General features: G+C 41.6%; 5 protein-coding genes and 1 non-coding gene across 18 annotated transcripts; 1 reads left to right on the forward strand and 5 right to left on the reverse strand.

Annotated features, from left to right (window-relative positions):
• Window positions 1–4,151: 4,151 nt before the first annotated feature.
• Window positions 4,152–55,546, reverse strand: CPNE1 (copine 1). Its single transcript, XM_085557704.1, is given in 22 exon segments — window positions 4,152–5,212; window positions 5,215–5,293; window positions 10,371–10,613; window positions 12,314–12,452; window positions 17,534–17,575; window positions 17,637–17,697; window positions 18,316–18,390; window positions 18,393–18,453; window positions 18,897–18,926; window positions 18,929–18,961; window positions 19,052–19,143; window positions 20,106–20,205; window positions 24,856–24,903; window positions 24,905–24,946; window positions 25,834–25,917; window positions 26,556–26,615; window positions 26,816–26,890; window positions 27,636–27,767; window positions 27,769–27,828; window positions 28,320–28,448; window positions 52,671–52,752; window positions 55,432–55,546. Coding segments are annotated over 20 exon segments (1,620 nt in total). The 5' UTR covers window positions 52,671–52,752; window positions 55,432–55,546; the 3' UTR covers window positions 4,152–5,177.
• On the reverse strand, window positions 43,506–55,546 carry RBM12 (RNA binding motif protein 12). Of its 2 annotated transcripts, none has more exons than XM_021536658.2 (3): window positions 55,432–55,546; window positions 52,671–52,720; window positions 43,506–48,119 (listed from the first exon to the last, which is right to left on the reverse strand). In XM_021536658.2, the coding sequence occupies exon 3, from the start codon at window positions 48,095–48,097 to the stop codon at window positions 45,458–45,460; it is 2,640 nt and encodes an 879-aa protein (XP_021392333.1). In that variant the 5' UTR covers window positions 48,098–48,119; window positions 52,671–52,720; window positions 55,432–55,546; the 3' UTR covers window positions 43,506–45,457. The 2 variants fall into 2 exon arrangements, with proteins under 2 accessions (XP_021392333.1, XP_021392332.1); XM_021536657.2 differs by having other exon boundaries at window positions 52,671–52,752.
• Window positions 55,547–62,125: 6,579 nt separating this feature from the next.
• NFS1 (NFS1 cysteine desulfurase) lies at window positions 62,126–76,215 on the reverse strand. Of its 2 annotated transcripts, none has more exons than XM_021536662.4 (13): window positions 76,080–76,215; window positions 75,915–75,982; window positions 75,056–75,172; window positions 73,626–73,709; window positions 72,837–72,989; window positions 71,815–71,908; window positions 69,109–69,243; window positions 67,912–68,069; window positions 66,407–66,512; window positions 66,154–66,235; window positions 64,740–64,823; window positions 64,523–64,612; window positions 62,126–63,898 (listed from the first exon to the last, which is right to left on the reverse strand). In XM_021536662.4, exons 1-13 carry the CDS (start codon window positions 76,168–76,170, stop codon window positions 63,835–63,837), a joined length of 1,326 nt encoding a protein of 441 aa, XP_021392337.2. In that variant the 5' UTR covers window positions 76,171–76,215; the 3' UTR covers window positions 62,126–63,834. The 2 variants fall into 2 exon arrangements, with proteins under 2 accessions (XP_021392337.2, XP_085413825.1); XM_085557699.1 differs by having other exon boundaries at window positions 76,086–76,185.
• A 12-nt stretch (window positions 76,216–76,227) lies between these two features.
• On the forward strand, window positions 76,228–78,732 carry ROMO1 (reactive oxygen species modulator 1). Of its 5 annotated transcripts, none has more exons than XM_021536673.4 (3): window positions 76,228–76,261; window positions 76,844–76,974; window positions 78,543–78,732. In XM_021536673.4, exons 2-3 carry the CDS (start codon window positions 76,844–76,846, stop codon window positions 78,649–78,651), a joined length of 240 nt encoding a protein of 79 aa, XP_021392348.1. In that variant the 5' UTR covers window positions 76,228–76,261; the 3' UTR covers window positions 78,652–78,732. The 5 variants fall into 5 exon arrangements, with proteins under 5 accessions (XP_021392348.1, XP_021392350.1, XP_021392349.1 ...); XM_021536675.4 differs by having other exon boundaries at window positions 76,245–76,690; XM_021536674.4 differs by having other exon boundaries at window positions 76,245–76,590.
• A 1,347-nt stretch (window positions 78,733–80,079) lies between these two features.
• On the reverse strand, window positions 80,080–110,848 carry RBM39 (RNA binding motif protein 39). Of its 7 annotated transcripts, none has more exons than XR_014949600.1 (18): window positions 110,579–110,848; window positions 107,387–107,449; window positions 105,492–105,541; window positions 102,402–102,596; window positions 96,934–96,999; window positions 96,778–96,828; window positions 95,289–95,406; window positions 94,539–94,691; window positions 93,842–93,979; window positions 92,297–92,362; window positions 91,065–91,269; window positions 90,772–90,849; window positions 89,057–89,180; window positions 85,241–85,273; window positions 84,139–84,214; window positions 83,882–83,987; window positions 81,162–81,240; window positions 80,080–81,072 (listed from the first exon to the last, which is right to left on the reverse strand). XR_014949600.1 is itself a non-coding variant. In XM_021536661.4 (17 exons), exons 2-17 carry the CDS (start codon window positions 107,435–107,437, stop codon window positions 80,972–80,974), a joined length of 1,566 nt encoding a protein of 521 aa, XP_021392336.1. In that variant the 5' UTR covers window positions 107,438–107,449; window positions 110,579–110,848; the 3' UTR covers window positions 80,080–80,971. The 7 variants fall into 7 exon arrangements, 5 of the variants coding, with proteins under 5 accessions (XP_021392336.1, XP_085413821.1, XP_085413820.1 ...); XR_014949598.1 differs by having other exon boundaries at window positions 89,057–89,237; XM_021536661.4 differs by lacking the exon at window positions 89,057–89,180.
• A 2,118-nt stretch (window positions 110,849–112,966) lies between these two features.
• TRNAE-UUC (transfer RNA glutamic acid (anticodon UUC)) lies at window positions 112,967–113,038 on the reverse strand. Its single transcript has one exon. It is a non-coding gene; the product is annotated as a tRNA-Glu (tRNA).
• Window positions 113,039–113,255: the final 217 nt, after the last annotated feature.

The following is a 113,255-nucleotide window of genomic DNA, read 5'->3' on the forward strand; positions in this document are numbered from 1 at the left end:
GTGCAGAGTGTTTGAGCCACTGAGTGGTTTCACGGGGCATTGCGGAGGAAACCTGCCTGCAGTATGAACAAGTGAACGATCTCCTTTCACTGGTGGCTGAGTTTAGAGAGGAAGTTGAAAGACTAATGAGTATCAGGGAAAGTGAACAGGAAATAGATTGGTGGAGTTCTGCCCTTCCATCCTTGTGGGAGGCCCACCAAGAGTCAGAGGACTCCCATGCCTCCCACTGTCAGGCAATAGGACACCTGGTAGATGAAGGGGAGTGGAAATGGGACCCTGCTTGGGAAGGTAATAATAAAAATTCCTCCCAACTCCCGTCCTCTAGCCAGGTGCCACTTCAGAATAGGGATCTAGAGAGTCAGACAGATGATTTAGAAGAAAAGTATCTGCCCAGTGAGCCTCCCAATTATGATTCATCTGCAAGATGGATCACCACCTCTAACATCAAAAAGAAAAGAAGGGTTAATCATAGTGAGAGACTCCTTTCTGAGGTGAACAGAAGGCCCTGTATGTGAATTGGACCCCCCCACAGAGAGGTCTGCTGCCTCCTTGGGGCCCGGGTATGGGATATCACTGAGATATTCCTGGACTTGATTCAGCCCTCTGATTATTACCCATTGATGATACTCCAGGCTGGCAGTGATGAGATTGAAAAGAGGAGTGTCAGGACAATCAAAAGAGACTTTAGGGCACTGGGACAAGTGGTTGATAGGACAGGGGTTTTCCTCAGTCCCTTTGGTGGCTGAGAAAAATGGTGAAAGGAATAGGGGAGTTCACATTATCAATAAGTGGCTCAAGGGTTGGTGTCATCGGAAGAATTTCAGACTTTTTGATCATGGGGCAACTTTTATGGCACCTGGCCTACTGGAACCAGGTGGGCTCCACCTCTCTGGTAAGGGCAGAAGGTTTTCAGTTCATGAAATGACAGAACTTGTTGAGAGGGCTTTAAACTAGGTTTGAAAAGGGTAGGGGATTCAGCTGGGTTGTCTGGAAGCAGGCCCAAGGGTGGTAAGCCTGAGTGAGAGGTGAAATCAGCAACCCATCTGAGGTGCATGCACACCAGTGCATGCAGCATGGGCAACAAACAAGAAGATCTGGAGGCCATGGTCCAACAGCAGAGCTATGATGTAATTGCCATCACAGAAACGTGGTGGGATGACTCACATGGCTGGGGCACTGCCCTGGATGGTTGCAAGCTCTTCAGGAGAGACATGAAAGGGAGAAGAGGTGGAGGGGTGGCCTTTTACATTAGGGAGGGTTTTGTCACTATAGGTATTGAAACTAATGTCTATGGGTAAGAATTAAGGGGAAGACCAACAAGGCTGACATCCTACTGGGAGTCTGTTACCATCCACCCAACCAGGAAGAAGAGGTGGACAACTTATTCTATAAACAGCTGGAGAAAGTTTCAGGTACATCAGCCCTTTTTCTTGTAGGAGACTTCAGCTTGCCAGACATCTCCTGGGAACATAATACAGATTAAAAAAGGCAGTCCAGGAAATTTTTAGAGTTTGTGGAGGACAACTTTTTGTCACAGCTGGTGGGAGAGCCCACCAGGGGAGGGACTATGTTAAACCTGTTGTTTGCAAATAGAGATGGACTGGCAGGAGATGTGGTGGTTGGAGGTCGCTTGGGGCACAGTGATCATAAAATTACAGAATTCTTGATATTTGGTGAAATGAGAAGGAACATTAAAAAATACTTTTGCACTGGATTTCCAGAGGGCAGATTTTGGCCTACTTTAGGAGACTTATTCAGAGAGTTCCTTGGGAAGCAGCCCTTAGAAACAAAGGAGTTCAAGAAAGGTGGGCATGCTTCAAAACAGAGATCTTAAGGGCACAGGAACAAACTGTCCCTGTGTGCTGAAAGACAAATTGATGAGGCAAATGTCCAGCCTGGAAGGGCAAGGAGGTTTTGGAGGAACTTACGAATAAAAAGAAGATGTATAATCTTTGGAAGGAGGGTCAAGTCTCTCAGGAAGTATTTAAGGGGGCTGCTAGAACATCTAGGAAAAAAAATTAGGGAGGCTAAAGCTCAGTTTGAACTTAAAATGACAACTTCTGTAAAGGATAATAAAAAATGTTTTTATAACTATATCCATGGTAAAAGGAAGGGTAAGACAAACCTTTGTTCTTTATTAGATGCGGAAGGGAACTTAGTAACTGCAGACAAAGAGAAGGCAGAGGTGCTTTGGCCTTCTTTGCCTCAGTTTTTAGTGAGAAGACACCTTCAGAACAACTGTCCTCTTGGGTTTGTCAGTGATATTAGGGGGCAGAATGGTCCCCATTATCCAAGAGGAGGCAGTCAAGAGGACTGCTGAGCCATTTGGATGTTCATAAATCCATGGGAACAGATGGGATCCACCCCAGGGTGATGAGGGTAGATGAGCTTGTGAAGCCGCTCTCCATCATTTACCAGCAGTCCTGGCTCACTGGTGAAGTTCCAGATGGCTGAAAGCTGTCCAGTGTTATGCCCATTCATAAAAAGGGTGGGATTATAGACTGATCAGCCTGACCTCAGTACCCGGTAAGGTCATGGAACAGTTTACACTGAGTGTCATCACACAGCAATTACAGGGTGGCCAGGATATCAGACCCAGCCAGCAGGGGTTTAGGTTTGACCAACCTGATCTACTTTTATGACCAGGTGACCGTCCTGGTGGATGCGGCACAGGCTGTGGATGTGTCTATTTGGACTCCAGCAAGGCCTTTGGCACTGCCTCCCACAGCACACTGCTGGAAAAGCTGCAGCCCACGGCTGGGATGGGAGCACTCTGTGCTGGGCTCAGAACTGGCTGCATGGCCAGCCCAGAGTGGTGGTGAGTGGTGCTGCATCCAGCTGAGGACAGTCACCAGTGGTGACCCTCAGGGCTCTGTGCTAGGGCCAGTTCTGTTCAATGTCTTTATTGATGAGGGCATTCAGTCTCATTAGTAAATTTGCAGATGACTCCAAACTGGGAGTGTGTGTCAATCTGTTGGAAGGTAGGAGGGATCTGCAGGGAGACCTGGAAGGGTTGGAGGGATGGGCAGAGTCCAACAAGATGAAGTTTAATCAATCCAAGTGCCCAGTCCTGCACTTTGGCTACAATAACCCCCTGCAATGCTATGGGCTGGGGATGGTGTGGATGGACAGTGCCCAGGCAGAAAGGGACCTGGGGGTGCTGGTCCACAGCCGGCTGAACATGAGCCAGCAGTGTGACCTGGTGGCCAAGAAGGCCAATGGCTCCTGGCCTGGGTCAGGAATGGTGTGGCCAGCAGGAGAAGGGAGGTTATTCTGCCTCTGCACTCGGCACTGGTGAGGGCACAGCTCAAGTGCTGTCCAGTTCTGGACCCTCAGTTTGGGAAGAACATGGAGATGTTTGAGCATGTCCAGAGGGCAACGAGGCAGGTGAGAGGCTTGGAACACAAGCCTTGTGAGGAATGACTGAAGGAGCTGGAGTTGTTTAGCCTGGAGAAAAGGAGACTGAGGGGTGACCTTATCACTCTCTACAGCTCCATGAAAGGTGGTTGTAGTCAGGTGGGGTTTGGTCTCTTTCTCTAGCCAAGAACTGACAGAACCAGAGGACACAGTCTTAAGCTGTGCCAAGGGAAATACAGGTTGGGTATTAGGAAAAAGTTTTTTACAGAAAGAGTGATAAAGTATTGGGATGGCCTGCCCAGGGAGGTGGTGGAGTCACTATCCCTGGATGTGTTTAATAAAAGACTCGATGTGGCACTTGGAGCAATGGTTTAGTTGAGGTGTTAGGGCATAGGTTGGACTCAACGATGAAGGTCTCTTCCAACTCAGTCATTCTGTGAATTCAACCCCAAGCTTTCATTCAAGCTTGTAACTTAAGTTTCAGGGCCTGGATCACAAATGCAGTCTGCCAATGTATTCTCACCATCTTCTGATTTGTCAGGTAGAACACACAAATTCATTTGCAACTTCACAGTAAAGGAACATCTTATCTTGTTGCAGGAAAGGGCTGTGGGATTCAGCAGTCTTAGTGATTAAATTTAGTGATTAACAATGATGGACAACTGGCTCTGCTTTTTTTTTTTTTTTTTTTTAATTCCACTGAACCTAGGCTCACTCAGATACTGAAACACCACCATCCACATTGCTGCAAAACAAAGGGGAAAGTCCAGGAAGGAAATAAGAGTCCAGACATGTTATCTAAGTCAAAGTAGAATATTTATTTCAGTAACTGTAAGTGTTGATACTTGTAGTGCAATGACAAGCCCAAGTTTCTTTATGTCTACTTGGAAATGAACCATCTTCCTCAAAACATTTATGCTTTGCTATCATGTGCCTGTTCTACAGTCCCCAGACCACGTAATGCACATTTCACACTACTGAGAATAAGGGGGCACCTCCTTGGAGTTCCACAGATAAGTTACTTCTTCATTTTGTAACTTGTGTGATATAAAGAGTTCAAAGTACCTTCATTTCAGTGTTTCCAACTGCAGGATTTTTAAAGTCACATTAATGTGATTCATTAATCTCACCCCAATCCCATTAATTAATGATTCTCATTTAACCCCCACAAATAAGAAAAGTGCAGCATTCTTGAACTATAACAATGGCTTCAAGCTGGAGTTCATCACAGAAAGAAATTTTGCTAATAGAAAAATGTGATTAAAAATAACACAGAAAGGTATGGTCACTGAAACATTAAAAAAAATATACTGGCATTTTATGAAGACAACAGGAACTACCACAGGCATCCAACCAACAGTCTTTGGTCACACCCATTTCAAGGCAGCTTTATAAAAGACACCTGTCAAAGGAGCACATGGTAAGTAACATAACAGCAAACACGGGTGCAACACTTCTCTCACCAGGCTCAGCAGTAGAGCAGCTCAGTAGAGGGGCCCACACTGATAGCGAGCAGCAGATGGGCTGTATCAATCAACTGTGTGGTGTGATGTGTTACAGTGTGTCGCTGTTGCAAGGTAGAAAACCAACAAGGTCAATCTTTCTATGACAAAAACTTCCAGCATTTGGAGGCTTTTCTGTATTTACATTTCTTCCAATAGAAATAGGAAAGATCAAAGACTCAGTGCAAGCGGGTGAAAGAAGTGGTGTGACTGGTGCAATCTCAAGGCTCTGAGCATCCACAGTGTGTAAAGAGACAGTGTGGCTGCAGGCAGCTCTCCTTCACCCCAGTGCTACAGGTAGCCAGGGCTAGCCTGAATCTACATCACCTTGATTTCTGGCAGTTTCAGGGGGACCACTGCTGCCATTTATAGTATGACACTAGGGGCTTAGGCACTTCAGCCAGAACCATCTGGTTGTTGTAGCGCGGCATGCACTCCCCTCGCCGCGCCACCCCGAGTGGAAGCTGTGCTGGGTGGCGAGAGGGAAGAGAACGGGCGGCCGCTCCCCCTGTGAAGCTCTGCTGTCCCAGTCGGTGGAGCGGGAACAGACGGAGGCGACACGGGACTTGGGGGTGAACAGGATGGTTTTATTCAGTGAGCCCCAAGACCCCCTCGGGAGCGGGAGCAGAGCTTTTATACAAGAATTCAGGGAGACGGGTGTAGGAACAGCAACCAATGAGGGAATAGCAGGGGAGGAGTTTAGGGCAGAATTAACCCATCACAAACCTACCAGGGGAAGCAGGGGAGTGGAATAACACAAAATAAGCAATAGGGTTTCGAGTCTCACCAAACAGACAGGGAATGCTTTGGAAGCAGAGGAAGGGGCTAGGATGAATGACAGGGAAGGTTCCAGGGAAAGGGGCAGGGTAAAGGAGGATTGACAACTTGGAGATGAGGAGATTAGGGATTGGGGGGGGAAACAGATATTGAACAAAAATCAAATTAAAGACACACCACCGCATCTCCCTCTTTTCTTTTTACAAAAGGAAGAAGAATTCTGTGGTTTAAGCAAATTAATACAACATGCAAATAATATAAAATTATAGCATATAAATAATATAAGCTTCATTAACAAAATACAACAGGATCATATGATAACATTGCAAATTACTTAAAGGACATGAAAGACACATCATTGCATTTATAGGGCTGGAAGGGTAGTAACATCTTTGTCTTTTCAAATGCCTCAAATACCTCAACCGGACCTGCTGCATACAGGTAGAAGTTAGGAATCCCATTTATTTGAATCTACTTCTGCTGCAACTCAACTCTTACCCAGAGCCAGTAGCTGGCAGGAGACTGGGTGGTGCTTGGGCCTGTGGCAGCAGAGGGCTGAAGGTGAGTGGCCATAGTGCCAGGAAGGACACCAGGCTGTATGAAAGCTGGAGAGAATATCAGAAAGTGCCTGCAACTCTAGCTGGCTATACTGCTCCTAAATCAGACACAAAACTGCACAAAACTTGCTGCTTTGCTGCTCTGAGTAACAATCTAAAATAATGTAAATAATACTAGATGGAATGGTTAAGTGATTGAAAACAAACAAAAATAAATGTTGAAATTTAATTGAAACAATTGAAATAAAACAATTAAAATAAAATATTTGAATTTAAATAAAACAATTATAATTAAATTAGTTGGAATTAAAATTGTGTAATTGCAATAAAGAAACAATTGTAACAAACAATTAATGATAATAAAGATAAGTAATGAATTAAAATAAAACAATTGAAATAAACAAATCTGAGAAATAAATAAATAAAACAAATAGAATTGAAATCAGATTAACTAAGAATAATTAAAAATCAGGTGATTGAACTAGAATGAAATAATTAACAGAAATTAAACTAAATAATTGAATTAGAATGATTAAAATCACAACTATCCAATTTAAATAAAATAATTAAATTGAATTTTTGGAATTAAATAATTAAATTGGACAAATTTTGTCTAATACAATAAAAGATCAACTAAATATAACTAATAAATTTTTAAACCTCGCAGCAATGCAGCAAGCCTGAAGTGATACAGTAGCTACGTGATTCCTGTAGCAATGATGGTCACAAACACAGCCTTTAAGTCAAAAAATATCAGAAAAGAATAAATTAATTATAATTACAACTAAACAGCTTAATATGAAATTCCCTTTCGGGAAGGACCTTTCTAGGCTAATGGGGACACAGGAGGAGTCAAAAGAAAGATTTTTTGATATGTTTTCCTACTCAAATAATAACATTACACATTACAGAAAAGGCATAAATCGAAAGACATTAAAAAAGGATAAATTAATTATGATTACAACACATGAAGCACATAAGAAGTTAATATAACATATACAAAATTGTACTAACTGAACTCCAAATCAAGGGTAAAAAACACAGCAGAATTTGTAACTTGATCCGATTTAGAACTTGATTTGTCGCGGCGCTTGTGATGTTCAGCTTCTTAAATTCTTAAAGCAGAGTCAGCGGATAGCGATGTGGTTTGTCCAATTTGAATATTTGTTTGAGAGGTAGGCATAATATCTTGGGTATTAATTAAATGGGATGATCTTTCTTTCTATAAAATATAACTGAACAAACAGATTATTCAAAAAAATAATCAAAAGCAAAAAGAATTCGTAGTTAAATAAAAAGGAACATTGGCTAAGGTACATTAAGGAATAGGATAGGGGAATCAGACAATCACTTAATTAGTGATTGTCATGAATAATAAGGGGAATCGGTAAGGGGTGGACCAGGATGCCGCCATCTTAGGGGGAAAACAAAATGACAGATCCCCAGTCCCAGGTTTCGACTCCATTTCCTCGGAAGAAGGTCCCTCCCGATCCTTCCTCCCAGAGGAAGAGCCAGAAGAAGGATTGGGGAATATCCAACCCCGCCTCCTCCAACAGGGACTAGCCTCGTGCAGGGATGGTGCAGGGCCATTGGGAGAGAGATGGGACTGGCAAGAAACCAGGGGCGGAAAAGAAGGGTCAAGGCGGGAAAGCGGGTCCCGAGCGGCGTGGCCAGCGCCATCTTGGGAGGGGGTGCCGGGCACACTGCACTTGGCCTGAGCAGTGTCCAGCGAGGCACTTGGGGCGGCCTGGCCACAGCAATCCCCAAGGGAGAACAGGAAAAGGTTTAGGAAAGTCCGAGGGGATGGGGATATAGGGAGCTTCACAGAAGCACAAAGGGGAAATTTATAGGAGGGGGGCCCGACGCAGCTGGATGTTGGTGCAATGCGTGGGTGTAAAGGGCCTGTTTTAACAACCCTCCCATAGTTAACGTGTCACCTTTTAGATGTTCGTCTCACGTGTGTCTTTTCTACCCCCTCCGTCCAGCCCAGAATGGGGAGGGGAGGATAGAGAAGACAACATTTTCGAGGAGAAGAAAAAGCAATCCAATATGAGTCACCACAAAAGACTGGGCGAAGAGTATCACTCAGCGAAGAGTGCTAGCCCCCCCCCCCCAGAAAAAGAAAACCCACCCGCCTGCCAGGGACATGCAGGGATACAGCCCCAGTCTGGGCGCGGGCAGGGGTTAAAATGCAAAAAGAAAAGCAGCAAACCCAGCCGCCCGTCGGGGCAACTCCCACCCTGTCTAGCCCACCTTACCCTCCGGGCCCGGGCGGTGATGACTTGAATCTTCTCCTCAACTCGATGGAAAAGTCACGATAAAACTGGGGATGTTCCTTCACAGTTTGGCCCTTCCGGAGGCTTAGGTGTTCCCGTTAAACCAAAGTTCGTCCCCGAACCTTGGTTTCGGCCACTATCTGCCTCCGGTGGTCTCGCTGCAGATGCCTTGACCGAGGGATTCAAATGTGTTTTTCCATAAAAGACCAAGCGAGGAATTATCATCTCCTCCTTGGAAAAGGAAAGGGAAGCCCGCCTGTTTTAGCACGTGGCCAGCAGGTCCCGATAAAGCAAAAAAAAAGAGGAAAGCCACCTCCTCTCGGTCAGCCTTTCTTCAGGCTCAACTCCCGAGCCACTGCCAAACCGCACTCTTTGTCCTCAGGTACGTCTACCTGCTTAAAGCCTCTGCAGCCCGGCTGCCCGCGCAGTGCGGCTGCTCCCGGGCGGGTAGAGAGCACAGTGGCAAGGACAAAGAGGTCCGGGAGCTTCAATCTTGTTGCTCGGCGCTCAGCTCCTCTTAGCATCCGGCAGAGCTTCCACAGCCGTAGGTGTCCCTCTTCCCTCCTTCTTCTTCTGTGAGGCGGGCGCCCCCACGAATTTGCCCGTTTTTTCTACAAGACGAAGGAGGGAACCATCCTCTGCATACCAAATGTTGTAGCGCGGCATGCACTCCCCTCGCCGCGCCACCCCGAGTGGAAGCCGTGCTGGGCGGCGAGAGGGAAGAGAACGGGCGGCCGCTCCCCCTGCGAAGCTCTGCTGTCCCAGTCGGTGGTGCAGGAACAGACGGAGGCGACACGGGACTTGGGGGTGAGCAGGATGGTTCTATTGAGTGAGCCCCAAGACCCCCTCGGGAGCAGGAGCAGAGCTTTTATACAAGAATTCAGGGAGACGGGTGTAGGAACAGCAACCAATGAGGGAATAGCAGGGGAGGAGTTTAGGGCAGAATTAACCCATCACAAACCTATCAGGGGAAGCAGGGAAGTGAAATAACACAAAATAAGCAATAGGGTTTCAAGTCTCACCAAACAGACAGGGAATGCTCTGGAAGCAGAGGAAGGGGCTAGGATGAATGACAGGGAAGGTTCCAGGGAAAGGGGCAGGGTAAAGGAGGATTGACAACTTGGAGATGAGGAGATAGGGATTGGGGGGGGAAACAGATATTAAAGACACAGCACCGCATCTGGTAAAGTGCTTCCTGGGGAGCCTGAAAAGAGAATGGGGAGAATAAATCAGAAATACCACAAAGAACAGATTTGGTAGGCTAGTGAAACACTCTGTTAGGGAATTTGGAACACCTGCCCTGCTCATTCTGTTTTAAGAATTGCTTGCTACAGCTTTTGGAGCACTTCCAGTCAGTCTCTGAGCACTGCTGATGAAAACCATTTGTTCTCACCTCAACCTCAGATTCACATAGTCTTTATGTGGCCCCAGTCTGAGTGAAAAACTGCCCCAGCCATTAGCAATGTCTCTCATTTTGGGTTTTCATTTGAATCATTCAACCCAATTGACCATGTAAAGTACATGAACACCAATGCAAACAGGGGAAGTTGGGGAGTTGAGTGACTGGACTGCTTTCAACAGCAGGGAAGACTGACCTCAACTTCAATCACTCATGGACCTCAACATCAGAGACTTGACAGTATGATCTCAGTTCTTTGCCTAAATGCTTGTATCCCAGGACAGAGAACATCCCCTTTAATCCTGCAATAGCCAAGAGACAGTAGGCGAAATCAATTATACAATGAAGGCTCTCAAGAACTGCAAGACAGCAAGACACAGCTTTGAACACAGAAGCCAACAGCTGCTTGCTGCCTTGTCAAGATCATGGTCATTTTTAGGATGCATACATCCTGGCAACTGGACTCTTCTGAATTAAAAATAATAATAATAAAAAAACATACATTTTTTAACTTTTGGTAAGGCAAACTGGCAAACTGGACAATGTCCCATGCAGCTGGCTCTCCTGTCACAGGCTTTAGAACACTGCTGTCTCCATTAAGAAACTCCATTACTTTAAAATTGGCTTCACCAACACCAACAATGATAATGGACATGGGCAGCTTAGAGGCATTAAGAATGGCTTGCCTAGTTTGGTCTAGATCAGTGATCCCTCCACCTGTGATGATCACCAAGATAAAGTATTGCTAAAAAACATGAGAAAGCATACAGTTAGGTATTTCAACACCAGAGCTCACTGAAGGCAGATAGAGCACTCCCTTATGCTAAGAAAGAAATCAAATGTTGCTGTGCATGAGACAAAACCAGAACATCAAAGAAACTTACTTTCATTCACATTTTTTCCTATGCCTAATGATTTTCATTGTGCACATCCAATATTCTCTGTACTAGAAAAAAGAGAAAGGATTAAGTTCAATTTATAAAGAATTACATCAATTGGCAAAAAGTACCAGAGACAAAAAGTACTACTAAAGAAACACAGCTGCAAACGAAATTCACTGATTTACTGTGAATCAGTGCTGTTTTACTGACTGGCATTCACAAAGGCTAGAGATATTTAATATCCCCGCAGTATAACTCAAAAAGCCTTTGTTCTTTTTTTATCAACAATTTAAATTAGAAGCATGAGAAGTATTAGAAATCTCAAAACACAACAGTGATAAATAACATGAGACATTTTAGAGATAACATGAAGGGAAGAATGGCTTTCCCAGAAAGAAAGGAGTACCTCAAACCAATGCCTTAGAGTGTGGTTAAATGTTTAAAATGTCTATCATTTTCCAGAAGCTGAAGTTTCATATCTGGTTCTGAAATGACCAACTGCTGTTTTATAACAGCTATTTACAGACTTAAAAGGAGGCAAACACAATGAAAAGAAGAAAAAACTGAATTTCCAATTCCAAAGCAGTTACACAGTCAACACAAATTACTGTACCTGATTGCTGATTCTTTATTTAAATGGGTAGGTTTAAATCTGAAAGAAAAAGTAGAGATATTTAACACATTACGAGAATTAGGAAGATTTCCCCAAAGTGCTGGGAAGGTTAAAAAATACCCTCAGAAATGCAGGAAATCGATCTCCTTAGCCCAAGTGCCTCACAGTGTGGGAAATGTATTTGATATACACACAAACATTAAGTAGCACCAAAAATACTGACACAGCTAGGTGATAAAACAAGTAGCACAGTGTATATCAAAATTCTTTCTGATTGGTCTGTCAAAATGAAATCAGCTAAAATCTATCAGGACACCAAGTCCTTCATTCTTAAGCAAAATTAATGAAGTTTAAAGAAATGAAGTAAAATTTCAACAGCAACCATGGCCACAGCAGCACGCAAGCGAGTCCATGACCATAGGGAAGCACAGATGTTCTGCAATTAGCACACCGATTGAAGAGTTCTCAGACTCCATGCCACTATAGTGGGACGAATAGTCAAGCCCTCTGGTAGCATCTTAGAAGTTTTTTCTTAACATTCTTGAGAGTAAAATTATTTGGCACAAAACTCTGTTCTATGTGCATGCCCTACAGACGACAGAGCTTGGTAAGAGAGATTAGGGTGAGGCAACTGCTGCCTCAGTCCAACTGGTTGAACAGCCAACACAGTACCCCTAAACAATGCAACAGTTAAGTACAGTTCCAGCAAACTGCGAGAGAAATTAGTATCACTTGAGCAATGAAACTAATGTGTCTACCCAGTATAGGTTCATATCAGTATGTACCAAGAGAGCATCAACATGCTCTCTGTAGGCTGAAAACAGAAGAAAAAAGTTGTGATTCAAAGGAGGGAAGATAACGTCAATTTACTATTCCATTCTATTCAACCATCAACATGGAAAACAGAAACATCAGCCCAAAGCAGATCCACAGTAAAGACCTTGCACTCACTGCAGCCATTCCTTGTTGCAGCAAGTGTGCTGCAAACCTTGCCATGTGGTTTATAATAGGAGAGAAGTTGGTTGGCCCGTAGAGTTGGATCTGTGGCAGAATATGGCAGTAGGCATACACTATTCCTTGGATCCCTACAACACAAGGAAGGAAAGCTGCCACAAGAGCCCACAATTCCTCCAGTCATTATTTTATAAGCATTACTAAACAGCATAGCCAGAAACAACTCACACAGCTGTGAACTCCCGAAGGAAAAATAAGCAGCAGCACAACAGGAAATACAGGAAGCACAGAGATGAAAACAGTGGACAGCTGCAGAGATTGGATTTGCACATTTCTTCCCCATTCTACAATTCTTCACATCAGTCTTTGTGCCTTTAACATCACAAAGCTCATGATTTTAGCTTTTGAGCTGGCAGGGCTGACTGAGAAGGCTTCAAACTAGGTTTGAAGGGGGAAGGCAACAAGACCAGACTTGGCAGACATGAGCCTAGGGCTGGCATGCCAGCATTGGGCATGAAATCAAAAACCCAGCTAAAGTGCATCTAGACCCTGCTGACTTTGAAGTGTGTGAGTTATCACCGGAACACACTTACAGAGCCAAGCCAGGGATTCCTATGGTAATAAAAGCCAAAAGGGAAACAGCAGAAAATTATCTCAAAGGAATGATGAGTGCTCCTCCAGGAAGGCAATAAAGCCAACAGCCCAGCTAAGTGCTTTACACCAATGTAAAGAGCACAAGCACCAAACAGGAGGACCTGGAAGCCATTGGTGCTCCTAGAAAGCTACAACTTTGTGCCCTTATTGAAAGTTGGTGGGACACCCAGGGGAATCCTGTCACTAGACCACAGCTATTGATGGCTACAGGCTGTCAGGAAGGAACAGGAGAGTAAGGAGAGGTGGAGAGGTTGCCCTCTATAGCAAAAGGTGGACTGAGTGTGAAGAGCAGCCATGTGGGTAAAAATCTGACAGGAAGCCTGAAGGTAAAAATTAAGTGACCAAGGCAAGAAAGGGAACTTCATGGTTGGGGTCCACTACAGGCTGCCTGGAGCCTGATGATGAAACCTTTTGCTCCAGCTACAGGAGGCTCTTGTCCTGCTGGAGGACTTCAATTGTCCTGATGTCTGCTGGGAAAGTAGCACAGTGAGCTGTAGGCAATCCAGGAGACTCCAGGAATGCATGGAAGACAACTTCTTGACCCTGGTAATCAACAGCCCTGCCAGAGAGGATGCATTACTGGATCTGTTGGTCACCAACACAAGGCAGCTAACTGGGAACATCAAGATCAGAGGCAACCTGCACTGCAGTGATCATGCATTGGTGAAATTGGCAATCTTGAGGAATATGGGACAGGTAAGAGTAAAATTAGGCCCCTGAAGGTTAGGAAAGCAGACTTCCAACTCTTCAGGGAGACAGTCAGTAGGATCCTCTAGGATACTGCCCTCAGGGACAAGGGAGAAGAATAAAGCTTGGCTGATTTGTAAGGAAGTCTTCTATAGAACATAAGAGCTAGCAATCTCAGGAGCAAGAAATCAGGCAAGGAAGGCAAGAGACCAGTATAGCTGAGTAGGGAACTGCTGGTCAAACTAAAGGGAAAGAAACAAATGTATAGACAGCTGAAGTTAAGGCAGATCACCCAGGAAGAATATAAACTTTGGTTGTGTAGGGATGACCAAGGTGAAGCTGGAACTGAACCTGACAAAGAAGGCAAAGAGTAAAAGGAAGGGCTTCTACAGGCCCATTAACCAGAAAAGAAAATTCAAAGCTGTTAGCCTCTGATTGACAATGCTGGAAAACTGGTAACAACAGATGAGAAGGGTGAGGTACCCAATAGCTTTTTTGCCTTAGTCTTCAATGGCAAATTCTTTCCATAACTCTTGAGTGGATGGACAGCAGGATGAGGACTGGAGGAGCAAAGTCCCTCCCACTGTAAGTAAAGATCAGGTGTGTGATCACCTGAGGTATGTGAATGTACTTAAGTCTATGGGACCCATAGATGGCTTTACCAAGGGCAAGTCCTCCCTGACCAACCCAGTGGCCTTGCACAATGGCATAGCTCAATAGACAAGGGAAGGGACAGAGATGTCATTTATATGGACTTCCATAAAGCCTTTGACACAGATCCCCACTACATCCTGCTCTCTAAACTGGAGAGAAATGTACTTGATGAGTGGACTGTTAGATGGATAAGAAAGTGGTTGGACAGTTGCATCCAGAGAGTAGTGCTCAATAGCTCAGAGTCCCAATGGACATTCATGAAAAGTGGGGTCCCTCAGGGGTCCGTACTGGGACCAGTGTTGTACATGAAGGGAACAAGTGTACCCTCAGCAGGTTTGCAGATGACACACCTGAAGGACAGGGCCATCCAGAGGGACCTGGACAAGCTTGAGAAGTGGCCCATGAGAATCTCCTGAGGTTTAACAAGGACAGATGTTGGTGCTGCACCTGGGCTGGGTATCAGTCCCAGTACTGATCCAGACTAGGGCAGGAACAGATCGAGGGCAGCCCTGATGAGAACGATTTGGGGGTGCTGGTGGATGAGAGGCTGCACACGTCCAGCCGTGTGTGCTGGCACCCAGAAACCAACCATGTCCTGGGCTGCATCAAAGGAAGTGTGGGCAGCAGGTCAAGGGAGGGGATTCTGCCCCTCTAGTCCCCTCAGGTGGGGGTCCCACCTGCATCCAGTGCTGCATCCAGCTCTGGAGTCCTCAGTGCCAGACAGACATGAACCTGGTGGAGCCAGTCCAGAGGAGCCCACCAGGTAGTTCAGGGGGATGGAGCAACTCTCTTAGGAGGAAAGGCTGAGAGAATTGGGCTTGTTCAGCCTGGAAAATAGGAGGCTTAGGGGTGGCATAATTGCAGCCTTCCAGTTCCTAAGGGGTGCTTACAAGAAAGATGGACAGGAACTTTTTACAAGAGCATGTAGTGACAGGACAAAGAGGAATGGATTCAAACTGAGAGTAGGTTTAAATTAGGTACTTCTTTGCTGTAAGGGTGGTGAGGCACTGGAACAAGTCGCCCAGAGTAGTTGTGGCTGCCCTTTGCTTGGAAGTGTTCAAGGCCAGGCTGGATAGAACTCTGAGCAACCCTGATGTAGCGAAAGGTCTCCCTGCCCATGGCAGGGGTTTGAAACTAGATGATCTTCAATATCCTTTCCAATTCAAACCATTCTATGATTCTATGAAGTTGCAGGAAAAATAACCTAGCAAAGATATGCTTAAGACTGTGTTTATTTTTCCTTGTCAATTTAACTTGTTTAATTGGTTATGTTCTAATTAGACAAGGTCAGATGCTCTTGGGAACACTAACTTTTCATTTTCTTTTTGCAGAAGTTAGAAAACAATCCCTGATTGAAGACTCAACCATTTCTGTAAAAGAAATGGCAATCTCTAAGGGCTTTTTTAATGCAAAAAGCTTTCTTCAGGTTAACAAAAAAAAAAAAAAAAATAGAAAGTCCTATTTTAGATGGTACATACTCTTCCATGGATCCATCTAAATTGGCCTATTCCTGGCTTGTATCAATGCAGCTTCATTTGCCACTGTCGTTTACATTGTCCATCATCAGGTTTTAGCATGGTACCAACTCAAAACTGCTGCACAAGGACCCTAAAAGACCACAGACCCAGATCTCAGTGAGGCAGACAAGGCTGAACTGAGAAGAAATGCTTGGATTTTGGCACTGAATATCTAATACCACTTTTTGTTGGCCTAAGATCAGAGAAAAAAGCTTGTTCAAAAACAATTCTGTGTGACAGCATGCTGAGATATCTCAGCCTTTAAAGGTCATGATCTAGCATTGGGAGCTGCCCTTAAATATAGCAGGGGTGACCATGGCTGGATATGAGATAACCATCAAAGCCATTTATCACCCCACCCTTCAGCTGGAGAAGGGGGAGAAAATACAATATACTCATGGGTCAAGATAAGGACAGGGAGATTGCTCAGCACCCACTGTCATAGTCAAAACAGATTTAACATGGGGACATCAATTGAATTTGTTGCTAATCAAATCAGAATAGGATGAAGAAAAGTAAAAACTAAACCTTGAAAACATCTTCCCCTGAGGCTCAAATTCACTCCCAAAAATTCTCTCTCTTCTTCCCCCGCAGTGACACAGCAAATGGGGACTGTGGTCAGTTCACATGTCATCTCTGCTGCTCCTTCCTGACTCAGAGGAAAGTCTCTCCTCACTCCTCCCCTGCTCCAGCAGAGGGTCACCTCCACAGGAAACAATGCTCAATAAACTTCTCCCATGAGTCCTTCCCACAAACTGGAGATCTTAATGAACTGTCTGTGTAGGTCCCTCCCACAAGATGCATTCATTCAGAAACAGACTGCTCCAGGGAAGGGCGTCCATGGGCTGGTGGTGGTTATTTTCTCCCCCATGGACTCAAGAGGCACAGCTGCGTCACCATGGTCTTCACCACAGCCTGCAAGGGAATATCTGCTTGAGACATTTCCTCCTCCTTCTTCTTTACCAGCCTTGGTGTCTCTAGTATTGATCCTCTGACATATTCTCACTCCTTCCCTCTGACTGCTGCCACACAGGGCTTTTTTCCCCACTTCTAAAATCTATTACCCCACCATCACTGATGGGCTCGGTCTTTGTCAGTGATGAGTCTGTCTTGGAGCTGGCAAACATCGGCTCCATTAGATACCAGGGAGGCCTCTGGCAGCTTGTTAGAGAAACCACTCCTGTAGCCCCCACTGCCAAAATGTTGCCCTACAAACCAAATATAACCTGAAACCACCTCCTCTGAAGAAGATGGCTATGAAAAAAAAGCAAGCTTTTAAGACAAACTTTAAAAGAGAGCAGTCAAACATATCCACATTGCTGGTGAAGAAACCCTGGTTTCTAACAGTCTCGGCAGATGGTGGCAGATTCCAGAGGAATCTTAAAAAGCACAGGCACAGGGCTGAGCTGAATCCACTGGCACTTGTAACCCAGCAGAAATAACCAAGTTGAAGCAAAGTACTAAAAATTTTAGTACAGATTAACAATCAATTAAATCTAGACCCCTTCACTGAAGGTTATGGAGCTTGCACAGGAATCTGCATCAACACACATCTGCTTTTGTCAGCATCAAGGTGAGAGTAAAGCTATATTTGCCCCATGTCTCGGTGCTGCATTTGATTTCCACCAGTCATGAAATAAACACAGCATTTCAAACATCTTCCCCAATCAGTGACATTATTTATAAAGAGGTGTTCTCATCTTAGCAATAAGGGTTGCTGGGGTTGAAGTTCAAACTCATGAGATACCTTGAGAAATGGGACATTACAAACAGACATGGACAGAGCAAGGGCAGAGCATTGTGAAGACCCTACCTGCCAGCTAGGAGGAACCTGAGCTCCAAACCCAAATGCAGGAAAACAGCTTGCTGCTGGTAAACAAAAATGAGAAACAACAAAAATGAGAAAGAGCAACTCTGTGATAAACTCACTCTTCAGTTTTATTCACCAAAAGTAGCTGAGAACAAGGCAGAATTCCTGCCACAAAAAATTGGTACATCATCTAGCTGCCCATGGCCTAGCAGCAGGTATCCAATGGTTTCAGGCTTAGGCTTAAGAGTTAATTTCTCTCAGTGCAGCACCCCACAGGACTCTCGGGAGATTTCAAAGAAGCAAGAGAAAAGCCAGACCAATCCCAGCCTGGCCACAGGACAAAGCAGATAAACATGTCTACTCCCATTGCTGCCAATGTCCATTCCCATTGAACCAAATAGGACATTCATGTTTGCAATGCATCATCTGCAACAAGGGATCAGCGCCCAGCTGAAGCATCAAGGGACTCAGAAGGGACAAGCCAAGCACATATGCCAAATTATGAAGGGCTGCCATTGCCTTCCCTAGCACTGACAGAAGCAAGAGGAAACAGTAGCAGCTCCTAAAGGGATCTCCCAAGGAAAAGTAGCCCCTCAATCATTAATACAGTGCAGGGCTAGAACAAGCTGTTCTAGTCACATTTTTGACATGGTGACTAGATCAGTCAATATCATTACATATGTGTCATAAATCCTGGACTACACTTCCCACACTCCAAATGGCAATCAGGCACTCATTTATCCCATCTGGATGATGTAGTGAAGAGCATCTGATGACATGGGATCTTCATTGGAGGCAGTAAAGTCTACACCCACCTGAGCAGGCAACATGATGGCAGCAAGTCACTGGTATGTCAGCACAAACAAATTAGAAGAACAAACTATATCCAGAAACAGGGGGTTAGCTCAGGCTCACGCAGTTCCTTTCCTCCCAGGCACACAGCAGCCCTACACAGGGACATGCACACAAGTCTGCACCCCTTTTGCCACTTAGGTACAGGTATTTTTAAGCCATAGCAATCCTTTCTACTGACAAACTGAACCAATTGCTTGAAAGAACTTTAAGAAGCCCTAGCTCCATTAAAGTGCTACTTCATCACAAAAAGCAAAAATACAGTATCCTTTAGTGTTTTGCAGACTTCATCACTGCAAATTCATACTGCATTTGCAGTCACTCATGCTGCCAATAAAAGTACTGAACACAACCTCACTGCTTTTGTCCTGTCATCTACCAATACAAGCACTGAGTAACAACTCACCATAAAGTTAATATGGCAGCCTCCCACCACATCCAGAAGTCCAGAAATTAATAACCTGTCTCAATCTAGAGGAACAGAAAGACATTGTAACATGTACTCATTTCACTAAGATCAGAAAATAAAAAAGCAAAAAATCCCAACGAAAATTGTCTTACCTTGCAGGATTTTATGGCTTAAAACAATAATGCCAGAGTTTTTGTAGTTTTTTTATTTTGTTTTTTCTCAGGATGAATGCATCCTACAGAAAGCAAGCACAGAAGCAAATTCCAAAACGTGCCTTTATAGGAGAGCAAATTATTGAAAAAGACAGTGTCAGACATCCCACAATTTCAGAGTTACCAAAATACCCAGCAGAATTAAGAAATTTATTTTTGAAAGGTCTGCAACTACTTTGGCTGCGATCTGACAAACTAAACAGGGTGCTTTTGCCACCAGCACTGGGCAGAGGAAGCAAAAATCTCAGAGTGGGGAGGCTAAAAAAGCCTAGGCCATAGGTTTCCAGTGCTTCCCTGCTTGGATCCATTTGCATTGGTTCTGAATTCACAAGGGACAGAATAAAGGCAAGAACCTTCCACCCACTTTTGTACTATGCCTAATCAAGCTGGCTGGCAGCCGGAGTAGTCCTGGGCTACGCCCTGTGTGCAAATAGAGCTGCCTCAATTCAGGTGAATCTCAACCTCCAGGAGAATGAGATATCAGGTTTTCACTGCGAACAAACCAAAACCAGCACCACCAGCATGTGACTCAACTTACTCTAGACTGGATGACCAAGACAAGTGCCCCTTGGAAGGACTGCTGTTAGCTGGCAAGGTGACTAGAATGCTCAGGAGGGTGACCAGCTCCAGCACACACATTATATGAGACAAGCTGTGCTTCTGGACTCATCTGTTACAGCACCAACAAGCAATTCTATTTTCACTTGACTCAGTAGAGGCCAAAGCAAGCTGAACAGCTGGGACAAGTAGCTCAGCGGACAACAGGCTCAAGGATATTTTTAGAAATAGGAATGGTAACAGAACCCAAAGAAAACAAAGAAATCTAATTCCCACACCAGTTTTTGTTCTTTTTAAATGTTGGCTTAGTAATACAAAAATACACGTTATTTGGAGGCAACAACTAAACGTGCATGTCTGAGCTCAATATTAGAAAGGGATTGAAAGCCTGAAATCTGGAATAAATTAGCAGGGGCTGAGGAAGCTCACCAGGGAGCCAGTACCTGGTCTGCACAAGTCTGCACAAGTGCCAGGGTAGTTTCCAAAGTGTCTATCAAGTCATGTCAGCCATCACTGTCATGATCTGCACACTGCACCTGAAAGGAGGAGGAAGCAGGCAATGGGCAGGCATCCTGCATTAGGGAGACTGGTCACGGCTCACTGCCCCATCTCTTGTCTGACAGCTCTGCATCAATGCTGAACTCCTCCATGCCATCAGGACTGGGGATGTTGGCCACATCACTATGAAACCCAGGAGCCACACAGCCAGAGTGAATCTCAAGAGAGGAACATGTTCACTTCCTCACTCATTTAAGTATGCAGGTGTAAGCTTAAAAAAAAAAAAATCTTCCCCTGATTTAAATGTAAGAGGTTAAATAAATAAATAAAAATTTAAAAGAAACATTAAAACTCCCCAACATTTCATAATCCAAATGTGTCAATGTGAGGTCATTCAGGACAAGATATGCAACTGGGGTAATGGGAACAAGCAAATTAAAACTTTAAATCTAAGCCATGCTCTTTTTTTCTGTCCAACAATAGTACCAATTTACAAGGAAATTCTAATTTCCATGGAAGAGTAAGACTGTCTCTTTCTGCATCTTATACCAACCAAATTATAAATACTTTATTAATAAACAGTAATTTTTATGTCAGAATGAAGGCTACAGAACTAGATAATGCAAAATAGCAATGCATTTACAAATAAAAATATAGTAATAATTGGTTTACAGCAACATGGTATCATAGTTCTCCACAAAATCACCAATAAGGAGCATTTCTAACATGTTCAACTGCAGAACACAAGTAATTCCAGAAGCAGTCAACTAAGGGACAGTTGTAAGCAGCTGTCTCCTCCTCCTCTGAAGCTCACATGCCACACAGATTCAGGAACTCTCTGAGATCTCTCTTTAGAAATCAAGAAGTTGATGTTACTCCAGTATAAACCACAGTGACAGCTTTCTCCTAAGGACAATGGGACAAGATGAACCCATGGGTAGCACCCGGATAAGGATGTCAAATTCAATGGCTAGATATCTGAATTTGACACAGAGTTCTTTAAAGGACTATTCAGATCTGCTGGGGGTCTTCCACTAGTATCAGTGGAAAACCCATACATACAGTCAGGTGAATTACGGCTTAATCTAGACACCTAAATGGGAAGCACCATGTCATCCTTCAGTGTCTTAATGGCAAAAGATACCTCAGAGACTGTTCCCCCTTCTCCCCAATCCTTCCCACCTCACTTCTGCTCTTCTCATCTAGACACTCCACCATGAAGCAATTCCCACCCCTCCTGCCTGAACTTTACTCGGCTTCTCTCAACAATTCTGATGTTTGCACATCACCCAAAAGTGACTGGATCATGCCAGAAAGGCCTTCTCTTGTGCAGAAGCCTGGGTGCAGACTCCCAGTGAAGGGTCTCCTTTATGCCAGTACACCTGGAGAACTTCAGGGAATCCAGCTGTTGCCATCTCCACACACCTTGTCTCCCCTCCTTCCTGCTCCCAACTCCCCTCATACCCATGCCAAGGACCAGTTCAGTTATTGGTTCACAACATGGTATGGCTTAAAACAAACCTCTCTTTATAAGGGTTTTTTTCTAAGACAGGCCAAGATTCACTGCAGGCAGCCCAAAGAGTGGTGCTGCTGCAAACAAAACCATCCAATACTGCAGGACACTGTATAGATTATTTATTATTTCTTTGCAAATGAACTCTCCAGTACTCATTACAAGCCATGAAATACAGTCAGCAAGGAAAAGGCCCCTTTCATCTACAGGAGAAACTTCCAAAATCCATAGAAAATTATTTTGCTTTTGTGTATATGCCATGAAACCTGTGAATACCAACACCTACAAATTTCTATTTTGCTGCTTCTATTTGCTACATTTGCTGTTTCCATTTAAGTAACTACGGAGCTGAGCGGCTGCTTTCACTTATTTTTCATAAAACTGTCACAAAGATTAGCCTGTGTCACAAATATGAGCTGTTCCTAACACAGAACAAGGAAAACATCACTCTGAATCACAATGAAGAAAGAATTGCCATAATACTAGGTAGCATTTGATCAAAAGATTTATGTTCACACACATATTAAGCATGTAATCCTCATACAGAGCTGGCAAAGTTGTTTAGAAGATACACCAAAATGGCTCCTAGGTAAATTTTTGGAAGCCTCAAATAATAGGTTTCAAGGGACAAATTCCAAATTAAAACTAAAACAGTAGTGCAATATTATATATTTCAGTGTTGTTAGTGAAACTCCTGAGTGTCAGTCTAGACTCCTCTGATGAACTTCCCCAGCATGTTACGGGTATCATCTGCCCATGCATCAAGAATTTTGGCTTAAATGAACTAACAGAAAAAAGCTATCCTTTTGAACTAGTTAATTCTGAAGCAGATTCCAAAGCACAGAAAGCTTCTAAAAACCAAACCAAACAAAATAATAAAACAAATATTTTTGGGCTATAGCAAATATAGCCCCACAAAACATCATGTGTAAACCATGTCATGTCAGTTCTAACAAATGACAATATACACCTCTTAGTCACCTCCTCTATATGCTTGCTGCACACTTTTGAATGAAGATTACTTCCTTCTGACCCAAGACTGTTGATTCCCCACCAGTAAGAGCTCACAAACATCACTTAGAACACTGCCAGCTATCAACAAGCCCAGCACACCTGTTGGAGGTTTGGATTTTTCCTTTTTCTTCTTTCTCTCAAGGAATTTTTCTCCCATTTGTTGCCTAAGAGAGACAAAAGATGTGGCCAAGATGGGGAGGAAGGGGCAGGGGGTGTAGCTGGCTGCAGTCTTTTAGCTGGGGAGTGAGCTTGGTAGCTGGAGGGGATTTTCTCTCGCGAAGTATAGAGATACCAAGACTTAGCTGGGGGCCAGGGCCTGGGCTCAGCCCTCTCTCGTACTCTCACTCTTGGGATCAGAGGTCATGGTTGTGGTTTTGGTGCTGGACTGGCTGTGGTTTGGTGCTTGACTGCTGCTGCCCAAAGGTTTCACCACTGCGGAGTTTTACCCTTCACTGCTTCTCCTTACCCTGGGTGAGCCTCTGCTCGTAAGAGCAGCCATTGAATTGGGACCTTTTCAACAAGCGACCTCACTGGGACAGACTCTCAAGTACTTGGGTGCCTCAGGGGAAACCCAGGACCCCTCTCCCCTTCTGGAGGGAGCACCTCCCAGCTGCTTGTGGGATCCTGGCTGCCACTGCGGTACCCCCATTGCTTCTGCCACAGCTTCAGGCTTTTTGCTACACTTTGTTTGTCACAGGGAGTTACACAGGGGTCTGCTCACCTCTGCTGTTCCAGCCTGCTGTTCTGAGGTTCCTGCTACAGTCCAGCTCGCCACCCAGAGTGGCAGACACCTGCAGGGACTGGCTGCTTCCTGTGAGTTTGCCAAGGAAGCCCCTTCTCCATCCCTTCCGCCAGCCCGCCGCCATTGCCGTGCGCAGAGAGGCGGCCGAGCTGCGCCACAGCGCCCCCTGCAGCCGCGGGGGAATCATCGCCCCGCCCTGCCCGGCCGGCAGCCAGCGGCGCCCCTGCTGGCTGTGCCCGGAACTGCGCCGCAGGGGAAGGGGCTGAGCTGGGAGAAGGCTGGCGCCGGGTCTCTGCCTCTGCTCGCTGTCGCTGCCGGGCTTGGTGTTTGTTTGCCTGGCTATGCACACACACGCTAGGAACGAACTGCTATTCCTTTGCCCGTATCTTTGCCTGAAAGCCCTGTGATTTCAAAGTTATAATAATTTGGAGGGAAGTGGGTCATATTTTCCATCCCAGGATGGTTCCCACCTTCCTTGGCAGACACTTGTCTTGTAAGCCAAGACAACACCTGAACACCTATTTCCAGGTTAATAATCTCAATAATTATTAGGAACTACCATACTGCACAAAGAATAACATTAGCACGCATGCATTTTGCTAAATCTTCCAAATCAAACTTTCAGCATGAGATTTCTTCAGAGGATGAAGAAGTAAAATTCTGCAAATGTGAAGCATTTAGGTGTTAGAAAAGTAGAGAGAAATTAATACTCATGCAGAACAATCTATGGATTAAAATGCCTTTAAATTATCAATGTATTGCTTAGAAGAAAAATTAACATGTTAAGTTGCTATCAGATTTTCTTTTGTAGAAACACATTAAAAGATGTAGTTGTTCTGCTACACCTCCACAAGCCAGGGCCACAGAGAATTAGTTATAATATACAGGGAAATGCAGTTCTGACTCAAAACTAAATTTCTATTTGAAACAAATAGAAAAAAAGTTGGGAAAACCTTCCAGTCTCTTGAGTGGATAAATCTGACAAGATACCTCAAAGTCCTCTCTGTGTTAGTATCCCAAGGCACTTAAGTTTGTCTGACATCTGCAAGTTTCTCAGTTAACTTCGAAACAGTGCTAGAACGCCACAATGAAAAAAACCCAAACCAACCAACCACCCAATCAAAGAAGACATCACCACCAAAGCTCAACTTGAAACCCTGGCCAGAATACTGAAAAAAACAGTTACAATTCTCCTTATGCCTAACCACTGGAAATTGTGTCACTTCTGCATTTCCTGACTTCTCAATCTGACAACTCGTAATATTTTAAGACAGACATATAATCACTTATCTGCCGCACTACAATTCTAGAAGGGTAATCTAATAACTTAAATATGACTAGACAACCTGATAACTCATAGTTAGCATCAACAGAAAATGGATGACTTGGAACAACAAAGAGAATTTCTAAAGGCTGTACCTTGACAGGTTTATTAAAATCTCTACCACAGAAAGTCTGCAAGGAAACAACTGAACTTCCTCCAGCATGGATTTAAATTGTTCTTGATGACCTTAAAAACATGACAGCATAATGTCACATGAGGAATACAGCATGCAACTCACTAGGAATGATGACAAGGGGGCTCTTCATGGCAAGTTAAGAACCTCAAGTTAAGCCTCAACCAGTTCAACCCTGGCACCTATCAATGGCCAAGCAACAGCTCTGCAAGAAATAAAAGCTTGATGCTCTCAGTGAAGTTAAATTTTACAGCCAAGCTCAACACCATTGAGAAGAAAGAGAGACCCTCTTCTCACTTGCTGCCTGTGATCAGACTCCTTACTCAGGTAGCTCCATCCAGTCACCAGGCAGCAAAAAAACAATTTGCTGCAGCCATAGTGAGCAGAATACCTTTTTATAGGATACTTTCTCTGAAAAACTGGTGCAAAGCATGAGTAGGAGTGGGACTCTCACTTTGAGTAAGAATAAGCTGTCTGACCAACTCAAGGAAAACATTGTACGGAAATTCTACCTTGTTGCAGAATTTCTGAGAGAGAGAGGGCATGATTTATGTCTGTTATGAGATTTGAGCTACTCCAGCCTAGGCCTCAGATATGGGCCTTGTGAGGCCCTGAAAGCCTTTTGCGTAGTAAGAAATTAGTTGTAGCGCACTTAGAAATTATGTTAAGGTAACCACAAAGTAATGAGCTATCTGAGTGTGAATTAGGATAGAGCTGCAGTGTGAAAAGCCTGACCACCTTAAGGCAAAGGTAAACAATGTTAGCTTGCCAATGAGAGTGCCTTTGTAAATTGTAAACATATAGTTATATACACAGGAAGTGTATATAAACTGCCATCTTCTCACTAATAAATGGAGAACGTAGCTTAAACCACATTAGCTCGATCTGCGTTTGTCCAGTCCAGCTCCCCTCATATTATAAGAAGTTCCTGCTTCTCTACCTCTGATCTGTACACAAGCTGCCATGCTCCAGCATCGCTCTGCTTGTCAAACTCCAGAACTGGATCAAATTTACCTAAGAAATCCTTCACACAAAACCCAAGAAGTAATCAGCCTCCTTTATATTTCACCAAAATAAGTAAAGAAATAATTAAATAGTAGACAATACTTCAAAAAAGAACAAAGTCAAAAAAACTATGCATTAGTTTTCTTTCCTCACTTTTATTTTCCTTTTTAAAACTGCTGCACTCTGTAAGTGATCAGCATGTATCAGCTCCAATTCCGAGATCTCCTCAAACAACTTTTGTCCCTATAAATCACATCATTTTGCTAACTTAGAGTTAGGTGACTAAATCACTGTATTGGTCTGGTCAGAACACCTAAGTTTCCACCTTTTCTTCTTTAACAAAAATATAGAAGTATCAGTTCACTTGAGACAATTATATAAGTGATTTGTATTCATATACAGACTATTCCAAAGCCAAAATAATACCTTAAAACCTAAACCTGGCAGTTGAGTTTCTAGTTTGACATTGTGGACTTCAACATGAAATTGTATCTCCAACTTATTCCACTGTAAAAAACACAAAACACAGCAAAGCCTTTGCTCACAAACAGATTACCAGCTTAGCTGAATGTCTGCAAACACAGAGATTCCTGGCCAAAGGTACAAAATGTAACTACTAGAAAAGCATGCAAGATATTTTTTTTTTTAAATCATTACCTTTTTGTCCAAGTTTTGGGCTTCAATTTGCAGGTATACAACCCTGGTACCTAATGAAATCTCTGAAATTTAGGGGGGAAAAATGTAAAAAAGAAGTCACAGAGTTTTGCTATATTTTGTCCATGAACTGTAGTTTCTTTTAAATAACTCTCTCCTCTATAAATATAGCGTTTGAAGATATACTGAGAAGAAACCAGAAAAGCCACTTTATCCCAGACAACATATTGAAAGAGTTTTTTTCAAACAAAAACCTTACCTACTGTAATAGTGCCCTTTCCTGTTGGCTTTCCCTGCTTCAATTCCAGCAGTCAGGTGAACGCTGAGCTGGACACAACCTCAGATTAGAAGACAGATAATAAAATTATCATTAAAGAAAGAATTACTCTTCAGGTGCAAAGTCTTCAACCTCTCATAAAAGTTCTAAAACTATTTAAATGTATTTCCAACAGTGACAGCCATCAGTTTGTGTTCCTGAACAGCCTGAAAATCATCTTCTCTCACTATCCAGGAAACAGTGCCCACAAACATGTGTCCAAATTTGACTTTAGCTTCCTGCTTTTGCTACCTCTTAGACACAAGAAGCATTGCCATCACAAGCAGCCAAAAAGCTACTAAATCTTAAAATACTAGTTAATTTATCAAGTCTTTCTTTAATAATATGAATCCCACTTTTCTCCTCCTACAAAGCTATACAAACCCCTTCTCAGGAAATGAACACAGAATCTCAAGTAGCCTTATTTTCCCCCGATTTACTACCTGATGGTCACTTTGTGCAAAGAAAATTCCATGAGAGACCTCCAGGCACCATGCTTCCTTACTCCTAGACTGCCTTTAGTGCTACAAGTGCCTCCTAAGTTAACCAATTAATTACAAAATACATGTATTTCTAACCTTTGCTTTGTGATCAAAATAATTATTTTTCTAACAACATTCAACGGTAACACAAACAAACATGTTTAACAGTGTTTTCAAATTTGAATATTGTTGAAGCCTTTGACAAAGCAGATTTTCACATAATTTTTCATAATAAAGCCAACTCTCGCTGCTATTTTGTACATCACTTAACACGTCTACACGTACCTGTCCCAGTGTGCACTCAATCCCTCCCAGGTAGTAATCATCATTTAAATCAAAGGACTTGCTATCAATATCATACACGCTGAATTTCAGTTTCCACACTTTCTCAAAGTAGTAGTCCACAACCAGCTTCTTTCTTTCACAACCAGCAGAATTCAGGGTCTTGGCAGTTCTTGAACTTTTCTGTGCGATCTAGCTGCACAAACACGGGAGCAAAGCTGTTGACAATGAGTAAGAAGCCCATATTCTCCCACACAACTTTTTACCTGCACCAGATGGACACGGGCACCAGCAAGGCTACATACCCTGGACCATGCCTCGTGCTCAGTGACAAACTGGGCTGACCGATGGTTCACCAAGAAAGGAAATGGCATTGAAAAACACTATTGTATGGGAAAATTCTGAAAACTAGGGGGGAAAGACTGCTGAAACAATGTATTCTGGAGTGCGTGGTTTAGGGCAAGTCATATCGTTACAGGCAAATGAGCTTCCGGATGCAACTATGAGCAAACAAGTCAGCAGTTAAAGAAAACACTGAAGGTTTGAGTGTGGGTAATGGGACTGCTCACCAACCGTAAATCTGAATTAAGTATGTCATACACCTGCCAGGAAGACCTACGGGATGGAAAAGGGGAGACTCGGCATGTTTACAGCCATCGGCAGCGCGCGGCCACAGGCCGCTCTTACCTCAGCCTAGCGGCCATCGCCCGCGTCCCGCAGCAGGACGCAGAGGGGGTCCGACCTGGAGCTCAAGTTCCCGTGGAGGAGGCTCCGGCAGGCCACAGACAGCTCCATCCGGGATACGCAGGCGGCCATCTGCGGGCAGAGCACACCGTCAGACGGCCCGGCCCGGACCCCGCGTGCCCCCGGCGCGGCGGAGCGGAGGCACGCGCGGGCGGGGCGGGGCCACGCCACGGCCCCCGGCGCTCCGCGGCACCGCCCGCCCCGGGCCAGGCGGGCGCGGAGGAGCGCGGTACCTCCGCGCAGCCGGGCACCGACTGCGGCCCGCCTCGCCCCTCGGCTCTTGAATTCACCTAATTCTACCAGGCTATCCCCGCTGCTCCGGCTCCCCTCGCAGGAGCCCTTCCCTCTGCCTCGGTGCGCGCTGCTGCCTCAGGTTTCTACAAAGGGGCCGGGCGTGTTGTCCCCGCCCCGGGACCGTCGCTCACAGCCCTGCACAGGGACCGGGACCTCCGTCCCGCCAGCGCCGCAGCCGCAGCCGCCGCCCCGCGCCAAAGAGTGGCCCCACGCGGTGAAAGCACTGCCAAAGCACCCCCTGCTCACCCACGGGAGCCACGGAGACCTCGTGCTTTTGCCGTGCTGGCTTCCAAAACGCCATAACATCATCCCGCAAACAGGGGATAACTAAATTTTATTAGACATTAAACTGCAAACATTCTGTTTGAGGAACAGCTATAATTCTCAAAACTGAATTAGAAGATAAACCTTCAAGCACCAAAATATTACAGAGACTGGACAGTTGATGACTAGAGTTTGAAATGGGATTATTTAATAGAGAAGCTTCTTCTTCTGAGTCTGGAAAATAAGGAAATACTTGCTTTGGCTTTTTAGTGCCCAAGTACCCCATGGCTTCCTCATACTTGCAGGGTGAATATATTTAACTCAAAGAGATCAGCTTTTATTGTACAATATTTAATCCCTTGGGCATCCCAGTCAGCAATCTATCCTGGACAAATGTTAACAAAGTCACTTAGTACACCAGTGTGTGGCAATCAGGTGCTCCAGTGATGGTGGCAGGAAAAACCAGTACTCAGTGAAAATTAGCAAAGCTTTAGGCAAAGGCAATCATTGTGCAGCTTTCAGTCAAAGTCATCATCATCACTTGGTTTAACACCAGCATATTTTAAAAAACTTGTTTGAAGAACTCTAGTGGTCAGCTGTTAAAACTACTGGCAGAAGCCATCAATTCAACCCCAAGTAAGATTCACAAAGAAACCACTGACTTTAATAAATACATTTCTTGTATTCCAAGTCACAGCTATCAAGTTTTTTCTTTACTGACACATATCATTCCACCAGACCAGCTTTCATCTCACATAGACTGACATAGGCGCAGACAACGGCAAAACTTTGTTTGACACTCACTATTTGACAACAAGACTAGGACATCCAGTCTGAGATCCTTTGCCAATATTTTGCCTCTGTTTTTCTCTACTGCAACAGAGAGTTCTGTACTAACAGGAGGCACCTTTCCTCCCCACTAGAGCTCAAAGCATCAGGAGTAAGTTAACCTCAAAGAAACAGCTCCCCATAAGCTTTTAGCATCCCCAGTCAGCAATGGCTCCTTTCTGGGAGGAAACCACTACTGCAGATCTTAAGCTGCATACAGAATAAGCCCATATATATATTTATTCCATGTCACAAAGACACCAAAAAGGAAGAGTTTGAGATAGCAATTATTATATCACACAATGAAGCCAGGAGGTGAAGGGACACAAGTCCTCAAACCCAATCACCTCTTATCTGCTACCTGAATCTCTTCTCCAGATCAGCAGCAATGAAATTATGAAAATACTCCACTGTTTCAAAGATTTGACTTCCAGTACCCTAATACCCAGAAGGCTGTCTCATTGTTTTAAATTTAGTAACAGCACAGGATTTCCCTTGAAATAAAGCTCAGCTGTTCTGTTGAACCACTGGGGACATTTACAAACTACAAGGGATCCTTTCCCACTATATCCTCTTGCTCCATCAGGAGATCACAGGACACTCACTGATGCACATAATCAAGACACAACAGAGCACCAGCAGGCCAGCTGTTTGGAGTAGCTGAGCAGGAACTGTCCTAACTGGCTGTACACCCTTCTTCACCAACTAAGGACATAACAAGAAAGCAGGTTTAACAACTACAGAATGAATCCTTATGAAAGAAGGGAGAGCTCCTTAACAGATTCAGATTAAAAAAAAATAATAATAACCTGAAAACACAAGTTTGAACCTCAGCCAGCAATTATTTATAGATTACTGCCTATGAATGTCCTCAAAGAGCCCATACAACCTTCTTTTCACCTCATGGCTACCCAAAGACTGTACAAACTGTGCAAACTGTATGGTGTTCTCCAGTATCAGTCGATTCTTTGAACAGCAGCAGAAGAAAATCCTGGCCATAGACACCCCTGCAGCAAGAGGAACGGTCTGCTAAGACACAGCATCTATTTTTCAGCCAAGCCTGAAGACCTGCTTAGTCCACAGGTAAGCAACTTTGCCTAGTTACCCTGTTCATGCAGTTAACTGAGCAGCATAAATCTCTGGAAATCTGCCTGCATTGTAATCGCTTAGAAAGATCAAAAGTTTAACATATTTTCATCCCCAAAGAGACACACATATATATAAAAGAAACCTGAATGGGAAGAAAAAATAGTGAAGTTCTTCACCAATTAGAAAAACTAGATCCAACTTCATTTTTTTAACAGGATTTCATCATGATAATATTGGCTCAAATATTTTCTTATCCTCCATAAAGTAAGATTTCTAGAATTTACTTTCATTTCTCATAGTAAACTATAGTGATTGCATCTCTCTATAAAAAAGTGAAAAGTTTATGTGAAATGTATCAGCTGACTTTCATCTCCACTTCTTTCCACAGTCTCAGTTATTTTCCTACAAGAGAAGTGACAATTCCAAAAGTTTTCAAAATGCCAGCAATTAGTGCTTGGACTTAGAACCACGCCACACCTACCACAACTCCCCACCCTGTTTCTCTTCAAGCCAGAGCCTGTGATGCTTCCTCTGATTTGCTCTTCCACACAATGCTGCAACATCATTTTGGCATTTCACTACTCCAAGCTGCCCAGCTGGCACATGCCAGCTCTCTGCAAGGGACAGGTACTGTGGCATCACTCAGTGCTGACACTGTTGGAGCAGTAACACTTCACCACTTACCGGAGCTGTGCAATAGCCACATGATCAGAGAACGATCTTCTAGTGGTTACTAAGCTCAAACAGTGTACAAAGGCTCTGATCTCAGGCTAAGCATACAGTTTGCTGCAATTACACTGAAAGAACTTGGGGTTTTATTATGTTTATTAACAGTCTTCCTTTTTTTCCTCAGCATGAATTCAAGAGCACCAATTGTATTCTGTTTGCAGACTGGAATCAGCATTTCAAAACCACACAAACTTAGTTTTTAGACTTGCAACAGTATTTATAATGACAGAATATTATTTATATTTGTTGCAACACATTTTTTTCCAACAGTTTCAGAAATTCTAAAATGCACTGTTTTCCTATTTTCCCCCTCACAACCATCCTTGATAATTAGTACTGATGCTTACTACTTGAACCTTCTGGTTTACAGAAGACAGTAACTATTTCCAAAGCAAAACCAGCTGCTAGAGCAAACTACTTTCCACAATGTTATCACAATGCTATTTAATTTATAAAGAATTTATTATACATTGATCCTGATCAGTTTGCAATAATAACAGTTTAACAACCACCACCTGTTATTAGTAAATTAAAGTACAACATGGTCTGGAAGTCTCAAAACTATTCTAGCCACAGAAATCCAGATTACCAAGTGAAAATGAACTCCAAAAGCAGTAATAAATTCAAACTCTCTCCAAAATACAGAAAGCAGACCTATTGGGTACATCCCATCATTGTGGTTTCAAACAAAAAGGCAACAAGCAAGCCACCAGGTAAGTGCTGTTGCTTGAAAGAGCTTATAAAATACAGCTGAGGTTGTGCTACACCCCCATGATCAATTATTATATGGACAATAGCCACAAACATCTGATCCACTGCTCCCACAGCCTGGGGATCTATCTGATGAGAGGCATCACCTGTGAAGTTTCATCTTGAGGCAAATCATTCCTTCAAGGGAAGAATTTCCAACATACAGCTTCAGATCCATCAGGTACCTCTATTTTTTGCTCTTATTTAGAATTGCATGCTATAACACCACATTTTGAAGAAAAAAAATACATCACCCATGTTATCCCTACCAAAATACTATCCATAGAAATCTGCAAGATCTCAAGCACAGAGAAGTCTTTTACTGCTCAACCAGGTATCATTCCCAGTTGTTTAAGTAAAACACAGAATGGCTCCATACTAGGTACACTTTAAGAAATGCTCAGACAACCAAAATGAAGTCCAGTTTAAAAGGTCAAAATGATTTTTACTATGCATACTAGCTTTTACCTGCAAAGATGATCATAAACTCCAATAGCTGTACAATACAGACAAAAAGATAAATCTCAACTTTTCAATAGAGCTTTTCTACACTGAAATGAAGTACAGCATTAATGAAGTTGGTCCTAAACAAACCAAGATGAAAAAAAAAAAAAAAAAGCTGCTTTCTAGGAAAATTACATAGGACATCTACGCTGCACAAAATAATAAGCAACTACCTGCTACTTTATGGAGTTTCATATAGGTATTTCAGAACTTCCAAAATTTTGCACATTTCTGCAGAAAAAACAACCTCATTTCACACAGAAAAAAACATTTATAGCATAAAGAAAATTAACACATTGACAAGTCTATAATATTAAATTTATTATTCCTCTAGTGATTGAGCTTAACCAAAGCTTAAAGCAAGTCAATTTTAAGAGAAGAAAGCACTGTACACTTATGGTTGAAGAAAGCTCCAAGTGTGATTGAAGGCTTTAAGTGTCCCAGTTCAGAGCTTTGCAGGGTCTTGCATTTCCCCAAAATTCCCCCATTTCACCACATACGGGTGCCTGAAGCATAAACTCCTCTTTACTTATCCCTCCTATATGAGTGCCACCATTTAGTCAGCTAAGGATCAACTGCTGAACACTCTGAAAATTACATAGTTTGCTTTATACACTTCCATCCCTCAGTAGGCCTTAAGGCCAGAGGCTCCTTTTCAGGCTGGAAGAAAGAGGTGAAGACAGTGAGCACTAGGCAACAGGGGCATTGCGATCACCTCAGCATGGCAGGTCACAGTACCCACAGTCACCCAGAGGACAAGAAAAAAATCTAATAACTTCATGGCATCAAACACCATCAGCAGTATTTTTAGCAGTGCCAGGAGGAGGTATCTTCTTGAGAGAAAACAGTAGCACTATCACTGAATACAATCCTTGTGGGTCAGCCTGGTTTCGCTGCTGTGCATAAAATGAAATATAAGCAAGGATTCAGCCCAGGAAAATCCGCAGGTTTTTTGTATTTAAACACACTAATAAATTCACATTAAATACTGTACAAAATACCCATCCAACTCTATTGCAGTGTACACCAAATTTTACACATTAATTTAGCATCTTGTTTAACTAAAACTTGAGGCTTTAATGCATATGGTCCAGGACAGCCGATTTCCAAAGAATTTACTTTCTACTGGATTGGCCATAACTCCTGCCTTACATTCTGCTTACAAACCCAGCACAACTGTCAACAATAGTGCCTGCAGGATGTCCCTACTGCAATTTCCACCATCTTGGCCTTTTGCTATCCAACAACTCAAGAAATTAACCCAACACATGTAACAGCATCTCAGTTAATTAATCTTGCAATTAGCAAAAACCCTCTCCCCCTTGTCTCTTGGTTAGTTTAATCACACGTTTTCCAGTTATCACCCAGCTTTTTTCAAAGCTCTTTCTCTCTTTTTCTGCTGTGATCTCAAAATATGCAGACTGGCAGAAGCAATTCTTTCTCTAATTATTAGTTCAATTTGAGGGGGCAGCCTGTTACATTTTGAGTTTTGATATTACAAAGCTGATTCTAGTGCTGAGGTCAGGATCACTTCTGAATGTTACAAAAATAAAAGCTATAATTTGATCCTTCTTTCCTGAACAGCATAAGGCTCTAAAAGAAATAATACAGCTAGGTTTGTAACACCAGATACACCAACATGTGCCTTTATTTTAAACTGAGAGTAAGGGAGTCTAATGAGAATGACCACAGTCCACAAATTATTAGTCAATAAAGGGCTTTTCCAGCCCTCTAGCTCTTCCATGGGCTACAGAACCTCATTCCACAGCCCTAGATGTTCTGCAGAAAATATAAATGGCTGCACTTTTTCTATAATTTCATTATTTGTGGCAGTTTGCAACGAGGAAGCAAATGTGGTAAATTCACTACTGCTACAGGCAGGGAATATATCACTATTGTCCACACTGTGTTCCAAGCTGTCACCATACATACAAGGGGTTAATTAACTGCTATTACAAATTTACATATAACCTCAAACAAAAGGCATCTCCTAACTGTTATAAAAGAATGGTGAATACTATGAAGAACAACTTTCTAAACAAAATGCTGTCAATTTGATTCAGTCCTGATAAAGAGTGCCCATGGTTCATCAGCCAGCCTTAATTCCAGGGATGAGAGCAGCCAGGGAAGACAGACACATATCCTCCAGGGTGAAGCAGTGAAGCAGAGGCTGTGGTGATGCTGAAACTCTGAGCCATGACCAAGGGTAAGACACCCAGCCCAGCCTCTGAGCTCAGAACTGGACTGCAGACCTCATCAAACACTTTATTGACCACTGCACACCTATGGACCTGCTAAACAACAGGAAGGTACAACCTGGTTTTATCCACTGAGCTGTTGCCATATGAATACTGAAGCTCCAATGGTGGGGGGGGGGAGGGGGGAGAGGGGAGGGGGGCAGTGGTGTGTCCAAAGTCAGCTGATGGGTACAAGCTGTGACAATCCAACCTCCAAGAAGCTCCCAAAAACAGACTAAGTACAGCTACCATTTATAACAACAAAAATAACAAGCTTAGAACAGTAAAAAAAAAAAAAAGCTGAAACAAAGCTCAACAATCACAAATAGCATGATAATTTTGGTAATTTCCAGTAAAAAATGCAAACAAGAACTTCAATCAGTTAATCTTCTTTACTGCAGCTTCCCCCCAGCCAAGAGACAAGTCCCAACTCTGGGGAGAAAGCACCTTCTACAAATTCACCTTTCCACCTGTACAACGTTCACTATTAACTTGTACACCACCAATATACCCCTCAATCACAACCAATAAACTCAAAAAAATGATCACGCAAACCTGTTACTAAACCAAATTTCTTCATGCAAAGAAAAAATGTCACAGTTCTTCATAGTATTTAACAGCAGAATAGCAAAACCCATTTCCTTGAAAAAGAACTAAACACAAGCTACAGTCACTGGATTTAAGCTACAATAGTTAACTGCAATCCTGGAAGTGTTCACTGACTCCTCCCAAGAAGTAAGACATTTTTCCCATTCCTTTCATATTTATTCAGCTGCTTTTTGTTTCTCCTCACCATGATTCTCAAGTATTTATTACTGAAACCTGAATAACAACTTAATTGAAAACAGACTTAACATCTCAACCACATGTTTGTAGCAACCCCAAACGTGTGTTTTACATTGCAAATCATCTTTGCCTTTCTCCAGTAAGGTCTTGTTCTTTCCCTTAAACGCCAGCTATTTCTACTTCAGGCCTACACATTCTGTCCCATTCCCCAGATAAATCCAGCTATCACTCAGTTTTCCATTTTTCCATTCAAACTCATTAAGCTGAGATCAAAGACTACGCCATATTCCTCCTCTTTGGTTCTTCAACTACATTTCTGTTTCACCAGCAAGTACCTCCACACACCAATTCTTACTTACATGCACCCATGATTTTTGAAGTGATTCCTCAGCATTCATTCTGCTTTCCCCTTCACAACCTCTACCCTTCCCAAACTCTGGAAATCTAAACTATAGTACTACTATACTACACTACATCAATATAATTTTACCCATTTCTCCAAAACTAGGCATGGTGACTTCAAGGCAGAAACTCAGTAAGTCCATCTGTCTAGACTAGTCTGTACTGTGTGAACAGCATGAATTCAAAGTAAGACTTTAAATACAAATATGCTAGCAATACATTTTACTGATCTTTGCTATTGTTATCATTATCTTTGCTATTGCTATTATTATCAAATTCATAGGAAGGATTTTGGTGGCTACACTGTACCAACAGCCATTTAATCAATGAAAAGCTTGTCATACCTGCTTCTTTTCATTGCACTTGTTGAATAATCACCAGAAAAGACTGAAATACTACCAAGGAATTCTTTATGCTATTCTCAGTCGCCCTGCAGTTATTACGGCACAGTGACAACTCTTGCTTAAAAAATTAATAAGGACATAAAGCGAAGTGACCTTTCAATTTCTCACACTTTAAGAACAACATTACCCCTTCACATTATATGTCAGGCTTTCTTCTTTATGGACTTTACTACTGAATTTGGCTCACGAAATACAATCCAGAAAAAATCCCAAACTGCAGTACTCCTAAGAAATTAATTTCTTTGACTTATTAATTTCAAGTTCAGCCTAACTGCCAATACTCTTTCAGTTCTTTCTGCTTTTGAGTGTATGCTTCCTATTAAGAGAGAGATTCACACTGGTATTACTTTTCTGTCACTAATTACTATCACCTACAGCATGAACATCTTAACTTCTCCATCCTTATCTGCTGTAAAATAATGACACTTCAAAACAAACAAACAAACAAACAAAAAAAATCCTACCACACAAAAGCCTGACATTACGTAGGATAAAGGGAAGGATATGGCAAGGGATTATAAAAGTTGTTTTTTCTCTCGTCATCCAGACTAACAATAGAACAATTTAAAGGCCACAAACACCAAACAGACCTCATGTTCTCTTTCTGTTCTGTTACAGATCCAGCTTCTCTAGCCAGTGCACCTTCACAAAAGCACAAACCTGTTACAACAGTGGGTTCAAGCCACTCCATTTATGTCAGAGACAAGTGGGCCAAATGATGACACAATCTTCTTGCATTAAGGGAGAAGAGACTACACAAATGCATGCAGACACCTATTTCCTCAATGCTCTTCCACGTTTGCTATCCACAGTATATGCACTATAATAGTTTCTAATCTATACCCTGAAGAAATCTGTTGTCATCAGGTTTGAATTTGCTACAAAGGTATTCCACACCCTTGAGAAAACACATCTCTGCAAGCCAAGCACCTGAAAACTCCTACAACTCCCACCAGAGACCCTCTTTATTTTCTCAGAATGAAATGAATAGTTTCCATGAACTTTTAAGAAACATGACTGAATTGAAGCAGACCAAATTCTCCAAGCCACCTCTCTATGAAAAACCTAGAGTAAATTTAACAGCTACAAAAGAATTAAATAAATTATATTCATTCCAAGCAGAGAGACTCAAAGTTACCACCATTAGGTGGAACCTGCAAACTTGCATTACAAACTGCATTACAAACTGCACTACCTGTCTCAAGCAGACAGCAGTCAGGACAAACATCAGACTGAATTTGGCACCACAGTCATTTGTCCATCATAGATTCAGAGCTTTTATGTGAACCTAATGCAGTAGCAGGGGGATTTGGAAAGCACAAGAATATTAAAACAGTATCTGTGAGCTGCCTAAAAAAAATACAAAAAGCAGGTTCTTCCTACCTAAATTATTTCTTCAAACTTAAACAAGACAGAGAAGGTTATACTACATCACCACACCATGGCTGGCACAGAACACAGTTACAGGGATTCCTGTCACCTTTCATAACAAAATTAAGTGATTCTATGGTTATATATTCATTCCAGTCACTGCACTGAAATAGCTGGTATTTCATAGAGATACATTACTTGCAGATTGATTAGGATTCATAGTACATTCACTCATTATTTAGTTTAAAACTAAACATTTTAGGTTTCAGAAAACTTACTGGTTTTTCTGCTTGAAGCTTTTTTTTACAGACCTAACTTAAGGCAAAATTTGATACAAAAAGTAACACAAACTATCACGCAGAAGGAAAAGACTACAAAGTCTTTTGTTCCTGGAGACATTAAAGTAGCCAAATACTGCCTATTCATTCAAAGAAGTAGCATGATATAGTGCCTGCGCTGCAAGGAAAAAGTGCCAATTGGGTTATTTGCTTAACAAAACTAGTGTCAGTTACCCAAAAGTAGGGCTAAGTGTCCAGAAGACAAAAAAAGGCCTTCAAAAAATTCAAGACATTTGTGCAGTAGGTCATGGTGTTGTGCATGTAATTTTCCACATATACTTGAAAAGCTTTTTTAAGAGATGCATCCAGTTAAAATATACACACTGACGTAAGTGATAACAACTACAGTTGTCTTAAAAAAACCCCAAACTTTAAAAAGAGTTACCAACAAAAATATTCTTATTTACAATCTAAGAATAAGACTCTGCAGAGCTCAAGTTTAACTGTTTAACAGCAACTCATTTAGATCATTTACCTATCTCATACATTCTATAACAGCTGATTTTACATTTCAGATCAGTTTAAGAATATAAGTATTTAGTCCCTGATTTATTGTGCTCCTTTTCACACAAACTCAGTGCTGAACTTTCTGAATCCATGTCCATTCTTCATTAGATCACAGCACTTGGCTGTTTTCACTATAGGTAAAGCTTGACAGTTTAGCCTCTGTCTTTCAATTTCCCCCCTAAGGCCTCATCTCTCATGATAAAGTTGAAGTTCCCTTAAAATGAGGATGAAAACATTCTGCCACTTGCATACCAGTTACTGAGAGACAAATTAGCTATAACACCACCACTCTGCACACATACCTCCCAAAAGCACTCAAGTCAGTATCTGAAGAGAGCTCTAAGTGCTATTAAAAACACTCTCATGTATTCATATAAGACTGGACCTGGCTCCGCAGCAAAGCTAAAATGTAGTGGGGGAACCCTAAGCAGATGAATTTTGATATTTAATAACTCTGCCTCCCCTCCTTAAGCAACAGGGTTTCCCATACACTTCAGTCAGTGAACTGCCAGTGTCTAATGTTACTTTTAATTAGCCTCTTCACTTTTATAGCTGGTTGCACTAGTGTTGCTCAAACACACATGGTTTATAAATTCTGCCCTTGTATTGGAAACATTTGCCCAATAATGAAAAAGTATTGGCAACCATCATTTTCCCTTCAGAGCTGAGCTTCCTGATCAAACAAGCAAGGACTTTCCACAATCCCTATCCATCCTCCTGTCAAAACAAGTAGCAATGCTTTGGTTATACTGCTGAAAACAAAGAAGTTTCACAAAAACCTCATTGGGAAGCACATTCTAGCAAATGCCACCACAGCAAGGTCACTAACAAATGAGTGCTACACAGAGGCTTTACATTTTAGTAACAGAGATCCTATGAATTTCATCATAAAAGACACTCAACATTATTTAAAAGGAACTATTGAAGTAGTTTAGGTTCTGATTATATCACTGTTTTCCTCCCCAAATCTGCCTAAGTGACCAAAAAGCATTTCTAAGCTTTCTACAATCACATAGAGCAGTGCTACATCCACATATTCATATTCAATGGAAAACAGTAGACATTAAACTATTTGTTCCAAACTCTCAAATTGCTAGCTGGAAGTTCCACCTTCTTTCAGATGGTAAGAAATCACAGCCATACAATCCAACCAATTCCTTGTTTAACTGTACTGTAACTACAACACGAAGAGTTGAAAGAGTCACCAGCCTTCCTGAAGTAGTGACCAGCACAAAAGGCACACTATTCCAGAGACAGTTTTAGACATGATTAATTGCTATTTTCCCTGTCCAAGCCTTAAAAGTCCTTTCTTTTTGGTTTTAAACTTTACAGGGAAATTAAATTGACACCCCTGTGTACTGTGGACTGCAAGGGCAACCCCCACTCCAGGCCCCAAAGTCTTTCCTGGCTATGATCAACTAGGTCTAATTCACTGGCGATTCACTGCAAAAGCATTCAAAAGTTGAGGAAAATGGTGAAGCTGGTATGAGAACAGCAAATACAGAGTTACAAACTGATTTTGTGGAATTCAGACTCATGCTGAAAGAAGATACATTCCCCGTTTCTGAAAGCTTACCAAAGGTATTTGGGAAGCAACTAGTAAGACCATTTGAATTTCAGGCTGTAGACACGAGAACACACAAGAAAGATAGCCACAAAGACGTAAGCTTTGCCTCTGCAGAAGCAGTAAAGGAACTCAGGTAGAACTCATCTGGCTAATTCTCTCTGAAGCTGTCATGCTGTGAATACACAAACAAACCCAGTAGGGTAACAAAGGAATTTGCACAAAAATGAATACCAGCAAGTGAAAAGGAGTCACAGCTAAACCATCTGACAGCCATGTTCAGGCTGGACCCTTTTAGGGCTGCTTTTTTTTTTGCGTTTGGTGTTTATAGCCAGGAGTGAAAAGCATCCAAGTCAGGGAGGTGGGAAACATTCCTTGCACAAACAACACCCAAACATTCCACATAGTAACAAAGCTCCAAGAAAATTACTAACATCATCTTTATAGAAAACTAGCCACAGTTAGACCTACCTGATCATGAGTTAGGGAAAGAGAGGTGGATTTCAGTACACAGACACAAATCAATGTGCGTACTACCAACCAACAAGTTTTCATTCCATGGAAAAATCCAGACTGTGGAAAAAAAAAACCTCTGAACTGCAATCACATTCTCACTGCAAAAAAACAGATAGGAAGAGACCACTTTGAAGTTACTCTTCCTGCAGAAGCATGAAACAGCTTCCCTTCCTTTCCCTCTGTACACAAACTCGAGATCAGTTTTCCTAACATGAAAAAAAATACAGCCACAGACCAGCAAGGAGCATTAGCAAACCTGGAAAAGAGCAAAGACAACCAAATGTATTGGCCAACTCTGCCTCCAGACCAAAGCAGAGTTTATGAAAAACCTTTCAGCAACAAAATTTAGCATCTAATTTTCTTTTCAAAGACATGCACATCTAAAGCAGCAAACTGACATAAAACTAATTTGTAAACTTCCCTGAATTCCAACTATATGTCTCCTACTACGTCCAGTTTCAAAACTGCTTCTTTCCAACCAATAAGCAAATACAGCAACTAGTTGTCTTCTCCACTAGAGTCCATATTCAACAGGAATTGCAAACCTGTTTCAGGGTCTAAGCCATGTATCTGAATAATGAACATAAACTGCTCTCAAACAGTGGTCCATTGGCCAGCCAGATGTTTTAAATGGTCCATAATACATAGTAGTTTCAGTTTTGCAGATCACAAGGCCAACACAGTTCAGTGCTGCTGAAAAACCCAATGAGGGCCAACAGCACTTGCTACGAGAAGCAGCAATTTAGGAACCACCACAGCAGCAGACTAAGGAGAAACAAAACAGAGAAACCAAAATAATAAATTAAACAAATAATTATTTACATTTAATGCACCACTGGTGTGCCTAGAAACATACTCTTTTGTGGAGTCTACAGTCTTCAGCACTCCAAAATACTCTCAGCAAAAAAAGCTGCTGATTTCACTGAGTATAGCCTGACTTTTTATCATGACTTTAGGGACAGCATGAGCAATGTGGAACTGAGCAGCACATATATTTTTACATGGCAGACCTTCAATGTCATCTGCTACACAACTATAATCTTCATTTTTGCATCAATCTTTCTCTCCACTCAAGACAAATTCAGAACATAGACACTCAAAGAAAATACTACATGCTGTGAAAGGAATGCTACTTAAAATAAAGCATCCTTCAGGTTTCTTTAAACCTACAAAGCCTCAAACTTCTCATAAATCTACGTTCAGACCATAGCAACAATTCATTGGTAAAGAACTGCTTTTAATGCTGATATTGCAGAATGCCAACAAAATCTGACTGTGACATTAATGGGTAATTGCCTGAAATTTGGTAATATTAAGTCACACTGTCACCCAACTACTGAAATGTTTTCATGTAAGTTACAATTTTATCATTGACTAATTGCATTAATTTCTATTTAGGATGGGGAAAAAAACCCATACATAAAACAAGACGTGGTAAAATGTTACATTCACAACTTTTTTTTAACAGTAAAACTTAGACACGCATAAGGAACTGCTAAAAACACCAGCTTAGCCAGTTATATAAACAAAAGTACCTTTTTGCCATTATTTGGAGAAATCGGGACATCAAGGGTGTTAACTTCCTGACACTCAAGGCATCAAGGTCAAAACAACTGGGGGTTTGAGCAGGCTACCTCTTGCTTGCAATCAGCTTGGGGTGTTACATCCAATGGCAGTTTCATATGTTCCACATTGGAGATGGGACCTCAGAGGTCCTACTCCCTATTTTTAAGGCTGTTCACGAATACAGACAAGTGCTAAGTAAGCAATTTTATGAACTCTAGATATATAGTCTACAGGTATTGCTCATAATTTAGTGTAACATGCAGTTTAAGGCTACTTCTAACATGAAATCACATTGTTACAGTAAACACTTTGTACTGACCCTTGATAATGAACTTTTCTCTGTTTATGTTTTAAGGATCAACTGTAACTATTTCAGTTGATGTACTGTTTCTTATAGATACAAAAAACCTAAGCATGCTATGACTTCCTATTTTTTTCCAAGAGCCTACTCTTAAGGAAGAGTGGATATTTACTAGTTTATGCTAAATTATAAGGAGAATCAACTGCTCGGCAAAACAAAGAGCCCCTGCCCCATCCCAAATCCTCCATTTAAACATTCCATCCAAGTCAATGTTCCCAACACCCATGGCTTTCTGTTTCATGCTCTTTTTTCAGATAAGCATTTAAACATCTTTAGATCATACCGAAAAATCAAGAATCGGAAAACAGCTTTCCAAAACAAACCTGCACTTTTAGCAAGTCCAAAGGAACAGGCACACAAGCATGTTTCACAGCATATGCTGTGTCTAACCCAAACACTAGAAGCCTTGGATCCATTACCAAGAGGATCACGATGTGAAATCAAAAGACAGTAACACAGAACTGTGTATCTAATTCCAGACACCTGTAGTTTAATTACATTTCACAACAAGGCAAGCATTGTTGTGATGCATTTGAACTTGAAACAGCAGTTATCACCAGTTTTGGTGAGTAAACACACACTAATATCTTAAATCAATTCTGTGAACAATGAAGCCAAGTTTTCCTTTTCAGTAATTTTATTCTAATATGAAACATGAAGAAACAAGCACCCAAAAAACTCCAATATAGTATGAAACTTTAATAAAAGTTGCTTAAAAAACAAAGAGCAAAATTTTAAAATAAACTGACTTGACTCCTAATCACACACATCTTTCTGACATTAGGAAGAGTACTTTCAGACTGTCGGGGTTAAAAAAAGAAACAAAGATCTGCTGTTGAAACATTACTCCCAAAGACTGTTGAAATGCATAACATGAAGCTTCAGAAACAGACAGCTTTATTAACAGGAGGCTTAATTTTAAACAGTATATACAAATCACATGACTTTTCAAAAGTTGGGACCACCTAGTAATCTGTCAAAACAAAATTATGCTAATGAATTACAGAAGCATCTGTGTAATGCAACCGCCTCTTTATTGAAGTACACCTTTATACAATCCTTCCATGCATTCCTGTACTGTGAAATCCTCTCAGGATGTAGAGCTGCACAGGTTTGCAAATCTCTCCTACACACCACATGAATAAAACTGTTGCCACGTGCACCTCTCAATTTTGCCTGCCCATACACTTCAGTGTTCCATGGTATGCAACACCAAAAAGCACTGTTCTTCTTTGTCAAAAAAAAAACAAAAATACTTTGAAGTCTACTGTGTTTAAGTACAATGATTTGCAGGGAATAGCAGGATTTTTTTCAGGCAATGTCCAAATCTTAAAATTTATCATAAGCCAAGCAAGGATGAACCAAAAAATTTCTACTTTTCACTTGTGTAATTACTTCCTTTCCATTTCTCTGTTTTTCCATGGAAGGTTTCACTGCACAACAAAGAAAATGGTAATTCTTTACAGACTTTGAATACAACAGCACAACTTTATTGCAAAAATATATAGTAAACTCAGTACTTTCAAGTTTTGGAGAAAAATAAATTTTATCTCTGAATTCACCCACAGCAGTAATTCACAACAGAGTTGCTGAAGATACAAGTTTCTTCCATTATAACCTAATTTAAAACTTTATCTGGACTCCAATCTTCTACTAATAATCACCATTTTTGTTCTCTTAGCAGAGACTCTATGTGAGGAGTTCAAGAGACATGTGAGAAACACTAATATCCAACTAGTGTCAAAGATCCTTTCTCAACTGATTCGTGTAATCCTAACAAATCAAGCTACTTAAACAATAATTATTATTTTCAACTGAAAACATTTAAAATGTACTATAAAACTCATATGATTTAAATTTGAGGTTAGCTATACTTGTGGCAAAAGTCTTATTCTGCACAGTTATAATTGCAATATATAAATTACTAAAGGTTATACCACACAGAACAGCTTGAATTTTACAGAACGATTCTGCTCATACTCATAGGAATTAGTTTGGTAGACATATCAGCAAAGGGCATAATTCAACTGTTCATACAGTGAGAATTTTTGAAAAAAGAAAGATACATACACAAAACAATTGATCTGTGTACACTGAGAATTCATTCAGTTGCAGAATAAAATTAGGACTTTAAACAAAGCTTTGACCTGTGAACAAAGCAAATTCAGCCAGCTTTTAACCAAATCTAAAAATAGCTATCTAATTTACAATGGCTTACAAGAACACCACTGAAGAGCTTCACTGACTTCATCTATTTCCCTTATCCAAGACTATGTCAAACCGATCTCAGTTTCTCAAAAAGCACTGTATCCAGAAGAGTTTACCAAACTTTTATGACGAATAAGAATCTGTCCAGCTTCTCCACATATTTGTAAGAGGAAAATCCACCACACCTCTCTCATTGCAGTGTTTCTCATGTAATGGCTAACCCAGTGCTCTGTTTTATCAAAACCCCTCTGTTTTACAATTTAAACAATCCACAGGTTCTATCCTGGAAATACTATAAAAACCAATCCAGATGCATTTGTCACAGCACTATGAATATCTATTCTACAACTACTTGATGAACAGCTACCCTAATAGAAGTTTTACTTTTCTGGAACCTATAGGTCTGTCATTTAAATCAACAACAGCTGCCATAGCTTCATCACGAGACTCAAATGCAACCATTGCTTCTCCAGTGGGCATGCCTTTTTCATTGTATTTTAAGCACACGGAACCAGGAATCACTTGGTAACCATAAAAGAAATCCAAAATTTCATCCACCGAAACTGTAAAGGGCATATTCTGCACTTTAATGACAGTTGGCCCTGGCTTCCCAGACCCTGTTCCAAAACCTGGGGGTCCACCAATATGTATGTTTCCTGGTCCAGGTCCAAACCCTGGAGGTCCACTTAAATGTCCAAGACCACTAGCAATTGCTGGAGGACCAGCACCGAAGGCAGGGGGCCCACTTAAATTGCCAGGACCATTACCAAATGTCTGAGGACCCCCTGCAAAACCTGCTGGTCCACTCAAATTAGCAGGACCACCTGCAAAACCTGGTACCTCAATACTTGCACCAGGTAAACCACTAGCTGCAACTGTGGGTATTCCTGGTCTAGAATCAGGAAAGCCACCTATTCCAGGTGGCGGTAAAGGGGGACCAAATGTGCTAGACCCACTGAAGTTACCAGGGAAATTAAATGGAGGACCATTGTTTGTGTCTTTAGCATTTCCCCCCAAGAAGGCATGCTCATCTCCACCAGGGCCCTGTGCTCCTGGCACAGCTGCATTTCCCTGGATTGGTATTTTCAGGATCTTTTTTCCTTGAGATGCTGGGTTTCTCTCAATATCTCTCATTTCTTCTACAGTTATCAAACGCAAATTAACATCTCTTCCATTCAGTTTTTTACGGTGCAAGCGTTCTGCCTTATGAGCATCATCTTCAGCTTTAAACTGAACCAGTGCTTGTCCTAAACCTTGCCCATTATTATCAACAAGAATTTGTACAGAGTTTTCTTCTACAGCCAATCCCTCTAGAAACTGAAGTATTTCCATTTTTGTTATATTGTATGGAATATTAGATATATGTGCACACAGTTTTGGCAAGCCTGATTCTCCCTCAGCATTCATCAGAATTTCCCTCTGGTCATAGCTGAAGTTCTGCAATCTTTTACGAATCATATCTATCTTTTCTAACATTGCCTTTTTAGTAATTGGATGTACCTGAATGAAGCGATTACCTATATACTGCTTATGATGACACAAAGCTGCTTTATAATCAGCTTCATTCCTGAACTCAACAAACCCCTCCCCAATTGCTTTCCCATTAGGTCCATAAGCTATATAAATGCTGTCCTCAACTATATCCAACTTTTTAAAAAAATCTATCACATGTTTGTTCTCCGATTCAAAGGGAAGACCTTTCAAATAAACACAGAAACCGTGCTCATGGGGAGATCTTGACCGTGACCTTTTCTGTCCAGTGGGAGATTTGGACCTAGGATGAGCCTGGGGAGGAGGATGTGCCTGCCCAGAGGGACCCATGGTTTGCTTGAAAGTTATGTGGCCTCCAGCAGCTACCCACTGTCTCTCTGTTGCAGGACTAACTTCAACATAGCGCTGAATCATCAGCATTCTGTTTCGCTTCAGTGCTTCAAAGGTATCTTGAGGAGAAAAAAACTTAACTAGTCCATTTCCATTATTTCGACCTACATGATCCTTCAGCATATGGACTGCATCCACACGGAGCCCAAGGAAAAAGTCTTTCACATCAGATTCTGTTGCAGTAAAGGGCATTCCATGAACGCTGACATACAAATCATCTGGATTGATTGGAATTGGCTTGACACTACCTTGAGAATTCATCTGGATAGGATTTACAGGATTCATGGGACCAATAAACAATGGATTCAAGCCGCTGTTCATATTCACTGCTGCTCCAGACCCATTCATTCCAGTGGGTAAGGGTGCTACAGGTGGAGGATTCATAGGAGGCATTCCTGATATGGGAGGCAGAGGCGTCATTGGAGGTACAGGGGGCACAGGGGGTATCGGAGGAACTGGAGGAACAGGAGGCAGTGTGGGTACAGGAGGTGGAACAGGTATAGGGGGAATAGAAGGCATCGGTGGCAAAGATGGCATAGCTGGGATAGGAGGGATTGGTGGAGGAGGTACTGTGTTCATTGGGGATGCTGTGCTAGGTATAGTTGAGCTAAATGTTGGACTACCAAAAGTACTCCCAAGATTTGGAGGTGCAGTGCCAATACTGGCAGTAGAAAATGTGGATATGTTTTTATTGCTTTCATGCACCGTAGTAGAAGCAGTTACTACACTAGGAGAAGGATTATTAAAGTTAGGTACAGTAGTAGGTAAGTTAACCCTTCCACTCATTCCAGAACTAGGTGGTGGTCCCGACCTGCTAGCATTTGCTGGTGGCACATCTAGATTGGCAGTTTCAAAACGCCTACGACTGAGCTCTATCATGTTCTGCATTTCAGTTTTACTGCTCAGCAACAACGTTACTTTTGACCCTTTAATTGTACCACCTGTGCGCATCATACCAAGCCTTGCATCTTCATCAGTGGCAAAAACGATGAAAGCCTCACCCAGTTCACCCCCTACAATATGCACGCCCCCATCAGGAATGGTCAATCCAGAGAAGAAGTGGCGAATGTCCATGGTCCCCGCCACAATCGGGAGACCTTGCAAGCGGATGACCACAGCCATGCTGCGCTGAAACAACACACACCTGCAGATGAGAAAAGGCAACGGCTATGTCAGACTACTGTTCATGACACCATGCAATTACCTAGAGACACCATCTACTATAATTCTTTTTATACACCTAATAACATCTTGCAAAGATTAAGCGTGTTTATATTCCAAGTTCCTTATTCATGCTTGCTTACTTCATACAGACTGAAGTATTAAACATTTACCAACATAATCAGTATACATTTTGCGCTAGAAATTCCAAAATAGCTGTTATACTAAGATCCACAAGTGTCAGTTAAAAAAACCAAAGGAACATCAAAAATCAGAACTATTACATCACTAATTAATGGAATGTAAGCAAAAGGAATATTTTAGCCACACAAACCAAAAGTAATTTACTATACGCCAATATGGTATCCACTGTACCTCACAACATGGCTGAAAAATTCTGCACAGCTATAGGAAACAAACAATTCCTTTTAATTTGGGGAAGGATTTTACCTCCTGAAGACAACAAGAAACATAACAGTGGGTTGGTAAAGAACAAAAACCCATTATGGACAACTAGCAACCATGAAACCCATAAGACATCCTGACAGGGAGCATCTATATTATGATGACCTGATGTTTTTTCTCCTAGAAAAGGACCCATCCTAGAAGAGGTCTAGGTGACCTGAAGCTTGCTATTATAAACTAGCCCCAGACATTTTGTGACAATAGAGACCTCATCTAAATTAAATTAACATCTATGCATATCTAGATAGCTATATGACCTTTACAATTTTCAAAAACAAGGTTATTTTTTAAATAAGTTGCAGATATTCTGTCTAGCATGACCTCTTACGTCTCAGACATAAGTAAATGAATTTTATCTCCACAGCTGGCATTAGTAGATGCTTAAGGTAATTTTGAACAGCTAGATCTGAACAGTTACTTTGTGACCTCAGAAGTCTGAGGTCATATCAGTTGAAGATAAAGAGGAAACTAGATACCTGTCACTTATGCAAACCTTCAGCAAAGGCTTAAAGCATGATATTAAATAATATTAGCATAATTCAACATGTCAGAAGCCAGTCTCTCATCCTAAACCATCAGGAACAGCACCATGCTTCACTTGAGCCACTTAATCTCTGAAACTTCTTAAGTACAAGCCAGTTCAGTAACCATATGGAAGATCTCCAAGGCTCCCGTAAGTCACATACCAATAAGTGTTAACTCAGCATTTGAAATCAAGGATGAACCAGATCACAGAATCACACAACTGTTTAGGCTGGAAAAGACCTTAAAGACCAAGTCCAACCAGATGCCCCAATGCAATACCACAAAGCTCTGCATCAAAGACTTCCGGCCACTACCAAAGCTCTGACCAACCACAATCAATAACCATCTCCCAGGAACTCAGCTATATCCCAGCATACAGCAAAATCTCTAAGTTGGCTCCATTTGCTTGGCCAGGTCATCCGAACACTTCAGAGAAGACAGGTCTTAAATGACTAGGTAAAGCCACAGTTTAATCAGGTAAGGCTGAATCCAGTACTTAATGAAACAAGAGCAGCAATTCTTCTATGCGGTGAAGAAGCAGCAATTCTTTTGTTTGTGTAATGGAATCTCAGATTACTAAAATGAGTCCTTAAGTACTTTGTTCTGTTGACCAACACACCAGAGCTAAATTCTTCAACACATTAATGAACTCAAGCAATATCCTGGGGTATTACAGGGCATTGCCCCACAACTATTACCAGACACCAGAAAAAATGTGGAGGACTTTTCTCCCTCAAGGAAACAGCAAATAAGCCCATTTGCACAAAGTCAGCGCTGCTGCTCTAGTCACTGTGCATGAATATTAGATTCCTTACTACACCATGCTGAGAGACTAGAACTTGCAGTTCATAACATAAGAAGATTTAAAAAAAAAAAAAAAAAAGAAATAACACCACTAAGAAAACCCCTATTCCACCAAGGAAAGAAAGCAACAGAAAGGCTTATACTATATACTAAGCTTCAGGGACATTTTTTTTTGAGAGCAACTTTCTCATCTCTATGGTGAGGCAACAGAAGGAACATCCTTGCTTTTAGTTCTTATAGTGGAATTACATTTAATCCGAAAATAAAATTCATTGCCCAATCATTTTCCAACAACAAAATAACTTGCCCAATATAAAAAAGGAAAAAAAAAACAAATCAATGTAAGGACGACCTATGCTATATAAAGCATCTAAAAACATATCTAATACTTTTTGCACTGTTTTAAAAAGCAGTGTTTTATAATGATTCTGTTTTATTTTAAATTTGCCTAGCATTGATAACAATCTCTGAAATTAAAGATAAAATGAAATTTCTGCCTCCTTTAAAGAAGCTATATTAAAGCATATTGTAAACCCAAGGTTTACGTTGTGCTACAGAATTGCTTCTGAATTAGATGATCCTGAGGCAAGCAAGTGGTATAAAAGTATCCCTGGCTTGGCACCTATGCTTTCAAAACTGGAATACTACTAAAAGCAAATCTTGCCAAGAGGTTTAGATTTCTTCTACTACCTATTATGCATAGAAATTAGTTTCAGAAATTTTATGTATCAGAAGTTAAAGACATTTGAAGCATCTTGTGTTAAGCAGGAGACTACTTTTAGCTATTTCCTTAATGCAAAAGGGCTGACAATCTGATATAGCCATTGGTTGAACAAAGGCAACTGGGAAGGTGTGGGAAGACCTTGTACTAAAGTCAGCTGGTTTGGAACACCTTACATTCTTTAGCAGAACTGACACATGCTAGATAACTGCATTTATGAATTATTTCAGCTCAGAGGACAAACCAACAAATGAAGCCACAGGAGAGTTCACGCATTTGAACATTTACAAAACTTCTGGGATAATGCAAATCTTTCAGTTTTACATTAAATTCAAAACTTCATAATAAATGCTAAGAGAGTACCTGCAGTCTTGTTCCTAAGTACTCTATTCAGATCCACTAAATCACTACTGACAAGAAAATCTAAAGAGCCACTTAGGCATATAGTTACTAAAAAAACTATCTGCAATTACTTCAGTGTAGTTAATTCCATGCAGAGTATTAAGCAAATGCTTACTTAATATTAAGCAAGAGCTGATAATAACATGGTCTGAATAAAAAGAATTTTAAGGACTTGACTAATCAAATATTTTTAACAAAGGAACACATAACACAGCTGCTTCATTTTTTCAGAATTTCAATACTTAGACAAAGTAGTAGTGTCTGTTCTGTTATTTACAGAAAAATCTCAAGGACTAAAAGGGCCAAATTTTAAATTTCTAAACACTCACAAACTACATTTTTTCCAAAATTAACTTAGGAGGTAATAATCCACTTGCTCAAATTTTCCAAGTAATGAAAATGCAAAGCCTGTTCAAATATTTCACTGTTCACTTGCAAAGACCAGCACATGCAGAGGCAACATTAACTTCAGACACAAAACAGGTCACACATCAGTTCTACAGGCACTGAAAGTTTTTTTTGTTGGGCTGTCAGTTCTCAGACTGCCTGTTTTTCTCCTAGTACAAAAAGGTACTTCAAGGCAAAAGTGAGTTTCATTGCCATTTTGTGTGTTTCGTATATTTGTGGAAAGACAACATCCTAGGAGCGTACTATGGACAATCCATCCCCATTAGCAAGTTGTTATCAAAGCTGGAGATTTACAGGCTGCTGACAACCAACGTGATTCAACTCATTTGATGAATTTTAACATGTATTGACAGAAATATCTTTTAAAATGTTGATGTTACACTGGAAGAAAAGGTGACAATACTAAAAGATGACAATATAAAATATTGTCATAGTATCAAAATACTAAAAGATGTAAAAGATGACAATACTATTTAATTTATCTCATCAATGTGCTAGTTACTAAAATAGTAATAATTTGGGTCCTACATATAAATTCATGAGCACACCAGATTAGCCTTTTAAGATGTATGGATTGTGCAATAGAAAAGTTCAGAAAATTCATCCTTGCCCCTGGGATGAATACCCACAATACCCACATGATACACACACACGCTAAAAACATATTTGGCAATTCTTGGATGAAGACTAAGAACCTCAGAAACACTGGTACTGTAGGAGGAATTTTAAGCATGAGACTGTCTCACAAAAGTTAAAACTGCAAACTACAGTTTTGTCTTTTACTTGAGGCTAAAATCAACCTGTTACAGTCATCTTGGAGCCAATTCAAAACTATCTGACCCCTTTAAGTTCTGCAAAACCTAATTATAACCAATTGATGTACACTTCTATACTCCAACAGTTACAAACACACAGACCTGTGGCTTGTAGCAAAGTAACTGCATTTTCCAACAGTGCAAAATAAACGGCAGAGTGCTCCAGACTACCACATGCTGATGAAACAACAAAATGTATTAGTTTGGCAAAAAATTCTGTTTACAAGAAAAGCATTGCCAAAACTACCACCACCAGTGGTGAGTAGACAAGCTACAGATTATTTGACTCATGTCTTTTGAGACTTGATAAATTTACAGATGCCAAAAGCTCCATGTGTTTCTTAGGATATACTCAATATGCATATAAAGTAGTCTTCAATTCAAAAGCTCTTACCTGCAAAGACAGATGTTTTTTCTTAACAAGTAGCAGAAGCCAAGCCAATCCTGTGGGCAACCAATTAAAACCAACTTTTAGACTGCAATAAAGAATAAATGGAGGCAAAAATCAATGCAGGCAACACAATAGCAGCAACAGTCCACAAAGAACTGTATACACAGAATTTCAAACCTGCAACACCACAAGGCACTGCAACATAAATGAATCATAAGGGTTCATTTTCTATACATAATCTCTATATGACTTACTGGCAATTGCATTGTAGAGCTTTTGTATGGTTTGAAAACATAAAGATGCCTTCCACAAAGAATATAGAAAAAGCCAGAAAGCATTTAAAGAGCCTTCCAAATTTTCCCATCACCAATAAGTGGACAAATTTCTCTTTCAAAGGCAAAGAACAAAAGTTAAATACTTGAAAGTCCTGAATTTTACCAAACCCTTGCTCCATCAATAATGGTATTCCTTTCTCCAACTGTGCATCTACTTACTTGAACAAAGTAAGGTAGAGTAAGCCACGCCTAAGAAAACTATCCTAGAGCTGCACCTGAAGAACTCTTGAGTCACAGTCACACTAGCTGGGTGAAACTAAGTGACATTTCACAGCCATATCTATGCAGTCAACTCCACAGAGCACACAGCAAGAACTCCCGTAAGATGCTCTACTTTCATTTGTAATCTGCCATTTCATTACCCAAATCCTCATCAAATGCCCATTTTTTTCATCCCTGTATAAAAAATATCTTCACAGGTTCACAGATCAACAAAAAAGCGAAGCATTTTAAGTGGCAACACAAATATTTTGTATTTAAAGATGGGATGGAAAACCTTTGCTCTATCATTACTTGGCAAACCACCTCACACTAAAACTGTGATTTTTTGGAAAGCCATTGAGGAATGAATCTCACTAAGAACAGATAACTGCCTCCTTCTCACACAACCCCAACAACCTGGTTTCAGTTACAAGCATCATTACCAAAGTGAACTTAGAGAAAAAAAGTACTAACAAACTCCCTAACAGAACTAAAACAAACATAACTATTCACATATCTTCTAGGTCATTAATGGTAGACTTAGAAGTGAGAAAGATAAAACTACACTTATATTAAAATGGCAAATGCATTTAGAAAAATAAGACTTTTGTTTATTAGACCTTTAAGAGAAACATGCAATCCTATATTAGAAGAACTCAACTATATACTTTCATGTATAGCAGTGTCAACCAGAAGTTTACAATGACAGAAAGAAACACAATAACCTGAAAAACTGTTTCATGCAAACCCACACCTGCTTCAAGCAGCAGATAAATCTTTCAAGCACAAGGAATTTCCCTTTAGAAGAAAAGCCTAAATCATTAGATGGACTTCCAGTATAGCAACCATGTTCCTCTTCGCAACTGAAAACAATCTGAAGAGCTGCAGTGGACTAAGACAACACAAACAAAACCAGGCAGCATTCAGAATAGGTGCAAAACTCCACTCTGCTATGTTTTAACTTCTCCACCAAATACCATCTATTTTTCATTTCAAGTGTCACATCTCTCAACTTTAAGAAAAGCTATCCATGCCTTCTGTAGGCAAAAATAACCTTTCCAATCAACAGAATACGCGAAAGCAAAGAAACTAGACGAGCATCGGCTAGAGCACAGGTGCTTCCACACAGAGCTGGCACTGCATCTCTGGGAGTTCTCCAGAGAAACTCCACAACACCCTGTACCTTATACAGAAAGGTCCAGCATCCATTGGACACACAACAAATTATTAAACCAGAGGAATCCACCAAGGAAACAACCATCCGATTTGCCTGCCTAACCCCAGTAAATCAAGGTGGGGAAGTAAACCACTAAGAATAACAGGTAAGTTTGAGTAAAACCAGAGCCATGAGATTTTTTGGAAAGAAAACTCACACTGTGTATTTCCGGAGCTCATTTGAACACTAATTAGTTGTTTTGTTTCTTTTTTCTTTTCTGGGAAGGGTGGCTTTAAGTTTGTTTTGGCTTGTTTGTTTTTTTTTTTTAGTTTAGAGATTTTGGGGGAGCGGGGCGATACTTTGGTTGGTTGGTTGTTGGTGTTGGTTGTTTTGGGGTTTTTTTAGCGGAGCTAACTTTTACTAGCAGAAGAGACTACTGAACAGCAACTCTGCAGGTGTTTATAGGGTACCACCGACGAGCGTTGACAGCGCCGCAAACACTGGGGACCTTCCTCCCCGCGAAGTGCGGAGTGCTTGCATCGCTTCGTCCCCTGGGGTGGGGCGGGGCAAGGCGCAGCTGCCCCGCCTGAGCACCCCAGGGATGGAGACACGCCAGGGCCCCGCGCCGACAACGGGACCGCAGAGCACCCCGCACCCGGCCCGCCGGACGCCGCTCCGGACCCGTCAAATCCTCGCCTCGGGCCCCGGTACCGCCGCAAGGTCACTCGGCCGTCCCCGCCGGACGGGCCCGTGGCGACTGCGTTCGGCCCGCACAGACTCACCTGCCCGCGCAGCTCGGCGTGCGCGGGCGGCGAGGGGGAGCCACGGACGGGGGAGCGGCCGAGGCCGGCCCGAGCCGCGGGCCTCAGCGCGCCGGGCCGCAGCGAGGCACGAGCGGCCCCGCTCGGCGCCCCGAGGCGGGAGGCGCCGCCCGGCCCGGCCCGGCCCGGCCCTTTGTGAGCGGTGACGCGCCCGCCCGGCCTCCCTCCCCGCATCTCCCCGCCGAGCCGCGGGCTCGCAGCGCGGGACTGGGCAGGCAGCCCGGCCTGCCCGGGCGCCGCCGCGCTCTTACCGAGGGATCTGTACGGGAAAAAGGGGTTAGAATGGAGCCACCCCGCCCGGGCCCGCGGCGCGCCGAGCCCCGCGCCACCAACCGCAGCCGCACAAAATGGCCGCCGCGATGCGGCGCCGCTGGGGGCGGGGGCCGGGCGGGGCGGCACGGGAAAGGCGGGGTCGCGCGCGGGTGGACGGCGCGTGCGCCGGGCCGGGCGGGACCCGGGGCCGGAGCTGTCCCGGGGCCGGGCGTGCGCAGCTCTCGCGGCGCCGCTGGAGGCTGTTGCTGAGGACGCGGGGCCTCAGGGAGAGCATTGAACTTCGAAGTAAGAAAACAACTCTGAGATCGGCTGTTTTAATCCTCTTGACGTACGACCAAGTTGCAGAATAAAAATTAAAGACTCCTGGGAGCCGATGCCCCGTGCTGTGTTTGTCCTTGGCTTGACTGAATACAGCACTGATAACCAGGCAGTGCCCTGAGCTCGGGGACCCCGGACTCTTCTGGGTTCTCCATCACTGCGCTTCAACGGACACAGGCACAGCAGCACCAGCCATTTCCAGTGGGAAAAAAAGAAAGCAACCCTGTTTAGTCCTCTGCAAGAAACGGATAAAAATAAATAATTGCCTCCCTTTGCAAACGCTTTTGCAGTGAATGTTGGAGTTCAACAACTCGGTTACCTTTGGCCCTGATTTCTCTTAAGGGGTGAAAACCAACAGATTGTCGTGGTTGTGCTCTCCTGAGGCAGAGTGATCCAGTGTGGGGCTGCTCAGCAGCACGGTAATGCCCACTCCATTATTTGTTTTCCTGTATATCCCCTCTTTTTACTTCCAAATTCTATTTTACTACTCTCATCCCCTCTCAGGCAACAGCCCACACTTGCTTATCTTCTCCCTATTTACCCCAGTTTTTCAGATTTTGTATTCTATTTGGTATTTATGATTATAGATTGCCTGAAAATACCAGTTCTGCCAACCTAAAATCTCCTTCTTGTCTTGGCAAGTGTAGGCAGTATCCAGTAATTCACCTTTCTATAGCACTAGTAACAATAGATAGGGTTGGCTGTCACCATGCACCCTGACATAGCCCAGAAAAGCAAGTGATTGAAGTCACCAGAGGCATCAACGAGGCATCAGCGAGGCTTGCCAGCTTCCCTGGAGAGCTGGTTGTCTAGGACATGTCAGGAGTAGCAGGAAAATCTGCAGCTCAGGGCTTCACTCTGTAACACCACAGCATTTCGCAAGCTGCACCAGCCACCCTGCAGTGGGATACAGTGTGGGATAACAAAAGGACAGTGCTGGAATACCCCAGGTCAGAGGAAAAGTAAGACTTTTCAGCTTTTGTGCAATGTGATTAGTCGCCACATTACTTTTTCTTGTTCAAAAAAAGTACGGTGAAGATTCTTGTGAGGTTTACTGTGTGGACCATTTAGGAGCGTGCCAAGGGACCCCTGAGTACCAAAGACAAGTCAGCAGCATGATAGGTACCAATAGAAGGAGGAAAGTACCTATGGAAAGTAAAACATTGATAGACAGAAGGTTAAAGGACAAGGGATCATCTAACCATGTTGAATTGCGGTGAAAATCAAGACCCCACAATTCCAATACAGATTTGTAGGGACGGTATGTTTTATTACAGAACTGGACTAACACGGGGATTCCCACAAAGAGATTTCCCTTCAAAGGGCATTCGTGCCCCTTGGGGATTCCCAAGCCTTTTTATTATCCCGTATTAATTTACATATACATAGAATCTCACAATAGGTTTATGCATATTCATTCTGCTGATTTCGCCTTACAATTTACAGTTGGTCCTTTGTACAGAGAACTCTCTAATCCCTTTGTCCATTTTTTTTTTTTGCAGACAACTTTGGGGTTTTTTTGTTTGTTTGTTTTTTTTTTTCTTTTTAGTTTCAGAGTTCAAAGGGCCCCTCTTATCTCTTCACCTTGGAGGTTGCATTCTTTTCTCCTTGGCTGGGAGAGTTTTACAAGCCCAGCAGAGTTAACAGACTAAATAGCATATTTCACTCATGTTAGCAAGCTACTATGCAGTACACTTTATATAAATCCAGATGGATTTTCCACCCCATTAAATTTTACTCTGTTTCAGTGTCCAGTGTTTTCCCTGTAACATGCATGTGGGGAGGCTGATAGAGGAATAAAAGCATTAGAAAAGAATGGGATTTTCCTTTATTGGACACTAGGAAACCACTAGGAGCACACTAATTTATGTGTCTCCTTGTCCTGGGTTGACTGTATGATGCTTTTATCCCAAATCATCTGTTCTGTTTATGCTGAATAGTGAGTTTTGCACCTTTAAGACTTGCTCCAAGAGTGAAAGTGGGGGGGCGGGGGGAAGCGCAGAGTTTGTTTTCAAAAACTGCACTCCCTCCTCCACATTCCTGCTACTACACTCTGTTGTCTGTGGACAGACATACAGTGAGACAAAGCTCTCCTTTGCTTTTAGTTAGTTTTAACTAGCTGAGTGTTCTAGGATGAGGTTATGGTGCTTGTATCCCCAATCGTGTGTTCTGTTTATGTCTGATATTATGTTCTGTGCTTTCAGAACTGACTCTGAAAGTGAAGGTTTGTTTTGTTATCAGCCAGCTCACCTCCCCCATGGTCTGTTGTCTAGAAGAGGCTAGTGCTGGCTGGCTTGCTTGCTTTTGCTCCTGCTTCTGCTTTTGCCTTTTCTTTTGCTTGTTAGTTTAGCTAAGCAGTCCAATTTTTTTTCCCCTGGACTGTTTTTTTTCCCTTTCCCTTTCCTGAATATCATCCCAACCTGCTCTGGACTGGGACCTGGGAAACATTGAGAAACACCGAGAACCTGTGTTTTGTTATCTGCAGCAGCCATCCCCAGTGCTGGAGAGCAACCCCCAGCACCCAGACCTGGGCAATCATTCCCAAGAGAGACTCTCGGCATTTGTCATCTCTTTGGAGTGGTGAAAGAGTATTTTTGTCATCTCGTGTTGTTAATTTTCTGGTGCTGGAGAGTGTTTTGTCTGTTAAATAAACAGTTTCTTTGTCACTTCTCTCTGAGAAAATTTTGCCCAAACCAGGTGGGATGGAGGGGCCGTGAGGGTTTGTTTTCTGGGGGCTCCTTCCAGAGGTTTTTTTCCCAGATTTGCCCTAAACTAGGACACTGAGGCAAAAAAGCTCCCTGGACTGTGGCTTTTCCTTTTCTTTGGTCCTGCTCAAACCTGCTCTGGACTGAACACCAGAAGAGCACTGGCACCTCACACCTGTGGCCCAGTGGGCCTGGGCCGTGGCATTTCCAGGGCCGAAGGGGCTGATCAGAGACTGAGTGAGCCGAGCTGCAGTCCGGGGCAGGATTTTTCTGAGTTTGTCTCTCTTTTAGAGCAGCAAGAAGTTTTATTGTTTAATATTGTTAAAATTTTCTTGTTCAATAAACACTTTTTCCTGCTTTTCTCCAAAGAAGTATTTTTCTCAAACCAGTTAAAGAGAGGGTCCGATTTAATCTGCTTTCTAGAGGAACCCCTTTGAGGGTTCTCTCCCAAATTTACCTTGAACCAAGACAAATACATTTATTGGTGCTCAGTGTGGGGCCTACAGATTGACTACATCACACTACCCCAGACACAGTAAAACAAGCATTATGTACTCACAATAGTAAAAACCACCACAAGGGAGTTAAAAACCTACCCTCTACCTCATGCTAAAACCCGTAACACCATTCTAAGCATTAAAAAGCAAGTTCTTTAAAAGCATAGTACCCCTAAAAAGATTAAGTCAAACAATGAGACTCATTTCAAGAACAGCCTTATCAACACCTAAGCTAGAAAACATAGCATTAAGAAAGTATACCATATTCCCTACCATACACCAACTAAAAGCAAAATGAAAAAGTACAATAAACTGTTAAAAAACACCTTAAAAACATTAAGTAGATCTTTCAAAAATTAAGAGCAGCATCTAGCAAAAACCACCTAGTTAGTTAACACCCGAAACTCTACCAATCAAGTAAGCCCTACCCAATCTGGGCCTTTACATGTAGTAAATAAAAACAAAGTCCCAGTAGTATATGTCAAAAATTTATTTTAAAAACCCAGTGTAGATCAATTCTACCTCAAATACAAACCCATTCATAAAGTTGTCTTTGCTCAAAAACCAAGTGACACATAGTAGATAATGCAAAAATATATAAGAACACAATGTATACCTCAAAGAAATCTGATTATTAAGTGAAAACTGTTTGTAAATATCACTGTTTGCTAAATGTTATTACCATTGTCTGTGTATAACTATATATTAGATGTATAATGTATATGATTATAGAGTTAGAATATATATATTAGCTTTAGTAGTAAGCTAACAATATAGAGATAAGAGGTAGAATGTCCTAAATTAACTATATGATGTTTTTTTTCCCCAATCATCTGTTCTGTTTATGCTGAATAATAAGTTTGGCACCTTTAAGACTTGTTCCAAGAGTAAAATGGGGGGAGAAAAAACACAGAGTTTGTTTTCAGAAACTGCAATCCCTCCTCCACATTCCTGCTACTACACTATGTTGTCTGTGGACAGCCAGACAGTGAGACAAAGCTCTCCTTTGCTTTTAGTTAGTTTTAACTAGCTGAGGCAAAGAAGTTCCTTGGACTGTGGCTTTTCCTTTTCTTTGGTCCTGCTCAAACCTGCTCTGGACTGAACACCAGAAGAGCACCGTCAGCTCACACCTATAGCCCAGTGGGCCTGGCCTGGGCTGCAGCATTTCCTGTTTGTCTGTGATGACCCTCATTAGCTCATCTTCCTGCTCGGGTGGCCTGCACAGACCCCCACTATGATGTCACCAGTCCCTGACCTCCATTTAAGCCTGACTTCCTAAACTCTCAGTCAGTTCCTCATTCATCCCCAGGTGGAGCTCCATGCACTTCTGCTGGTCATTGGCATAAAGAGCAACATTGCCTCTCCTCTCCCCTGCCTGTATCCTTCCATTTCAACCCTCCAGTCACAACACATCTCCCTGCTGTTAGTAAGATCACAGCCCTGCAGGCAAATGAACAATTCTAACTGAAACGGTTCTCACTTCAGATGCCTTTGTTTTTTTCACTGTGTGAAGGGCAGAGCCTTGAAGAGTAGGAGGATTGGCCCAGGACCCATCCTTTGGGGATTCTCTGAGGGCAGAAAATGAAAGAGTCCCCAGCTCGGAGAGGCCCCAGCACAGGGAGATCACTGCAACCCAGGAGAGCCACCAAGAGTCTCACTCAGGGCCACTGTTTACAGGGCCACAAGAGATGGGCTTTAGTCACAACAGTGACTAGTGTTTCATCCTAGCCCTTCAGGTCAGCAACTTTCTTTGAATGTGGGAGAACAAGAATATTTTGCCATAAAACAAAACAAAACAAAAAACAAAACAAAAAAAAAAAAAAAAAAAAAAAAAAAAAAACAAAAAACCCAAAAAAACCCCAAAAAAACCAGGAGCTCATTGGATGGCAGCAGTTCCTGGAGCAGTTTTTCTGATAAGCTCCAGAGAAGCTGAATCCAAGGGCTGTTCAAGGCCAAGGCCTTGTGAGCATTTTTCAGATCACAGTGCAGCCCAGGCGGGGGGACGATGCACCACCATTTATTGGCATCTAACTGGTAAGAGTGGGAAAGACTGAAGTTCCATCCCCCAAAGGCTTTAACTGCATTCAGTGAGGTACAGATAGACGTTCATCCTTGGCATTACTTTCTGTCATGGGGGAAGTATCACCACTATACATTTTTCCTCATCTTGTCCCATAAACATTTCAAATAAACATTTATTGTAAGTATGAATGAGTTTCTCTAAACATTACAAGTAGAATTTTTATTTTAAATCTTATAATATAATAGGTGGTCAGAATCTTCAAGATTTGAGGCTCCCTTTTGTGAAAAATGCATATTTGATGATTGGCTTTTCGCAAATGTTGCAATGAATATTATATGTGTAATGTTAGAAAGTTATGCTGTATCAATTCTCTTATGTATTGTGTTAAGTGTAGCTTTAGGTTCCAACACAATGTTAAAATAGAGACTATGTATGTGAGGGAAGTTTTTTTTTTTAGGGATGATATACTCGCTTCGAGGAAGACCTAAATCTTCCAAATGAGAGGAATTTATGGCTTCTTATCAGAAGAAGCTAATTTCTTCAGGCCTTGCTCAGACTTGAAGACGCCAGGGGATTAAAGGAAACAGTTGACATACAACAGACAGAGTTTCTTGTTTAGAATAGAATGTATGCATAACCATAAAAGATGTATGAATATGCAACAAGTGTATTGGTTTAAGGGTGATTCCTTTGTTCACAAGTCATGCTTTTCATGACTTAGTGTCTGAGAGCATCCAGATGTCTGTAATTCTTTGTTTTTTATTGTCTTGTAATTCTCCTAACTCTAAACATTATTACTCTAATTGTATTATTATTTTTATAACCATTTTATTGTTATTAAACTTTAAAAATTTTAAAAGCCAAGTGATTGGCGTTTTTCACACTTTTGTCAAAATAACCAGAATTTAAGCTATTTGAGTTTAAAAAAAAAACGCCCAGAATATGCATTGAGTTTGAGAAGAATGATTCTTCAAAAGTCAAATGTCAACTCAATGATGGCAAATTTCTTACAATGTTCACAGAAACGTTTACCCTTTTCTGTTGCCTAATGAAAGTTGCAATATAGCAACTTAGTGATTGTCCTGAATGGTTCACCCAAAAAGGTGGATCCAAAAAGACTGACAGTAGCCAAGTTTAATTTTTATCTGTAATTTTTTATCACTCTCAAAACACAAAGAACAATTCATAAACATATATTTCTAAAACATGCTAGGAAAGCATGTTATCATGCATGGCCCTAGGACCAAAAAGAGTACATACAACACTGCTAAAATGTATTAATGCATACGGTAGTTTAAAAAATATCGTGATGAAATATAAGGTGCCAGCACTACAATATTAGAACTGCTAAAGCTAGTAATTTCTAATAGAACAACCAAGGATTAGCTTTGCATTACAAACAATTAAATCTGTCCTTAATAACAAAAAATGCACAAGCTTCTGTAATACAATCCATATTGTGAGATTCAGCTTCAGCTTTTACATGACACGGCTGATCCTCAAGGTAGACTCCATCCGACACTGAAGGTGAACATATTGTCTGTGGGGTATATCATATTCGCAGTTAACACAGCATCCATCAATCAACACAACTAATTTGAAAGCTCTTTGCTTATGCACTGAAAAAAGGCACGTTGCCATAGAGGGTTTGGTTTCTTACTGTAAAGATCACCAAAGGTAAGGAAGGAGAAACACTGGTACAAATTAATCTCATCAAACCCTTTTTAACAGATACTTCCCCCAAAATGTGCAGGGAATGGATTCCCATGTGAATCTCTAGTCAGACAGTACAGTCTGCGAGACAAAGAAAACTTCAGTGCCAGGCGTTCTTATCTTTCTTATCTCCAGACAAAATATACTGACTGAGCTGAGCAGACTCCTTGCAGCAACAGAAACCAAGGGATCATAGGGAAACCATGTAACAGCAAAAGTCTCATGACAAGGGGAGAAAAAAAAAAAAAGAAAAAAACCCCAAAGCCCCAGACTGCCTTAAGACATTGCATTGTCATCTGTTCTCCCCACCACCTCTACTACTCATGCTCCCACCAAACTGGTGCTGCCACCAAAGCTGACATATTCTGCCTATCCCCTCCCCCAGTCATTCAAGTTTTCTATCCTCGCTGAGAAAAAATTGCATGGAAAAAACCCAATGGAGAGGACAGTAAAGTGCATCATGATTGGATCATAAACTCTGGAACACAGAATAATCTTTTGAACTAATACACACACAAAACAAAAAGAGCACACACCAAAAACCAAGGAAAATAAGCCAAAAATACTAAATTTCAGAAAAAAATTGTTCTTAACGACACGTAAAACTTATCTGTGAAGGCACATAGCCACACTGAGGCATTATTTTCCTCTAGAGATCTAAGTGTCCTTCTGTCTGAGAATTTCTTGCAGTACAAGGCATTTGAGAGGCAAAACCCAGCTGATGTTGCAGGACACCCACCTCAAACAGAACAAATTGGCAACATTGTGGTGCAAACACAACAGTGACTTGGGATGAATTACACTGAGAAGCAACCTCTTGCCAGAATTCACTGGCCTGGGAGTAACACACTGATTTAATTTTCTCATTATAAAATACATTTGAGTAAACTATGTTTTAGCATAAATTTCTGTGTGTCAATAAAAACACAGTGGGTGTTGGATCAGCCTGCTTTCTCCATGATAAAAACTAGTTTTATTTTTGGCTTCTTAGATTTTGTGGTCTGAAAGGGTAGTTCTCCAGTCAAATTGCAAGTGTCAGAAAACAGACGTGCTGCATAATTTGCTCAAGACTGTACAGGAAAATGCATTTTAATCTATATCTAGTCCATGGATAACAATGGTTTCTCAGTGCTGAGTCCATTTAATGCTTTTGAGGTCAATTCCATCCTGCACCATTTCCCAGAGAGGGCTGTAAAGAAAAGGAGAAAACTGATGCACAGGACATCATCAACAACAATTAAACAGGTTTTATCAATGACACAAGGAATTAGGAGATATCTATCTGCATGTCTCGCCCTTCTGGAAGTCAGTGAGCATCAGGTGATCAGCCCTCAACTGTGTTCTCAACCAAAAATACCAGAGATGAGAGGGCAGATGCTCCACTTCATTTCCTGCTCCCACTTTCAGCATAAAGCACTGGTGTCTCTGAGACTGAACCCGAGCATTCTCCTGTCCAGATTAGTCACCAGTCTTTCAGTTTCACCAGAATAAAACAACTTACTAATACAGTAACTCAGTAATACCATCTCTTGCTTAAAATCTCCTAGGTATTGCCCTATGTACTTACCCTACTCATATTCTTTCTCTGACAAAGGCAGGATCTGGGAAAAGGTTTGGTGTCAGATTTGTTTCCTTAGAAATTTGTCACTAATGTTAAAATCAGGTTCCTAGCCACCTAGGGGACACTGTTGCTGATATAGAGAAACATCACCAGATTCTTGAAGCAAACTATTATTTTCAACTAAATAAATCAAATTCTTCCCATGATTACCATACCTAAGAAGTCTTTGTGTTCAATGAGACAGTATCTCACCTCATTTCCCTCAGCCTCTTCACGTGCTGTATGCATTTCTGCACTGTATAATCCACTTCTTCTTCTGTAGTGAAACGACCAATGCCAAATCTAAACCAAAAGAAAATTATTAAGGAACTGAATAACAAGCATATGAAGGGGGTGGAACAAATCTACCATTTATTTTTATTGGGAAAGAAAAATATTTGGAAGCATAAGGGCAGACCACACCACACACCTTATAGATGAGTGAGCCAAGTCTTCATCTGCTCCGATTGCCCGCAAAACATAGGAAGGCTCCAGAGAAGCTGATGTGCAAGCACTGGAAAAGGGTAGGCAGGGAAATGTCAGACTTTTGCTTAATCTCCTCCAACAAAGAACAGGTCACTTACCTCTTCACAACACCGTGTATCAACTTCCCCAGCCTCCTAGAAACCACAAGCAAGTAAAGTGATATTTCTGCTACTGAAGAAAAAAGAATACAAGAAGCAGGCATTATTGAGAAATGAGAGTAATAGATTAGGAGTATAAGGAAAGGAGAGAGAATACAGGTAATATACAAGAATAAACACAATGCCACACAGAGGCAGCAGGAATGCAGACTAAGAGGTAGTTGAAGTAGAGGCTGTGAAAAAAAGACAAAGACAGAAGCTGTCCAGAGAAGACAACACACCAGGAACATAAAAGGAAAAAAAAAGAAAAGACTTCACAAGCTGCTGTTTGGCAGCAGAACAAATAAATGAAAAACAGTGCATAGAGGGATCCAGAGCAAGAAGACTGTAGTTGTCAATAGAGAGAGCATAGCAGTATACAGAACTGGTTAAATGCTGTGCCTTAAGTTTTTACAGGTAGCAACATGTAGTACCAATTGGAGAGCTGTAAACAGCTCCCCAGTGCACAAAGTACACTCAAAAGAGATCTTCACATTACAGAAGTATTTGGCTTCAGGGACAGTTATGTGGAGACTTGCTCTTCCTGCTCATAGTGCCAACTAGTTTCTAATTAGGATATACTGACAGCTTTGTTCTCAAAGGTGAGAGAAGGAAAGGAGGGGCACCTTTATACTCCATTCATTTAATCATGAACATCAGGTGTGTCTTGGTAACTGAAATATTACTCGTCACTCCTGTAGTCAGGAGAGCTCCATAAAAACACATGCAATTTTCTTTCTCGCTTTTGCATTTAACACAGGAACTACACGCTGATTTAATTCAGATACGTGCCCAGCTTCACTAACTGCAATAAAAATCTGCCAAAGGACAGAAGCTGTTCAAATCTCAGTGGCCTTTGGAATGAAAGTGTCACCACTAGACATTACAGCTACTCAGATAACCAGCTTGCAAGGCTAGTAGGTAGGAATTTCTGAGTTAGTTTTTGGGGTTTTGTGGGGGGTCTTTCTGTTAGGATATTTTTGGTTGGTTTTTGTTTAGTTTTGTTTGTTGTTTTTTATTTCCAGGATAAATAAATTTGACATTCAGTTGAAATGTGTCACTTAAACACCACTGTAGAATGTAATCAATGCCAGGCTGACTCATTAACTGAATATGCAAATACAGGGCACAGAGGAAACTACTACTTAGCTTTTACCTTCATTAGCAGATGCTATTTTCTCTCAAAAATACACTGCTATCCTTCACATAGATTGCACATACCTTCCTGAAGACAGAGCCACATCTTTCAGAGCCATCAGAAGACTCTCCCCTTCCACATATGCAAAAGACAAATTGATACATCCTACATACAAATAAATAAAATAGAAAAAAGAATCCATCAACTGAAATCTCAGGCAAATTGTTCCCTGCAAGGCAGGATTTGCATCATGTCCTCAAGTGCATTAGTCAGCCATGGCCATTAACACCAAGGGGCCAGACAGGACTAACAGGCTGAGAATTTTGCTTGAGTTACCTGGATAGCAATGCTCTTGATCTCCATTCATCACCACATCAGGAACTTCACTCATTATTTTTGTAACCAGTCGTTCTGCCAATTGTGAGATTCGCTTATGGTCATACTAACAGAAAATCCAGAAAAGACACAAATTATAAACAGTGTACAGTCAGACCTCACTCAAACTGCATAGTATCACCAGCTGCAAGCAGAATTAAGTAACTGGGTTTGGCCAGACAAGGGAATGAACACAGCTAAAACTTAAACTGTCAAACTTTGCCTGCTCTAGACACTGTTTTAAAAGAGAATATCCCTTTGGCTCCCAGCTAGCTCAGTCTTGACAAATGTTTCAAACTGTTCAGAAAGATCTACCTACACAAGCTGCCAAACTGACTTTCATAGCAGCACTGAGTTCTTTGGATTTAAAGACAAGTTAGACAGTGCAGAAGACAATGCATTTTGCATACAAGAAAGGGTACCTACTACAACAAGTGTCTCTTCTTTCTCAGGAACTCTCTAACTGTACCACAGAAAGACATGGACTTGCAAATGACATGAATTCAGCTTTTACAATAAGTAACCTGCATGGTGAGAACTGCCCATGTGCACTGTTTTGTTCTGGGCTGAAAAATGAGGTCACTTATACCAAGAAAGTAGTAAGGTCTGGGATCAGCTTTGGCACACAGGACTGGCCACATGCACATATGCAATTCATGCTTCTTTAACCTTGAAAAACTTAAGAGAAAACCAGGCTAGCTTCAACACCAGTTGGTTTTAAAATGCCATAACTCTGCCAGGCAAGGAGAAGAATCCAGATCTGAGGTTTGTGCAGAATTCAGACTCTGCAGGCTCCCTAGACTCAACTTCCATAACCACACAGCTCAAATGGTGGAATTCTGCCTGTCTCCTGGAAAAAAGCCTGATCCTTAGGTGCAGATATCTGGCCTATGCATCCCATTGTAACTGTAAGTATTTTTTATATTATAGCTGTAAGGAAGGCATTGACGCCCACAAACCAGTGTAGCAGCATACAGAGGCTCAAACACCAGACCTAGCAAGTAAACTTTACTGTCCAAGCTAGGAAGAAAAAGAAAATAAATTCTTAGTTGCAAAGTTGTAGTAAACTTGAACTTATACTTAATAGGTACAATACATAGACTGGGAAGTCTTATTTTTTCAATATACATTACATAAACATGACAGCCATTTCAAAGATTTGCTAATACACATATGCACAACGGAGAAGTAAATACAACACATAAAAGCCATATTTTACTAAAACTGACTGTCAATTATAGCCTTGCTGCAGAAAACTATGACTTCAAGAAAAAAGAAACTTTAGAACGAACTTACAATTACCCAAAAACATCCCTTAAATTCTCAAAACGTTCACTTAATGCTAAAACATGAGAATCAAATTTAATTCAGTTACAGGGATGCAAAAAGACCTAAGAAATCCAATACTTAAATGGCGTTGTTACACTACTTTCTGGAACTCAGGACAAATATCTTGTTGTACATACCTCCATCTCTTGCTGCGCCACTTCACATGCTGCCCCCAGTCCCACTGCTAGAGGTGTGGGCACAGTCCCAGACCGCAGTCCTCTCTCCTGGCCTCCCCCACTCTGCAGGGGCTCTAGCCTGACGCGTGGTCGACGGCGAACATAGAGAGCACCAACCCCTTGGAAGCAAGGAAGTTGTTTTACCATATGCCCAGAGTTTTGAAATTATGAACAGGGACTCTAATCTTTGGTAACATTCCTTATTTCCAGAGCAAACACACATGTGAACACTTAACTGGAGAAAAATAAAGCAAACAAGTTCAGTATTATTTTCTAGGAAATTATGTTTGTCTCCAGTAACCATGTTAAGGCTCACAGAACCAAATTTTCATGTCGTCAAGTGCCCTGGTACACTTAAGGAGTGACTGTCACCACAGGAAGGACAGGTGCAACTTCCAAACATAACAAATAGTGAAAATTTATGTCTGTCATCTGTCCAAAATTACTAGTTGAAAACTTAGTCCTTGTCCAGAGATAATGTCTTCAGATTTCAGCAGAACTCATACAGAAAAAAAAAAAACTTGTTGAAAAATAAGACTTTTGTCTTTTGTTTCCAAATAGGATATAGCATACAGTAAACCTGATTTCTAGTTCTCTTAATACCCACTGTCACAAACCAAATTGACAGAATAGCTGGATTTTTAGTATTTGTCAGTCAACCAGAAAATGCATAGCTGGATACTTAACCCTATTCTGCAAAGAAAATGCACAAATGGAGTTGGGGGAATGGAGCCACTGGAAGCAGAAAAGAATCAAAAATCACCAGTCAGTTACCTTTTGGTCTCCTTTCAAATCACACTCTGGTCTAAACTTTGCCCTATAACCAAGTGATTTCATTTCAATAATTTGGGCATTAATTCTGCTTCACACCAAGCAGATGAGTCCTGAAAAACCTACTGCTGCAATGCTGCCACCATCATACAGCACTGTTTCTTGCTTCAGTGAAGCCACCTTAACCCATCTAGCATTGACAATCCACTTACTGCATCTCTATGGTGGCAGCAGTGCCTGAGCTACTCTGAAGTCTGTCCAACACCATTCAGAACAGTTTTCTACAGCTCAAGTAAATGACGCTATGGGTTTGACTTCACACCTTGTATAGTTACCTTAAGATAGGTATGGAAACAACAATTCCCTATAAAGCACTTCAGTGAGTACCTTTAGGCCCATAAATTTTATGGCCACTGATGCTCATTAGGTCAATTTTCATGTTGTTGACATCCATAGGTATTTTACCAATCGCTTGTGCAGCATCCGTGTGGAAGAAAACCTTATGTGCACGGCAGATCTCACCTGTAATAAAAACACCAAACTAAAATCAGTTTACCTTAACTAATTGCTATGATCCCAAAGATTCTAGCAATGGATCTAAAGCATAACTGAATCTAAATGAACAGCAAGTTATTGAGGTATCTGAGGTGACAAAGGTAGAAATGGGGGCTGTGATATTTCTTTTACAGTGAAGCGGCTAAAGCTGAGCAGGGGCTGCTGTATCTTGATGCCTTGGCACGGGTTTAGACAGGTAAGACTACAGTGAATTTCTTCAGTTGAGAAGTTCAGAAGTCTTCTACTGTTAAGAACTGAGATTATTTCCAAACATACAAGTAACAAGTTTAAGAAGAAGTGGTTGCATGAAATATCAAAGTCTCCACACAGAAATGACTCCACAGTTGGAAAAAATGGTTTTTTCTTAGTTCTTTTTCTTTTCAATGTCCAGTACAAGCCAGACTTCCTTTCAAGTTTGTACTTGACATGTATTTTTATGTAATTCCCTCTATTTTCCAAGTTTTCCAACATTCAGCTTCAAAAACATTCTCAGAATTGTCACACACACTTATTACCACCACATGAAGTCAGTTGAGCCTGTAACCAGGCTAAAATATATGAAAAAATAATGTATTGTTCATGGGCAGTAAATGTAACTATTACTTATTTGTGTCATCAAAAAAATCACAACACATCTTCCACAGAATCTGCACAGCTGCATCCAAGACCTCTCCTCTGCACAAGAGGTTCAACATGGTACTTCACAGGATAAGTAACCCCCTTGTAGTCCAGCAAGGTCAGGCCACAGGCAATAGCAGGCCACAGGCCACACTGTCACAGGGCCTCAGGCTCCCTCTGCAAGGCCTCAGGCCTGACCTGTTGGACGTTCAAGGTGTTATGAGAATATACAAGGGAAACTAGAGCTGGCATCAGCTGTCTCTGGCATTTAAACACGGGACCATTACTATGGGATCTTGACAATATAAGCACAGGGGGAAAATAAGAATCCTTGGGCCTATAAGCAACTCACTGATGGTCAAATGCTTGTCAATGAAGAAACAGAACCAATCTTGAAAAACCTTGGCAAAAATGCTGCTTTGAGCTTAATGAAGAAGGAAATAAATGCAGCAGCTAAGCAAGAAAACCAGGTACACAACAAGATGCCTGCCACAGACTAAGAAAACAATACCCTATGGAGCATGTACTCTAGAGCAGAGCCAAAGCCAAAATATTATCTAAAAACTCAAACATCTTACGAAACAGTATCTTGAATATGAAGATGTGCTGGTTTTGGCTGGGGTAGAGCTAACTTTCTTCACAATGGCTAGTATAGGTCTGTTCTGGATTTGTGATGAACACAGGGGTAGTAATAGATGTTTCTGATATTGCTGACCAGGACTTGCACAGAGCCTAAGCTTCTTCTGCCCACCGTATGGCCATGCTGGCAAGGGGGCTTGGGGTATGTGAGAGGCTGGGAGGAGACACACTCAGGACAGGTGACTGAAACTTACCAAAGGGATATTTCAGACCGTATGACATATGCTGTACACTTTCAGTGGAAAGTGGGAGAAAGAAGGTGGTTGGGGGAGACATTTGGAGTGATGCTGTTTGTCTTCCCAAGTGACCACTTCATGGGATGGGGCCCTGCTCTCCTGGATGTAGATGAACACTTGCCTGCCCATGGGAAGCAGTGTAGAATTCTTTGTTTTTTGCTTGTGTGCATGGGTTTTGCTTTCCATATTAAACTGTCTTTATCTCAATCCATGAGGTTTCTAGCTTTTACCATTCCAATTGTCTCCCTGATCTTGCTGTTGGGGGGAGTGAGTGAATGGCTGCAAGGTGCTTGGTTGCCAGCTGGAGTGAAGCCAGGTCAGAAAGGGTATGTGTATATGTTTTGCTACTGTCACAGGAAACTATCAACAAATCATCTGGAATCCAGAGATCTGGAGGATCATCAGGGAGGCACCTGCTCACCCTGCTCACTCCAACAACCATGGTTCTCCAGGGTCTCCCTTCATCTGTTCTGAGGTCCCTGTCATTCCACCTGCTGGCTCAAAGACTGGCTCTCCCTTTCCCTACCTCCTGTTCCAGAAGTGTAGCTCTTCAGTGGGCTTTTGGCCTACAAAGCAATTGTTCATTACTATATACAACAATACTGGGGGAAGGATTGTCCAAGTGTGGTGCTCACCATCCTCTCCTACTCCAAATGCACATTTCTCCTCTTAAAACACTACATGTGCTCAATAAGTCATTATAGTATATAAGCTCAATTTTGACCAGTTATTCTGTACAATTTTTTCATCCATCATATAATCTAATGAATTGCAGCTGATCTGTCCACAGCAATGATTGCTGAAATGCTCACCATAAAGGTACTGAATTTCATTCTCATTTCCCTTTTGAAATCAGTTTTTATTTGGGACAGCAGTATTATTTATTTATATTACATTTTTTTATTTCAAAATATTTATGTTATGATTTTTTCCTTATCTATGTTACACCTAATCATTTGCATCAGTACCATTTGTGGAGGAAAACATTATCTAAAATGAAGCAGAAGCAATTTTAGCTGACATGCAGAAGCCACAGTGTACTTACCAATGTCATGAATTGGCTGCTTTACTCCTATTTCATTATTTACAGTCATTACAGAAACCAAACTTGTATCGGGCTGGAATGCAGCCTCCAGCTCCTGGTCAAAGATTCAGAAGGACAAAAGTTGTGACTAACAGAGAAGCAGGATTCCTATGCACATCTTCAATTTACCAGCAACTCAACCACTAGTTCCTCATTTGTAATAAACACCTGGGTTTCTGACAAACAGCCCTGGAGAGAACACTAATTCATGTGAACATTAAATGCCTGTGGGAAGAGGAGCAAATCAATTGTGTTTCTGCATGTCCTAACCCTTCAACGAACCTGGCACCCCACTTGATTGCATCAAATCTCAACAGGCTTTGCTATATCCCATAAATATCTCTGAACTATTTTCTTTAATGAATTAACCACTCACAGAACAGCTTAAGCCTCCTCTAGCCAAGGTGAGGTTGACTTTAAAGGAACTGCTTTTTGTACAAAAGTCACATCACACCTGCAGCAACATGCTCAGAAAACACAACTCATTGCTGTGCCCACAGGCTGATCCCTCAGTCCCATCACACACACCACCACTCTCCATGGCAGGTGAGCAACTGGGAATAAAACTGTTGCTGCCCTGTGCTACAGGACATCAATGATTAACTAAAACCATACAACTTCTAAATTTTAGGGCTGCAGCCAGTACATACAGAAGGGATGGCTCATGGACAGCCATAGGAAGTACTGTAATCACTGAAACAACAGCTCAAGTACTGGGCTCCTTATAACGTACTCATCAGCTCCACCTGCACAGCAGCAGCTGAACAGTGGGAGAGGAGGTGGACGTTCTGGTTGAGAAAAAGTGTAGGACTTTAGACAGAACACAAAATCCTTCTCCAGATATGACAGATTTGACTATGATTCTCATTCTACTTTGTGATATTTAGTATCCTTTCTTCTTTTTCATCCAGAGGACACAAGGTTTTGAGCATCAATTTGAAGCAAAAACCTCTTCTTTTTTGTTTCTGTCAGTAACAACCTACCTTCAGATCTATGAGCCCACTTTTTTTAACAGGTAGATACGTGATGTGAAAACCTTCTGTTTCCAGGGAACGACAAGAATCCAACACACACTTGTGCTCTGTTTGCGTAGTAATGATATGCTTTTTTCTGGATTTATAGAACCTTGCAACACCCTGTCAGGCACAGTCCATGAAAAAGAAATTAGCCACTGAAGAAAGCAGGCATTACACAGTATAACTGGAAATAAGAAATTACTACTTAGATATAGTTCATTTATATTTTCCCTGTTTGACCCAAGTTATGAATCTAGAAGGTACTGACACATAATCCACACCTGCTTTTCAAAGCATCTTACTTCTCAAAAACTCTGTAAAAATGTTTATTGCTGTTAAGTGTAGAAGTCATTAACCAAAGCATTTTTTTGAAAATTTTTGCAGTGGAGTCATAAACACTGAAAGGCTGAACAACTACGTACTACGTACACAACGTAGTCTTCATCAGAAAAAAGTTTCTAATCCACGTGTCTACTATACTTCACAATAAAGATTTTAATTACATAAGCAGAAGGAATGTATTTAGTGCATTCGAGACAAACATCAAATATTTTACACTGCCTTCAAAATCATGTCCCGGGCACCAAATCACTCATCCATGTATTTCGTCCACATATGTAACAGACTATCACAAAAAGTAAATCCAGAAATGAAAATATGTTTTACTCCAACATATTAACATTTAAATTGTTGAGAGATGCATACAGTTCTTAAATACATAATTATAATAAATAAGAATCAGTATAACCTTTTTACCTTAATTGCCATATTATTGGATTCTGTTGCACCACTGGTAAATATAATTTCCCGTGAATCAGCTCCGATTAAATCTGCAACTTGCTGTTTAAAAAGAAATACAAATTTGACTTGTTAAGAAAACATACAATAAATTCACTACAGCAAAATACATGTGAAATGTTTTCAAGAATACTCCCTTGAACTTCAAAGGATTACAGCTGGTACCTAATAAAGTTATGCTAAGAATAGTCTAAATATCTGAATTATAAAACACACAAGGAATCCACAGTCATTAGAAGTGTATTAAGCGTTAACCTGTTATAACACAGATAAAAGCTTAAGTGGACAAAAACCCCTTATATGTTACTTCAAAAAAAAAACCAAACATCCTTGCCTAAGATTAGAAGAATGATAAGATATGTAGTCCAATGACTGCAGCAACATGCTAGTGACTTCAGGAAACCAATAATACTGCGGCACTTAAAGTGTTGGTTTCTGCCATTTCAGTTATTCTAATCTCACTGTTGGAGCAAGTGCCAGCTTCTGCACCTGGAACTGGAGAGCCCTGGGAGTCCAGACAGACTGAGGAACAAGAGGCTGGAGACCAGCACCACAGAAAGAGACCTGGAAGTTTGGACTGAGGGCGAGTGGAACAGGAGCCAGCAGGGCCCCAGCAGCCCCAAGGGCCAGCCCTGTCCTGGGGGACATCAGGCCCAGCACTGCCGGCTGAGCAAGAGGGCGACCGTCCTGCTCTGCTCTGCACTGGGGAGGCCTCACCTCGAGTCCTGGGGGCAGTCTGGGGCAAACCTATATCAGGATATTAAGTTATTAGAGAACATCCAGAGGGCCATGAAATGGTTAAGGGCCTAGAGGAGAGTCTGTAAAACAAACAGCTGAGATCACTTGATTCTTTCAGTCTGAAGAAGAGGAAACTGAGGTCAGACCTCACTGGGGACTGCAGCTTCCTCATGAGGGGCATCAGAGAGGCAGCTCTCTGCTCTCTGTGACCAACGACAGAGCTTGAGGGAACAGATAGAGCTGTGTCAAGGAAGTGTAGGCTGGATATTAGGAAAAAAAGTTTATTACCCAGAAGGTGGTCAGGCACTGGAACAGGCTCCCCAAGGAAGTGGTTACAGCCTTAAGCCTGCCATAGTTCAAGGACTGTTTGGACAATGCTCTCAGGTACATGGTGCGATTGTTGGGGCATCCCATGCAGGCCAGGGTTGGAATTGATGATCCTTGTGGGTCCCTTCCAATTTGAAGTATTCTATGAGTCTATCTTTTCCTGCAATAAATCTACTGAAGTATAGCTAAGCAAAGAGGAAGCTGCTAAATCCAGCCCACAGAAAACAGGGGTTTTTTTCTTCCTTTTTCTGTTAGGTTCTTTTGACCCTGATTTTCCTCAGCAGCAAGAAAACCAACACAACTGTGAAGAGACAAAGACTCACCTGCCTCGCTTTCTCCATGGCAGCCTCGCTCTCCCAGCCGTAGGCATGGGTCCTGGAGTGGGGGTTGCCATAGTAGGCTGTCAGGTATGGAAGCATGCTGTCCAGGACTCTGGGATCCTATGGAACACAAACCAGCCAGCCTTAGAAAAGGAGAAGTGAAACTATATCTGCTCTCTCTGGGCATGCCCCCTTGCCAACAGGATCAGCAGCACTTGTGTTATAGTGTCTTGCTTTAGCTTAGGCCTGACCTTGAAAACTTGAGGCTATTACATGTTACGTGTAACACAAGTATTCAGCAGTTATGTTCTGTGCATGTAACCCTGATCTGCACCAAAGGTTAAAGAACAACATAATTTGAGAAAAAAGAATCACAGACCTGTTTGGGTTGGAAAATACTTTAAAGCTTATCTTGTTCCACGTCCCTGCCATGGACAGGGACACACCTTCCACTAAGTCAGGTCGCTCCAAGCCCCATCCAACCTGGCCTTTCTTCTGAGCGGAAAAAATACAAGGTCTTCAAATGTTAACAAAAATGTCAGATCAGTATTTTGGATGAATTCACTTCCTGCTTCTCTCAACTGTCTCCACTCCCGCAGGGGTCGGTGCGAGCCCCTTAGTGGCTCCGCCACGCTGCCGCCCTGCAGACTGCCCATCCAGGGAGCTGCCCCAGTGTAGCTACAGCCCTTCCGGAGGATGCCTGGCCTGCCCTGTGGTGACAGGAACAGCCTGTGTCGCTACAGGCAGCGCCGAACGCCGCCTCTGACCCCCACGGCGGCTCGGGACGCACGCGACCGCTCGGGCAAGAGAACCAGGAGTGTGGGGACCCCCCTCCGCTTCCCATGCTCGGTACGGCCCTTACCAGCGGGGTAGTGGCCTGGACATCCATGTAAAGCGGCCGAGGAGCACCGCCGCCATCGCTTTTTCGCCCTGAGGGGAGAAGAGGGGGAAAGCTGATGTCAGGGGCCGGCAGGAGCGGGGGAGCTGTCCCTTCCCGGACAGGAGCTCTGCCAGACTGCGGCCTTACCCGGACCCGGTCCCGGTCCCGGTCCCCCCGCTCGGAGCCGCCGCGGGGCTCGTTCGCCCCTCAGGGCCGCCAAGCGCCGCCACAGCAGCATAGCGCCCGACGGACAGAGCGCGGCCGTGCCCGCCTCCTCCGGTACGTCACGGCGACCGCCGGAAGCGGGGCCTCAGACAGACGGAGGCGAGGTGCGGCCTAGTGAGGTACGGGTGGAGCAGGGACCCGGGAACGGGAACGGGGCGGGGCGGGGCGCTGGTGAGATAAAGCGAGTGCTGAGGACCCAGTTCGCCCACGAGAACTCTTCCGCCTCGCAACGGCGATAGCCGCCGTTCCCGCGGAGTCCACGGCCTGAGCCTGTGCACTAAATTCTCAGCCTCGCCCCGGTCTCCGTTAGGGTGAGTTCACTGCCCGCTCCTCTGCCTCCGGGACCAGTGGCCAGCGGGATCGTCGGTCCAGCAGCGGAGGCTCCATCTCAGGTGCCGGGTGCACTGCTCCCTAGGGACTGAGAGCACACAGGGTGAGGTCCGAAACAGCCTCGGCAGCCACGGCGGCGCTCGCAGGAGCTTGTTGAGGGAAAACAAGGCCGTCGTTCCCTCCTTGTCCTTCCTACTTAACAGGCAAGGAAACAAGCCTGGGAGCCAGCACAACCTCCAGAGCTGCATGCGCGAGAAGCTCTGAGCTGCACAGCCTGGCCTGCCAGCCCATTTTGGTTATGGAAGTCTGTTAGATAAAGCAGTAAATCGATGTGCGTATTGTCCTTTCTTTTTTAGATGCCTGTGACCGTGGGCCCATATGGGCAGTCGCAGCCCAGCTGCTTTGACAGAATAAAGATGGGTTTCATGATGGGCTTTGCAGTGGGCATGGCTGCAGGAGCGCTGTTCGGCACATTTTCCTGCCTCAGGTACGCCAAGGAAATGTCTTCCACAGACAAGTGGTGACAGGGTGATAGCCAGAGAGAAGGGTCATGTTATGGGGTTGGGAAGGGATTGGATCTAGTCCTGCGCCAGCCCCAAGAGTGGAACTTCATGACTCAACTACTGCAGTAAGCCCCTGGCCTACAATATGTGAGTCTGGTGCTGGCAGGGCATCACCTCTGGGTGCCCTGCATGAAGGGAGGTCACAGTTTCACACACCTTTTCTTGCCTCATGTAAGGGAGGTTAATTGGGAAGCTGAGGCTGTGGAGGATCACCTCCAGGAGGAACCAGATGAATTGTCTTTGCAGATACATGTTCTGCCCTCTCCTGGCCCTAAAGCTTTCTGGGGTGCTCTGTAGGCTCTCAGTGTCTGTATCGTGGTCCCTTTGTGTGTCCCATGCCCTGTACAGAAGCAGTTACCAAACTGACCCCGAGTGTGAATGGCAGGAGTATGGGTAGACTCATGGCTGGCATTGGCACAGTCCCACTGTGCACTGGAGAAGGACAATATTCCATCTTCCCCTAGGACTCAGCATGCTTACATGAAAAGAAGCTGTGTTTGTAGCTCCGTGTTTGCTCTGGTACTGCTGACTGGCTTTGCACATCATCTATGACAAAGAATCACTGAAGTCAGCTCTTTCATACTTCACAGAACTCTTGCTGTTTGATGTTTTTTACCTGTGATTAAACATAGGAGATGATTTGATAGTGCGGTGAAGGAGGAAAAGGCACAAATCTTAATCCAATGGGAGTTTGAAGTTTTCTAATCTCTCTCAGTTCCCAGAGGGTAAGCAGCATGATGCTGGCAGAAAATACATATTAAGGGCATTTAGAAGAACTAGTGACAGTGGTTCTGCCATACTTGAATGACACAGCTACAGTACTTCTGCTGCTCCATTTTTGAAGGAAAATCTCAAGTTTTAAGAACGAAGTGCATGAAATTCCTTAGACCCTAAAGTCACTGCAGTGTTTAAAAGTCAAATATTACAAAAGCTTCTTGAGACAGAATTCTTTTTGTTTTAGTCTGACCTTCAGTAAGGGAAAAATGGAGAACAGAAACATCTTTTGAAGTTTCTAGGCCTTTCTGGTGTCTCATACTAAAAACAGAGTCAGTAATAAATAGAAAGTTCATTTTAAATTTGTGATATTAAAAATACTGCCACTGCAGCTAGAGAGGATGGCAGTACAACAGCTCAGACAACTCTTTCTGTACTCTGGAAAGCAAAATACTTGGACAGCATTTTTTTTACTGTATTAAGGGTATTTGGGAGACCAGATGCACAGCTGTTCCTGCTAAAGTATAGCAGGAAAGTTTTATTTCAGGAAAAAATACATACGGGCCACGTGAGTTGAGGGCCACCCAAGAGCCCCTGCAGTAGCCCAGGGCACTGTAGCCAGTCTTTGGGGAGGCAGCTGTACAATTGCACAGATTTAGACTGAAGAAGTGTTCAATTTGCAACCATTAGCTGATTGTCTCAGATGTTTTCTGCTGTATGTCTGTGAACCTGTCATATTTCATCTTTTATATAATCCCTGTGATTTTCTTTATCACAGGATTGGCATGAGAGGACGAGAGCTGATGGGTGGAGTTGGCAAAACGATGATGCAAAGCGGTGGGACATTTGGGACATTCATGGCCATTGGTATGGGAATACGCTGCTAATCTGGAGCTTGGGATTTATCTCAGTCCCCCCATCCAGCCATTCCTCTACTGTACAATAATAAAATCTTTAGATACTTGGAAGTGAGAGCTCTTAATGAAACAGCAGTCCTACCCTCTGTGCTCTGCAGATTGTAAGCATGCTTTTTACAAAATTTCTACTTTCTTCCCATCATTTTCTCCCAAAACAATGAGAATTAGTAATAATTTTTATTATATTTAAGTTCCTGTTTTACGGATATAAGTACACCACACAAGTTTCTCCCATTGGTATATGGTCAGCTCACATTGCTGATGTGGATGTGGAGCTGCTGCTCCTTCATGTGTTCCTGAGTCTAGGAAAGTTAGATGATGTGTACCTTCAGATGAATTACCAAATTTCTGTCCTCTTGAAAATATAGGTGGGTTGAAGCTGGTCCATTTCTGAGTTCCAAGTGTCATGGGGCAGATGCTCTCAACAGAGGAAGGGACCCCAGGATTCAGGCAGCTCCCGTAAGAGCTGTGCTCCCAGAAACAAAGCCTTTTCTTTAATTCAAGGTGGCCAAGACTAACCTAGGAAATCCCTCCATTACTTGCCTTTTGAAATAAGGCCTCTTTCTGCTCCTCCTTTAGTTCCATGTAAGGAAGACTTGAGCAACAGCACTACCTCAACTGGCACCTGTACAACCTGGACCTGGTACAAGTGCCTTTCCCCCAGTTTTTAAGGCAGAAAAACAAATTCACCACATAAAGCCTGTTCTCATATGAAGCATACCTAGAGAGCCAGCTCTGCTTCTTCAGTTGTGTTACTATTCCCAGGATCCTGTTATATTCCCAGGCCCTCTCCACCTTTGCCTTTTGCTTGCTCCCAGTTCTTTGATTAAGGACAGGCCCTTGCCCCACTGCAGCTCAAGGACAACTAACAGCCCTGAAGGCTGCAGAGCAGGTCCTCCCCCCACAATACTACAGGAATTGCTGCCTGCCCCACCTCTACCCACTCCCGAGGAATGTTCTGTTCTCCCTACTTTCTCTCCCTTGGTCTTTTCTTAGTGGTTAAGGAGGTCAGGAAGATGGAACAGGGGTAGAAAAGGCAAAGCACAGGGGCAAGTTCCCTCTAGAAACCAGATTTAAAGCAAACAAAACTGACTCCTCCAGCCCTGGGACTCTCAACTGTTTCTGAAGGATGGGAGTGGAGGTGGGCAGGAGGGGTTTGTCTCTGGAATGAACTCTAAGTGTGCCTGAGGAGGGTAAGAGTTGTGCCAGATCCTCAGCAACCATGGCCACACTGCACAAAGGGCCGGGAACAGCTTCTGCATGTACTCTCTGAGCACATGATATCCCATGGCGTACCAGCATACTGGGCACTGCACAGCATCTGTGACTCACCTCCAGGCCTAAGCACACACTGCCTAAAGTCAGAGTGGAAGAGCAGAGAAATAGAGCTTCATGAAGGCCTTTTTAAGAGAATTTTATTTGAGTGGTTCTTACAAAGATTGTTGCAATATGAAAGTCTTTGATAGAAATATCAAGCTGTCTTGTCAAACACACTGAAGTAACCCAAAAATATATTTCAGAGCTCACAGAGCTTAAAAAGAGCAAAGATTATATGCAACCAGAACAAAACACATTTCTGTATTTCCTACCCATTTTCAGACTTGGCTGAAATCCTCCAGCTCTGCCCCACTGCACACGTGGAAACTTATCTGGAAATGCAGAGATGTTTTGTTTGGAAACTTAGACACACCTCACAGTATTTACAAAGAAACTTATACAGATACAATAATCAAAAGTTACTATCAAGAAATAAAACCCTCCAATCCTCCTATTACCAATTATTCAGCACAAAGCAAGCTGAGTAGCTGTCTGCAGTCAGCATTCGGTAACTTTTTTGATTTTCCATTTATACAAAACCACTAAATATGTCCCTTCATCCAGTCTCTCTCAGATACTACCCTTGAGCAGATCACCCACATTTAGTGAAATGTAAAATGCCTTTGCTGCATTAAAAGAAAGACTCATGAAACATTAAAAATGTCATTGTGTCCCATCTGCCTTTTACAGAGTACTTGTTATCTGTGAGCTATTTCTCAGTTCCTACGGATCACCTTTGTCAATGTACAAGAATTACAAGGCAGAACAAGAAGTCAACAGCTTTGTATACAGTGGAAATGCTAGTAAGGGAGAATGAACACACTGCATTTCTGCTTACTTCATTTTATTTTTAAAGATAGCAGGAAGTGTACACAAAATGACATTAAATCCTTTCCTTTAGTTTTATCTAAATAAAAGGTAACTCAATCTTCCTCCAAAAAATACCTATGTACAAAACTGACTAAATTAATCTTCATCGTCGAACAGGAACCAGTAGTTGGGTTGCAGTCATAGAGTCTGGGAAAAGGCTGTGGTATGTTGGAAGAGGTACATACGCTGCTGTAATCATTTTACCTAATCACAAGAGGGAAAAAAGTAAACATCAGTGTCTGCTCATTTCTGTAAAGGATGACTAAATGTAGGCGTGTACATGGAACACTCACCTGCAAACCACCTCCCATGCAAAGCATTGACAGCTGCAATGGCAGCAGCGATGGAGGGACATTTGACATACACATTGCCCTGCAAGACAGAATAATGTGGCCCATGAGGAGTCAGAGACGCTTCCCCAGTGATGTTCCTCAGCCACTCCTGGACCTGGCTGTAACAGAGCCACACCTGCTCCACCAGGCACCCACTGGCATTAATCCATAACACAGAATGAGCACAAAAGAGGACAGTGGTACTGACAGGCTCTACTCCACTGTGGCAGTTACTGCAACCTTCAGTTTTTCTAAATAGGATTTTTCAAGATAGCCCAAACACACATTTCACCAGTAATCACTGAGCCATGGATGGCTGATCTGCTCCTGAGAGCCTTTTAGAAAGAGGATCTAAAAACTCCTAATCATTAGCACCATGTGAAAGAGAAGAGCACAAAGGGGTCTGGTTTGCTCCCAAGGCAGTCCAGCTGCCACAGTCCATAAGCCACTAACCTCAATCACATATGCTTCACTCAACATGCAAAGCTCACAGCCTGTATTCCACAAGAACCAAGCACTCCCCGTTCCCCCACATAGGAAGGAAGCACCACTTCAAGGGAGACATATACCATAAAAATTCTCCTATATAAACATAAGTATGTGTGTCTTTACTTGAACAAGAACTGAGGTAAAGGGAAAATCCCATCCCCGCAGGGCAGGAAGAGCCTGAGATGCTTCCCAAGGTGCATGACAGACTGAACTTCACCAGAGACACCTGGAGTTTTCCATCTGCAGATCAAGCACTGAGCCTCCCTAATCAAGAGAACTACAACAGCCACATCCAACAACTCCAAGACACAGAGATGCCCACAGTAATGTGTGGCATTTTTCTGGCTGCCTTCTTAAAAATTGACCATCAGTAATACCTAAGAGGATTAATTCTAGATGAAACAGATTTTCAGGAAAATAGTAATTTAAAAATAGACTCCAGCCTTTCTTTAGCAGCTTTAGTCAGCCTGTATTAACTCTTCCCACTGTAAGCTAACTCATTCCTTTCTTATGTGACGAACCTGAGCTTAGGAGCTGGTGTTTAAGGCACTAAGCAATCAATTAACATACAGAGCTCTGCTCTCAGCCTCCCCCCTGCAAAGGCACCTAAACAGCTTAAATGGCCAAATAAGGTGCAGGAACACAAAGCTATGGTTTTCCTTAATGCCCAGCAGCACAGATAGATGTGGTACATGAGCCATGCACTCAGCTGGGACTGCAACTGTTTAATCCACAACAAATCACAACCTCATAAGCCAACCCCTGACAGTCCTCAGCATGGAAGTCTGGGACAGAGCCCTGAAGGGGTCCAGAAGCTAAGCCTGGAAAACAGAATGGTACAATGGAAACTCTATCAGGGGATATTTTATATCTGTGTCACTGCTGTGCTACCATGACAAAACAGATTTCATTTTTTTATGAAACATTATTACTTAGTATGTTACAGTTTTTTCTTTTAAATCCACCTGCTTATGTGAAACAGAATTTTGCAGCTCCATGGGCTTAGAACTATGTGAGGTATCTTGACGGCTGGTGTAGTTTTGGGTGTGGTGGTTTTGGGGGGGGTTGTGCAGTGATTTTTTTTTTGTGTGTTTAATTGTTGGGAGGGTTTTTTGGAGGTGGGAAGTGTTCTGGGTTGTTGGTTGCTTTGGATTTTTTTATGTCAAAGAACACTTCATTTTCTCTAAATAACAAACACATTATGGGGAAGATTTCTGCCTCTCATCAGTCCAACAGTCCAAGATCACAGGTGTGATCTTGGAGATTACAAGATGCCAGGTAATGCAGCACATTGTTTTATGTGCTAGACTGCAGCTCCTGTCTAACCTCTCTATAACCCACAAGAAAGGGTTTCATGTGATATTGGGGCAGCTGCAAAGAAAGCAATGGTTGAGTGCCAAGTGGATCACCAGGTAGAACAGTCCCACCTAAGCACACCAACAGGAAAATAGGTTTCAGCCTTGTACCTTGCCATGGAACACAAAATGACACTTCTAGGATGTGATGGATAGAAATTAACCCAATTGTGAAGCCATCTGAAAACTGACACTGAACTTTTGTTTGGGCTGTGAATTCTTTAAAAAAAAGGTTTCAAGAGAGTTAATCTATTTACAGACCTTCCAGAGTTTATACAGTCCAAGAAATGAAATACAAGGAAGAAGTAACCAGTCTAGTGTTTATGCAAACAAGGTGAAGTCAGAAGAAGAATATATTCACCAGTTTAAGACACAGGCATTAATATGGAATTCAGTCAGCAGCAGCAGTCTTTCTCTTCCCTCTTTTAACTCCATGCCCTCAGACTGCCCCTTGCAAGGCTTTAATGTCATGAGTGACCACAACTATTTCTAAGCATGGGATGAGGCACACATTTACCTGTACATTGTAATTCTGTTGGAGCAAGGGCCCTTTCTGCTGAAGCCTGTGCTCTAGAAAGAAGAAACTGAAGTCCCTAACTTGGGAGAAAGGCACAATTTAAGGGAAATGCCAAATGCCTGAACTGGTTACTAGTCTTCTACAGCAACTTCAGCTGGGTAAACCTGCAAGAGCAGCACCAGAAAGCTGCTCATCCAAGTTATACACAAGGGAACCACCTACATTCTGCACAAAGTAAGAAATTTAGGTACAGTTTAGGAAAAGCCTCATATTTGTAATGCTCCCCCTAGAAAAAAGAGAGCAACAGAACATCTGCATACCTGAGCTGAGTTTTTGTCAACGTAGATGTGGATAACTCCTCCATGTTTGTTACATTCCTCAATCACATCATCTTTAATTTCTGTGTCCCAGCCAGCTTCTTCTTCACTGTACAAGGGAAGGAAAGACAGGACAGAGATATCATTCAGAAAAAATCCACCCCCAAAACCCATTAAACGCACTCCTGCAACATTCAGACTTCTTTCTTACATGTTAAGGTAATTGACAAATGCCAAACAGACAATGATAAATCACTTACGTTTGAGGATTAAACATGTTGGAAAGCTGGAAGCACTGTGTTGCAAGTGGTTGTACAGAAGCTGCTGCAGCCAGAACTATTGTAATGGAAAACAAAAAAAAAAAAAAACAAAAACAAAAGACTAGCATATCTAAGAACCTCCTATGTACACCTTTAATTTATTCACAATCATAGAAACGGCTCTGACTAAACAGAAACTGAAGGCGAGAAAGCAAAACTCAGAACCAGACACTATTGATGACAGATATGTTTAAACTGATCAATACAAAAACCACCACGCTATAAAGCACAGTTGAACCTGAAAAGTGAAAATATAATCGTACACATTGATTTTGGCAGATTTTCCATTTGAACATTAAAAAGCATGCATTTTCATTTGCATCTAAAATGTCTGCCTCAGTTGTATGTCAGCAGCACCTTTAATGCTTTGCCCCTCATGGAAGCCCAGCAGCAGCTCAGGACAGCACCACCCCAGCTGACTGCACAGCAAAGGACAGACAACCTTGAGGAATTCTTAAAACCTGTTTTAAGCATGTTGAATTATGCTTCAGAAGTGTACCTGCACTTTCATTCCTTGAAAACACAGACTGAAGGAAACATTTGACACCTGAAATTGCTCTTTCCCTATAATTGTGAAATTATTGTAATTTATTGCTGCTCATCATGCTAGTACATTGTATTAAACACTGTCCAACAGGCTGCACTGCCACAGGCTTCAGGCTTCTGACAATGGAGCTGCAATAACATCCCCCTTCCCCATATACTTCAAACATTAAGGGGTTGTGCAGTCAGATAAGGAGCAACTCAAAGACAGTAAACCCAAACTTCTGATTCTCAAATAACCCTTCTAAGGCAGGGAGAACACTCCTACCCAACCACAAATACCAGCCCACACATTTTCTTGGACTAGTGCATGGCTAGGGAATGCTACCAGCACTGGAGAAAACGCTACCAAGAATTTTCAGTCAAAAAACCAATCACAGCATGATTCCCCACAGACAACTAACAGAACACAATTTCTCAGGTATAGGCAGAAGCATTTCCCCTACAGACACCTGAAATAAAATCTATGATTTACAAGTCATAGCAAATGCTAGTTTACCTTCATTCTGCTGGGACAGTCTTGTTTGCAAGTCTAAAGAAAAATACAGAGAAGTTAATTAGTATGCTTGCTAGCATCATTGTATCATCACCTGCCAGCCAGGTTGTTCAGCTTGTATTTCTGTGGTTAAGAGCTTATTCCAGTATCACTGTTCCACTCTAGTTGTGAGTAGTTTCGCTAATTTCAGCTTCTCTACTAGAGTATTCTGTATATGACAGATTCTGTGACAACAAAGTATTTTAAAGAGAAACAATACCTTAAAAGAGCAGACATGACCATGTCCTTTAATTCAGTGCATCACTCTCAACTTGCTTTTGCTATGATTGAGGTCTTTACAAGACACGTTCTACTCCATGAGAAAATAATTACAGCAATTCTGACACACATTAAGGTGCCTGTCAACACCAACATCTTTACTACCAGAAAGCAGTTAAGCAGACAGCTATACAAACCTGACATTCTTAAAGCAGATATCAAATTTCATTTCAAGTAGAATAAGGCAATACTTAATCTGCTATGCTTTCATATAGATGGCATGATACAAGTAACTTTGTTATTTTTCAAATTCAAAATAATTTCCAGTGTTCAGAACATGTAATTTGCCTAGAAAACATTTTTTACTTGTTTAACAACATCTCTTTACTTGTTTACAACATCTATTTACAAGTTTAACAACATACACTTGTCCCAATTCAAAGTGATGGAAACAAAAAAATGCACTTTCTAGCCATTTCCAACTATATGACTTCAATACTTGACATCTTTGAACAGAAAACTTCAGAATTCAAGAACTGTAAGCATAAGTCCCTTCAATCATGGTTCCATTTAGCATATACTAGGTGTGAGAAGACTGAAGCAAACAATCACCTTAATTCACTCATTTAGAGAGTATCAAGTAATGAGCACCAAGTAAGCTTCCAAGCTTACCTGGAAATATCTGAAGGCACCAGGTATCAACATACTTTTCCCCTTTCTAATAAAACTTTCTGCATGACAATGAAGAACCAACAGGAATAAATGTTTCTCTCTAGATTTTCCTCATGTGCCTTTCCAAGTGTTTTGCACAGAACATGTACCAGGAACCACACCGAAAAGCAAGGGCTGGAAGGAGTAAGCTCTGAAGGCTGAGTTGTAAAAAGAGCTGGCCATGTTTAGCATGTTTTCCATCCAGATCTGAACCCACAAAGTCCTCAACTCCATAGAATGAGAAATATCACAATAGCAAACGCTGCCTTAGCCTGTAGTCTCTGCAGAAACTGCATGGTCTTGGCCAAATCTGTAACTAATTACCTAGTTAATTAATACTCAGACTCTTTTGAAAACAAACGCATTTTAAAGAAATCAGCAAATATCCAAAGTTTTAATTTAGATGAGGACAGACACTTTTCCTGCTGCAATTCCAATCCATCATGTCTGGCTGAACTTGTCTGCATGGGTCAACCTGGGGTTCTACAGGCAAATACTCCAGAATTCCTGCACCTAACGTGGTAAACCTGCACGTATCATCAATGCAAATTCTGTCCAGGAACAAGTAAGATCTGTTCTAAACACAGCAAAGTCACCTACCACTATCTTGTGCAACAGTTTCTCAGATTAATTATCTACAACGTTTGGAACGTAACCACTGCTCACCAGATCTTTTATCAACTGGATTATCTTGTTGTTCTTGACTGAAAAACGGTCCTGTCCTCTCAGTTCTAAAATCACTCAGAATTAAGAAATTAACTGTCACTCTTTATTGTCAATTCATGTTTCCCTAAACATAGTTTTAAACAGTATGCACCAACAAAATGAATACATCTGTCCAATTCAGATCAAAGTTACTTTTTCAGTATATACTTATATAACACCTGTAAGAGCAGCAAGTTTAGCATGATGGGAGTACATGTTTAGTATACAGATAAAGCAGAAATACAGACATATCAAAGCATTTTGTGTCTTAAAATAAAGTTTATTTTGAAATCCTGATAGCTTTAAATAGGCCAAAGCCTGCCAAGCATTGCCCAGTGTCTTGAGTCATTACTTCGAACAGAGACCAAACAGAGCTCCAGGATGATACCTATCCCTTCCCTCTTTTGCAGCACACCATGTCAATTTTTGCCATAAACAGACAGCTCCTTCCACAAGTAAGGAAGACTTTGTCCCACAAAACATTAGAAGAATATTCTATAGGCTGATTATTTTAAATTTCCTATGTTCAGAAAGAGAACAGGGAGTACACTGTTCAGCTTCTAATTCTTTTTCCCGCTGGATGGCCAAATTCTCAGGCATCCCCTAAAACTAATTCTTTACCCTCCCTTTAGTTTGATTGACGCCCTCTTAAACACGGATTATCACAAGTGTTTGCAAATGTATATATTACACCTCAGATGCTTTAGGCCTACTTGCCTCTAGGAACACAGCTAATATTTTAATGCTATATCATGCTTCTGGCACTGATAAACTGAAGCATTTAAGTATTTTTTCCCTCCCTAGCCATTCTTCCATTGCTAAGCTCCCAGACTATGTGAGTGGAATTTGATTTAACCCTGAAGAGGTGAACAATATACAACACCCCAATAATTTCGCGTTGACAGGACCTATACATTTATTTACCTCATAACTACTGCTGACCATTTTCATTCATGTAAATATTACACAAGACCAGCCCAACATCCAAATTTTGGCTTTAACAATAGCCTCCAACTTTCACTTGTAAAAAAATCCTTTCTTCTCTGAGGCAGCTTCTTCACACACCTTGTATTTCCTATACTACTCCTCCAGTTTAATAACTTCCAAATGACAAGTCTAAAGATCAGCAAGAAGCTGCTCCTCCTCTGCCAAGGAAAGGCAATTTAATCAATGACAGTTGATCTTTAAATACAGCTTCTAAAAGTATACTATACTTTCATAATTTTCTCCAGTTTGTTCTTCTTTAGTATGACTTCTGAAGGAGCAAAGCCTACTCAGTAATAGGACCAGAATCTGGCCATACCACATTCTTCTTCCTTCAAATGTACTTCAAGTGTAATTTAGAGTCACATGTTTCAGCAATATACCATATCATGGACTTAAAATGTTTATGGACAATACCAGAGATGAGACCTCATGTTTCATACATGTATTCAATCACTCTTTTCATGGGAGTTTTGCTCCTCTGAACTGTCTTCATTAGCCTCTTACTTTTAGCTTTCTTTCTACCCTGGGAGTAATTTTCTTTTTTATTTTTGAACTACATATTCCTAGCTTACCTTCCTCAAATTCTAAACTTTATGACTAGTACCCCCACTACAAATTGAGGCAACTAAATACAGAGAAACATCTTGGGAGTAGTTTTTCATTCACTTGAGTCCCACTTCTTTTTTTTTTTTTTCTTCAAGTGTTGATAAACCTTTATCTATTGCTTTAATTAATTTAAAAACGTCTAACTCAATCTGACTATTGGCAGACAATTATCTTTTTATCTGTTTCCCAAAATGAAAATATTGTTTTATTATCAGTCCTTTTTCCTATTCTTCATAGGCTGTGTGATCATCCCTTATTTCTTTTGAGGTAGCTGATCACCCAGGTTTAGCATGGAGCCCACACTAACAGAACTTCTTCTTCTTTCTGTAGAATACAGATCCAACACAGCATTAGCAATGTGAAACAGAAGAAACTTTTCACATCTTGCCTGTTCAAACACCCAAGTTGCTCAGACCAGATGACTTAACTGCCTTGTTTCTTCAACCATCAGTTAGACCTGCTTGTGTATCCTTCCATTTAAATGTGAGCAACTCATGATCCCTCAAGTCAATGGTCATTTCTATTCTCATCCATAACATCTTCATTACTTACCAAATTGAGTTTAAAATAGCATCCCCTCTTCATGAGTCAGTGAGTGTTTGATGAAGAAATGTGTCGGATATCACATCCAGGAATATCTGGGCCCCACCATTATTACTAGCAATTCTTCTCCAATCTGTATCGGGGAAGTTAAAGTCTCCCACAATGACATAATTCCTGGTAGTAATTTTCTCTAACAAGAGTAAAGAGATCTTTAATCCATAACCAAATCTCACTTTGGGGATAGCTCATGACTCTATGGCAGCAAAAAGCTTTATCTTTTTCCAAAGTCACTTAAGTTGTGTATGTCTGCACTAGTCCTTTTGTACAAGTTGAATGAACAATGATAACCCTACCATCTTTATTTCTACAGTTGCTAAACATGCATCTTCTTCTAACACCTGTATTTGGCCTCATCATTTATTTCTCCATAGCCATGTTTTCTCATACTGATTCCATACTACCTGCACCATGCAGCTGTGTCAGCCATTTTTGGCCATCTTGATTTAATGAGCTCGGATTTTTTTGACTCTGTTTCAAATGTGGAGGAGGAAAAGGACTACTGTTGTTTTAAAACACTATTCTCATTTCTAATTGGTGACATGTGTTTACACATGAGACTGCCACACCAGTTTATAACCTACATAAATGTTGATATAACTTCAGCGGTGGTTACCTTTCCTTCTCTTTCTGGACTAGACACACTTTTTCCTTGCTACTGTATGTTTTTCATCCTTCTCAAACAGGCAACTGACATTTTTCTGTCACTGGCCAGTTCCTTTCCCTTCCGAGGGCACATCTCTAGAACTCTATTTTATTCTTTTAGCAACTGTCTACAGCTTCATATGTATGCTCTTCTTAAGACTGCACCTGACCATCAGTAAACATGATTCAGACCTATCTTATTAAGTCTGAATCACTTCCATCACAAGCTCTACTGGAAGGAAAACAACAATGCCACCTTTTCTTTGCTACTTTCCTGACTCTTCCCACACATTCCAGCATCTGGTTATTTGTGACATTCAGGTCCTTTCTACTGTTATGACAGTTTCATATCCTTTGTTCATAGTATTAATCAAAAGTAGCAAAAAAAAAAGCAGCCTTCGGGGAGGTTACTCCCTGCTCTAGTTCTGAAGACTCCATGAATAGTTTGTTTTTCAGACCAGCTATGAACTAAGCAGCAGAATCACATCCCTCAGCCTCATTCCAGCACACCCACCTGAAGAACACACATACAACTATAGCCAAATCCAAGCAACACACACATTCCCCGACATAAAAACGTCTTTCTTAATGAGGACATACGCTGTAAAAACGCTGCTGCCATCTTTATAATGTTTCCCCCCATAAAGTCCTAATAATGTTCCTGCCCCTCATAAAGCTCTGGTTTTTCTACAGCTGTCAATCCCCTTCCATTTCTGAGCCTGCCATTTTAAATAGTCAACATGTATACTACAGTACAACATACAAATACCCACTAGCACAGAGAATAATGAAGAGATGAAGGTTTGGGGTGAAAACCAGCAAATTTGGAAAAACATGCAAAGTGAATCACACCCAACCAAATTGTGATATACTGTCATTAGTTACTTGCTTATGGTTTTGCAGTGTTTTATAGTTTGTAAAAAATGCTGCAATACCTCATTTTAAAAGACAAAAAAACAGTTAAGTACCTCTTGTCTCAAGTTTATGAAGTAATTTTAAATATATATGTCATCATTTCTTACCTGTCACAGCTCCAAAGGCCAAAGATCCACTCATCTGCAGAGCCTGTTGTGCAGCTGGAGGAATCTGCAAACCAGTACCTGGAACAGAACACAGAGAGAGCTTAGAGCAAGCCCTTTCATTCAGTTAGAGATGCAGTAACAGAAGTATCAGAAATCTTCCTGTTGTCAATCAAAAGATAAAAAAATACCATGCATTTAAATGTTTCATACGTTTATCCTAACAGTTCTGTGGAGTGTTTTAATTCAAATTCTGCAAACTTCTTCACACACTTGTTATCCAACATTGCACACACCTTCTGCAAGTCTTGCCATCAACTGAAGGCGACCAGTTGTTCCCAAATCAATTCCAGTCCGTTCCAACTCATCACTGTCCAAAAATGAGCTAGCACTGGAAGCATCAGTACGCTCAGTTACATGTCCTACTTTCATTGGCCTCCCAGCCAGCTCAAATCCATTGAGTTGTTCCAGGGCCTTTTTGGCACACTCAGAGTCTGAGAACTGTAGATTGGAAAAACACAAATTCAGTAATACTTGCCTACAGGATTCAGCAACGTTTCTGCAATATGTAGTATCCACAAATAGGAGAAACTCTTTAAGACAATAGAAGAAAATATAAGAAACTCTATAAGCTAATGTACATGTGCTCAGAATTTTTCATTTAAATCAAATACACACATGTTTTGGTATTTACTTTCTCATAATAAGGTACTATATATTAAAATATATTGCTGAAGTTATAGCATCTAGATACTGCAATCAACAGAAGTCATGGCTGTGGTTCTCTTTCAAGAGTGATATTCAATTCCTTTGTAACCTTACAACTGCCATGGTATTTACAAGTTATTCCTAAACAGATGTTCTGCTTTTGATGCTGCGAAACATCAAAATGAACATACAAACATTTTATCAGTGTTAAAACCATTAAGTATGAACTATATAGTATGTTTGGTTTGTGTCCATGTGCCAGAGGTCCCAGCCAAGACTTTTTTCCCCATGACAAATTGCCAGGTCAGTTAAGAAACTCAAGTTCACAAAACTGTGTACCTGAGGGTAAAGAGGAAAGAAGTTTTCAACTGAAAGTTTCAGCCCCTATAATTTTATTTCCCCTAAAAACCTCAAATTAAATTATTTTCAGTTATAAAAAACACCAGACTTTAGTAGTGTCTTTGTCTGCAGAAGACATCATTTGTTTTTGCAGGCACTGACTACAGAGAAAACTATTCCCATCTAAACATATTCACTACGCATTCTCAATACGCAGACAACCATCAGAAACAAACTAAAAAATCCAGTGCTGTATCCTGCAACATGACACTTCTGAAATGAGATATATAGTTATCAAGTAGAAATTTAGTACCTCCCATGAGTATGTAACAAATTTAGATTATGCTTAGTTCATTATGTTTATACTGCTACTATATAACAACACAGATATACACAGGAAGGTTCACATACAGCTATACTCTCCTACACAGGAAGGTTACACTCAGAAATCATCCTAGAAACCTAAGAATTCTAGTCATACCGTAATGAATCCATATCCTTTTGAGCGTCCAGTTTCACTGTCCATCATGAGCTGAATACTTTCAATCTAAAGATAAGAATAAAGCTATTTATTAGAACACATTTTGGAACACACCCCAAGATACCAGAACACAACATGAAAACATCCCTGTCAAATACACATACGTGAATGTGAAACTTTTTAAAAATTAGTTTCTTATTTCTTCCTAAAATTTCAAAATTAGTATACAGACAGCTAAATAGGTATTTGGATAGTAAGAGAAGCAGGTAAACATGAGGGTTTTGAGCTCATCTATGGGTAGAGGCTTGATGCAGAATTCTGGCAGAATAAGCATACAGACATGATCAGATTGTAACTGAAACACATTTCATATGCTGAGAAACTGTTTTACAAAGTAAGAAAAGCAGTATGCCTGACTGACAAGGGCCTTTAAGAAAAACCTGTGTATTTTAGTAACTCTTGGTACATGGGAACTTTGAGAGTTTACCATTACTGAATTTAAAACCCATCACTGAGTTACCCATTAGCCATAAAGTAGCACTGGGAAGGACTGGAGTATATGGAAGAAGCAAAGATCTTCACAGGTCTCCATGTAAGCCTCCTAAACTACCTTAATCCTACTGCCAGAACTTGATGGAAGAAAAAAACCCCAAACCACCAGAAGAGCAGCCATGTACATTTAAATTTAATCAACTGTAGCAATTTTCCAGGGTTCTGTGCAAGAGATTTAAAGGGACAGGCATACTGACTCTGAATAAAGCATGTGAAAAGCATATATGTATATGAGGCAGAGTTCATACCCAAACACTGTAGGCAAAAACCTCAAACATTAACTGGCTTCTTTTTACCCATTAAGAAGCATACTGAATATCTAACTTTTCCCCTATGTAAATGATATATACAGCAGTAGGGCTAATGTATTATAACTCCACAGGAAACTTCTTTCATCTGCTCACTGCCATAATTCTCTCTACATAATCTTACTACTGTGCTGCATCCTGCTGCCCAATGATCAGGAGTGAGAATGGGCCCAACTCAGAGCTGTAAAGGGCATACTGCTAGTTTATGGTCTTAACATCAGCTAAAGCTGCAGCAAAAACTCATCTGAAACAGATGACAGTACTATTCTGAGACCTCAGGCCCAGTTCTGCTTTTTGTGCTTTAACCCTTGAAATGGAGCTCCCATTCACAATCCTGAAAGGGAAAGATACAAGCTGCCAGAGAAGGATACAACACAGAGAATTTGTCTGGTTTCAAGGTTTTTTTCCCCTGCTCCTTAATTTCAGGTATTCATTGAATTCTGAACTTTCTAGGACCAGCTGTTCAAATTCACTGGACACCACCACAAATCTAAGTTCTCTTCTCCAACACTACCCACATACCTAAGACCTGTGAATGCATGGGCACAGCAGTGCAAGAAAAAGAAAACCACAAGTGTTTTGTGAGTATGAAGTTGAATTATTTCCAGAAGCTGTCATAGCTCTACAACAAACCTAGATTTTTCAAATCAACTACTCTAACACAACACGCCAAATTAAAGTTTACCCTGCCAAATGGCTCGAAGATTCCTCGAAGCATATCCTCAGTTATATTGAAGTGTAATGATCCCACATAGAGCCTCATAGGACCAGCACTGCCCTTCTGCAGATTATTTGCCATTGCTGCTGCTCTGTTTTTCTCTGCCTAAGGAGAAAAAAAATTCACCTTTGATAAGAAATTAATAAAAAAAAAAACCCCTAACATAAGAAGTAAATATCTCTCATACCTAAACTACAAGATTCACCAAACATACAGAAGCTGTTGCTTGATCTGCAGTCTAATCATCAGACTTGAACTTAAGAGCTACAAAACCCAAGCCCATGACCAAGTACAGAGACAATATACTCCAAAAGCTGAAGTTGTTCAAACTGAACAGCTTCATGCAGAATTCTGGCTTCTACCTAGTAGATTATCTGGAAAGCATACACAATATAGCCTTCACTTCTGTAACACTATTAACAATTTCTTTACTGTTACTTGCTTAAGATCTGTCTTTTCCTAATGCCTTTACACAACTTTGAATCACTTTAATTTGCCTGTTATCTATGGGAAACAAAAGTCCATTATCACAAGCTTAAATAATTTTTATTGTTAAGGTTTTCCAAACATCCAGTGGTAGCCAAATTTTCAAACATTAATTTTCTCATCAAAATACAAGACACATAACTCTGCATGAACAAAAATGAGGTTTACAATTCCGTACCTGTGATGCCTGTACTATGATAGGTACACCCAGGACTCTCTGTCCAGTCAGTCCTATTGCCAGGGGTACTGAACTAACATCAACAAATTCAACATAAGCAATCCCCTTTGAACGTCTGGAATTTCTATCCGAAATCATTCGCACATCTCGAACCTGAAAGACAACAACAGTATGGAAATATTTTAGAGAAAGAGGAAAAAACCCAATGCAGCCTATTTCTCTGACACATACTGAGAATTATTTACCAAGCCAACAGCTTTAATTCTACAGCAGCATACACCTTTTGTAACAAACATATCCCAGAGGCAAGTTGGCATTAAAGCCGCTGTTTTGTTTTTCGTTTTGTATGTGACAGAACTTGCAGCACTCTAATGCTTTATACCAGAACCTTACAGCTGATAGACTAAATTAAGTTTTTCCAACTTAGAAGTTACATGAATTTTCAAATGACACTATAACTGACCGACCAATCTGAAATAAGAAGAAAATATGAAAAATGAAGTTGTTTGAGTCAGAATTGCGTCAACATGTTTTGCCTTACATCACATGAACAAGCAACTACTAAGAAACTACATTTTCAAGCTCAAATCTTTTAATAATCAGTTCACCATTAATCCCTCTTTGCACAGGTACAGGAAGCTCCAGAAAGCCACATGCTTACAATTCCAAAAAACTATCAAACCTGTACGAAGTTGTACTAGGACAGCTTGAGGCAAAATTCAGGACAATTTTAACTTCCTTATCAATTACCTTCCCTACTGTAGAGAAAAATTCTTCCAGGTCTCTTGGTCGGATTCTTGCAGCCAACTGCATGCAGAACACTGTTCGAGCATCCCTCTCTTCAGGGGTAAGATTATCAATAGGTTCTCTGTAAAGAATAAAGTTCAGCTAAAAAAATCAAGTGAATTAAAATAACTCATCTCTGGACCACACATGATACACTAAAGAATCAGTACTTCACAGTCTGATAGGAAAAACAATGCCTGCTGTATTAAAAAAAAAAAAGGCAGAGTAAAAAACTGAAGGGAGTACCAAACATTAACATGTTAAGTTATAACATGATTGAATTTCCTATTTCAACTGTGAGCATCAAATATGACTGGAAAATTCTATTTTATGTGCAAAAGCATAAACTGCGGTGCCATTTTGCTACTGTCTAGAACAGGTACCAGGTACCACTACGGAGCTTAATGTCCTTTTCACGAAAAAGATGGAAGGACAAGAACACAAAAGCAAACCGGGCAACCTAGCACAGACCAGCTCTCCAAATTCTCAGACAAGTACTGTGGGCTAGGCTTTCCCAACTCACATCTTCCATTTACCCATCCACTTTGGAGTCACTACAGCCACTGCATAAAACAAGACTGACATCAATGTAAATAGAACTCTTGATCCTCATTTCATAGTTTCAGCTTGTTAATAATTAATTACTTTGATCCTTGACACATTAAGAACTAGAATAATTTTATTTCAATACTGAACTATTAGCTGAAATTCGATGCACCATTGTTAACATATTAAAGCTTCAAATCTAAAAAAATCTGACTTGTACTCAAGTGCAAGTTATATAGGAAGTAGCATGGTGGATCCTGGATTGAGCTTCTATCCATGTTGTATGCATCTTTATTAAATTAATCACACAGATATTAATCACTTAGAAAACACAATAAAAATTTAAACCTAATTATCTCAGTAAGAGTTTGCCAGCCATTGAAAAATAAAATTAGATTGGTTAAATTTGACTGCATTAATGTAAGAGAATAACCTCATTAGCAGCTATCTAAATCCTATTCCCTTAAATGAGAAGACTAAGAAGGATAAGCAGCTACTGGATTGCAAAGGCATATAGCCTCTCAACAAATAACACTAATAAATACTGGATAGCAAAAAGAAACATTTGTATTTTCCCATTCCATACTCTAGATTATTAAGCACAATTTAGCAGAAAAGCTAATTTAAATCACAATTAATGGGGAAAAGATTGAGAATACTGAAACACAAAAAAAACCAAACAAATTAAGACTTGTTTTGCAAACCAACATTATTTACAACCCTTTATGACATGGGGAAAAAGCAACATACTACCAATGCTCTTCTCTCACTGGCTTTCTGAATGAATTCCAGCATCACTTATGAGTGATGAGCTGGAGAGCAAGTAGTCATACATTATTTCACCATCACTTTTCCAACTCCAACTGGACAAAAACAAACCAACCCAAACACATGTAAAAAGTCATACCTAACAGGGCTTTTGTCTTTTCTGAAAGGACTTTTGCTTCTGGAGCGACGTCTGCAAAAAAGAAAGATCAACAAGGTTACAAGAAAACCTTCCAATATACCACTCCTAAACAAAACCTATTAATGATGTAATGAAAAACAGAGAAAAGTCAAAAACCTTAATTTGATGCTGTGGGGCAGACCAATCTTCCCTCTGATGGCACTGTTGAATTTTGGACCAGAACTATGGCAAGAGAAAAGATGAGACACCTGAGCACTTTAATTCAAAATTTCCTGTCTGTACTTACATTACACTCCAAGCACTCACCCACCCTTGCCTCTGAACTTGTCAGCATTTCCATTAGCAACACCCACAGCATGCATAATATTATCGGCTAATTATCAATACATGCAGCACTTCAGACCATAAGGCACAGAATATGATCCCCTCCCACTTTCACCTGCATCACAAAATCCCAGAATATGCAGGACTCTTCATGAGACAGTCAGTCATGGCACATTTGTATATGCAAACTATTCTAAGCTACAGATACAGCTACTGTTATAACCATTTTCACCTGTTTTTTTGTCCACACATTCTACATACTGATGACTGCAAAGCATGACATTCAAGGCCTGGAACTCAAGAGTTCTACATACTTCAGAGCTGCATGTCAAGTGGTGCGGCAGGATTACTTGCTTGAGTGTAACATTTTCAAATCACAAGTTCCATGAAACTTAAGATGCAAGAGCAAACCAAAGTGGCTCCCTGCAGACACCTGCAATGGACAACTTCACTAATGATGTCTTGGCTCTAACCACTTAAGTGCTGCAAATAAGTAAATGAAGCTTCCTTAGAATTCCTAATGGCCATCAAACCACAGAAGCAGTGAACCCAGCAGTCAGCTGTATACAGACACAACCACAAAAGGAATCCAATCTCTTCACTGAATCTAATTTAATTCTCAAGGCATCACAGAGTCTCTTAGAACAAACTGTAATCTGCCCCTTGCTTTTATGTTAAGGACAGTCCTTTTGCTAGTTAATGGAGCTCCCAGGAACAAAGTGTGACATGAACACTTAAGATTCATCTTATCGTGCTCTCCCTGAATTTGATCTCCTGGTAGAGCTGCTCAAAAGGCAAAGAACAACACCTGTTACCATTCTTCCTGTATCTTCAGCAAGCGCACAGGCACTGCTGCACAGACTGAATGCTGTGCACTGGGCTTTGGCTTTCCATGTGTACATAATTGATTCTTTCTGCTGCTGCTACAAATTGATGTAAACACCCCAAAAGACATGGTGGGCTGAAAACATTAAGTAGCCTTTCACTAAATCCATTTGGACACGCAATTTGTCTGAAAAACGTCTTCTTGCTCCTCACAGAGCAGAAATGTTTATAGTTAAATCTCAGCATCCACCACAAGGAGAAGGATGCCCATTTTTTAAGCATGTCATGACACAGGTGGAAGTAGTGGGCCAAGATCCAAAACCGTGCTGGCCAGGTTAAAGCAAGGGAAATATGCCCCTGTACAACACTGGAAAAAAAATAAAGAAAAAAGACCATTTAGAAACTACTTATGAAGAGAAGATAACTACTTACTGAGAGAAAATAAGACATAAAACACAGGCACATGTTGAGATGAGATCACAATTGATCAAAACTAGTCTTTTTTTTGCCTAGGATAAATTACGTCATTTCCTGCTCAAGTCCAGCCAAATTATTGCTGGGAGTGTCCATTCAGGTTCTTCAGTATCTATGGAACAACTGCCAAAAGATGCATCTGGAAATACTGGTACTAATTTCAGAGGCTGTCTTCTTATCAGACATGGGACTACCTTGCACCCATCAGATGTAAAACATGGTGCTCTCCATTTTAATTCAAATGCAGCCAGACAAACCAATTAAAGTGACTCCAGAACACTAACATGCAGACCAACTAAACAATAATAAATAGTTAAGACCATGAGTTTTCAAAGAAATAGTGAAAGAAATATTTGAAGTATTCATCTAAATCTAATGAATAACAAAACTAACACACAAATGACTGAGAAGTAACAGTTTTCAAATACATGCACAAAGTGGGAGTGCAGATGGAGGGAAGAGGAAAAAAGGGCAGAGAAAACCCACAACCCACCACAACTCCAAAAATCTTCATTTCCCTTATTGACTAGCACTATCTTATTCACAGAACTCCAGGAAACCAACATTAAGAAATCCCAGACCACTGGAACAGGCCAAGCAGAAAGCTGCCTAGGGTAAGGTGAGAGCACAAATTACCTTCTCAAAATCAACAGTATACCCTTTTCAACAATATTCTCCCTGTGTTTTTCTAAGAAGACTTGCTTGTAAAGCTGTAGATCTCAAGTAAAGTTTCTTCATTGCTTCTACTGTCTCTACAACTGTTGCCCAGTTCCTGCTAACCTGTACGGAAACACCAAGTCACAAACCATTATTTCTCCATGTCTAGGAGTTACCTTGTAAGCCAAAGTTCTGTGTGCAGCCAAAGCAAGCACATATCAAACCTACGAGATGCCACATGCCCCAACAATGGCCAAGTCGGAAGAAAGCCAGCAAATTATCGGCCTTTACCTGCTCATTCATATTCAAGATGCCAACAAAAAAGTGTCGGACAAAGCAAACTTTGGCTAACAAAGTCCAGGAGAATAACAAGAAACTTTCAGTCATCATTGTAACAAACCTGTTTTCCCAACAGCTTTGTCTAAATTTGTGGTTTCAGAATAGAAACAGGATGGTCTAAGTGACTTCTACTTTATGTTAGCAGCAGCTGGCACTTGCCCAGCACATGTCTAAGCAAGGCTACTCAATCAAGTTCTTTCTCCTAACAGACCTAATGATACAGCTATGTAACGCTTAAGGGACAACATATGTGAAAAGAACATGAGAAAAAACCCCCTGTGAGCACTAAGCAATGCAAGACATTCACCTAATTTTAACCTAATTTTTAAAAATTAAAGCAGTTAACCATGATTAACCACATTTCTAGCCTAAAGTGAGAAACTTGAAGTTTTCAGGTTGTATGTAGCACTTTCCTTTTCCTTCAGAATTGCCTAAACTTTTTTCTCACTACTGCTGAGATGCCTCCTAATTGCTCCCAGCAGCAAAACCATCTCAGTTTACAGATAATCAGCTTAAAAATGAGCCTTTACAAAGCCCGTAAGAAAGATCACAAGGAGGAGGAAGAGTAAAAAATAAAATAAAATAGAAGCCATTAAGCAATTTTATCTAGCTACTGCAGTCAGTTACAACCCTGTCAGCAGTAACTCCAACCCAAAACTACCCAAACAGCCTCACAAGGAGAGATTCCAGAAATAAATGCTCCAGCCAGAAAAAGTACTCTGGCAGTCACTTTTGAAACACTGAACTTATGCCACTGATACAGAGACAACTTCTTCAAATAAAAGCTCAATATTGGTAGATCCAAAGGTGCCTGGTAATGCAGGAGGCTTTATCACCAAAGTTTTCATCTCCCTGAAATTCAGCATCTCTTATACACATTTAAAGGTGGGTTCCTGCATTTTAAGAGCCTTGAACAGGAACTCTTCACAATCCCTTCTCTTTCACACATTTAGAGGCAAAACTCGAAGTCTGGAATCACATCAGCATGTTTATCATTTTAACAGGACCATTCATAATCTACAACTGAATAACAGCAACTGCTTGCTGACTGCCATCAGTCAACACCAAAGCTTCTGGGACACATGTCCTTGCCCTACAAAAAATTTCCACAAAACCATCTCAAGACACTAGAATTCTACCTGGTTAAATGAAAGCAATGATTTGCCAACTGAAGCAGTGAACAAACTATCAAATGAATAAGGACAACTATGTACCCTCAGAGCATACTACATTATCACTGCTTCTTGTTCACTGCATCTCAACACCAGAGCAATCATCCAGAACAGCTATGGGAGAGTGTCAGGATAGCAAAAAAGACCCCTCGCAACTACTTATCTCTCTGGATAATATATCTCAGTGCATTAAAACAGGCATGGGTTATTGTAGTAACATCAATACTTTCAACCTCTACTTGAAGAAATTATTTTGGAAGACTAGGACACTGGAACTCCAAAATTTCTCCAGGTGAAAAACCTTCTCACCCAATGACAACAAGAAAAACAAAGAATAAAACCCTCCGACATAGCTGGAAGAATGCAAGATTAAACAAAGGACATCCAAGATTAAACAAAGGACATCCTCTCCACACAACACTGCACTGGAGGGAAGGATAACAGCAAGCTCCATATACAGAAGGCTGAAGTTTTTGATCAAGGTCCTCTGTACTCTGAGCCACAACAGTGGCACTGGCATAACCCAACCAGCTACTGTAATCTTACACATGCGATAGAATTGTAGGAAAACAACTCTGCACTGCTGAAATCTTGACAGCGGAAGTCTAGAGCAGCGTACAGAAGTTCTGATACTCAAGACAAAAGAAAAGCAGGGCTGATATATTATCATCCCCACATACACAAGGACTGATGATGCACAAGATGCCACTGCACCTTGGAGGAGCCAGGAACTGCAGCAGGTTTTCATTACGAAAATGCCAACATCCAGGTGACTTAGCAGAGAGAGATCCTGAGACTTCAGGAAGTTTGTAGTCCAAGAGTACAAAAAGCCTCAAGAAAAACATTCATGTTCAAAAAATTGCACAAGCCTACAATTTAGCAGAAGGTAAACACTCTGCTCAAACATCTTGAGAGATTTCTCTATCATGGATGGCATTGTATGTCATGATTTAAAAAATACATCCTTTTCAAATTCCTTCTTTCAAAATTATCTTGCATTTCAAGATTTGACAACAGAGATGAGACCTGGACAACAGCAGAGACAAACAACAGCCTCAGGTAATCAATGACAGTCAAGCATACAGCCCAGTTCTCACTGAGTTTCTGCAGAAAGACGCGATGGGAAGCAAAGGGGAGAGCCATGGTACAAACCATCAGAAATTATACTGATGAAAAAATAGCTTTTGAGAATTGATTTACAAACACCTGGAACTACCTATTACTGGAGTTTTAGCAAGCTAAATAGCTGAGTGCAACTAAAGAATTCTTGTCAGCCTCTAAACGAGTCTGAGAAAAAAGCAGGGCAAATTTGCAACACATGGGCATGGCTAAGACAAGATGCTCCAGTCTGGATGCATATACATGGAATATATTTGTGTGACTATCCATTTATGGAGTTAATGTTCAAGAACAGCAAGACAGTAAAAATATTTAGTAATACCTAAAAAAAACCAAGAGTATGAGCCTGTAACCAAATTAACAGACTACTATTAATTTTTTGACAGTTAAACCATCAAGTTCATATACTTTAAATACTCAGGACGTGGAGAGAATTTGGTTGCTCTATTGATTTTGTGATGAACTTAAGTTTTCCACTCAGTACACATTCTTTCATTTGCTTTCCCATCTCTGTGTTTGGCCAAAAATGAAAACTAGAAAAGGAATATTACTATCTTCTTTTACACTCTGTGTTTACTAACATTCTTCAAACTTAACATCTCACTTTCTTTTCTATGATAATTATTGACCAATTTAGAAAGCAGAGAGTGAAACTTTAGCCTTTCACATTGTAACAGTGAAGAGCACACGTGCAATTCTGAACAAATAACCTACTAAGGACTTCTATAGCGGCCTCTGAATCTGCGATCTCTACTCCTAGACCGGCTGCGTCTGCGTTCTTTGCTTCTGCTCCGTTTCCTTTCCCGGCTTCTGCTCTTTTTCCGTTCCCGATCTCTGCTCCGCTTGCGTTCCTTACTTCTGCTCCTCTTTCTGTCATGGCTTCGACTTCGGCTCTTGCTCTTTTTTCTCCTGACAAAGAAAAGTGCAACTTCAGTTACACACATAGTTCAGTGTTATTTACCCACATTCCACAGTTCCTCTGATGTCACAAACACTGATGGGAAAAGTTTATTGTTGTTACTGTTGGTATTTTTGCTTTTTATTGTTAAATGAGTGGTTAAGCATGTCAGCAATCTCCTTTCATGAGCCACAAAGTCTGCAACAGCACATTTTTATTTCAAAATTTTTAATTGCTAGAGAATGCTTTCAGAAGAGTAAAAGGACTAAAAACCCACTTCCTAGGTTAGACCTAGTACACAGCAGTTGCAATACTTCATCTGGTGTTCAAACATACTTCATGATTTTAAGAATAAATTATATAGCAAAGTAAAACAAAACACAATAATAAAAGAAAGAAAGAGGCAAGTCTGGAGGAAAGGAAGGCTCTTTCCGCTTAATAGTCCCTGCCAATACTCTTTAACATGCTGCTTAAGAGTTTAGCTTCCTACTTGCTACTCCCACTCATAAGCCACTTGCTTTTTTAAGTCTATGACTGTTAGAGGTTTGGGGCAAACTGCAGATTTTTGTAACTTTACCAATTTACTTAGAAAATTGAATCTTCTAAAATCTGTATGTCAATTATACCTCATATTTGAAAAATAAGTACAGTGAGCAACTGTTCCATTACTGCATTTTTGGATTGTTCAAATTTTTTCCTCCATCTCAGCCTCAGACCACCAAAGCTTAGTCTCCTAGTTTCTAAAATATATCTGTATGTACATATATAAAAGATACATGTTAAACCAGGTGCTCAAGCCATTACTTAAGACAGCAAAACAATGAACTTTGCTGCTAAACTTTCGAAGTTTGAAACATCCTTTGTCAGTGAATTTTTCCTCTTCCTCCTTTTGGGCCTTCTGATTGCAGATATAATCTTTTCTCAACATGGTCACTCATACTCTTAAAAGTTCTTTTAAAAGGCCATGTGGATTACAAAAGATTCCTCTCTGTGGCTTTCTGTGGCCATGTATAAACTAAGACTTCTAGTCAGTTTCAATTTCTGAAGTAAAAATATCTCTCACCTGCCACATCTAACTGAACCAATTATTAATAGCTTTTATTCTCCAATCTCCAACTAGGAAGGCCCATTCAGACTATCTTGGTATTTATCTCTGAAGACAAACATTTTGCAATTACGTTTTAAACACCATTTTTTTTTTTTTTTTCCTTATCTGCCATAGTCCATTAGTTTCTTTAATATTTTTGTATGGACAGAGAAGCATCTGCATCAAAACCTGATATTCAGAAGCTTCACAATTTATGATAGTTCCCTATTTTTGTGTGGTGTCATCAGAATCACTTAACCACACTTCCTGCTGTAATGCAGTTTGTGTGGTTAGGCACGCACTGTCCCTCTCCTCTAGGATCCATAATTTACCAACATTTCCCCAAGATAAAACCCTAAATCACTCACTATTAAAATAGCTCTGAAAAATACTCCCTGACGCTCCTATACTGACCAGTACCAGTAACTAGTAACTGTAGCCACTCTTCACCAATGACAGCAGCTGCTCCCTATCCAACAGAGGAAACCTACTTCGCAGACAAGGACTCCCAGCAGTCCAGATCCATGCTCTGCCTTCAAATCACAATTAAGCTGGACCTACAGTATAGACATCCAGTAAAAATGCAGATCCTTAATTCTTCCAATTAATAAAATGGACACTTAAGTATGATTTGACAATTACTGAAAGCTGCATATTGTAATTTATTTTCAAGTTGCTGATGTTTGCTGCAGATTTTCCTAACAGTTTGAATCTTACTTCAGTATTAGCCCAACTGAAGTAGGTAAAAAATACCATTTGGACACAATTCAATTATTTAAAGAAAAGCAAGACATCTTGCAAACCTACATACACCTTTGTCTTCATTGACAGAATACACTGTCACACATCACAAACAAAATAGTTATCTAAAGATTATAGGGAACAAGAATTAATCCAAAATTGACTTCTAGGGCTTAAGAATATTGACAGCAGCTGTTTTTGATGGAGTTTTAGAGGTCTCAGTAGTTAGCATGAAAATTATTTTCATTGTATTATTTAGAACACAAATAAAAGGTACAATCAATCTTAGATAATTTGATTCCAACCTAAGTCTGACCTTGAAATGGGATTTATAATTCCCCAAATATTTATAGACTTGAGAAAAAACTTTCTTCGGAGTACTTCAGCATGTCATCTGTATGATTTCAGAAGGTGACAACAGCATACATGCTGACTTTAGTGCATTTCTGTAATACACAGCTAACTTTTTACTGTTTTGTCAACTTCGTAATTTTTCTTCTTACATCAACCACCTCTTCACCAAATTATGCTTGTAAGGTAAGGAATTTATTTTACAGACTACACATCTTTTGGGTATCAGCAGGTGTTCACACACCCTGCAATTATGCTTGCTGAGAAAGGTGGGCTTATACTTTTGTTTTTTAAAAACTTGTATTATAAATTTAGATGTCTTCAAAGGGCAGGGACACAGAAAATAGAGCAAGGCGATTCAACACCCTAAACACTTTTAAGAAAGCACTGGTGTCTTTAACTGCTTTCCACTGCTCCAAACCACAATTCTACAACAAATAATTTTTAAAATGCAAAATTCATTGCATTGTTAAAGTAACTAAAATAATTTAAATATGCTGAATATACTAAGTCTGTATTTTTACCTGATGCTAGGTGAATGTTTCCGCAATTTTGATTACATCACTTGCAAAGGGTATTAACTACATTTGTAAACAAAATTTCCAAATTGTTGCAACTGCAAATTTGAAACTTTTTCCAATTTCCTTAAACACCACTGACATGGATTCACAAATCCACAAAAATCAGGAGCCTCTACCCAAATAGACACAACTGAGAAAATACTTACTTCTTGCTGCGTTCTTCATGGCCATTGGCACTGCTCAATTTGTTCTCATCCTAAGCAGGGTTGATAGAAGAACATCGTGAGGACGAAGCGGAAATATTTCAAGTGGTCAAAGGGTAATGGGAATAGGAATAAGAAAATAAAAAACAAAAATTTTAATACTAAATTACTTGTTTAATGTGGAAAGCTTTAGAAAATTTAGGTAGGCATGTTTAACCGCTTTGCTGCTTAAATTTAAGTCATACAATTACAAAATACAAGACTTACATCATTTAAGAGTGTGTATTAAATTGTAGATACTTCCTTACATGGTTTAGAGAGCAAGTTATCCTGTAGAATTCAGCATTCATGTGACTAAATGTTATTTCTATAAAGTTTAGGAGGAAGTCTGAGGTGTTTGCGAGCCCCTCTGATCAATACCAAGGCTATATCTCTGCCTAAGCCCCGTGGCTACACTAGCAGCCAGCCACTATTGATTTCCTGTGACCGATGCCATTCCCGAGATCTTCACTCATTTTCGTTGAAGGGTTGTAAGAGCTTGATGTCACCTCTGTCACACATCTTGCCCTGAAGCAAACAGGGATTCACACTGCTTTAGTAACGTCGACTCCCAAGAAAGCCATCAATAATCCACCAGTCCAGCCTAAACATTCCCTATTTCCATACCTGTTTACATGGAAAATATCCATGTTAAGCCAGGACACAAAAATTTTAACACAACAGTTCACAAATTTCTCCTCAAGATGTAAACATAACTGCTAAGTATTACATTAACTAAATATACCACTTGAAACTTACAAATGCTCATCCAAAATTCATGACGTGGTTGTAATAAACACTGCAGAACAGACTAACAATAGCTGCTGTATAACTTATATACTGGCTTTACAGTTTCATCACATTGTTTACATCAAAAGTACAATTCCTAGGCAACTTAAAATTATATACATTTCTTTCAAAATCAGTGCTGAAGCATGCAGTCTGTTAACACCTCACCACCATCTGGTGGAAAACAAAAAAAGACAGTATTCATTTGCTGCTGGTTTAAGTGAAAGACATCACTAAGCTAATTGATAAAACTTTCAAAGAAAATTTGACATTTCCTAATTAAACAACTAGGACAGAAGAACACAAGAGCTTATTTTAGAATGATACTGCAGACTGTGATATTGTCTTTTACTTGCTAAGAACATTCTATTCAGGGATCCAAGAATTTCTGTAAATTCGTTCACTCAGCAATTGATTTTCATCTGCCCTGTTGAAAGATTAATGCCAGCAGCCTTCTGCACTAAAAGCAAGTCCCACTCTTCTCGCACTGAGCAGATTTGTTCAAATATTTACTTGCTATGGGACTGGTGAAAAGGTTATTCTTGGAACCCCGCTGTTTTCCCAAACCACTGCATTCACCTTGTTGCTATACCAAACTAGACTTCACAATTTTAGAGGAAGTTTTAGGATTTTGGTTTTTGGGGTTTGTTTTGGTTTTGTTTAGTTGGTTTCTGGGTGGATTTCTTTTGTTTTGTTTTGATTGTGTTTGGTGGTTGTTTTTTTTTTTTTAACCTAGGGGACCACGGTACAGCGATACGTCACTCAATTACTACCTTATGATTGACAGTTCACACTGGAATCAAAGGTGAATTCATGGGAGTAGAGGTGAGATATCGTTAGGCAAGTCTACAAAGAGAGATAGATGGGCATTTATTCATCACGCTGAAGTGAAACTACTGCACAATATAATTACATTAACAGAATATATAAACTTGAAAGTTACATGTAATGTATGTCCAATAAGATAAATCATGAGGGCTCCAGGGATGTTAGTTTACAGTTCAGCAGTAGTTTCATGAATAATGCTAAATTAAGGTAAACAGGACCTCACTGGCATATTTTTCTCTCACCTTCTTGTAAGGAGCTTCAAGCATTGCTTCAATATCAATATCATCAGCCATTTTTCAGAACACCTGAAAGAAGAAGCAAATTCCACCTGAGTTGGAATTTACCCTTGCACTTTAAATTCCAAAAGCTTTTGTTTAAGAGGTCATCACTGCATTAGCTCAAATTCACTAATTCACATTTACAAATTCAGTAGGTATCTGCAACAAAAACTGGAATGAAGTTTTGCCCAATGAGATGGTAATGAATGTGTGCAAAGTAATTATAGCTGCAAAACACAAAATGTGATTGAACACCATTAGCCAGAGGAAACCCAGAGGCATTCCATGAATTTCTTTCAAAACAAAGAGCGCAGCATATTTATGACAGAGAAACACAGCTCTGGTGGCCATCTTGAGAAGTGCTACAGCTTCAGCAAAGCACAGTGAACAATCAGGCAAACCAGTTCACAGCTCCTAGCCTTTGCCACCACCATTTACCAATCTCAGCATGTGGACACCACGGTGCTTTAAGAACTGCAGCCTCCTCCCTAACAGGGGTCACAGGGAAACAGTTATGATTCCAGCACTAGGAGCTACTAAAACACACACAAAGTCCATCCAGTCTGGAACTTCACATCTCAAAACAAAAACATCCACCACACCAGAAAACACTTGACACCAAAGACATTTTGGGTTTAGCTGCTCCTCTTATTTTCCAATTTCAACCCCTTAATATAAGTTTATGTCCCCTATACTCTGAATCACTTTGACACTTGCTTTCCTTTCCCTATGCAGATATGCTATTAAGCACCCCTCAAGACTCTTGGCATTAAACTTAAGATATTCAACTTCCTCAAATCTCTAAGTGGAAGTTTCTCTTCTTTTTCTTTCTTCAGCTCCAGAATGGCCAGTCCTCTAGATCCAAGCCTGACAGCCTAACACTGAAAATTTGTGTGTGCAAAATAAAATGGATTTTTAATTATACAGGTTAGATCTTGCACCTTGTCTACAGGCAGTAGAACTGTGCTGTCCAGAAACTTCGGCAGAATAACAAAAATGCTCTAACACATCAAGATCCTTTACACCAGTCACTTATAATGTCATAATTGAGAATGCTTTACCAACGCTGCAGCACATCTGACCCTGGCCCAGGGATACCTTCTAGAATAAAACACCATCCTCAAGCAGGATCACAACACCAGAAGTTCACACTCAATACTTAAGGGAGGCACACTAACCTAATTTTCAAATTGTTGAACTATGATGTTATTGCTTATAGATACGACTGTCCTTCTTTTAAGTGTAATGGCTCAATTTTACTTTATACTACAGTATTTATAGTCAGCTTTTCAAGCCATCTACATACGTGCACATGATTTAATTCACAGCTGTTCTACCAGTACATAGTATAAATAGTGTATCAGTATGATTAAGGGCATGAAAAATGCAAAACCAGAATTCTACAAAAAAATTCCCACCGGTGACAACTCCCACCCAAGATTACATTTCCAGATGTGTAATTTAGCCAACATATCGGGCTAAACTTGGGGAGGAATTCTTCATCCTGAAGAGGGGTGACCATAATAGGGACCATCAAATCCTGAATTGCATGCAAAAGTGCAGAGGGAATGACTATTACTGCATTCACCCAAATAATGAGTGAATGAACTATCATCCAGTGGATTCAAAACAATGGTCCTTATTAACAAAACATTTAGCCATTGAACTCGCTGTTGAAGAGCACTGTGCATCCTAACAAAGAAAAACCACACACAATGTTAAAAAACAAACAAACAAAAAACCCATAAAAGTTTAAAGAAAAAGGTTTTCATAAAACAAAGGCACACCTCGTGACCCTGAACCACAACTAACTAAGTGCACACAGAGAGAACTGTCAACGTGTGACTGCGCTGTTCATTCTTTTTTTGGCATTTACTGCTGGCCACCATCATTGAATCTGCTGAGCTGAACGCACCTTTGGCCTCACCCCAGCAATCTGCAATCTTTGTACTCTTTACAAAACAGTTCCACTGGGGCAATACCATGTTATCAGAGTACCTTCTCTCTAGGTATAACACAGTCCTGTTGACAGCCCTGAAATGCATACATGTAATGCATATGATGCATACAAAGTTGGAAGTATTTTTAAAAAAACCCACAAATTAAAGCGCTAATAATTTCAAATTACTAGAAAATCCTGACAGTTTTTGAAGTATCTTTCATTAAACATGAATGCTCCAAATAATTTTCCTAAAAGCCTTTCAGCTTTCTCACAAAAGCTATATATGACTAATTTGCTTGTAGACAGGAAAAATAACAAAACCACCCAAACAAGAAAACAAAAACACCACAAAAAAAAAAAAAAAAAAAAGCCAAAACATCAAGCTAAAAAAGGAATTAACTACATTTGAAACTTCGTGGATCTACAGAAAATGTAAACGGACATGAAATTTACTGCAACTGAGCTAATCTCTATTTTGAAACAAATCACTGTCTTTCTGCTGTACTATATTAGATAAAAGGAATTTTAAAGGATCCTGTTCTCAAAATTATTTGTTTTAGAAATCCAACGAATGACAGACAATTCGACACGTTTTGCATGTGGTGTCCTGGAAGAGCACCAGTAAACTTTAGAGAGGACTCCGACGCCTCAGAAGGGGAGCTAACCTCTCAGCAGGACCCGTATGTCTGCGGGCAGGTCCCCAGCCTGCAATTCCCAATTCTCTCAATTCTCACATGCTCCTGACACAATCGAGCGGAGCGAATTCGCTTTCCCAGAAACAGTGATGCCCAGCGCTGGCTGCCCCGCCGCGGCCGCCCTCCCACCTCGCTTCTTCCAAAGGCCTTCACTCCCCGCCCGCCGCTCCCCCACCTCCACCCCGTCTCGCTGCGCCAACGGCCCCGCAGCTGCTCACGCCCGGTCCCCTCCGCACAGCGCCATCGCGGGAAGACAGAAAGAGCTTGGAGTGGGGGGAGCCGGGGCGGGGCAGCCGGGCCTGCCCGCGACGTGGCCACGGGAGCAACCAAACCGCACGGAGCCCGGTGGCGGGGCGGGGATCACCGGGCGCTCTGGCCCCAGTGAGGCGCAAAGCGGCCCCGCGGGCAGGGCCGAGGCGGCCATGGCAGCGGGAGGGGCGCAGACGCCCAGGCCGGAGCCCCCGGGGGACCAGGCCGCCGCTCGCCCAGCGGCGGGGCCCAGGGCCAACCCGCAGTTACCTTGCGCCGCGGGCAGTGCGATCCTCGCTAGGGCCCCGAGATCCGGCAGCGGCGGCTCCGGCGTCACTGCCCTGGCTGTGCGGAACGGACCCGAGGGCTTGAGCACCTTCTCCAGAAGTCCGGATGGACGGCGGCGCTCAGGCAGCCCCGAGGAGCGGGCGGCGAGGGGCGGCGCGGCCGTGAGTCGGACCCGGTGCCGGTCTGGCCCCGTCTATGGTTCCGAGGCTGCTCCCGAAATGGCGTCCGGCCGCTCGCAGCTCCGCGCACGGCACGGGGGTGACCAGCGCACCGCGCAGGGGCTCTCGCGAGACGCACGTCCAAACAAGCCCCTGCACGCTCGGACTCGCTGTCTCTCGCGAGATATCGAGCCCGGAAGCAGTGGCTCAAATGCTCGCGAGATTTGGGTAGGCATGTGGCCTTGTCACGCGCCGCCGCTCTCTCGCGAGGGCTGGCACGCGCGCCCGCCGCCCGGCGGGAGGGGCCGTGGCGCGGGCGGCGGCTCTGAGGGTGGCTCTGAGAGGCCCCGGGCCCTGCGGGCTGCGCCGAGCGCCGCCGCCCAAGTGCTTTCGTGGCGCGGGTGCCTGCGGGCTTGTGGGATTCCGGTGCGTTCGGAGCACCCGTTCCTTCCCTAGCTGTGGGAGACCCCTGTCCCAGATCCTTCAGGACGTTCCTGCACCCCATGCCGAGGCCTTTCATAGGCTCTTGTTTCCGGCAATCTAAAATGGATTAGGTTATGGAGTGAAGAGGAGGATGAAGTTACTGTGTTCCTTCACCAGAGATTGTGCTGACGAGATGATTTAATGGGTCTGCAGTCTCGTCTTCGCCTATTTGGCTGAGGGCTTGGTGTAGTTCAGTCAGATTAACAATGCCCGAAGGTGTTCAGTCGTGCCTTCTGCCAGAAACTACACATTCCTTCATGGGCTAGCAGTGTCTTGCAGATTTTTTAGCCAGTTCAATTCCAAGTAAATCTGTCAATGACCTGCTCTTCTGGTGCAGCTTTTGGCCCAAGCCACTGCAGATTGCTGGAGCCTTGAAGCTTAACTCAGAAGGGAAGTTGTATTTTGTGAAAAAAAGCCCCTCTTGTCTCATTAATAGTGATTTGTTTCCCTCAGAGTTCACAGAATGGTTAATTTGTATTTAAATTTAATAATACATTTGGGGCAATTGTTCAAGGTAGGACAGAAAGCATTAAGTGAGTTTCCTCCTGCAGTCAGCATGAAATAAATTGTTGCTGGGGAATTTTAGGTTGGTGTTTTGTTGTTCTAGAAATCTGAAACAACGTAAAGAGAAATTCTAAACAAACTTTTCCTCCTGAAATTATAATTTTTCTGAAAATCCCAGTCTACTGTCTCATTTAATGTAATTTCTAACAAAGTTCCTGAAATGTTAATAGCAGAAAATGATCCTGGAGTTCTTGCCCGGAGTGTCCAAGTTTTTCTAAGATGAAGTGGTCAACTAGTAGAGTTTGGAACATTTAGGAAAAATTATCTGTTTAAAATGAAAAACCAAGCATGACTATAATAGTTTTTTTTCCAACCTAATAATTTCTGTACAGTTTGGTTGTAAACAAAATTACTAGTCTTCTCACAGAGAAAATGAGGTTTATTGTATATGTTCCCATGCACTGCTCTGGCTGCTTCTCCCTTAACCCCTCGGCTTCCAGTCAGCCACCAGGTCTGGTCTAACCACCTCCATGTCCCTTGTTCCCTCACCTTGTGGTTGCGACTGAAGTATGTGCATAAGCTCATGTTGGTGGATTTACCCACGGCTTCTCTTGTCATCATTTACCTGTGGAGCCAGGCTCTGGAAGGAGTGCACAGACATGGGGTTTTTTGTGTATTCCACTAACACACCACTTGCCCTTAGCTGGCACCCAGGCAGTGTGGGAGAAAAGATGCACCCTCACGCTTACAGTACTCAGAGAGGGTGAAGGTTGCTAATGAGGGATCTGGAGTAGCAAATAGCTGCACGTCCAGCCCTGTTGTCAGACCCTGTGTATCACAGCAATGCCCCGGCTCATCGGCTGTCGACACTCATCTCCGCAGGGCTGTTGGTGTGGTCACTACACGTTTGGCTGGATTCACTTCTGGAGCTGAGCGGAAGCTCTCAGTACCACATTTCCTAAAAAACGTTTTCTTATTTGTGGGATGGCTTGATCTGGACAGACTGGCTCTGCAGTGCTGAGACATAATGGCGATTTATCGCTGGTGTTCCTTCCTCTAAACCTGGCTCTGTACTCGCGCCAGGAAGTTCGTTCGCCTAAGGTGCCAGGGTTGCGGGCGGGAGTTTTTTGTAATTACCCGCGCTGCGAGGGGTAGGAAGGATCGCGCAGAATTTACAACCAAAAGGCGACCAAAAAAAAAAAAAAAGAAGAAAAGAGTCTACACTTTCCCACACCGGGAGTCGAACCCGGGCCGCCTGGGTGAAAACCAGGAATCCTAACCGCTAGACCATGTGGGATCGCACACCACGAGTTTTGGCCTTTGCCCACTAATTCCTGCATTGCAGCGTTTCAGCGCGGTTCCCTGCTCGCTGTGTTTTCCGTCACTGCATGTCCGTGCTGCGCGATGCCCACCGCTCGTTGCCCCCCGCCCGCTGACCACCGTTCACTGCTCGTTGACCTCTGCCCGCACCGTTGGTCAGGATCAGGCACTGGGGTGGGGGGTGCAGGGCCACT

This window comes from Lonchura striata, chromosome 20 (genome assembly GCF_050655825.1).
Source record: "Lonchura striata isolate lonStrDom1 chromosome 20, ASM5065582v1, whole genome shotgun sequence".
In the NCBI taxonomy this organism is placed as follows: Eukaryota; Metazoa; Chordata; class Aves; order Passeriformes; family Estrildidae; genus Lonchura; species Lonchura striata.

Excerpts from the sequence above, each read along its gene's own strand:
- RBM12 (XM_021536658.2), bottom strand. The coding sequence starts at position 48,097 with ATGGCTGTGGTCATCCGCTTGCAAGGTCTCCCGATTGTGGCGGGGACC.
- RBM39 (XM_021536661.4), bottom strand. The coding sequence starts at position 107,437 with ATGGCTGATGATATTGATATTGAAGCAATGCTTGAAGCTCCTTACAAG. Across the intron at positions 96,829-96,933 it reads CCCCACAGCATCAAATTAAG|ACGTCGCTCCAGAAGCAAAA; the intron begins GTTTTTGACTTT and ends TCTTTTTTGCAG. Across the intron at positions 93,980-94,538 it reads TCATAGTACAGGCATCACAG|GCAGAGAAAAACAGAGCAGC; the intron begins GTACGGAATTGT and ends TTTTCTCCTTAG.
- ROMO1 (XM_021536673.4), top strand. The coding sequence starts at position 76,844 with ATGCCTGTGACCGTGGGCCCATATGGGCAGTCGCAGCCCAGCTGCTTT. Across the intron at positions 76,975-78,542 it reads GGCACATTTTCCTGCCTCAG|GATTGGCATGAGAGGACGAG; the intron begins GTACGCCAAGGA and ends TCTTTATCACAG.
- NFS1 (XM_021536662.4), bottom strand. The coding sequence starts at position 76,170 with ATGCTGCTGTGGCGGCGCTTGGCGGCCCTGAGGGGCGAACGAGCCCCG. Across the intron at positions 75,983-76,079 it reads GGGACCGGGACCGGGTCCGG|GGCGAAAAAGCGATGGCGGC; the intron begins GTAAGGCCGCAG and ends TTCTCCCCTCAG. Across the intron at positions 68,070-69,108 it reads TAAAATTTATGGGCCTAAAG|GGGTTGGTGCTCTCTATGTT; the intron begins GTACTCACTGAA and ends CTTGCTTCCAAG.